The sequence below is a fragment of the Halichoerus grypus genome, chromosome 6, assembly GCF_964656455.1.
Source record: "Halichoerus grypus chromosome 6, mHalGry1.hap1.1, whole genome shotgun sequence".
Classification (NCBI taxonomy): domain Eukaryota; kingdom Metazoa; phylum Chordata; class Mammalia; order Carnivora; family Phocidae; genus Halichoerus; species Halichoerus grypus.
Window position 1 is genome coordinate 42,333,694 of NC_135717.1, and position 144,179 is coordinate 42,477,872.

General features: G+C 41.6%; 1 long non-coding RNA gene across 1 annotated transcript; it reads right to left on the bottom strand.

The window, feature by feature from the left end:
- Positions 1-7,576: 7,576 nt before the first annotated feature.
- On the bottom strand, positions 7,577-96,499 carry LOC144382082 (uncharacterized). The gene is made up of 2 exons (XR_013448482.1): positions 96,460-96,499; positions 7,577-7,612 (listed from the first exon to the last, which is right to left on the bottom strand). It is a non-coding gene; the product is annotated as an uncharacterized LOC144382082 (long non-coding RNA).
- Positions 96,500-144,179: the final 47,680 nt, after the last annotated feature.

Genomic DNA, 144,179 nt, shown 5'->3' on the forward strand with positions numbered 1-144,179 from the left:
CTTGAAGGGCATGATGGTATCAAACAAAAAACTAAGCCTGACTCAGGCAAACAGAGACCTTCCTTGGAAAGTCTCTTGCAGGCGGGAGCAGGGTCTGAGCTCAGCACCTGTCAGAATGTCACGGCTCAGGCAGAGGGATTTTCTGCTCTTGGGGATGTGCACCGCTAGGCAGCGTGGGCCGTGGGGGCCGGGCTGCAGTGCACGGAGCGGGCCAGGTTTCTCTCTGTGGTCCGCTGACTCTTGGAGGCCATGTGGGGAGGATTCTTCTGCGTTCTTTTTTTTTTTTTTAAGTATTATTTATTTATTTATTTATTTGACAGAGAGAGAGAGAGACAGGAGAGAGGGAACACAAGCAGGGGGAGTGGGAGAGGGAGAAGTAGGCTTCCCGCGGAGCAGAGAGCCCGATGCGGGGCTATCATGACCTGAGTCAAAGGCAGACGATTAACGACTGAGACATCCAGGTGCCCCATTCTGCATTCTGACACTTGCTCGAGCTCAAGGGCAGGTCAAGGTCAAGGGCCCCCAGAGGAAGAGAAGCATAGCTGAGGTCTGGTCAGTTCACGTTTGCAGGCGTTTCATCCAGATGGGTCTGTGAGGCGGGCAATACAGCTGATCCTCAATGAGGCAGAACTTGGGATTTGGGGGTTCTGTGTCTGGCCTGGTCCCGGGCACAGACGGGGCCATTCGTGACTCTGATCTAAGACTTATGAGGTTAACTTGAAAGGGTGGGGCTGTTAACCATGGCTGTTTCCCAGGACCCTGGGGCTCAGGTCAAGGTCAACACTGGCCATAGAGCTTGAGAATAGATCCCTAATCTGCTTCTGTGAAGCTCAAGCTGTGTCCCCAGCTCCCAGCGGAGGCCTTGGGTCAGATTCTAGAGGCTGAGGCAGGAGTCCTGGTGCCAGCATGGGGAGGGGTTGCCCTCGGGGGAAACCCAAGTACACACGCATGATCCCAGGAGGGAGCCAGCAAGGCTACGGGCTCAGGAGGGCTCTAGCTCTGGCCTGACCCTTGAAGGAGGGACCCGGGGCTTCGGGAGCTGCACGGTTACCTCCTGGGGAAGACGTGGCTGCTCTTTGCCCTTCCAACTGAGATTCTCTGGCTGGGGCCACCCCTGGAGAGGCGGCTGTGACCAGCCGAGGGCATTCTGAGAAAGGTGCAGGGGAGCCTTCCTTCCCCAGCTCACACTCAGGGCAGCCGGGCGTGGCGCGCCTGCCCAGGTAAGCGCACCTGCCCAGGTAAGCGCGTCCGGGTGGAGATCGGTCTCTCTTTGGCAGATGGGTTGGCAGCAATGCATGTGTGGAACTATTATTATATTACTTGGATTTCTCTTCTTTCATTAGGTGGGTACTTCCCAGCTCAATACAGACAGATAAACAGGTGTAACTCCCATAGGACAGCAGAATTCAACAGGGCTTCTGAACGGAATTGTATCAGGCTGTTAAAACACCAGGTGAAGACATGTTTATAAATCAGGAGAACGTTCAGTGTATGTCCCCAAAGTGTGTCCCGTGGCTGTGTTTTTTTTTAATTTTTTAATTTTTTAATTTTTTGTAGTTTTTAATTTTATTATATTATGTCAGTCACCATACAATACATCATTAGTTTTTGATGTAGTGATCCACGATCCATTGTTTTCGTATAACACCCAGTGCTCCATGCAGTACGTGCCCTCCTTAATACCCATCACCGGGTTAACCAATCCCCCCTCCCCGCTCCCCTCTAGAACCCTGTTTTTTTTCTCAGGTCCATAGTCTCTCATGGTTCATCTCTCCCTCCAATTCCCCCCCCCCCATTTTTCCCTTCCTTCTCCTAATGTCCTCCATGTTATTCCTTATGTTCCACAAATAAGTGAAACCATATGATAATTGACTTTCTCTGCTTGACTTATTTTGCTTAGCATAATCTCCTCCAGTCCCATCCATGTTGATGTAAAAGTTGGGTATTCATCTTTTCTGATGGCTGAGTAATATTCCATTGTATATATGGACCACATCTTCTTTATCCATTCATCTGTTGAAGGGCATCTCGGCTCTTTCCACAGTTTGGCTATTGCGGACATTGCTGCTATGAACATTGGGGTGCATATGGCCCTTCTTTTCACTACATCTGTGTCTTTGGGGTAAATACCCAGTAGTGCAATTGCTGGATCATAGGGTAGTTCTATTTTTAAATTTTTGAGGAACCTCCACACTGTTTTCCAAAGTGGCTGTACCAACTTGCATTCCCACCAACAGTGTAAGAGGGTTCCCCTTTCTCCACAACCTCTCCAACATTTGTTGTTTCTTTCCCTGTCCATTTTGGCCATTCTAACTGGTGTAAGGTGATATCTCAGTGTGGTTTTAATTTGGATTTCCCTGATGGCTAATGATGATGAACATTTTTTCATGTGTCTGTTAGCCATTTGTATGTCTTCTTCAGAGAAGTGTCTGTTCATGTCTTCTGCCCACTTTTTGACTTGATTATTTGTTTTTGGGGTGTTGAGTTTGAGAAGTTCTTTATAGATTTTGGATACCAGCCCTTTATCTGTAGTGTCATTTGCAAATATCTTCTCCCATTCTGTGGGTTGCCTCTTTATTTTGTTGGCTGTTTCCTTTGCTGTGCAGAAGCTTTTTATCTTGATGAAGTCCCAAAAGTTCATTTTTGCTTTTGTTTCACTAGCTTTTGGAGATGTATCTTGAAAGAAGTTGCTGTGGCCGATGTCAAAGAGGTTACTGCCTATGTTCTCCTCTAGGATTTTGATGGATTCCTGTCTCACATTGAGGTCTTTCATCCACTTTGAGTTTATCTTTGTGAGTGGTGTTAGAGAATGGTCGAGTTTCATTCTTCTGCATGTGGCTGTCCAATTTTCCCAGCACCATTTATTGAAGAGACTGTCTTTTTTCCATTGCATGTTTTTTTCTGCTTTGTCAAAGATTATTTGACCCTAGAGTTGAGGGTCCATATCTGGGTTCTCTATTCTGTTCCATTGGTCTGTATGTCTGTTTTTGTGCCAGTACCATGCTGTCTTGGTGATCACTGATTTGTAATATAGCTTGAAATCAGGCAACGTGATGCCCCCAGCTTTGTTTTTCTTTTTCAACATCTCCTTGGCGATTCGGGGTCTTTTCTGATTCCATACAAATTTTAGGATTGTTTGTTCCAGCACTTTGAAAAATGTCATTGGAATTTTGATCGGGATGGCATTGAAGGTATAGATTGCTCTGGGTAGCATAGACATTTTAACAATGTTTATTCTTCCGATCCATGAGCATGGAATATTTTTCCATCTTTTTGTGTCTTCTTCAATTTCTTTCATGAGTGTTTTGTAGTTCCTAGAGTATAGATCCTTTACCTCTTTGGTTAGGTTTATTCTGAGGTATCTTATGGTTTTTGGTGCTATTGTAAATGGAATCATTTCTTTAATTTCTCTTTCTACAGTTGCGTTGTTAGTGTATAAGAAAGCAACTGATTTCTGTGCATTGATTTTGTATCCTGCCACATTATTGAATTGCTGGATGAGTGCTAGTAATTTGGGGGTGGAGTCTTTTGGGTTTTCCACATAAAGTATCATGTCGTCTGCGAAAAGAGAGAGTTTGACTTCTTCTTTGCCAATTTGAATACCTTTTATTTCTTTTTGTTGTCTCATTGCTGTTGCTAGGACTTCTAGTATTATGTTGAACAACAGTGGTGAGAGTGGGCACCCTTGATGTGTTCCTGATATTAAGGGAAAGGCTCTCAGCTTTTCCCCATTGAGGATGATATTCGCTGTGGGTTTTTCATAGATGGATTTTATGAGCTTGAGGAATGTTCCCTCTATCCCTATACTCTGGAGAGTTTTAATCAGGAAAGGATGTTGTATTTTGTCAAATGCTTTTTCTGCATCAACTGAGAGGACCATATGGTTCTTCTCCCTCCTCTTATTAATGTGTTCTATCACATTGATTGATTTGCAAATGTTGAACCACCCTTGCATCCCGGGGATAAATCCCACTTGGTTGTGGTGGATGATCCTTTTAATGTATTGTTGGATCCTATTAGCTAGGATTTTGTTGAGGATTTTGGAATCCATATTCATCAGGGATATCGGTCTGAAATTCTCCTTTTTGGTGGGGTCTTTGCCTGGTTTGGGGATTAAAGTAATGCTGGCCTCATAGAATGAGTTTGGAAGTTTTCCTTCTGTTTCTATTTTTTGAAACAGCTTCAGTAGAATAGGTATTATTTCTTCTTTGAATGTTTGGTAGAACTCCCCAGGGAATCCATCAGGCCCTGGACTCTTGTTTTTTGGGAGGTTTTTGATCACTGCTTCAATCTCATTACTGGTTATTGGCCTATTCAGGTTGTCAATTTCTTCCTGTTTCAGTCTTGGCAGCTTATAGGTTTCCAGGAAGGCCTCCATTTCATCCAGATTGCTCAGTTTATTGGCATATAGTTGTTGATAATAATTTCTAATAATTGTTTCTATTTCCTTGGTGTTAGTCATGATCTCTCCCCTTTCATTCATAATTTTATTAATTTGGGTCCTTTCTCTCTTCTTTTGGATAAGTCTGGCCAGTGGTTTATCAATCTTATTAATTCTTTCAAAGAACCAACTTCTAGTTTCGTTGATCTGATCTACTGTGTTTCTGGTTTCTAATTCATTGATTTCTGCTCTAATTTTAATTATTTCTCTTCTAGAGCATGGCTTAGGCGTCGTTTGTTGCTTTTTCTCTAGTTCTTTAAGGTGTAGAGTTAGGTAGTGAATTCAGGATTTTCTATTTTTTTGAGTGAGGCTTGGATGGCTATGTATTTCCCCCTTAGGACCGCCTTTGCAGTATCCCATAGGTTTTGGACCAATGTGTTTTTGTTCTCATTGATTTCCATGAATTGTTTAAGTTCTTCTTTGATTTCTTGGTTGACCCAAACATTCTTGAGCAGAGTGGTCTTTAGCTTCCAAGTGTTTGAATTTCTTCCACATTTTTTCTTGTGATTGAGTTCCAGTTTTAGAGCATTGTGGTCTGAGAATATGCAGGGAATAATCTCAGTCTTTTGGTATCGGTTGAGACCTGATTTGTGACCCAGTATATGGTCTATTCTGGAGAAAGTTCCATGTGTGCTCGAGAAGAATGAGTATTCTGTTATTTTAGGGTGGAATGTTCTGTAAATACCTATGAGGTCCATCTGGTCCAATGTATCATTCAAAGCTCTTGCTTCCTTGTTGATTTTCTGCTTAGATGATCTGTCCATTGCTGAGAGTGGAGTATTGAGGTGTCCTACAATTAACGTATTGTTATCAATATGACTCTTTATTTTGGTTAACAGCTGGCTTATGTAGATGGCTGCTCCCATGTTGGGGGCATAGATATTTACAATTGTTAGATCTTCTTGTTGGATAGACCCTTTAAGAATGATATAGTGTCCTTCTGTGTCTCTTATTACAGACTTTAGTTTAAAATCTAATTTGTCTGATATAAGAATTGCTACCCCAGCTTTCTTTTGAGGTCCGCTGGCATGGAAGATAGATCTCCATCCCTTCACTTTCAGTCTGGATGTATCTTTAGGTTCAAAATGAGTCTCTTGTAGACAGCATATGGATGGGTCCTATCTTTTTATCCAATCTGCAACACTGTGCTGTTTTATGGGAGCATTTAGGCCATTCACGTTGAGAGTGATTATTGAAAGATATGAATTAATTGTCATCATGTTGCCTGTGAAGACGTTGTTTTTATAGATTGTCCCTGTAAATTTCTGTTGTAGATCACTCTTGGGGTCTTTCTCCTTTTATAGAAGCCCCCTTAATATTTCTTGCAGGGCCGGCTTAGTGGTCACATATTCTTTCAACTTCTGCTGGTCGTGGAAGCTCTGCATCTCTCCATCCATTCTAAATGAAAGCCTTGCCGAATAAAGTATTCTTGGCTGCATGTTCTTCTCATTTAGTACTCTGAATATGTCTTGCCAGGACTTTCTGGCTTGCCAGGTCTCTGTGGATAGGTCTGACGTTATTCTGATGTTCCTCCCTCTGTACGTAAGGAATCTCTTTCCCCTAACTGCCCTTAAGATGGTTTCCTTGGTTCTAAGATTTGCAAGTTTTACTATTACATGCCGGGGTGTTGGCCTGTTTTCCTTGATCTTAGGAGGGGTCCTCTCTGCCTCTAGGACTCGAATGTTTGTTTCATTCCCCAGATTAGGGAAGTTCTCAGCTACGATTTGGTCAAGTACATCTTCTAGCCCTCTCTCTCTCTCCACTCCCTCCGGGATTCCAATTATTCTGACATTGGAACGTCTCATGGTGTCACTTATTTCTCTGATTCTATTTTCATGGATTCTGAGTTGTTTTTCCCTGGCCTCCTCTTTTCCCTTTTTATCTATTATATTGTCTTCCAGATCGCTTATTCTCTCTTCTGTCTCAGTTACCCTAGCTGTTAGATTATCTAGATTGGATTGGATCTCATTGATAGCATTTTTAAATTCTGCCAATTCACCTTTTATTTCTGCCCTTAGAGACTCTATGTTGCCATTAATTGATTTCTCCATTCTAGCCGTTGTCTTCACAGTTGCTAGCCTGAATTCCATCTCCGACATCTTGGTTATGTCTGCATCCGTTTGTAAATCTGCAGCATAAGTCATAATCTCTGAGTCTTTTCTGTTTTGGGGGCTCCTCCTCCTAGTCATTCTGTTGATGGGTGTTTGAGGGAATGTATAGAGTCGAAATTATTGACCAGAACCCAAGCAAGATGCACCTGTTTTCTTGGGACCTTAGGGTTGCTGGCCTCTTGTTTTCCCAGCCTATCTTCTGCGGGAGGGGCCTGCCGCGCTGTTACTCAGGCAACCCTGTTTGGGCGGAGTTGCCCTGCGCCCCTGTGGTGGGAGATGGGCTCAGTGGGAATCAGTCTTTGGGGCTTTTGTTCTCTGGCGCCTTTCCCTGGCGGCTTTCCGCGTCTCTTCCGCGAGTCAGAGCAGAAGAGACCGTTTCCAACCCTCTGCCTCAGAGCAGAGAGACCGCAGTCTGTTCTTCAGTGAGCTCTCCAGGCCACACCATCTCCGTTTCTGTCCGTGCTGCTATAAACTGCAGCGTCCTGGGTTGTGCGCCCCTCCGCAGCACCCCCAGTCCTGCCTCCAGGTTGGACACGTCTCTGCCCTTTGTGCTTGTAAAACCGCCAGCCGCTCCCAATTCGCGCCGCTTGGGGTTTCCACCCCCGGGGGTTGCAGTTCACCAGCACGACCCCGGCGCACCGGGTTTCGACTGGGAGGCTGCAGTTCGAGTGCGCGCGACCCCGCTGGTCTGGTTTTCCACCCCAGGGGCTGCCCTAAAGTTCTTTCCGGACGCTACCGGTCTGTGAGTCTGTGCCCTGTCCGCAGCGCGCGAGGCTGTCACTCACCGGCGGTGTAGGATCCCCACGTCCAGGCTCCCTCCTGCTGCCGTTTATCCTCTGATATCTGCCCGCAGGATCACGGCTCTCCGTTGCGTACCTCACAACCAACCGCCTGCGATATTCTGTTTGTAGAGATCCAGATCTTCTTACATCTCAGGCTGGTTTCGTGGGTGCTCAGAGTGGTCTGGTAGTTATCCAGCTCAATTCTGGGGACCAGTTGAAATAGGGTCCCCTACTCCTCCGCCATCTTCCCCCCCCCCCCCCCCCCCCCCCCCCCGTGGCTGTGTTTTTTCCTTTTTCTGCATAAGGCACGCTGGCGTCTGCATTCCCTACGCAGGTCATTCATGTCAGGAGGGTTTTGGCATCAGGCCGACGGAGGTTCAAACTCTTCCTCTGGCATTACTGTTGACAACTGGCCCGTCAGTTACCCCCGTAGAGTCTTCTGAAGTTAAACCAGGACCAGAAATTACCGTGAGCATGAATGAGTTCACAGGGGGAATGTCCGCCATACGCTGGGACCCCACATGGGGCACGCGCTGTTCTTCCTACGGTTTGCTTAACCAGGATACCTAGTTCCTGTCCACCTGGAGTGCACCTGTCCTTCACACCAGGTGTGCATCCTCCAGGAGGCCTCCCCTGCCTAATCCACCTGCCACATCCCTCTCCTGTGACCTCTCGCGTGACGTGCACGGTTGTCACAAAGCTCAGTGCTCGATGACACGTTGTGGTCTGTTGTTTCGAGTGTGGTGGTCACCTCTCTCCATCGTCATTACAAATATTGAAAGTCACAATCCACGCCGCACACACATCGCCCTCCTTCATGCTGGCCCTTCACAAAGATTTCTTGATTGTCCCAGAGGAAGTAACCTCTGCCGAAGGTAGAGCTGTGTAGGGGTGTTTCTCCTATCACGTGGATTGTCTGATCCATGAAACTCCTTCCTTTTCCTGGTGATGGGCTAAGAAACAAAGTACAGGAGTACACACCAGGGACTTTAATTCTCAGCCTCGTGAAATAATGTGAAAAGGGTTGAATCTGTGAACTGTAGACATCAAGCAGAAAAAATATACATTTTTATTTTAAGACTAATAACCATATTTAGCTAATCCAAGTTAGTTTGTAAATAATATTGTGGCTCCTTATGGATAAGCTGCTAAAATAGGGATTTCCCCCCCTATTTGTAAGTTGAGTGCACATTTTACAACCAAAGTCAAAAGAAACCAAAAAAAGGAACAGAAAAAACTCATGGTGATTCCAGAATGATTTTCATCACGAATTAATTTCAGGAGTTTTTTTCTTAACAGGCGGCACATAATAAAGGACGCATGTTGTACTCTAAAAGAGATGACAACAAAATCAGTCATTTTGTGAGTTCTTTTTTCTTTTCTCTAAATTATGGCTGTCATAATAAAAGTTTAAAATATGGTCAAATATCAGCTAAGAATTTGAACAGCACTGTGTCTACCATATTTAGATATAATTATAATTTTTCAATACTTTATTAACAACAAAGTCATATTTTGATAGCAAGACATATTAGCATATTTATAATTTTACCCTCTGTGACCGGCCGATAACTTGCAGGTTCCCTCATTTGAACAATCTTTTGTTTAAATGTAACTCCCTCCCATTGCTAACAACACCATTGACCCTGGTGTCAGGCAACATTATCTACTCCGTAATTTGCACCAATAGTCTCATTGTATTTCATTTAGCAGAATGCTTATCAGGGAAAGACAGGAAGAGAGAGATCCACAGCTCTTTGTGAAACAAATGGAAGTAATAATAATAAAAAGATAGGACGTTGGGAAGCAGGTTGGGAGAGGCTGTGGACAGGTGACAGAGAAACTGGACGTTTACTCGCCTGATAGCGTCGATAAAACCAGGTGTTTTGCTCCCGAGAGGGGTGGCTTTGTGTTGGGGGAGTGAGGGTCACGACCAATGCCTTCTAAATTTTAGCCATTTTTAGCTTTGGGGTTTGAAATGAAACGAAGACAGTTGCTTGAAGAGCCTATCAAGGTGGAACAAAGAAGTGGGGGCTGGTTATAAAGTCTCTGAAGCCTTGAAGGGGAACTCCTGAAATGTGTTAATACAGTGAATCTTTGCCTAATTTCTCACTGGCAGCCGACGCTGGGAAAGGCCCTTGCTCTCATGGTCCCGAGCCTTGGCTTGGTGGCATCGTACATCAAATTCAGTTCTCTGTGTGGCAGGATTTCGTAGCCACTGGAAGGACCGGCTCTGGAGGGAGGCTGTTTGTATTCAAATCCTGATTCTGCGCTTAGTGGTTGAGTGTTCTCAGAGCAATTCACAGATCTCCTGCTGGCTCAGTTTCCTCATTTGTAAAATGGGGGTGGCCAGAGGACCTTTATCACAGGCAAGAGACTGAATATGCAAATGGACAATATCCAGGCTACATGGGCCACAGATTCTGCCCCGTGGTCTGCAGCCGTCAGTCCGAGAGGCCAGCCACAACCTCTTGGGCAATGGGCCCAGATGGTCTGCAGTTGACCATCAGTTGGCAGCTTTCCTAATTTTTGCTCCTGCTGCTGATGTAGGATGAACCAGAGAAAGACAAATATGCTCCCCTGAGCCGTCACATGAGACGCCCTCTCTTGCAGCTGCCTCCACGCAGGGCACGCCTGGATCCTTCTCTTGTCCCTGGAAAGGGCTCCATGCCTGCCTGCCTTCCAGTGTCCATGATGGCGGCCGTCCCCACTGTTCTAGCAAGCTCTGGGTGAATTTGCCTGCTCGCATCGGGTGCCCTTCATTCACTTAATTCTTCCTGCCTCGATAGTGCCTGCAACACGGTGAGTCCTGAGTCAGGGTTGGTTAGACCACGTTACTCAGATGTCTACAAACATTTCCCAAATACTGGTTTGCTATGCAATCCATAACTTCCTGGGTAGGAGTCCATTTGGAAGACGGTGGACTCCCACCATGAAATATAACTAGAGGGGAGAGATAATAGGGAGAAAAAAGTGCTCTTTAAAACTACAAATGATTCTAGCTGATCCTGTACCTAACACACTCCTGGCCTAAAATGTCTTTTTTTTTTTTTTTTTTTTTAAGCAATATACTGTTAACTACACTTCGGATGAGTGTTTATAAGAGAGTGACCAAACCTAAACAGCAAAGCTAATTTAAAGTTGCTAAAAGCTCCTTGTGGCAGAATGAGGCACAGTGGTGGCTTGGGTGGTGCCCAGGGCATTGGGGAGCTGAGGGGTCCTGGAGGGAGGGAAGGACCACACACAGGGACCTGGGGGCTGAGGGATGGAAGTCAGCCCGTGAGAAATTCCTAGTCATCATCTCTTTCTGTGGACCTTTAAACTAGGGGCTATGCAATCCCCCCTCCCTTCTTGCTCCCAGGGCTTCATTAAAGTTTGCAATGCCCCACGTGCTTGGCATTTGTACAAAGTCATGAAAAAGAGTCTGCGGCCCTGATCACAGACATCACTGCCTCGGAAAGAGGAAGGTCAGATGTGAGTGATAAGAATTAAAGAGACAGGGGAGTTTTCAGGATTGGAGTCCCCGTGGATGGAAGCCTCTGTCCAATTTTGCATAACTCTCAAAGGACAAGGTGATCCCAACTGACATTCAGTTAATCTTAAAATAAAATAGGTATAATTAAAAAAAAGAGAGAACTGGGTCATATATGATTATTTTTCAAACTGAAACCAAAGTTCACAGTTTTCTGCTGGTTTATATCTGTAGACATTTAAAGTCATCATGGTTTTCCATCGCCGGTTATTACTCCCTGTTGCATTCAAACCACAGAACTCATTGTTGATAGAATTGCCTTTGACTATTCTGTATTAATCAGCACAAAATTATAAACAATCTGAAATATTGTGATGAAATTTTTACAAGACCAATAGATTATGGAAGAGACATAAGATAAACACATAGCAAAGCTATGGTCATATACACATAAGTAAGTATATGTACTGGTGAGCAGATACTTAGATGGAATGAATTATTTTACTGGTAGCTTCTCTGATCTCTGATATATGTTATAGCCCCACATTGCCCAGGCAACATTTGGCATTTTGTAAAGCTTTTTTGGAGGCAGAGATTTTATTTTGGATTTTTTTTCCTCCATGAGTAAGGACTTGATACCAAAGTTGGAAATGTAAGCTTTCAGTACTATTCTTAAGTTTTTGGCCTGACTATACATGGTTGCATTTAGCAGTGGTTATCTGAAGACTTTTTTGGCAATAATTTTAGGAAATGCCAGTGTAATTAGCTGTGTTGTGTGGTCAATACAAAGTGAAAAAGACTCTGTAGGAAGTAGCACAAGAAAGCTCTTAGGACACATGATGTCAGACCCGGTTCTATCATTTATTAACTCAGAGCTTATGCAATGGTTCTTTATTTATACTTGTGAATCTCACTTATGAGAATGGATAGTAATAATTACCTTTCAAGAGTCATTCGCGTCAAATACTATGATGTGCCTACCTCAGTGCCCAGGTCACATAGGTATTAATGGCAGGTAGCAATTTTTATTATCATTGTTATACGTGGTAATAGGGTGAGTGTTGTTGACCTTGTTTGTCTCTAGGTCCAGTGCTCGCTACTTTAAAACCTCTCTTAATGTAGCCTGGTTAGAATATCAGGTTAACATGATTAGGTTTTTAGGCTTATGAGGTGAAATCACTTATTTCAAAGTGTTCAGATGATCGGAAAGAGAAACAATTGGAGTCACGGGATTTTTCTGCTGGGAAGGACTCTGATTCTTGAACCCCCACCAAGCCCCACCCATACCCACCCTGTGACTGAGGACAAGACAGGATGCATAGGCCACGAAGAAGTGTGTTTTCTCAAGTCCCACCACTAACAACAGCCTGCGTGTGGTGGGGGTGGAACAGGACCCCCAGTCTCCAGGAGACCCTTCCAGGGCTCGCACCTTTCAAAATAGAGCATGCAGTCGAGTCCCTAGTATTACAGCGGGTGTGAGAGCAGCTCTTCCTGGCATATCAAAAAATACGATAGAAAAAAGTTAATTACACACAACCAGCCAAGTAAAAAAAAAATCTCAAACTGTAATTCACAGTAGAATCTTTGTGGTTTCCATGGTAATGGGAGGTTGCGGGTTTTCAAATAGAGCAATCTTGCACAAGAGATGTATTTGGTGATTTTCCCGACATCTCATAAGTGGTTAATCAGGCCAGATCCATCGTGATGTTCCTGGGAGCTGAACGCCAGAGAGAAAAGCAAACTCCATTTCAGCTGAATCCAGAGCACCCCACACGCAGCACTGGTATGAGCTCAGCTCTGCTCTGGGCAGCATGAGGATAACACAAAGGAGAGGCCAGCTCACAGTGTTCTGGGCACTTATGATCTAGGAGAAGGGAATTACTCTCAAACCTCCTTTTTCTGGTGCTAGAGTTGGAGCAGTAGATGCATAGGCCCGGTCTGAGGCTGTGTCCGGTGGCCCTGGGTCATGCTTACTGACCGCATCACAGACAAAAACCAAAACCAGAAACAGACAACGGACAGAACCACAGCAAGAGAAGATGCACCCATGTTTTCTGTTACGAGGCTGACAATTATTTTGTTGCATTGACATAATAAGACTTCTGCTCGTTGTTGAGCTGGGTCAGAGATCCAAGAGATTCCTTATACTGTTCACTTTCGTATTTAACAATTACTGTAATAAAAAGTCAAGAAAGAGAACAAATGTGTCTCGCTTCGCTTCAGATAAGAAAACGCCTTCTAGCACAAAGTGGCAAAGACCGTGTCTTAGAGGGATGCCGTGTGGTTCCCAGAAGTGAAGGAAGGGCTGGACCTCATTCTGGAGGAGAGGCCTGAGCTCACAGCACGTCTCAACTGCCCAGAGTTTCAGGCTGGCTGTTAAAAATACTGCGTGAAATGCACTGTTGAACTACCTTCTCTTCTGCTCAAGATATGTCCATTGATCTGTTCTGCTGAAGGCATGTTCTCCATTAGACCTGGCTGGGTAATATTCCATTCCCTCGACCCGGGTGTGATTTTTTTTTTTTTTGTTAAGGAATAATACTAAGCACCAGTAACAAATACATGAAAAAGGTGCGGAATTTATCCCTGAAGAACTCACAAAACAAAAAGACAGATGGTGGGAAGGGATAAAAAATTGAAATACATGCACTGAGAAAGACAAACGGTAAGCAAAGGCATGGGGAGCGGGGCTCTCAGGGAGGGAAAGAAGGTGAGCCTGGGGGAGAGCTGGGGTTTTAGATTGTGCTGGAGGTCACCTGGGGTCACTGGGCAGAGGTGTTTACACGTCCCGTGTGCGCTGGGAATGCAGGCTCGGCGCCCGCCTGACACCCTTCTGGGACACAGCACGTTCGGGGAGTCTCGTTGGCCTCCCAGGGCCGGGTCAAGGGGCAAGTGTCTGGTCATGCCAGGTAGGACGGGGGGGCACCCTGGGCTTATTTCTGTTCACCCTCTGGCTGAGGACACACACCTTCAGCTCTTACATCTCTGTCATCCGTCCCTCACTCATCTAAATGTACTGACTTTGGAGATTTTACAACATGCTGCTTAATAAATTATTTTATTTTTGGGTCATGGATTTCCATCAACTCTCTGGTTTTTCCTGGTACAGAATTTGTCACCTGTAAGGACGAATGGCCTTATCTCCTCTCTCTTGTGTAACTGCAAACTGCGTTGTCTGGTATCTCCCCCGCGTCGTTAAAGAAAGTGAATATAAAGAATATTTGTCTTTTTCCTGCATTTGGACTGAAAAAAAAAAAAAAAACCATAATGAGCAATCATCTCAGATTAACAAGGATGAAACTATAGCCAAAATGTAATTATTGGAAACATGATCAGGCATGCATATGGATTCTATACCTATTCTCATGTGCCTTATTGCATGCTTTAACTTGAATGTGTCGTTATGGTGGATACAGTTCACACATGCTGATTTCGCCAACTGCATTTTCTGAATTGCTAGAGATGATCGGATGATTCTTATCCTTAACCATATTAATATAAAATATATAATATATTCAGTTAAAAGAGCTAAAACTTGGGTGCCTGGGTGGCTCAGTTTGTTAAGCAATTGCCTTCAGCTCAGGTCATGATCCCGGAGTCCTGGGATCGAGTCCCACATCGGGCTCCCGGCTCAGCGGGGAGCCTGCTTCTCCCTCTGACCTTCTCCCCTCTCATGCTGTTTCCCTCTCAAATAAATAAATAAAATCTTTAAAAAAAAAAGAGTTAAAACTTAAGAGTTAATGAGTTATAAGTTAAAAGTTTCCTAATGTTAAAGTATTCTTGCATTCCTAGAATAAATAGGATCAGATGTGTTAGTTTTTTAAATTTTTATTAATTTTTATTTTATTATTTTATTATTTTTAATTTTTAAAATGAAAATTTTTTAAATTAAAAACACTTTTTTTAAGATGTGTTAACGGGAGCTTAGATTCAGTTGCTGACATGTTGTAAAAGATATGCATTCGTATTAATAAGTAAAAATGGCCTATAATTTTATTTTTTTAGTGATTTATTTTCAGGTTTGGGATCAATATTTTCTTTTTACATAAAACATTTTTACAAAATATTTTTCTATGCTCTGGAATAATATGAATGGCATGGGGACTTACTGATATTTAAAAAGTTGGTGGAATTCCTTTGCAAATCTTTCTAGACTTGATCCTTTTTTAAAAATACAAAGTTGTTCTTCATTCTGTCTCTTTCTTATGGTAGCTTATCTGTTAGACTTTCTCTAATGGGATCAATTTTGTTAAATTGTATTTTTTGGAAAAGTTTTCTTTTTCATATGTTTTTATAGTGCATATTACTCTCATAATTAAAAATTCTACTTTAATGTTTCTTTGTGTTTTTTATATTCTTGATATTAGTGTTTCCTCCCCTTTCTCTCATCTTTAATGGGTTAGCCATTCTTTTTGCTCTTTTGCTGAATTTTCACTGATTAACTGTTATATTGTTTTATTTGGTCACTCTATTTTCATTTTCTCATTCCTTAATTCTTCCTTTCATGAATTCCTTCCTTTTGCTTTTTGTCTTTCTTTTTTTAGTTTTTGTAGTTGGATGATATATTCATTTATTCTTTTTTGTCATTTCTATTTAAAAAGTTATTGTATACTATAAATATTTTTCTATTTGGGTTTAGGTGAATCCCACAGGTTCTGATGTTATATTTTCCTTATTGTTTTCAAGAGGTTCTGAGATTCTGTTTTGGATTTCCAGTTCTACTCCAGCATGAGGTATGTGTGTGTATGTGTCTGCAGTTCAATGCTGGCCCCTCTCAGACATGTTTTAAAGTGAGTTAAGGGTAGGTCTTTTTGCTTTTGATTTTGCTATCAATTTCAATTGCCAATGTTTTTGCATAATGGCCAGAGAATGTTGTTTTTATTATTTTTACTCTGGGATATATTGAAGTTCTGTTTGTAGGCTAGGTTAGTCTAAGTTTTGAGAATGTTCCATATGGACTTAAATGCTCTTAAAATACCATGCATTATCTGTTTTGGTTTAGAGTATGATTTATAGCAGTAAGATCTGCCTTACTGATTTGTTTTTATGTCTTCTCTATTCTTTTTGTCTACTTGCTATATTTTTGTGATTGAGAGAAATATATGGAAGTTTTTCAGTATTGCAGTGTCTGTCTCTGTAACTCTGAAGAGTCTCTGCATTATAAACTTTGTTGCTGTTTTAGCCATGTACATCTATTAATGGCTGTTAAATCTTTGTTGTTAACTGTATCCATATCCAGCATTATGAAGTAGGTGCCTTTCTTTGCCTCATTAAATACTTTGCCATCTGAGCTTCTCTGCATTCTTGCCAGCATATGTCGACTATCAAGACGCCCCACCTGCTTCATTTTCATCTGCATTTACTTGGCATAACTATACTCATTTTTTAACCCTAAGTTTCTCTAGAATATTCTTGTTCATGTGTTTCCTGTGGAAGCATAGTGCTGTATCATCACCAATACCAGAAATAAAAAAAAAAAATTGGACTATAGGTTTAATAAGATTAAGAGGTGGGAGGAGAATATTCTGAACAAGTTAATGCCAACAAATAAGACAACTTGGATAGAAGGGACACAATCAATGAAAAATAAAATTAACCAAAATTGAGTCAAGAGAAAGAGCAAATATAAATAGTCTTATGTTAACCAAAGAAATTTAATTAATTAGTTATCAAAAACCTTCGTCAAAAGAAAGCTCCAATTTAAGTGGTTCCACTATGAATTCTCTCAAACATCCAAGAAAGGAATAACACAAATCATATTACATATTTAAAAAGAAATTAGAGCAAGAGGGAACACTTCCCAATCAGGCAAAAAAAAAAAAAAAAAAATTAAGAAATATATTCTCCATGAACAATGACCTAAAAAGCAAAATCACTCATAAGCATAGTTGCAAATATCATTCATGATTTATTATCAAACCAAACCTGGCAATAGATAAAATACAATAACCTGATGAAGTTAACCCAGGAATACACATTTGTTTTAAACTTTTGAATTTAAGTAGTATGATTTACCATATTGAAAGAATGACAGTGAAAAGCCATATAATCCTTTCAATAGGTGCAGGAAACACAGTTAACAGAATTCAACACCCATTAGTATAAGGAAATAAATAGGTAAATAAATAATAAAAAGTAAAAAATAAAAATGTAAATCTGATGACAATTTTCCTTTAGAAAAGTAAATAAAATTAAATATAAAAACTTAAAAAAAAGGACTCTCAACAGAATTCTCAAGGAATTTATTTAACCTGCTGGAGGTGATCAATGAAAAATTTATAGCTGATTTCATGTTTAATGATGAAATATTAAATGATTTCTCCTAAAAGCAGGAACAAAGAAGATAACCACTTCTGTTAATCATTGTTCCAAGGTCCTAGGTGATACTGAAATAAATAATGAAAAATATTTGAACACAAGTATTAACCCTATTTTCAGAGTATTTTTTTTAATCCAGATAGAAAATCCTAAATAATCTACAACAAACTTGATAAATAAAAAATTTAATTAGAATATTTCGGGATACAAGGATAAAAGAGCCAGTTGTATTTTTTATATGAGCAGCAAAATATTGACAAATGAAATTAAGCAGAAGATTCCATTTATAATGCTTTCTGAAAAGATAAAGTAATTGGGGAAAAATTAACAAAAGAGGTGCGAGATCTTTACGCTAAAGATTATAAAATACTAATGAGATAAATCAAAGAAGTCCTAAATAAATGGTGGACTCACCATGTTCATGAACTGGAAGACCAAATATTAAGATATCAGCCTTCCATAAATTTATGTGTAGGTTCAATAGATTTTTAACCCAAATATTGGGATCCAGCACATAAAATTGAATCAGGAGAAGTCCAGCGTATAAAAAGTTCTCCTGTAACTCAATAACAAAATTAAAGCAACCCAATAAAATGGGTAAATGATGTGATGGGACATCCCACAAAGGAAGACACTCGAGTAACAGTGAGCTATTGTCATACCCCAATGACATGGCTGCAATTGAAAAGCCAGGGATTACCCAATATTGGTGAGAATGAGAAGCACCTGGGACTCTTGTCTATTTCTGGTGGGGGTGTAACATGTTAGAACCATTTTGGAACATTGTATAGTAGTTTCTTATAAGAATAAATAGGCATCTACTGTATGACCCAATAATTTCACTCCTGGGTATTTACTCGAGACGTAAAAATGCAAGTTCACCGAAAGACTTCTGCAAAGATATTCATGGAGCTCTATTTGTAGTAAATACAACCCGAAAACAGCTGAAGGGACCATCAATAGAAGAACATATGAATAAACTTGATATATTCATACAATGGATACTAAGTATCAGTGAAAAAAAACCTACTGATAAATGTAGTAACATTGATGAATCTGAAAAACAAATGAGTGACATACATTTTAATAGAAAAGATTACTATTGCAGGCAGTATCTTCTATGCTGGAGAAAAATCTGAACACGGTGTACGTTGGTGGTGGCCGTGGGGGCCGTGGGGTCTGACGGACATGGAAGGAAATTATCAGAGGCAAGGGCAACGTTCTGTACCTCAAACACAGTGTGGGTTACACAGTTGCACTTGGTGATGAATTGCAGACGCCTGAAGAGTTCAGTCATGCGAGTTATCAAACACAGAATAGAAAAGAACTCAACATGAAATACTTAAAGAAAGGAACACGGACGTAACAGAGGTGAGCAAGCAGCAAAAGACAATGAAGGAGAAGCCAGCCAGATTTAAAAGTCAACGGGACACAGGGAATGAACATCGTAACGGTTGAATCTAAAACGTCAATGAGCAAATTAAAAACCAGATTCGATTCGCATGAAGGAGGAATTCATGAAAAACAAGATAAACCTGAAGAAATTCTCAGAATGTGAGAGAGAGAGAAAACTGGAAAGAAGTTAGGGGACATGAGGATTTAGTAAGAGTTTTAACAGCACCGTAAAGAGAGCGCCCGCTGGAAGTAATGAATCCAAGAGGGCAGAAATGTTATCACTCCAACCGCAGAGGGACATCTCTCACACATACAGCAAGTCAAGACTACCAAGGAGAAAATACAAAAGTAAACAGACATCACAGTATGTTATAATGGTACTGCTGAATAAAGAAAAGTAAGGGTCTTAAATACAGCCGGGAAGGCCCATCCACTGAAGGACAGCTACTCAACTGGCAGCCAACTTTTCAACTACAGAAGTGGAAATCGGAAGACAGGAAAAAATATCTTCAAAGTACTGGAAAAAAATAAAGTAAACTTAGACTTGTGTACCCAAAACACATCTTTCAAGCAGAAGAGTAAATAAAGAGATCTACAGATCAACAGAGGCTGGGAGAGTTTTCGTCCAGAAAACTTGGGTCTACACCAAAGGAACTTCTAACAAACGGTGCTTCAGAGAGGAGAAAATCATCACCAGGAGGAAGGTCATAGGGGCGCGAAGAAATGTCAAGCAAAGAAAGAATACACTTTAGCGTAAACTATATTTATAAAATAGTAATGTCTCATTTTTGTGGAATTTTTGAAAAAAAACCAAACAAACAGAACTAAAATATGGCATAAGAGTAGTAGGCTGGCTGGGAGGATCATAATCAAACCTACAAAGTTCCTGTGGGTTTTGTTTTGTTCTGTTTTTGCAGGATATACTATACTCACAGTATACATTGTGAAGTGAATTATATGTGCAAAATTTCAATGGAAACCACAAATAGAATAGAAGGAAGGTGAAAAAACTAATAGAAAATGCAGACAAAAATAGATAGACAAAAAAAAAACCCAATAAAATGAACAAGAAAGGAAGAAAAGGGACATAAAAATAGGACACAATGAAAGGCAAAGAGAAGATGTAGGGAAGTCTCTATCAGCAATCCCAGGGCGTGTAAGTGAATAAAATCATCCAGTTAGCAAACATGTTAGATTCGATGAAAAAAATTCAGATTTCTAATGTTTAGAAGAGAGAAACCTGAAACATAATAGTGCAGAATAATAGAAGGTAAATATGTGGAAGGGGTTTTTAACCAGGTGAAATCAGCAACAATAGCCAACTCCAAAACCTGTTATTGATTTCAGATAAAATACACTTTAAGATAGAAGGCAATATAATGATATGAATAATTACTAAAGTATCACGAGTGTCTTCTCAATAGGGAGGTCAAAGTTTTAAACTTGCATACACTTAATAAGGTGTTAAACCACATGAAACAAAAATTGAAGATGTCATGAGAAGAAATAGAAACTGGCAATTCCACTGCTGCTCATAATTATTAGTTCAACCATATAAAACATTAAAGCAACACACACGTATACACACTATAAATATGTAAGCTACCTAGCAGGGAAAAATTTTATCAACGTTAATGTTAGTTTGCCAGAGGAAGGGCATTTTATGTTCCCACTATTATATATATATATGTATATATATGTATATATATACATATATATGTGTGTGTGTATATATATAAATATATATGTACACATTTTGTTAATTAATTCATCACCTTGTACAAGACTGTATCATTGGCTTTTGTATGACAGAATAAAGAACTTTGGTTGAGATAGTTACGACTAGAAAAAAGACTTCCATTTTTTTTTTTTTGGCACTTATTTAAAAGTTTAAAGAAAGTAACTCACGCATATAGTTTTTATTTGTAATAAGGAAAAATAACAAAAATACATCCTGAGTATCTGGTTAGACTCAGATTCTTGTGCTCTGTCAGAGTTCTGTAAAATTATGTCTCATGGCTTTATCTTTCTTAGTAGGAAAGATAAATTTCACTGCATTGCTACCCTTCATGATGTTGAACATCACAGAAGAATTATAAAGTCTGGGAAGAACTTAAAAATGTGTAGTTAGTGCCTAATTTCAATAAAAAAAATGTAAGGTTGAGGTATTTGGGGTGGCGCGCAATTATTCTATTGTTGATTCAAGGGTTATTTAGGAGAATTTCTTAATTGGTAAGTTTTATTCTAATCTATCTGTCTATCATCTATCATCTGTTTGTCTATCTACTATTGTCTAAAAACTTGTGTGAAAGGTTTTGAAATTCTGAACCAGCAGCATGAATATCACGCACACATTGTCTTCAAAGAAAGAGACTTTAAGCAAGGGAAAAACCACTTTTTCTTTCTATGGTATAATCTATACTTTAGTAAAATGATCCACAGATCTTTGTGAAACTGAAGATATATGGACAATGTCCCTAGCCTATTTCATCTACTTCCCACAGAAAGGAAAATTCATGAGGAATATTAGGGCATATTAGGGGAATTTCACTAAGGCTGTCCCAGAAGATGTTTTTCTTGGGATATATCATAATTCAGTTAAATACTTCCTTAGTGTTGCATATTTGGGCTGCTTCCAATTTATATCCTTGTAAATGATGCCGTAATAGACATGCTTGAGAGTATACATAATTGTATGAGTCTCTGATTAGAAAGGTGAAGTTGCTTTCTAATACTGAAATGTTGAGTAAAAGGATTTAAATTTTAAAAGACTGTTGACAGACAATCCCAAAGGAATGTATGTATTCTAACACCTATATTCCCACAAGCAGCATATGATAGCTCTCTTTTCACTTTGCTTTTGCCAAAAATTAGTATTCTTACTTAGGTCTATTTTATGCTCTTTTATATGTGAATTGTAGCATTTGGTTTATTTTTGCATTTTGTTGCTTATTAGTGACATTATCCACATTTACATATATTTATTAAGCTTTTTTCCTCTTTAGATATTTCTATTTATTCCTATTTTTGTGTTCATACTTTATTTGTAAGAGTCTTTATGTATTAAGGTTATTAACTCTATAATTCTTGGAGCAAATAATAGAGGAAGAGGAGAGAGAGAGTTTTAATATGTTTTGTCTTCGCTTAGTTTCTTTTCTTTTTTTTAAAGATTTTATTTATTTATTTGACAGGGAGAGACACAGCGAGAGAGGGAACACAAGCAGGGGGAGTGGGAGAGGGAGAAGCAGGCTTCCCGTAGAGCAGGGAGCCTGATGCGGGGCTCGATCCCAGGACCCTGGCATCATGACCTGAGCCGAAGGCAGACGCTTAACGACTGAGCCACCCAGGCGCCCCTTCGCTTAGTTTCTTAATAAAATTATACATAAGCCAATGTGCAAATGGCCCTAGTTTTTTTCTTTTTTAAAATTATGTTATGTTAGTCACCATACAGTGCATCATTAGTTTTTGATGTAGTGTTCAACGATTCATTGTTTGTGTATAAACACCCAGTGCTCATTGCAACACGTGCCCTCCTTAATACCCATCACCAGGCAAATGGCCCTATTTTAAGTGTACTCCTTCAGAGCTGATACTCTTGTCATATTTTCCCAGTATTTTTTTCTTTAGATGTTGGCTATTTAATTAAGGGCCATAAATGATTACATCTGAAAGAACTATTTGATAGTGGTTTACTTGTATCAAATGATTTATTCCAAGATTAATGTAGGTATTTCTCACCATGCTACAAAAAGGCCAAGATTGCACCAAACCTTTCTTTTTTTTTTCTGTTTGATTGTGTAGGATGATTCACTGACAGCACCAGTTCATGAATGGCATCTATCAAAGAGGTATTTAGGAAGGGAACATTACGGCACAGAGTGCTATTTATTTTAGCAGAACTTTGTAAATCTGTGAGCTCATGGTACCACCTGTTCCTTCTGCTTCCTCGTCCTGAGGCACCTGCGTGCTCGGAGAAATCCAGCAGAACCACGGGCAGAGCACTAAGTGACCTGGAGGGACCAACACGGCAGATTGCCCAGAAAGCTGAGGGCTCAGAAAATTGGAGTGCATCGTGAAGCACCGTGGAAGCATCTGTAACTTCTCAGGTAGTTCTTATGTCAGAAAGGGCCAAAAATAAGGAACATAGAACATTAGCAACACCCTGTTGTGTTGAATCAGCATACAATGGTAGAGATGAGTTTTGGATTGTAGTGTGATCTTTTCCTTATTCGAGCTTGCGTTTTCTCTTCATTTGTGGTGATGATTTTTTCCCCTTTTTGTAAGAGTGTGTTAATTTAGGCTAAAAGGCCATCACTGCTAGACTGAGGGGCGTCCCCTCCCTAGCTCACCGTGTCACTTCGCATCTACTGATTTACATGGGCTTGACCGTATGATAGAAGGAGATATATACAGATATCAATACATATCCTATTGATTCTGTTTCTCTGGAATGCTCTGACCAATATAATTGTCTTATGCTGAAGAATGGAGGGGACTTTGGTTGGAGGGCAGAGGGCGAGGGGAGAGTGGTGTGGCTCCTGGGGTCAATTTTCTGGTCTTTGCACGCAAAGAGTTTGAGAGAGAGAAGAATGTAAACCGATGGCTGTCACTATCACAGTTGTGGTCTACAGCTGACACGTGCGTCCCTAGATTGCCCCCGGGGGTTGCAGGTTGTGGGCTGATCATGATAGCCTGAGTGCGGGCTCTCGGAGCAGAGGAAGAAGCACGCCAGCAGAGCATGGGCAGAAGACACGGACCAGCAGTGGGTCTCACCATGACAGCAGCTACCAGGCTCCCTCCGGGACTCAGAGAGGGTGTCCTTGCAAGGACTGTCAGGATCCACTGGGCACATATTCTGAAGGGGCTGTGAATTACTCCTAAGGATCACACCTGACTGTATTCTGTAATCATTGGTGTGGGTCCAGGGGCATTTGGCTGCATATTATACCAAGCAATGCACAGAAACATTTTAACCTTTCAACGTTTTTGTAGCCTTATTTGAAAATCAGGATAATAATAATAAACTGTCTCTAATAGAGCATGAAATTAACATTTGACATACACTTGTGGTTGGTACTGTTCAGCCCTGGTCATCCTGCCTCTGGAAGAGTCGGTATTTTAGTGAAGGAAAAAAAAACGTAGAGAGACAACGGCAACACGCCCATAAATATGGGTATTAGAAGAATTTCAGGAAGCTGGGCAGAGCCTAGAGGAGAGCCGCTCTGTGTGTTTGAGGAGCTGGACAACATTTGATGGGGAAGTTGGCTTCGAGCCAAACCTGGCCAGTGGAGCTGGAAAGGGGGCCGAGGGCGTGAAGAGCAGGTGCACTGGGCTGTGCAGGGCGGTGTGCAGACACGGACTCTGCGTGGGCATGCGAGCGTGGGAGTGTCCCTGCATGCTCATGTGTGTGTGTGCGTGCACGTAGAGATGTGCAAGCATGCATCGGTGCTGGTGCACCCATGTGCATATCTTCATGTGTGCATGGATGCACACACACCTGCATGCGTGTTCATGTGTGTGTGCGCGTGCATGGTCATGAGGAGAGCTGTCAGGAAGTAAGACCCCAGGGGCAGGTCGAGTCCACCCCATGGAGACCAGGGAGCCTTCTGTCAAAAGTCTCCCAGTTCACACGAGCAGGTATACAGTTTAGATTTTGAGGAAGCCAGAAGAGTGTTGTTCATACAGCTGCATCTCGAGGGGAGAGGAACACACAGAGGTCCGTCACAACACAGAGCAGTGAATGAGGCGGACTTGGAGACGTGGCTGCCATTTGGAAATTACAGAGAAATTCACTCACTGCCACTCTCGCTCGTCGGTCTTAGAGGAAATTCTCAGCAGGTAAAATATAAATTAATGTGTTTTGTGAAAACCCAGAGATACTCTATTGTGATTCTTTCACATGATAAGCTTTAGCCATCTGTTTCAAGTTTTCATTTTCTTAATATTTAGTCTGTGTTTAAAAATTAATTTATATCATGAAAAATGACAAAGCTTCTCACTAAGTCATAACTGGGTTCAACAAGATAACATTTGAATAGATGAACTCCTAGCCTTTTTTCCCTATAGTGGTTAGACTTAAGCAGAAACAGTTTTTCAAACTAATAACAATGGAAATTAAAATGACCCTTTAGTTTTACTTTTTACCAATATCTACAGTTATGTGATTTCACTATATTCATAGAATGGGGAAGTTAGAAATATCTTACATTAACAATTTATAGGCAATGGAATAGATAGGTTAACTGTGAGAAAATGTCAAATTAACTAGAAAAGAAACTATATCTTCCGATGTTTAGGATATTATGCTTCTTGATAATTACATAATAAATTGACCAGGTATTTTTAGTATAGAACTTTTTCAAATATTTTGTACTATCTGTAAATCATGTTTAAATACCACAGCTTCATATTTTTATATTCAGAGTAGAAAGATAGGATGATTCTACCTTTTGTGAAATTCTGAAACAACCTTTATGATTCACTTAGAGAATCATAAACGTGAGGTATCAGCTGTGTTCATAGACAAGCCCTCGCCTGGAAGTCAGGTGTGACATGTCCAGTCCTGGCTCTGGGTGTCCCCGGGGTCAAGGGCCAACCTTACTAGGTCTCCATGACGGGACTGGTATGATGAGCGTGTTTGGGCCAAACGGACTCAGAACTCTTCCAAATGTGAGATCATTGGATTTCTCTGTGCATATAGGATTTGACGAATTTGTGAGATTCTGCAGCCTTCCTGCAAACATCTACTTGGCCCCGTGCAATCTGGCCATTTGGCTTCCATGCCAGGATGAGAAAGTGGACAAAGAGAAAAAAGGCACCGCTGTTAGTAAACAACTTTCTCTGCAGTCCTTTTTTCCTGGAAGTCAGTGACTGCGATGGGCAGCCAGATAAAGCCATTCTAAGTGCTTCAGTCCTTGTACGAAGGTAACAAAGGAATTTGCTTGCCCTGGGGAAGGGACTGTACGGGATGAGCAGTGGAACTTGATTTAAAATGATATGATCACCTGTATTGAGATAATGTAAATAATTGAGCCAATACTCTTGGCTCCGTATGTTGGTTTGGGTCTGTTTCGGAACCGTGGGACTATTTCAAGCATAAAACCTATATATTCACTCCCCCTGTGACCACTGGGAATGAATTTGTAGTCCCATTTCTTGGCCTGAAGGGATCACGGTGTCCTTTACCAGGAGGGTAGGGGGGCTGCCGCTAAGTCGAGAGCCCTGACGGGGTCTGCAGGAGGCAGGACCAGTTTCGGATTGGACTGGTGTCTCTTCCTGAGACAGGATTAGTAAAAGCGAGGGTCAGCCAGGGATTCGGCGCTGCTGCGAATCGAGGGCAGTTAGGAGCCCAGCATCCGAGTTTTAGGTGGCAAGAACGCAGGACCCTGGGGCGGCACCCTCACTCAGAGGCAGGCTCTCTGGTGTGTGTCACAGCTGCGTGTGACCCCCTGCAGACGGCGGCTGGCTTCGTCGGGGTCTGTGCTCCCAGCCTGACCAGCCCAGTGCTGTTTCTTCTTTTCTTCTTTTCCATCTAGCTGAGTTTTACTCGTTCAAAAGGTAATGAGGAACCGCGTTATTTGGTATGTTAATATGTTTATGCATGCTAGACAATAAAACATTAGGGAGGCAGGACGGACAGTCCTGGTGGGGGGGGGGTGGAATTTTAGAGGACTGCGTGGTCCAGCTGGGCGGCACAGAGACTCGGAGCGTCTGAGAGGGTTCCAGCTGTAAAACTTCGTTGTAACTCTGATCCTTGTCGACACTGGTTTCTTCGTTTGCAGGTATCAAAAGTGTTGCATGACAATAAAACAGGGTGCTCTATGGAAAGGCCCCCCATAACAAGCCACGGGAGATATGCAGCAGCAGACTCCCCTGACACCCTCTCCCCCTTGCCCTTATTTTTCTTTTTTAAAAAAATTCTTTCTGTGATTCCTTCCTGCTGTTATGGTTCTGGATGGAAACCAATATAGCAAAATGTTGAAAGGGATTGTCTTGCCTAGTGGAAGAGTATGTCTGATCATTTGGTTTAAAATGGTTTATTACACTCATAAAATTTTATTGGTTTTATGGACCTGGATGTAGTCCGCTCCAGGTTCTTGTCCCCGTCTCTGGCACAGGCCTCGGCCGATCGCTAGGAGACAGCCTAGCTGGCTTCACCTTCGCTGCACCTCGCAATGTTGTCTCCCTGGGAGTGAGGGCCAGCCCAGGTCCAGCACACCTGGGGTCATGGCGCTCCTGCCCCCTCTTACTTCAGACAAGGTATCACGATAGAGGGGTGGAATTGGGTGTCCTAGCCAAGAGCAGCCCTTCCAGTGCACCCCATGGGAGTCCTTTGACCAAGGAGCGAGCGACAGAAGGAGCTCATGAACAATTCCTCTCGCTTTCCCCCTCCAGGGGTCCGTTCTGGCGGGGGGGATTCAGCAACTGGCAGGCCTCGGTGGTGGAACCACCTGCTGACTACTCAGCCGGGCAAGCCTCTTCAGTGTTTTCTCAGTGTTTTTGGAACGCATACAATTCTAGGGACAATCACATTGATGATCAATTCAAAAGGTGATATGGAGACACACTGAGGATAAGTGGCAGAGAATGGATAACACCAAAACGGAAGCTATAATGCCCAAGAAGACACCCAAGAAGGCTCATCCCCTTTGTTGGCGCTCAGCAAGATCTTCAGGTCATTTACGATGGTGATCATCTACCAGTTCATTTAACATATAACTTAACATATAACTTAACAAATAACTAAAATGTTGTATTGAAATTGTGAGGGTCAATAGGTTTATTAGTCAAGCATCAATTGAGATTTTTTTACATTGACAAATAGGTTCTGTGAAGTAAACGAATCAGGAATTGAGTGACGTTTTACCCCCACAATGTCAAACTAACCTTGCATTTTGGAGATTAATATGATTTGATAATGAAGTATTTCATATATACATATATATTATATATACATATATTATACATATATGCATATGTACAAGTATTAGACACATATACACATACATGTATGCATATTTACATATTATACATACACATATATTCTGTTCTATTACATAATATATATTACACACGTATATAATATTAAATGCATATATAATATGTATATACATAAAGTATATGCTATACTTTGTTAATAGTTTACTATTTTGTTATTTTTTCTAATGAGTGGTATTGGCTTATAAAATTTCTTTATCTTTTAGGGATGCCTGGGGGGCTCAATCTGTTAAGTGTCTGTCTTTGGCTCAGGTCATGATCCCAGGGATCGAGCCTGCTTCTCCTGCTCCCGTTCCCCCTGCTTGTGCTCTCTCTCTCGCTGACAAATAAATAAATAAAGTCTTAAAAAAAATAAAATTTCTTTATCTTTTAGTCCTCAGTAATTGGTTTCAAGATCAGGTTAGCCTCATAAAATAGATGTATTGGAAATGTTCTTTCAGCTCCTCCCGGGGAAACTTTATGTGAGAACAGAGTGGTGGGTTTATTGAATCTTTGGTGGAGTGAATTTTTCATTTCAACCCTCCCAGTCCTACCAGGTACAGTGGTGGGAGGGACAACTCAAAGTTCTGTGCTAATGAAGGCAAAGAGAATCAAGTTTCAATAAGCCCACACTGGAATAATTCACTGGACAAAGTTATTTCTCTGGCTTCTTTATTGGTAATGGAACATGCAGTTTAATGCTCCCTGTGTTATAATGTCTATCCACTAAGGATTGGGTAACTTATTGTAAAGGTTCTTCTTTTCCTTCTCTTTCTTCTTCTTCATAAGCTCTATGGCTCTACGGCCAACGTGGGGCTTGAACTCACAACCCCAAGATCAAGAGCTGCACACTCTACTGACTGAGCCAGCCAGCTGTCCCCATTTTAAAAGGCTCTTCATCAACGTGTACTCATTAGCCAGGAATTGTCTGGATACAATTTCTTTCACTTTGTTTTTACAGCTTTATTGGGATATAATTGATATACAATTATCTACATATTTTAAAAGATAGACTTCAGTGAGTTTTGACATAGGTATATACCTAAGAAACTATCACCACAATCAAGATAATGAACATACATACTGCCCTCCAAAATTTCCTGTCTTCCCAACCACTTATCCCCAGGTAACAATTTCTGTTATTTTTCCTAATTTGCTCATTTATAATTTTATTAAATATTTTTCTTTCTTCCCCTATCAGTATAGACTCAACAGTTTAGCACAGATTTTGTTTTGAGAGTCAGTGATCATAGGAAGAGCTTCTTCCATGAAGCACTGGACTTTTTATGTTTTCTGCATTTTCATTGCGCTTTTTTGCTTTGCAATCTAGAATGGAGCGAACATGCTCTACTCAGCCGATTGCTTGCTCCAAAACGCAGAGCAGGGTGACGTGAGGTGGCACTGCTCTTCTCTTTGATAAAGCTCACGGAGGCTGACTTCAGTGGGTGCCGAAGGGCTGGTTCGCAGATGTGGACATAAGAACCAAAAATATAATTGTTGGAAAATCAGTTGATGCCTTTTTCAGTACGTGAGAAAAAAGCAATATAATGTTTCTCATAGATGTTGATTTGCCTGTTCAGAAATAAAAACAGAGTAAAATAGCCTGATGTTTTCCTTTGAAAATTTTTCAAATAGAAGTTTCATATATTAATGATGTGCATATAAACTCAGGGGGCAAACACCATAGGCTTCCTTAGACCTTTGACTGCTGAGTCACTCACTAAGAATCTAATTTTAATTATAAGTAGGTTGACTTTCCTTCCATCAAAACCTCCTCTTGTCCACATCTTACTGAGATATAATTAGGATCAAATATCAAATGTTGGATTCTGGGTGAGTTAGCCTAATTTCTTGGCAACTAATTATTCCACGGGGTTGATTTTTTTTTTTCAGATACATTCTTAGGCCTGGTTCTTTCAAGTCCTCTGAACATCCTTTTGGAAGTGACTCAGTTGGTTATAAAACACTAAAACCAATGTTATTTTCCCTAAGCTGTGTCTTAACAGTTTGAGTCATTATTTACTATATGTATTCATTTTTAAGTGAAAATACATTATAGTTCCAATGGACTACATTTAAGTATTAATAGAGTCCAAGGCTAGTGTGAAAACCATACTCCTTATAAAGTTATAGGAAAGTGAACTCAGATGTGGAGACAGGCATGGGAGCGGAGTGGTTAAAAGAAGCAGAAGGTGATGTGAGAATATATAGAGAGAAGCAGTGTGTCGAGGGGAATGAACATACGTGATGAAGAGTGACATCAGAGAAAACTTCTTACATGATAAAGTAGGAGCAAGAGTTCCTTTTAATGACATCATTTTATGGTAATCCCTTCACTCCAGATGAATTAGGTTTCTCTTAAAAGTACAAGAAACAGTCTGGAAACCATTCCTAATCTGGCTTTTTCTAATTGTACAGTGACTTGAAATCCTACAGCATACAACTTAACAACCTTGAATATATGTGGATTGTATTTCTACTCTAACTTAAAAATTTAGACTTATGTAATATTTGAAGTCAGAGATGGGATGCTTACTGTTTATGAGTAGGCATTCCCTCTGCTGCCCCCAATTTTCTGCACCATACTATGAGGGTTTTCCAGAGAAAATAGATCACTTGAATTCTGTTTGCTGATAATGAAAATAATTATTTTAATGTGCCTTATTGTGAAATGAAGTTTTCTGTTTGAGAGAGGAAAATTGACAATGCATATCTTAGTTAAAATGTAGAAATATAAGAAGAAATTCTCTTCAGTGAATTTTGGTGCTTGGTTCCATTCTTGTCTACTATGTACACTCAAATATTTTATTGAATTCAAACTGTGATAACCAGTACTTCTTTAAGTCCTGGTTAGGTTTTTTGATGAATTGCTTCTTTTCTTTCCCTTTTTCTTCTGCCCATCACTGCTTACCTTTGACACACCTCAGTCCCTTCACAAACACACACATCTTTATAACTTAGTCATCTGTATTTTCACTCCTTTGGTTTTTTTGTAATGATCTAGGAAAGCATAGCTATTCCATTGTTCTCAGCACTTCCGTGTCATTTAAAGATATGTATATCCTTGAAGTAATATACAACTAAAAGATGCTTTTAGTAGGAGAATATAATCCATTTATATATATATTGTCAAATGCAAATTCTTTACATTAATCCAGCCACAATATATTGCATTTTCTCTTTATTAAACATTTTTTGTTTTCTCATTTGTCATTGCTTTTTGATACTGATTGATGAAAAGTTATTGCTTCTCATATCATATTCCTAATAGTACTAGTGGATTCCTCTAAATTTGTGCAAATACATTTAAACTTTGTGTCTTTATTAAGATCCACAATATAGACAAATTTCTATGACTTCCACTGATATAAACATGCTTTTATTTCTTTCCCACTTCCACCCTAACTACACACAAATATCTGAGTTTATTCTTTTAATGACCTTTAATTTTAGTTTTGTTTTAATTTTAGTTCTTTTGACATTAAATATTTTTAACTTTGTATTGCATATCTTTAAGAACATTTTAAGCCGTTACATTTTATAAAAAACATTATCAATGATTATTTCGATTTAATTTTGAATTTTACTAGAGTTAATGACTATCTCTATTTCTTCTAATTCATATTTTCTTCTTTTTAATGTTTCTAATTTTTAAGTTCTGTTTGTTTGATTGACTGATATAGAACTTGAGCATGCATAGAAGACAGGTTTTCAGAATCATATTAATATACATATGTCTTCTGTTGTATGTCCTTCTAGTAAACTTTGAGCTGCTGACATTCTTGTTATCTAATTTCATGATGGATAAATGTCCAGAGGAACCAGTAAGTCTGATACATGTGGGCTCTGCTAACAATTGGAGTCACTCCGTGGTTCCTAGTAGCCTCCACTGAGCATGGGAGAACTCCATTACACATGTTTTCTGTCCCATGTGTCAGCAGGGAGACAGCCATGGGTGGGAATCCCTTGAGAAGGTGAAACTGTGGCTCTTTTTTGCTTCTTCCCTTGGAGTTCCCCTAAAAGAGCTGAGTTTCAACACAAGATGCAGACAATGTGTAGGAATTCAGAATGAGGCCAGCTTGAAGGCAGCTTTCCTAAGAGCAGGACTGGGGAATTCCCACCACTCTGTGATAGGCAGCACAGTATGCCATTGATTTCCAAGTATGCAAAACTGGAAATTAAGATCACTGGAAAGACTGACCTTCTAAAAGAAGAATGGAGGTAAGGTAGAAGTTTTTAATTCTGGGACCTGGAAGTGAAGAATAAAAAAAAAGCACTATGCTGGGGTGCCTGGGTGGCTCAGTCAGTTAAGTGTCTGACTCTTGGTTTTGGTCCACTCATGATCTCAGGGTTGTGGGATCGAACCCCATATTGAGCTCCTTGCTCAGTAGGGAGTCTGCTTGGAGATTCTCTCCCTCTTCCCCACCCCCTGCTCTCTCTTTCTCTCTAAAATAAATAAATCAATCTTAAAAAAAAAAGAAGAAAAGCACTACTCTAATGGATAAATTCTCAAGGTGAGGTTAAATGACTTTGTCTTCATTTTGCTGCATTCATTCCACTGACACAGAGGTCAGATGAGTCACAAACCTGTGTGTGGGACTGCGGTCCTTGTCCGATGTATCACCACCAATGAAAACTAATTGATTCCATATCACCCTTGTATCTCACTCCTCCGTTAGGTATCAAAGTAAAATTTCCCATAAACTCACCGCCCTTTATCATGGTGTTTCACGAACTTCCTAGATTGGCTATGCGTGTATCTTGCATTATTTCTTCCTCAAAGACTTTGGTCTTCATGAACTCATGCATACACAGACACACACTCTACCTTCTCCATGTACACAAACATGTCACTATGCTCTCTTTCTGAGCTTCTGCAATGCAACTGGCTATAAACCACCTATGACCTCATAATCCACCATCAAGTTCATGTCAATCTTAGGACTGCAACATTATGTAATTTTGTGTGAGGCCGCGTCTTATTTCATTATTTGTCCCAGGGCATCAAGTGAGGAGTTCTCTACAGAACAGATTCTCAATAATTGTTTGTCAATCAATTGACTGTGAATGATATTTTAAGAACCCATTGAGGAGCATGAGCGCGATCATAGCACCCCAGGGAAAAGGGTAGGGCATGCCCTCTGGACGGTTTGTCTATACTAGGTATGGGTTTACACTTTTCCTCAGCATTCTTATATAAGATGCTTGCTAAAAATACAAGTTTCAGAGATTTTTTTTTTTTCCTCCTTGGATTGGAGCTGAATTGCTTTGCACATTCTTTGGAGAAACGACTGAAATCCTGTTAGTTAGCACGATGAGTCAGCTGCCTATATTTATGACATAGGCTTTATGGAGTGCATATATTTATTAGGGAATGGTACCTGAGGGAATAAGGAAATCAAGACGGATGTCTTAGGTCCCCTCTGTGCGATACCTGAGCAACTTACATATTCTACCAAGTCAGAAAAAAAGTCATGCAAGCATGCAAGTTAATTGTTTGGAATTTTGAGTGCAGGAAATCTGAGAGAATGAGTTTTTCATTTTTCATTATTTTTGCTTGGTGTAGACATGATTCAAATACCAAGAATTACATTCACACCTTTAAACTAGAGACATGAAAACCGTTTGCAAGTATTTGACATTCTCCATCTTTGCATACTTATTTGTTAGGTGAAGGATACATTTCTGGTTCCACATCAGGCATCAGAATTCATTTTAAAGGGAAAATCATTATTTGGGAAAATATTTTCTACCCTCGGTGCAGATCAAGGTAAGACCTTGGGTGTCCCCCAAGGAGTCAGGGCAAAGCGATGTTTCTCAATATGACAAACCAACTTACATGCACTTACTACTCTGCAGATGAAAGAAATGGGCGAGAGAGGGTGGTAGATCACGGGGCCCACAAGAATGAGAACGACGTGTGACGGGACCTTACCTGAGGGCAGGCAAGGAGAGAAAGCCAAGTGACCAGTACAAACTTGGGAAACTAGGGACATCTGACATGGACAGGTCACTTGCAGGAATCGCGACCACACTCCGATCCCCGCGGCTATCAGCGTACTTCTCCAATGCAAACACTTTCTGCAGGTCAGCTCTGTGAATTGCATGAAGCAGATCTGGACTGAGGCTGGGGCATCTTGGAGAGTGTGCACAGAAGTAAGGATTGGGGCAGAAGATCTTCAGGTCTCCACCAGCCGAGGAATGGGGGATGAAGGCAACCCTTATTTATATTACAGAAGACAACCTAAATTCAAGTGACATTTTTTTGGTAACTGAGAAGAATGTTATTCTGTTGAAACATGTTACAGGTTTTAGTATCACTGTTTAATCAATTCAGCACCCTCTATAGGAGAGGTGCCATGGCAAGCTTTATGCAGGATACCAATGGGCGTAGAATAGACACAGTATACCCACAAAAGGAAACTAGAAAAGGCGGATGGGATTCAAGTTAAACAGAGGAAGTAATCACTCTGGGTAGGGGTAGGGGAAGAGTTCTTCGCAGAAGCTGGAAATAAAAGAAGGGAATGGGCTTGATTTCTAGTGGGAAGGGGTACAGATCAACCAGAGGGGTCCTGCAATGGATACACCACACAGATGTAGTATATACATCCTTGTTACAAATGCGATCAATTCAATGGTTCACTTTTTTTTTGATATTTATGTAAAAGATGCTCTATAAACCTAAATGACTATTTACTCGTGGAACAGCTTTCCTCCTGCGTTTGAAGCTTTCAATGAGTGTATGCATTTATCCATCCTCCCGTGATCCTACACAAACACATCGAGGAGCTGGGATTGTACAGGGAATAAAAGCCACAAAAGAAAGGCAGTCTAACTATCATCTGTATTTACACATTCATTTCCTTTGGGCATAATTGGTAAAGTATCATTTTCTCCCCGTTCAACATTGCGTCTTTTCCAACTATTTTTAGGGTGGTGTTTGGGAGCTCGGGGAGCGAATGCTCAGTCCCACTGCCTTTTGCGGCTGTCTCCAGTACCGACATGCTGGCTGAGTGAGACATGAGGCAGAGCCTTGAAATGGAAATGTGTGGGCTTGGAGGGGGACAGGGCACGGAGGTCTAAAGCAGATGTCTCACAGAAGGACGGCGTTCTCCATGGATCCTCTGGCTCTATCGGAAGAGGGAACAAACGTCTTCTCCTCAGTAATAACATGTAAAACTCCTATCTGTAGGAGAGGACTGGCTGATCTTTTGGAAGAAGAACCTGGCAGGTTCCTTTATATGGAAATTTCTTAACAGCCATTCTGTACAATTCTTAGGGAACTGTTTCTTTTGTGTCTCATGCTACCTGCCCGAGAATGCTGGGGGGGGGGGGGTTCTCTGCAGGCTGCTTTTGATAGTTATTTTATTTTCCAATGGAGCAGAGCTTTGATAATATCAACAGGCATAGATTAACTTTCGAGAAATGAATCCATGACTAACATCCTAGATGAGCTTTCCATGGCTGGAACACTAAACAAATTTTTATCTTTATCTTTATCCATTCTTTATCTTGTTCATTTGAAAAAAAGGAACTAATCATGAGCAGAATTTGACGAACACTTGGCTTAGCTGGAGGAATCAGGGCTGATCATGGATATAGATGCAGTGGGCTAATCAGTTTAGTAAATTGGATATGAACTTCTGAGTCAAAGCTAAATTCCAAAACAAGCATTCTACACAACACTTATCATTTAAGAAAAAAATATACGCACATATATGCAAGGGATACATTTAAAATTCTGCTGTTGTGTCACATTATGTTGAGCAAATATAGCTGGTCTATTTTCTACCCTTGGGGATTTATGAATGATCTAGTGCAGCGTTAATTCTGAATATGGGCACTGAAAAGGCAGTCTGTTTTTTAGCATATAGTGCATAATCGGAGATCTTTATATTTTTAACACTTGCATATTTACTTTGTGTTTTAAGCTCTTTTATATCCGTTTGTTCTATCAAAGCCGATAGGGTTCTCTGTACTCCACTCCAACAGATTTCTGTATTTTGTTGATACTGTTTCAAATGGTTTTGAAACCCAGTATTAGGTTAATTGTCATCTGGGGGGTTACGGTGTTCTTTTACTATGCTTTTATTTTGTTTTTGTTTTCTGTCCCCACCCCCCGATCTTCTTTGTTGTTCATTTTCCTTTTCATCTATGCTAGTGATGTGGAAAAAAAGTACAAAACTATTTCTTTAATTATTTAATTACCTAATGATCAAAATCACATTTTGGCTTCTGTAAGGTGAGAGATTTGTTACTCTTTCACTACTCATGCCATTCCTTATATCTATACTGAAAAAATAACTGGTCTTTGTAAAAAAAATATTTTTAACATCGTCCGATTTATTGACTGGTACTTTGCCACATTTAAAACATTGGACGCAGGTTTACACTTAATATGCTTTCATTATGTTATTGTAGTCCATATTTTTGGTCCTACATTAGATCTAAATTACTTCAGTTTACATTTGAATTGCTTATTGTCCAATAACTTCAGAGTTGAAATTGTGTTTAAATTCTTTTTTTTTTCCAAGAAGGACAAGAGAATAGTTTATAATCTGCATGTCATTATTGCTGATGCTCTTGTCATTGGCTACCATGACCCATCAATGACGACTTGGCTGGTAGTCTAAAAATGATGCACACCATCCTTTAAAAATTAGGGCTGGGCAAGATTATGAGGCAACTGTGATCTCTATTTATACTTTGGAATTTTTTAAATCAATATGCCTGTACATTATTTATTTAGTTTTTATAATTAAATTTTGCCCTATGTTTCTGTCATTATTTTATTTAAATTAAAAATAATCAGCACATGGTAGGTTTTTTTTAGTTTAGAATTTTGCTCTGGTTTTGTGTTCTTGGTCTGGCTTCTTTTCCAGTTTTTCCACATTTTTCCTCAGGTTCAGTGAATAAATATTCAACTTAGACCTTTTGTCTCTGCCTTCCACTTTTATTAGCTCAGAATGGTACTCGCTTCTCTTAGTGCTTTTTATCTGCTAACATGGCTTTTTCCATGTCACTTATTTGTGTGCCTTTCGGTTTTATATTTTAACGAATTTCAAAGTGAGTTTTAATTACTATGTTTCCAAGGTTTTTGCTCTTCTCCTTCTCTGCCATCTGGGCATTCTTACCTGCTTGTTGCCCGAGGGTGGACGTCTCTTCCACCTTCGCTTCTTACCTTTGGTTTACAGACACCGCTTCCTACTATGTCCAGTTATGAGCCACTCACCTTTTTTCTAGATTTCCCCTGGCTTCTCCAGGAATTCGCCTTCTGTTGCATTATGTTTTCACCAATCCTTAAAATTCTCCATCCCTTGCTCTGGGGACATCATGGTGACATTATCATGGAAGCCCCTCCTCCTGAGTACAGGTGGGACCTGCCACTAACTTCTAGCCAACAGAATATGGCAAAGGGGGGACACATGTCACTGTCTTGGTGGCTGAAGAGGGACATTCTGCTGCTGGTCATGGAGATGCTGGCTAGCAGGTGGTGGGGGCCCGTGCCCAGAAACTGCGGGTGGTCACCCCTGCTGAGCAGTGCCCAGAGACAGCCAGAGAAAACACGGACCCCAGTCTCCACAACAGCTGAACAGAATTCTGCAGATAGCCCTGTAAGCCCGGAAGAAAATCCAGAGCTCCAGGTGAAGACACCTCAGCTGCAGTCTCGTGAGACCCAGAGCAGACCCACGTGTCCAGACTCCTGACCACTGTCCCTCAGGGACAGAAAGCAACATGTTCCTTCTGTACTACTTTGAAAGCTCTATGTTAACACTACTCCTTATTCATTTTTTTTTAATTTTTTTAAAAATATTTTTTATTTATTTATTTGACAGAGAAAGAGACAGTGAGAGAGGGAACACAAGCAGGGGGAGGGGGAGAGGGGGAAGCAGGCCTCCCGCTGAGTAGGGAGCCTGATGCGGGGCTCGATCCCAGGACCCTGGGATCATGACCTGAGCTGAAGGCAGACGCTTAACAACTGAGCCACCCAGGCGCCCCTCCTTATTCATTTTTATAAGAAATCCCATGGCCAAAGATCCTCATGTGTTGTGTAAACAGTTACTTTGTTTTCATCATCACTAGACTAAAGAAACAACAGACTCAGAAACAGAGCTTCATATTTTGTAAAAATTTATTTGAAGGTAAATACATATTTTTTGTCTGTCATTTATAGGAGCTCTTAAAGTTGTTTTGTAGCATTGTAGAGACTATTTTCCATGCCTAGAAAATATTAGTGATATTAGTCAAGAATATCTAGTTGGAGCAATTTTGATTTACAATGGAGAATAATATCTTGTCTTCTTGTTGGCATCCCAGAAGACTTTTCTAAAGCTTGTGACTGAATAAATTAGTCTGCTGAATGTCAACATAGGGGAAATATACATAAAATTTACCCCCAAAATAATAATCCTAGCGTAGTTTTTTTTTTTTTCTATTTCCTGGCTCATTGCCACAATGAAGACCCTTGGGCCCCATGGAAGGCTATATTTTTGTTTTAAATGGATATTCTGGTGTCAACAGGACTGTAGTAAGACTTCCTGGGGGAGGCAAGTGATGTAGTTATGTTCACTCTATGTTCTCGTCTTCTGTTCCTGAGGATGCTTAATAAATAGTCTCTTAGGAGGTACCTGGTAGTACAGGTCTGTGCAAGCTACAAAATAAAGTGGAACTTCCCACTTAGTGCTCCACACACTTCTGCAAAACTCTCTTTGAAGAGAGAGAGAAAGCTCCTGCCCCCCTCTGGAGGCCAGGATGTGGGTCTCCCAACGGGAAGCTGCTCTCAGCCACCCCTCCAATGGGGCCACATTCCCAGAAGAATCTTTCTGAGCCCACAGAACCCCCTTGACACCTGCATGAGTCAGCTTGGGCTGAGTTACAGAGCACCCCAGACTCAGGGCTTAAACAACAGACATTTACTGTCTCACATCCTGGAGGCTGGGAGTCCAAGGTCCAGGCATGGGCAGGGCTGGAGTCTCCTGAGGCATCTCTCCTGGGTGTGTAAATGCTGTCCCCTCCCCATGTCCTCATGTGGCCTTCCCTCTGCACATGTCTGTGTCCTGATCTCCTCTTCCTATGAGGAACACCAGTTGGATTGGATTGGGGTCCACCTAGTGACCTCATTTTACCTTAGTCATCTCTTTAAAGATCCCGTCTCCAAATATGGTCACATTCTGAGGTCCTGGGAATTAGATTTAAAAATATGAATTCTGTGGGGACCCAATGAAGCCCTTCTAGTGCCTGCTTTTGCATCCCTCAAAACAATACTGTTCTCCCTGTTGTCTTTCATTTGGCAGGTCTTCATGACTTCAGCCTTAGCCTGATCCTGGTTTAAAACAACAGTGTAGGGATAGAGGGAACATACCTCAATATCATAAAAGCCATCTATGAAAAGCCCACAGTGAATATCATTTTCAATGTGGAAAAGCTGAGAGCTTTTCCCTTAAGGTCAGGAACATGACAAGGATGCCCACTCTTGCCACTATTGTTCAACATTGTATTAGAAGTCCTAGCATCAGCAATCAGACAACAAAAATGAAATAAAAGGCATTCAAATTGGCAAAGAAGAAGTCAGACTCTCCTTCTTTGCAGATGACATGATACTTTATGTGGAAAACCCGAAAGACTCTACCCTCAAATTACTAGAACTCATACAGCAATTCAGCAATGTGGCAGGATACAAAATCAATGCACATAAATCAATTGCGTTTCTATACACTAACAATGTGACTAAAGAAAGAGAAATTAAGGAATCAATTCCATTTACAAGAGCACCAAAAACTGTAAGATACCTAGGAATAAACCTAACCAAAGAGTTAAAAGATCTATACTCCAGAAACCACAAAGCACTGATGAAAGAAATAGAGGAGGAAGACACAAAGAGATGGAAAAACGTTCCATGCTCATGGATTGGAAGAATAAACATTGTGAAAATGTCTATGTTGCCCAGAGCAATCTACACTTTTAATGTAATTCCTATCAAAATACCATCGACATTTTTCACAGATGGAACAAATAATCCTAAAACTGGTATGGAACCAGAAAAGACCCCGAATCGCCAAGGGAATGTTGAAAAAGAAAACCAAAGCTGGGGCCATCACAATGCCGGACTTCAAGCTCTATTACAAAGCTGTCATCATCAAGACATGGTACTGGCACAAAAACAGACACATAGATCAGTAGAACAGAATAGAGAACCCAGAAATGGACCCTCAAATCTATGGTCAACTAAATGTCGACAAAGCAGGAAAGAACATTCAATGGAAAAAAAGACAGTCTCTTCAACAAATGGTACCGGGGAAAATTGGGCAGCCACCTGCAGAAGAATGAAACTGGACCATTCTTATACCATACACAAAGATAAACTCAAAATGGATGAAAGACTGCAATGTGAGACAGGAATCCATCAAAATCCTAGAGGAGAACATAGACAGTAACCTCTTTGACATCAGCCACAGCAACTTCTTTCAAGACACATCTCTAAAGGCAAGGGAAGCAAAAGCAAAAATGAACTATTGGGACTTTATCAAGATAAAAAGCTTCTGCACAGCAAAGGAAACAGTCAACAAAACTAAAAGGCAACCCACGGAATGGGAGAAGATATTTGCAAATGACATAACAGATAGAGGGCTGGTATCCAAGATCTATAAAGATCTTATCACCTGAACACTCAAAAAACAAATAATCCAGTAAGAAATGGGCAGAAGACATGAACAGACACTTCTCAAAAGAAGATATACAAATGGCTAACAGACATATGAAAAAATGCTCAACATCATTAGCCATCAGGGAAATACAAATCAAAACCACAATGAGATACCACCTTACTCCAGTTAGAATGGCTAAAATTAACAAGTCAGGAAATGACAGATGTTGGAGGGGATGCAGAGAAAGGGGAACCCTCCCACACTGTTGATAGGAATGCAAGCTGGTGCAGCCACTCTGGAAAACAGTGTGGAGATTCCTCAAAAAGTTGAAAATAGAGCTACCCTATGACCCAGCAATTGCACTCCTGGGTATTTACTCCAAAGATACAAATGTAGTGATCCTAAGGGGCACCTGTACCCCAATGTTCATAGCAGCAATGTCCACAATAGCCAAACTGTGGAAAGAGCCGAGATGTCCTTCAACAGATGAATGGATAAAGAAGATGTGGTCCACGTATATAATGGAATATTACTCAGCCATCAGAAAGGATGAATACCTACCATTTGCACTGACATAGATGGAACTGGAGGGTATTATGCTAAGTGAAATAAGTCAAGCAGAGAAAGACAATTATCATATGGTTTCACTCATATGTGGAATATAAGGAATAGCACAGAGGACCATAGGGGAAGGGAGGGAAAACTGAATGGGAAGAATTCAGAGAGGGAGACAAACCATGAGAGACTCTGGACTCCAGGAAACAAACTGAGAGTTACAGAAGGGAGGGGGGTAGATGAGGTAACTGGGTGATGGGTATTAAGGAGGGCACGTGATGTGATGAGCACTGGGTGTTATATGCATCTAATGGATCGCTGAATACTACATCAAAAACTAATGATGTACTATATGTTGGCTAATTGAACATAATAAAAAAAAAACCCAAAAAACAAAAAAAGCCCAGTACCTAGAGAGGCTCACAGACCAGTTGGTGGTGGATTTGAACAAATGGGTGTATCATGGTCTTTCTGCTACTTCTCCAAAATTCCTTCAGGCTGCCAACTCCAGATGTATAAATTTATGATAAAATACACTTCTATCTTAAGGAAGAGGCTGGGGTCCTGGGTGTCTTCCTATGATTCTTTAGAACAGGTACACATTTGGTGTGGAATGGCACACAGATGCAAAGATATTTATCTTTTAGTGTAATCATGCAGATGCACAATGAGCAGGCTTTTCTTTAAAAAGTCATAACTTTTTTATGTTAGTGTAACTGATTATAAACATTGGTAAAAATAAGAGTGTTCTTGCAACAAACATCGGACAGGGAGGCATAACCAAATGTACCATTCAATTTAACTCTTGTTTAAAAGATGAGATATCTTGCCTTTTTAATATAATACCAAAGCCAAGGTGGGTAGGGAGAATTAATTTACAGAGGAAGAAATTACGGAGAGTATCTGTATCTTGGAAAACTGTATCTGTTCGCAGTGACATATGGGCTTCTCTTTAAAAGCATAAGCTTCTTTAGATCCCATTAGGCATGCATTTTTCTAAATAGTTACTTTTAAACTTCATAAACAAGCCAAACAACATATGGAATGATTATGATTTGCATAAAATGTGATGTGGGAAATGTCCCACAAATTATTCCTAAGTTTGTTGCACACATTTTTTTTGGGAAACAACAAACTCCAAAGGAAAGAAGTGGCTTTGATTTATAGTTAATCTTTTTCAGTTGACCTCCCTTCTAATAAGGATCTGGTTTTCCCCTTCCTTCCTTCCTTCTTTCCTTCCTCCCTCCCTCCTTCCCCTCTCCTTCCTCCCTCCCTCCCTCCTCCTTCCTTCCTTCCTTCCTTCCCTCCCTCCTTCCTTCCTTCCTTCCCTACTTCCTCCTCTTCCTTCCTTCCCTCCTCCGTCCTTCCTCCCTCCCTTCCTCCCCTTCTTTTCTATCTTTCGGACCTGGTTTTCTAAGACCCTCTGTTGCGTCAGTGAAGTTCTGCACATCTTTTTTTGGGTGTCAAGTGAACCCTTCCTGGTCACAGATGGTATCTTGTCTCTAGGACATTACTCTAGCACACCCAGCTGGGCAGGGATCTCCAGCGTGGTGCTGGGCACACTCAGGAAGCATCAGAGCAGAGTCCACGGTGAGCTGCTCTGGCTGCTGAGAGGGGACTTTCTCCTGGGTTGTGTGACAATGTGTGTCATCTTGCCCCCAGGGACAGTGAGAAGAAGCTGTCTGTGAGTGTGTGTGACCCATGGCACTACAAGACACCCAGGGGCCAGTGCAGCTTCCTCCATCCTTAACTTGGCTCTGTCCACTCGAACAAAAGTCCACACACACAGAGTTTTCACATCACTACCTGTCCTGTGTTTATGGAGACCCTGGAGGGTGTGGGCGGCAGGTGGGGTAGGGATGGCGAGACCCTATCTAAACATGTCTTCAAGTTTATCGTGATGTGTCCATTCATTCGATTTGTCCCTCCCTGGCCAAAGACACCTGGAGGGCTGCCAAGTGTTGAGCACCATGCCTAGTGACAGCACCACCCGAGTGAGTAAAACTTTCTGTTTATTCTATTTTCTTACAATAAGTATACGTTACTTAGATAATCAGGAAAAAACACACAAAATAAAGGCATGTACTCCGTGAAATAAGAATGGGTATTCATAAGATTTGACTGTAACTTTCTGGAGGGCAAGAACTGTATTTTCCCTGTCATTATATTCCATAAAATGTCTTGCTGAGTACTTTTTATAAATTTATTTATTTATTTAAAGTAGGCTCCATGCCCAACGTGGGGCTCGAACTTACGACCCCGACCGCGCATGGTCCACCGACTGAGCCAGCTGGGTGCCCCTCTTGCTAAGTACTTTTACATATGCCTTTGGTAAATGTTTTTGAATAATTAATTCTGAGATCCAAAGATATTAAATATTATTCACTAGAAGACATTTCATTCCAGTGAAATATGGGTAAAATAAATGAATGCCAATGAAAGGTAATAAACGTTAGTTTTATAAAAAAAACCATAAATGTAAAGAAAAATTTTGAAAGAAGGTTTAGCATTAAATTTGTTCTTGGGATGGGAAATGGTGAAACCATCACTACTTGCAAAATTGCAACTTTTTAATAGAAATACATCTTTTTATCTATTACTGTACTGTTTTTACCTTATCAGTGTTTTAGGATATAGTTCTTTAAAATAACTCCTCTGAATGTGTCAAAGTACCTTGCGTGGACCATATGAAGGGCTGCACTGCTTCCAGCTTCGGTATGAGGAGTGAGCAGTGGGTGGAGGGATGTGTTCTGTGTGCTGTCTATGTGTTTATTTAAATCCAGCCGTGTCGGGAATTGCCTAGCAACACGGCTAAGAGACAGATTCAGGAGGAGCAGCAGACGCTATGACAACAGTGAGGAGGAGAGCCTGTATAAATGAGCATTATAACTGCTGACTTTTTTGAGGAAAAAATATAAGACAAACTTTCAAGTTCTGTCTGCTACATAAGCTCAGAGGCCCAAGCCAGGGACGGCACCTGCCACGTGTCAGGGTCGGCTAGACACAATTTAACCACCACCTTTGGTCATCCCGACAGTCGTTCCTATTGGTAATGACCAACAGTTGTCTGCCTCAGACCTGCAAGGAATGGCAGGAGCATGTCCATGCCTCTCCCAGGGCCTCTTCCTCTCATGTGTGTATGCGTGCAATGAGAACATGTGTACACAGAACATACAGAAACATTATGGATGCAGGCATATAGACAGAAAACAGGTAGATAGATAGATAGATAGATAGATAGATAGATAGATAGATAGATACAGATTGATCGACAGATAGATATTTATAGGGAATGGGCTCATGTAATTATGGAGGCTGAGATGCCCCAGGATCTACCATTCACAAGCTGGAGACCCTGGGAAGGCCGATGCTTCAGCTTCAGTCTGAGACTGGATCCAAGGGCAGTAGACCAATGTCTCAGCTCAGTGACAGAAAGTCAGAATTCCTTCCCACTCAATCTTTTTGTTTTATTCAGGCCTTCCACAGATTGGATGAAGCCCACTGCACTGGGATGGGAGATCTCTTTCCTCAGTCCCCTGATCCAAATATTCATCTTGTCCAGACACTCATAGACACACCTGGGATCATGTATGATCAAATGTCTGGACACCCCATGGCTGGTCCAGGTGACAATACAATTAACCATCATTATGATAGATAGATAAATAGATAGATAAACAGACAGACAGATAGAAAGACAGACAGATAGAGAAACAGGGATAGATGTGGATAGATATGGATAAATATGGATTCAGACAGAAGTGTGGGAAGCGACCCAGAGGTCTCAACAGCTCTCGTGTGGACCACCTCCGTATAAGTTGGAGATTCAGTAACATTTCAGGGTTATATTTCCAAACTTACAACTAAAAAAAAAAGGGTTTTAGACTGATCCATAGAAACTTGAGAAAAAAAAGTAGTTTTAACCAATAAATAAACACAATAAGCACAATACAAAACTTTGGGAAAAAATTAGCAAAAGACAGTTACTTTTCTCTAGTTTTCCATGACTTAAAACCTGATTTTCATGTTTTTCCCTTTACACCAGGATAATCATAACATTTTTGCGAGTTAGAATGGTATTAACCGTTTCACTGCCTAGTAATTCAAAAGGAGGCCAAGTGACTTTCTAGCTTGTCATTTCAGAAAGCGTTTACGTTGGAACATTCACTAGAACACAGTTCCACTTCAGCATTCTGTTTCGATTACATAGTCATTCAAATGCAGCTACACACACACACACACACACACACACACACACACTGGTATTTGCAGATGGAGATTTTCTTGCCATATACAATAGGAGGAAGTCTAAGAAATAGTATGAACTACGTATCTATATAACACATAATGTATATTATATCTAACATACTAGGAATATATATTATAAGTAATATATTATGAAATACATAAATACATTATATGATATATGTACAGTAAATATATAATGCAGCATTAAGTATCCTGGGACAACCAGAATTTCTTGATTTTGCAAAGCAAATGTAGTGAATCTGACATCTTAGAAACAGCTTTTCTTCCCTACTTAGGGTGTAAGTAAATTCAAAATCAAACGAAAAATAACATCTTAATTTGGATTCAAAGACATTCAATCTGTCTAAAATGGGTCATTCATTCATAGGGTTATGCATTCTAAACTCTCAGATAAATGTGTGGAGTGATTCTTTCAGTTAGGAACCAATTTGTCCTTCACAAATGGATCACCACAGGTTCTGTTAATTTGTTCATTAGGCCTCCATATGGGGCATGCTGTGCTGAGAGACAAATAGAAACAATTTGGAGTGAATCTGTTATGTAAATCTGGGCATGTGGATGAAAAGGAGAACCCAAGATTTTGTGGCCTTTACTTCTTTCAACTAATAAAATCCCGAGTTCATTTGGAAAATGTCTCTGCAGCCCCCAGCAGAGATGAACATTTCAGGGCTCTCCGTTGTAGAATTGTCCAAGAAGGGGACATAGGAAATTAAATCATGTGAAATCAGTGTGTTTGCACACCAAAAACAAACACTTATGGGCACTTTCCTAGCATCTGACCTGCATAGCTGTTCAATAGAATCAGTCGGTGTATTTAAGGGAATATGAGAAATTTGTGCAGAGTCATTCCAACCAGAACTGGGGACTGGGCTTTCTAGTACTGTTATTTAAAAAGCGGATAACTTTTGAGGTCGGGAAGGGACTTTTTGTCCTCAGAGGTTTTAAGCAATAAATTGAGCATTATTCAAATAGATGTAAAGGAGGGCATGCGAGGGAAGTCCTGAAACCAAATGTGGTGCTGCAAAGCAGAAAGTGATTAGTAGAAGTGCAGATTCATCAAATTATTGAATTAACAATCAACTCTCACACGATTTTTATTCTGTTTTTAAGTTATCGGCTCACCCTTCCTCCATCCTTTTTCCCATTCCTTCCATTGTGGCTGTCAACATGGTCAGTCTGTAATTCTTGTTTGATTTGTACCAACCACACCATTCCTAAGCCCTGCTATTGTTACCAGCTTACTCCCAATCCCTTCCTTGATTATATGTCAGGCAAATCTTACCTATCTTTCATGTCTAAAGTTCAAGCCCACTTCTAAAATCCTCCCTGCTCCAAACATCATATTTCTCAATTTATTAGATGCTTCTGAACAATTATTTTCTCTACTTATAATTTATAACATAATTATTATCTTTTACTGTACATCAGTTTCTCATGCATTTTATTTCTCCAGTTAGAGACGATAAGTTCTTTGAAGTTTGGGTCCAGCCTTCACCATTATAATCCCCAGAGATACATAAGATCTTAACGATGAATTAAAAATAACTTACTGGTTACTAACTCTACCTAGCACATACCTATAGAAAACTCCACCCAACAACAACAGAAGATGTATTATCCTCAACGATAGACCATAGGAGGAGAAGACATAAAACCAGCCTCAATAAATTTAAAAGACTGAAATATTTAAAAAAATGTGTTCTCTGACCATAATGACATGAAATTAGAAGCAATAACAAAGAAATTTGGGATATTCACATAAATGTGGATCTTAAACAACACCAACACATTCTTAAATAACCAATAGGTCAAATAAAAAATCACAAGAGAAATTTTAAAATACTTTGAAATTAATGAAATGAGGACACAACAGGCAAAAAATTATGGGATAGAACCAAAGCAGTATGTAAAGAGAAATTTATAGATGAATGCCTATATTAAGCAAAGATAATAATCTCAAATTGATAACCTAACATTTTACCTTAAGACACCAGGCAATGACAAGCAAACTAAATGCAAAGCAATCAGAAGGAAGGAAATAATAAAAATTAAAATAGAAATTAATTAAATAGATAATAGATAAATGGAGAAAAGCAACAAAACCAAAAGTTAATGATTTAAAAATAGCAACAAAATTGATAAATTTTAGCAAGAATGAACAGGCAAAAAAAAAAGAGAGAGAGAAGGCTCAATACTAACATTAGGAAAGAGAGAGGGGGCCTTATAGCCAACCTTATAGAAATCAAATGTATTATAAGGGAATTCTATGAACAACTACATGTCAATAATTTAGATCACTTCAATGAAGTTACTAGAAAGATAGAAACTACTGAAACTGACTCAAGAGTAAATAGAAAATCTGAATAGACATAGCAAAGAAACTGAGTTAGTAATCAAAGAATTCACCAAAAAGAAAACCCAAACTCAGTTGGCTTTACTAATAAATTCTGCCAAATATTTAATAAAAGAATACCATTTTTTTAAAGTCTCCTAAAAAATAGAAGAGGAGGAAATACTTTGCAGCTCATTATATAAGGTCAGTATTACTCTAATCACAAAAACCAGACAAAGACATAATAAGAAAATCAAACCACAGACCAATTGTATCTTATAAGCATAGACACAAAAATCCTTAACAAAATGGGACCAAAGCAAAACAACGAGCAACATACAAATGGGTTACAGAACACGACCAAAAGGGATTTATCCCAGCATTGCAAGATTGGGTTAGCATCCTAAAGTCAATTAATGCAGTACACCATGTCAAGAGAATAAAAGATAAAAGTAAAACCTCATAAATTATCTCAATAGACACAGCAAGAAAGAAAAATAATTTTGTCTAACAAAGTTCAACACCCTTCATGATAAAAACAGTTAACCAAGCAGGACTTCCTGGAACTGGTAAATGTCCTCTATAAAACACTCAGAGCTAGCCTGGCACTTAACGCTGAGGGACTGGTTGCTTTCCCCACAAGACCAGAAGCAAGACAGACTAAAGTCCTACCATTCCTATTCAACGTTAAACTAGAAGATGTAGCCAGGGCAAACTGGGAACAAACAGAAATAAAAGGCATCTATATCGAAAAACAAGAAGCAAAACTACCTCTATTCATAGGTGACATGATTCTGTAGACATAAAATCCTACGAAACCTATTAAAAAGTTACCAGAACTAAAAATGACTGATGGATGTTTCAGTGAAGTCAATACACAAAAACCAAGGACAGTTCTGTGCAGTAGCTGTGAACAATCCAAAAACGAAATGAAGAAAAACTCCACTTACGGTAGCAACAAAACCTTGAGCAAAAGGAGTACAAAAGTTATACTCTGGAAACTACAGAACACCGCTGAGAGAAATGAGAGATCTGACTAAGTGGACGGGCATCTCGGGTCCATGGAGCAGGACATGGGGTGTTGTTGAGATGGGGTCCTGGCCAACGCGAACTACAGAACCTAGCCGGCACCATCCTGAAAAGAAGACGAAACTGAAAGACTTCCATGATGTGATTTCAGGGCTTAGTGAAAGTCACAGGACTCAAGACAATGGAACGAGCACAGAGTGATGGGATGGAATGGAATGGAATAACACAGGAAAGGAAATAATGAAGATATGGGCAGAAATGGAAAAGGTGGAGAAGAAAAGTAGGTCAACGTGATAACTCAAAATCCCAGTTCTGAGTAGAAACACACAAACCAAACGACTGACGAGTGTGATCCAGACGAAAGGGGAGATGGCGGGTTCGGAGCCCGCTGTCCCTGCACCTCTCCCGGGGCTGCAGTCTTCCCCTCGGGATGGGGCGGTGGGTTCGCCTCCTTTCATCTTGCCCCCTCACCTAACCAGTGCCTCACACACAGAAAACCTTTCCCAAGCTTCCCTCGGTAAATACCCGTCCTCGGTGGCCCCTACCCACAGACCTGCCAGTTGGAAGAAGCACAACAGAAAGGCACTGGGTATTTGCTCAGGGGGGCTGGGTGGTCCTGATGAGATAGTCTGTGGAAAGTCTGGTACCCACAACACCATGGGGGCCGTGGGGATCTCAGAAACGACAGCTCAGTTATGTTGCACGCGATTCAGACGTGGCCGCTGCCGGCCCACGGAGCTGTGGTGTTGTACCCCATCCTCCGCAGCTCCCACAAAGATAAATCCACCCTGCTGAGAACTCCCAGAGCATCGGAGCGGGAGTGACTGCCCAGGGCCTGAATCCGACAGCTAGTGTGGGACAGCTGGTGTGGGGCAAGGTGAGTTCAAGGTGATTCTCATGGCACACTACCGAGAAGTATCCAGCCATGGGCTTGAGGTGGAGCGGGGAGGTCTGAATGTCACACACAGGGGTGTGTGTAAGGCAGCCCAAACCTGAAAACTAGAAGGTATATCATTGTGAATAAAAACAGACTTGGGGGGGGGGCGCCTGGGTGGCTCAGTCGGTTAAGTATCTGCCTTCAACTCAGGTCATGATCCCAGGGTCCTGGGATCAAGTCCCACATTGGGGTCACTGCTCAGTGGGGAGTCTGCTTCTCCCTCTCATTCTGCACACCCCCTACCCTGCGCTTATGCTCTCTCTCTCGAATAAATAAATAAATGAAATCTTAAAAAAATAGAAAATAAAAACAGACTTGGGGCTTAGATCTGAGAGAGTGAAACCCTGCATGCCCAGGACACAAGGTGGGGTGAGGACTTAGGTCCCAATGGAGGGCTGGCTGGGCAGTGGGGAGGGGGTGTAGGTGGGTGGGCTTCAAAAGTCTATAAATTTGGAAAATGTCAAATCTCTGGTCTTTTTGTACTGGTATCTCAGTAACGAGATCTATTTTTGGCCCAGAAGCCTGACCCCAGGAGACGATTCTCATTCCTGGAGGAGATAAATTAAATAGCATGCTTCTCGCTCAGCGTTGCACCTCTGGTCTTTGCCCGACTGTGCAGATTCCCAGACACAGCTCCAAAGAGACCTTGCAATAGATGGATCTGCTTTTGAAAGTTAAACCAAACCCCTATCACTGTTTATAACTTCCTGTCTTCCTAGTGTGCTGTTTTGCCTTGCATCCACGGGGAAGATCCCTCTTTAACCATTCCAGGTAAAATTTTTATACAGCTACTCCCTGCCTCATTCCCTTCCTCTTTGGGTTTCTCTTTTCAAATCCTGTTATCCCCTCAAGCATTTCACATAATTTTCCTCTGCTTGTTAGCGCACTGCCTTTTGTCAGCTCTGATTCTTTATTTCGTGTTCCCGCCCGCGAGCTGGAGCTCGCCTCCCAACGGCTGAGTCTCCTCCACGGTGCCTCTGTCAGCAATGAATCTCCTACTTTATTCTCATCAGCATCGCCTCCCCTATCGTTTCATCTTTATGTTTGCCTAATGCTTTGTATCAATTTCCCTATTCCAGCTGAAACAGCGACTTCGTCACCTCATCAGCCAAACGTTAGGCATCAAATATTTCTCTCTCTCTCTCTCATAAACAACCTTGAGCTTCACCTTCAGTTGCGATTCAGGGAATTAGTAATACCCATCCTATTTCTGACAAGAGCATTTACATAACTTTATCGAGCGTCAGTGGAAGAAGCTTCCACCCTAAGCCCTGGGGTGGATGCTGGTAAATCGGACTTACTTCTGCTCTCCAGCACTTCACTGTCCACCACGGAGGCTAAGACATGCATTTATGCACAGCAATGTGAATACCTTTATCACCCGATGGAACATAATAAGCACCATGCGGGTGGTGCTGTTGCTGGGGGCTGCAGATTGAAGTCAGAATCCGTTTTATCAACCAGATTGACAAGCATCCCATTAGTAGAGATGTAACGTTTTCACACGGTAGGATGAAATTTCCTGCCGTCAGAGGCGTTCTGGAGATCCGCATCTTTGTTTATTGATAATGCCCAGGCACCATAATCATGATCTGCAGGTTTTAGGCTGAATTAACCACTAACAGTAATAGCTAATACTTACTGAGAGCCTCATGTGTGCCGGGAATGATGCTAAGTGCTTTATGTACTATCTCCACAGGAAGAACTCTGTGATTTAAACACAATCATTACCCATAGCTTTATAAATGAGAAAAGTGAAGAACAGAGAGGGTGGATAACTTGACTGTGATCACACAGCTAGTGAGTGGCTGAGCCTGGAGTAGAAACCAAGGCGTGAGGCGCTATATTGGTGCTCTCAGCCAGGAGGTCATACTGATGGTGACTTAGCACCTGTTCATGATCATTAACACCTGCAGTCCGAAAGCTAAATGAGCACATGGGGGCGTGCACCTGGGGACTGGCTATCGTTTTTTCACATATTATAGTTCTATTGGTCCTTTTTCGTTTTTGTCATTATGCTCATAGTTGATTTACAATTAGCATAGCCAACTCCTCTAGAACAAATGCAGGTCAGATCAAAGAAATGTATCTCTCCTGCAAGGGTATCGCCCGTCCCAGAGTTTGAGCTTTCTGAGCTTCCGGTCTCTGCTGAGAGAAGCGAAACTGAACAGCTCGAGTGTAGGTCTATCTATTCCAAACAACCGCTTGGGACGAGGTTATTCAAAGTCTTCTCTTATCACTACAAATTGTCCTGAACTGTGTCACACATCACATCCTTGAGTGTGCCCACACCCACTGGTACGTCTGATGGTACGATCCCCGAGTGTTAATGTCTAGTGAAGAGCTTTGAGATGAGTAAACTGTGCCATCTTGAGCTCATTTCTGATGATTTGATCTACCGCGAATCTCCTAAGAAAACAAGAAGACACTTCTTAAGAAACAAACGTACTGTTAATTCAACACAGAATAGAAAGTTAGGTCTTTTGTTTGCTATAAAACAATAAAACTTTTTTTTTTTCATGTTTCCATAAGCAGCATTGTAATTAGTGCAGTACGTAGGGGTCAGGGACAATAAGTGAAGTCATATTAAAAAGTATTTTTATACATCAAAAAAGTTATATTATTTTTTTTAATACAAGGGTACAATGAGAAACATGAAAATAAGACTGAATAACATGCAAAAATTAACTTTGCCCCCTTAGGATAAGAATTTGAAACGTAAAAAATTGAAAATGGGTCCAAAGATGATACACGTACATATCAATAATTTTCTGGAAATGCCCTCGTGTTTCAAGAGAAGGGTATTTAGAGCACTGGAGAGGAATGAGCATGTGTTTCTTCCAGTATCAACATTCTATCACACGGAACACTTGGTGTTGGGAGAGCTTGCACGGGCAGCTAGGACCCAGGATCGCGTTGGCAGGTGAGCGGATGTGCTGAAGGAGGTGGGTCTGTGTTATTTTAGTTGCGACTGATAGCATTCTCTCAAAGTTATCTCATGGTCTTTGAAATATGTAATCTTTTCACTTCCGTATCATTGTTTTCATGTCTGACCCCCAAATTAGCATACTGAGAAGGTCACAGAGACCTGAAATCCTTAATCACCGTTCACAATTCAATATTCTGGCTGGTTTTTTATTTTGTTTTGTTTTACCTTAGCTATTTTCACTTGTTACATGTGACTTTTTCACCCACTGAATATTTCTTATCCCTAAATTATTCATCAAAGGGCCACATGACATCCGCTCAACTCAGTGTTTCCTTTATAAAGCCTCCCGCCTCTGTTTTCTTTCTCATTTCCATTCCCAGGGATGAGATGTCCATGACTTTAAGCACGGACTACTTCAGTAACAGTGCGTGCGTTCACGGTAAGCACGTACTGACGTGTCTACAAGGATCCAGGTACTCTTCTGGGCATGAGAGACACACAGATGAGTACAGGTCAGTCCCAGGCTTCACAGAACTTGCAACTCAGCAGAAGAGATAAGCAAGCACACACACACCTGTGTAAACGTATACATAACACACACTTCATGCATGAATGCATACAGAGAAATACGCATCAGTGCAGGTGTGTGCACACATCTACGCACGCAACAAACCTCTCATGCACATGCATACACACACACACGCACGCCTAAATGCACATTCACGCATATATAAGCACCTGCGCATGTATGCATAAATACACACAGACACACACGTGCATAAACATGCACACACAGGTGCAGTGTGATCCCTGTCTTCTCAGAACACCTGCACGCAGGAGAAGCTCTTGGGGGTGCAGAGAAGTGGCACTCATGCATGATGCCCTGTCCCCAGCACAGTGCTCTCACTCTGTCCACCATGTACGTGCCCCGATGGAACCGTGTGTGAGGACGGGAGTGTGTGCCGCACCATCCCGCACAGAGGCTGGTAGTGACAGTCGGTCACTGTGCAGTGAAAACGTGGCCGGCCCGTGTGACTGAGGAACTGGGTTTGTAATCTTGTTTCATTTTAATACATTTACATTTAAATATAAATAGCACATGAGGTCTGTGTCCTTCCCGAGAGATGGCTTGCCAGGCAGTCACACTCTCAGGAAGGACAGGCCCTCCCACTTGTCACCAAGAGCCGAGGTATCAGCACAATGACAAGGAGTCTATTTCATCTCTCGCCCTGCCCTGCGAGCGGTGAGCAGCAGTACGGGCGCCACAGACGTGGGAGAGGCGTTTGCTGGACACACAGGCGCCACGACCGGCAAGGCGAGTGTTTACACGCGGAAGTGTGGAATTTAGGATGGAGTAATGAGGGCAGAATTCACAGAGCAGTTGCGTGAAATTACTTAATTCATTTCTGATCCAGGCCTTTTCTGAGTCTCTGCCCGTCACGGGGCTGCGCTGTCCGGAAACCAAAGGCTGCAGGCGGCGTGAACAGCTGAGGTAGCGGGGGAAGCAGGGCGCATGCGATCATCACTCCTGTTCCCCGGCTGACGGCACCAGGTGGGGGCGGGGAAGGGGCAGGCGCCCGGCCTTCGCTCGCCATCTCTGTGACCACCAGCTTGGCCACGTCAGCTCTCTCATGCGCAACACCAGGCATCAGCAGGTGGCCTGGACCACGAGACCTGGAATCTGAACGTCACTCAGCATTTGGGGGAGGCTCTGGACTGCAGTGAGCTTATGGATGTGGGCAGGGAGACTCTGGAGCTAACGCTCCTGCGCAGGGCTGCCACGTGATGGGAGGAATGCAGCATGGGCGTCCACACCGCCTGACGGGCCAGTGGACAGTCCCACACCCAGGGCCCCCTGTCTGTCCCGGAGGTTCAGGGAGGCCCTTACATTCCTGCAGAAGATTGGCTCTTGGCTTCACTTTGAAGCATCTAAACACCTGAGGGTCAACAAACAAAGGCACAGGCGAGAATGAACAGGACAGGGACATGTTATGGGGTCTGTCAAGGCCCGTGGGCCAGGGAAGGCCTTGCACCCTTCCGGTCTGCTTGGTGATCACAGTCACCCAGGCTCTGGCTGACCCTCCTTGCAAGTGTCCCCCTCCCGCAACACATACTCCTTGTTTTTTTTTATCACAACACCCCATCCTTCGGTTCATTGCTGTTACAAAACGTTGTGATTATGTATTTTCATTTCCCCACGTGGATTACAGGCTCCACGAAGAGAGGTTACTTCTGTGGTGCGCATGGTTGTATCTTCAACCCTACATGGAGGGCTTAATAGACATTTGTAAAATTGTGTTAAACACCAAGGGAAATGTTGCTGAACTCTAACAAGACCCTGTGTGTCCACACGATCACACGTGACTAGAGTCAAGGGATGATCCGTCGCCAGTTCTGAAGTCTCCTGGAAATCTAAGACCCATTCCAGCGTAAAACATATAACACCTCACAGAAAATAGAACATGACAGCAGGAGTCTTCTGTACTGGGACAAACAGTCATGCTCCCTATGAGAATCAAAACTTCACCTCCGCATGTGAGAGTTAGCAGGGATAACCATTAGCTAGTTCATCTGAACCGGGAAATAACAACTTTTTTTTTTAAAGATTTTATTTATTTATTTGACAGAGAGAGAGAGACAGCTAGAGAGGGAACACAAACAACGGGAGTGGGAGAGGGAGAAGCAGGCTTCCCGCTGAGCAGGGAGCCCGGTGCGGGGCTCGATCCCAGGACCCTGGGATCATGACCTGAGCCGAAGGCAGACGCTGAACGACTGAGCCACCCAGGCGCCCCACAACTTTTTCCTAAGAAGCTGGGGTTCATGCTTATAAAGTGATACTTATATGTAATAGTTGGAAACATTTCAAGGAAAATACACATATACATATGCACAAGCATGTTCCACACAGAAAGTATTCAAGTCTTTGTTAAGCTCCTGTCATGGGACAGACATCATAAAAATCCTCATCCTCATGGAGTTTATATTTACTGTAGGTGAAAATAAAATAAGTAAAGTTTATGGTATGTGAAAGAGTCATAAATGCTAGAGAGAAAGATAAAATTTTAGAAGAGATATTTTCAATTTTACATAGTATGACTAGGGGAGACTTTACTGAGAAAGTTGGATTAGTGAAGTCCAGAAAAAGTGAGGAAGGAGAGAAGCAAATATCCAGTAAAAAAGAGGTTTTCTGGTACAGGGACCAGCAAGTCCAAAGGTCCTGAGGCAGCGAGGCACCTGGCATGCTGGAGGAACACGTCAGTGAGCTGGGGAAGCAGAGGAATCTCACTCTGAGCTCTCTGGGTCACTGGAAGAACGGCTCCGTAATCATGCACCCGAAACTAGAGGTCCAGTGTGTCCCAGAACTCAGATTTTCCCAGATTTTGAGAAAGGTGACTAGGAAAGGTGATTTTCTAATCAGGGAACTTATTTAGTAGTAAGTCAGAAAGGTAGCAGACAGCATGTTCCAGTAATTATGCACATCCCCATAGGGGCTGTGACAATGCCCCATAATTACATTGACAGAAAAAACAGACATTCTCACCAAGTGAGGAAAAGACTAGAAAAAGCTTCACTTAGGTTCAGGTCCCAATTTGCTACCATGCAGGTTTGGAGTGTACATCCAACTCTGAGTGTCTGACTTTCAAGGGATTCAGAACCAGGGAAAGGGGGTCATGAAGCTGTACTTCCACTGTGGCTGGAGTGAGACGAGGTGTGGTGAGAGTGCTGGGGTGCAGGGAGCTAGGGTGGACAGAACCTGGGGCAGACAGGTGTGGGCCAGCGTGAGTGAGACCAGGTGTGGTGAGGGTGCTGGGGTGCAGGGAGCTGGGGCAGACAGAGCCGGGGCCAACGCGAGCTCCCCGGCAGCTCTGCGGACATGCTGAGTACAGATGCCAAGTGGATCCCGATTCCACGGATCATGCTGAGGGTCCTGCGTCCTTGTGGGACTGGGACGACTGCAGGAGCATTTTACTATGGGTGACTTGTCCAGCGTCCACTCCTTAGATGTTTTCAGTTCATGCATTGTATTAGCTCTTTTGCAAAGTCTTTCCTTTCCTCAGAGCAGACCTACAAACCATGTAGGAGAAGTGTTTTATTAGGCTTCCATGTTTCCCCCAATTTCCTGAAAATTCCTTCTATTGTTGACATTCCACCGTAGCATGTTGGCATTGTAGTATCTGTGGACTGTTAAATAAATACCTATTTTGAGCACTGATAACAGTTGTTCCCACAGCTATCTCATCTCAACAGCTAATTAAAAAGCGATATCCAAAGCTCTCCGAGCGTTCTGTACACAGCAAACCTCAGGCTGCTGACTTCGTTGTAACACACGAAGGGCTTCGTGTCTTCGGTGTCCCCCGTACAGATCACATGCTGGTCTGTGTTCCTTCCCTTTTCCTGATTGCAGAGCTGATAATTCCAACACTTTCCCTCTTTGACCCTCTCCCAGACGGCTACTTATTTATGTGTTTACCGGTGATTCAAAGTGAGACAACTGGACCAGTCTCTTTGTTCTGAAGCAATTACATGGGTTTTGGGGTCCAGTTGCTCTTTACGTGGAAAGGAGGTTGGTGGAAGGAGGCATCCCAGAGGAGTGGAGAGGCCCATCTTTGTGTGGCCTGGGGTTGTCCGCTGACATGCACGCCCATGTTGTCTGTTCATGCCTGGCCACCGGGGGGGGGAGGTGTCTGTCCTCCCCAGGTTCTGTGCCCGCCGAAGGGCATCCATGGGGCTGTCCAGCAGGCTCCCGCACTGCCGTGTCCACCGAGCCTCCGGGCTCCCTCGCTGCTCCGTGGGCTTCAGCACGCATCCCTGCCTGACGTCACAGGCCACAGGCAGTGCCTTCCTCGCCTCTCCTGGGACAATCTGAGGTCCAGGACGGGAGCGTCTTGCTTGCGTTGTGTTTCCGAGCCCCGGTCGGTGTATCCTGCTGCACGCATAGTGCTTACGTACCTCCTCGTCGAGTAAGTCAGTAATACCCCACCGTATGTCGGATATTGTTCACTTCTTTAAAATGCCAATCTCCTACTTCAATGTGGGACGACTATAACTGCTGAATCACCTTGGACATCAGGCAAGGTCTGTTCAGCACCATCTGTCAGGGTCCCACGGCTCCAACAGCAGTGCAAATCAGGGATTGGAGGGGGGTCCCCGTCAGCTCTGAGCGTGTCCCTGCAGCCCACTTGGAGCCAGGGCTCCAAGAGCTCATGATGGTTTTGTTCTCCCCCCCCATTTCTCATCATGAGACATTCCCACCAACATCCACCATGTCGATGACTACGGCAGCCCACTGACTGACCAGTTACATGCTACACGGCAGAATCTCCTGTCTTGACGATGTAAGTGTTGTAAAAAAAATAACAGAACAGAGGACACAAAATCATATCTCAAATGTGCCTGGCTATTTCTGAATCATTTATCAGCAATGGCATGCTACTTAGATATTTTGAAATAATATATAGTTGAGATGTTTCTAATGTCCTAAAGACCCCGATTTTCTATAATTAATAAATAAAGTTTTCTAGAATGAAAACAAATAAGTAAGCATTATTCCTTCTGAATGACCAATCTTGTCCTCAAGTCTTAGGTAAACGCCAGTCCCCTTTATTGGGATGCGTATGAGGTTAGGAAGCAGGAACTCTCTCCTTACACTTTGGTGTCAGTTAAGCAAACTCATTAGCATTTCTTGATTCCTATTTTCCCATAAATACATTTAAAAAATTAAACAATATTATCTTTAGTGCGTCTTCCAGCTGAAAGATTTTATGTCTTTTTGAGGCCCTATGTGCTGTTATTATTAACATCTAAGCAATTAAAATTTAAGCCACTGTGGCCTGTCCAGTATCGCTGAGCACCAATGCTGTATTAAGGAGTGTGTGGTAGCTTCAAGGGGAAAAAGAAAAGGTATAAAACACAGTTCATAACCCTCTAGGAACTGTTTTTGAGAAGTAAGACAAAGATAAATGACAGAGTAAATGCCAGAGCGTAGACACTGCAATGTGGGATGTCACATGAGTGGTGCAGATAAGGAATGCTTTAGGAGCCAGGGCCAGGGTGGATGTGATCGGGTCCAGAAAGATCGGGGAGTTTCCGGAGGCAGGGGCACGTGAACCGAGCCCGCCCAGTGCATCTGGGGAGCTGGATGGCCTTCAGCAAATGTTAATTACATGGCACAATAACACACACGTGGCGGTGGGCCAAGAGACAGAAGCAACTCTGAGCCTCTAGAATGGAGAGAATTAAGCAGGAAATTGGTTAAGTAGGTGACAGAACAGGCTGACTAGCCAGACACGGATGTGGAGGTAACCAGGACCTCCACAGGGCGGAGAGGGCTTCCGCCCCTAGGTGGGAACAAGGGCAGGCGGGGAAGCTGCAGAGCCTGCGGGCCGAGTCCCTGCAGAGGCTAGAGCTCTCGTCTGGCCCCCACCTCCCCCCTGTGCCTCCTTTTCCAGAAAGTCAGCTGTCAGGGGGGCTTGCAGGGGAGGGGCTCCCCTGGATACAAAGGCAAGCAGGTGCACTGCCGGCTGATGGAGGGGCTGAGGGCCAGTGAACACCTGAGATGTGCTGGGCACGGTGCTTTACACAGACTGCAAGAGTTTATTTTGCTCCATATCCTGTGACGTAAATTTTAAAGATCAGATAACGGAAGTATGGACATATTAAGTAACTTTAATATGATTGCAAAACTACTTGCTGGAAGGATGGAATTGTGAATTTTGTCTGACTCCGAGTCCTGGATTTTCCACTGTAGGTACGAGCCGCCCGAAAGAACAGGCTCCAGGACACGTCAGGGATTCCTGGCAAACCGCTCTTTGCTGGGCTGGGATATTTGGCAGAACATGGTACAGGGTGGAATACAGGGGACCATGGGCTTAAATGTGAACCAAACCAGCTGCTCCAGGGGCTCCTGAACCATCACTAGATGTTTTAGCTTCTTTCAGGAGCCACACGTCTGCCGCGCAAGGCAGACCCATCGGGGGGATTTTGGAGGGCTGCGTGCATTTAAAAGTGCTGATGGAATATTCCAAAAAGGGGGAAAAAAATCAGTGAGGAAAGTAGGATTTTTTTAAAAACGATTTATCACATGGTTGACCTGCAATAATCTTAGAGCAGCCTTTATAAAGTGGTATTACCAAATTTGGTTGCAATTAAAAAGAGCAATATCAATGCGTTTTTATAGATCAGTTCCTCTTTTCACACGTGTTAGTAAGGCGTTTGCTATTTCTGAAGCAAGGCCTGCTTCACGGTGTGATGCCATCGCAAACTCCACGGGTGTGCACTCACGCTACATTTCTCTCTTACTTTCTCTGCTTTGATGCTGGTGTTTACAGCACATATTGAAGGACATGTTTGTTACTCAGAGCACAGGGGCCCCGTGTCAATCCCCAGCCTGGATTCAGAGCTCCAGAGGTTGGCCTGGGAAGGGAGAGTAGAGAAGGGAGGTTTCATTCAACTCCCCCAGGCTTAGCGATAACAGGAAGGGAATCCTGTTTGTATCTAAAGTTGCACTATGTACATGTCTATTATACATGTCTGTATAATGCACACATATGTACATACATAGAGATACAGATCACAAGTGATCCTGAAAGCTGGTTCTGATTCAGGCTGTGTAGCAGGGAACCTGCACGAGAGCACTTGACCGATAGAGACAGAAAGGCTGGAAGTACTAGATGGACGGGAGTTCAGGTACTGGGAGGCACTTGCGTCCTGCCCTGGTGTCCCCGGGTAGGCGGCGCTAACATGTCTTCACATACATGCTGCTGGATCTTTAGATGCTTGAGCTTTGCAGTTCCCGTATATTAGAAGGCTCTTTGTATATGTCTCAGCTGCTTCTTAGAACCAAAAATTAGCATTTCAAAGGCAGGGGCTAGATATTAACCAGATAGAAGTGATTTGCGTCTATCACGCATAACATTAAATTTATGGATATTTTTTAGCTTCTCAAAAATGTTCTCATTAAAAATAAGATCATGACACAAATCAACTCATCAAAAGTACATACTTTCACTAGGACTTTGCTGATCTCTGTTCCTCATCTTTTACACAGGGACAAACTATCATAGGCTTATTAGCTGAAGAATGATGAAGGTCTCTCATTGGATAACAGAATGCCGTCTGGTTAACAAAGAGCTCCCAAGTTCAAACAAGGTGTACAGATCTTCAAAAAATTTTTAAAATGTCTAACTGGAATCCCCAGTTAAACTGACTTTCTCGTACTAATTATTCTACATAAGAGATAAAATGATAGAAAAACTACCTCATTTAATATGGGTATTTGAGATCATTAAATGTCAAGGAATGTGCCATACCCATTTAGGGAAGAATTTGACACATTATGCACCTCTATGAAGTGGCTATATGATGACAGTCGAGGTGACACATGGTCTCCCATCATCAAACATGCTTTAAATTCTTTCCAAAGGAATCAGAACTTTGAGAAATATTTTTGTCAAGGACACATGCATTTTTCCTGGAACTTGGAGACCTCTAGATTCCAATCTCAGCTTTGTAACCAACGACCAACATAAATACAGGAGATGGACCTTAAATAGCTGTGGCATAATATTGTCAACAGCAGAATGAAACATTTGGTGAACATTTAAGCTCCCTTTTTTTGAAAACCCAACACCACTTCCTTCTCTAAGGAACATCACCTCTCTCCTTTAGGGAAATGTATCCTGCTTTTGCTTGAACCAGATAATTTAAATGGGGCGACCAGCATTGGGGAGTCCATCCATCATGACCTCCTAAGCTAGTGGGAGGGTGGACATCTGTCCTAGGTTTCACCTCAGTCGATTTATTATTATTATTTTTGTACTATTTTTTTTTTTAGAGAGAGAGTGCGTGTGTGTGCCTGTATGTGTAGGCCAGGTGGGAGGAGGGGCAGAGGGAGAAGGAGAGAGAGAATCTTAAGCAGACTCTCTACAGAGCATGGAGTATGATGCAGGGCTCAATCTCACAACCCTGAGATCATGACCTGAGTCGAAATCAAGAGTTGGATGCTTAACCAGCTGAGCCACCCAGATGCCCCTCAGTTGATTTATTTTAAATGATCTGAAACAAGACTCTTTTATGCTCATGAGGTCTTAAGATTGGGAGTCCATGAGTTTTAAGGGCCAGCTCTCCATCTTCTCAAAAGGTTGGGGGAAGAAGAAGAAGCTCACCACAGAGAGAAGTGGAAACACAGGGCAGAATCCCAGGTTCTAGGCCCTCCTAAGGGAAAACCCATCCGTGTCTTTTCCACATTTCATTCAGGAAGATCCTGGTCTAGCCAAGTTCAAGTGGGCTCTCTGATATTTCAAGCTAAAGATTTCTAGGGGCACTAACCTGAATGGACTTTGAAATCCCTTCCACCTCTAGGATTCCATGATTTTATGGTCTACTGAATGAAAGTAAAAAAAAATTAAAAAAAAGATTTTTAGGTAAACCTTAGTTAATCAGAAAACTATACTAACTAAAAGATGATACAGTTTTACAAGCATTTTAAGGATCTAGAAGAGAATAATGCCTGACACACAGAAGGACCTATATATTTGTTAACTGGCAGAAAGATTCTAAATAATTTATAAGTCCTGGATAATTACACCTATAAGGACATATACTTGGCTTCAATCACAATGACTGAATTTTGTGAATCCTGGTTTGGGTAGACATAGTACAGTAATTTGAAAGTATGGTCTGCGTATTTATGGGCATAAAATGGTAAATTCTAAACCTTCCATATACTCGTGTCATACAAGATGTTTGGTACTTTCTATACAGACAGCTTCCACAGGACCAAATTTCTGCCTAAATGGAGCATAAGTGTGAGCACAGCCAATTCTGTTGAAGCTGGGAACACTGCCTTCACCGTCACCACAGTGCACAGGAAGAGGATAAATGTGCTGATGGTGGGGGGCGTGCAAGCTGGCAAGGGAGATCAGATCACCAAATTAGCAGAAAAATAAGGTAATTTCTACAGTGATAACAATAGAATGTAGGGCATTGTATAAAATCTGTATAGAGATCCACTGATACACTTTCAGAAAATTTATAAACAGAGGCTGAGGGTGAAGGCCTGGAAACTACATGGCACCCTAACATAGATCAAAGACGATAAAATAGTGTAGAATGCACAGATCAACCATCCCATATAAGGAAAGGAAGAAAAATACAGAAAGAACCCAATCCTTTCATTAAGAGGAAATGAAAACAGAATCCAATTTTACATATTTATTCTTTGTTCTATGTAAATACACATGAGCTAGTTGGAGAATGAAGAGCCTATTATTTTCATCTTTTTTTTTTAAAGATTTTATTTGACAAGTATTTATTTGACAGAGAGAGAGAGACAGTGAGAGAGGGAACACAAGCAGGGGGAGTGGGAGAGGGAGAAGCAGGCTTCCCATGGAGTAGGGAGCCCGATGCAGGGCTCAATCCCAGGACCCTGGGACCATGACCTGAGCCGAAGGCAGACGCTTAATGACTGAGCCACCCAGGTGCCCCTATTTTCATCTTTTGGCAAAGACGTAACCATTCTCCAATGATTCGTTTTATGTGTGTTTTTCTCTGTGTGTAGAGTCTGGTAACTAGAATCCAGTTAACTTGATTGAGAGATTTCTGGACTGTGTGAAGCCTGAGAATTTCCATCAATATTCTGGTTCCAAGGGGTAACAAAGCAGGTAAGCCCCCATGAACACTGTTACATTAACAATGTCCCACTTTTCATAGACAGGGTCACTGCCATTGTCATCATGATCATCATGATCATCATCTTCAAAAGGTTGTTCCCACAACCCTTCATCATATTGTAAAAATGCAAGTTCTCACTCTATGGTTTCTCGCTGCTTGAGATGGTCCTACTTACTCAGTCTTTCCAAACTGTGGATCCTCCATTAATGACATAAAAAGTGTATTGTACTCAATTCACAGAGTTGATGAATGGAATAAACAACTTAATAGAAATATAGCTCTTGATATGGTGCTTGGTGCCTGGTCAGTCCCCAGTACATACTAGCTTTTGTCACCACCACTGCATCATCGCCAAAAAAGCAGACCTTGAGTGTTTCCAGCTTCAAATGATGACACTAAGCAATTTCTGGAAGACAACTGAGTTTAGCAATTTTTTTGAGGGCTGAGGGACAACAATGTCTACTGGAAAGAAGACTATGAGAATACCAAGATGAATTAATTTTTAATTAATATAAGTCATGTTTTAAATGATGGCTCAGGAACTAGTTTCCCCCCAAAGAGAGAATTTGGGAAGGAAGGAGAGAAGCAAGGCAATAGTAGAGATTCCTGTCCTATGTTGTCTCCTTCCTGGAGGAAGTTATATGAAGGAATGTCCTGGTGGAATTGCTGATAAGTAGGGAAGCCAGTGATCAGATGGCTTGGTGGTCAGAGCACTGGCTACAGGTCATGTCATGCGATGCATAAGGGACATCCCATCATCCAAGCCCTGGTGACATGTGTCTGGCACATAATCACTGTAATCCAGTCAGAGCACTCACTGTGTATCACTTACAGAGTCTGGGAAGGTGCAGCCTGGCATCTTTAAGGAGACATCTGTTGGTGTGTGGGGGGACGAGGGGGCTTCAAGGTGCTGGAAAACTTCTCGTCATCGGAGGTGGCATAGCCATGATGAGAGTTTCAGCAGTGAATTCAGAACTGTGTCCCTACAATTTACTGCAGGTAAAAAACTCACTGATGTAAGAACCACTTACTCTCATTTGGGGGCTTTCAAGTGAGGAGGCCATAGAGTTAGTGTCAAGATGATGTTGATGTCTTGGCCATGGGACCTATGGACACATGAATATTGCCTTGGCCCCACAGTCTTCTCTCTGCAGAAGCTCCTAAGAGAGAAGCAGTCACTGGGGTTCACTCTCTGGGGTCCTTCATTTGCTGCTGACAGACCAGCAAGGGGAGCTTGTGTTCATAAGTTTGGGGCCAAAGCCTCTGCCATGATTAAAATGCTAACTTTCCATCCTTGGACTCTTTTGCTTGTTGACCTTGAAGAGAGTGGTTGTTGACCAAGGGAGAGATTATGTATTTCGAGGTCTGAGGGCCTTCCCTGGTAGGTATTCCATCCTATGACCTCTGCCTCTTCATGAGATAGCTTTGAGAGTGATGGGTTTGTTTGTTTGTTTTTTCAGCACATTAATTTCACTCCATGCTCTTCTTGCTTGCATGATTTCTGACAAGAAGTCTGATGGAAGTCTTTGTTCTTCTGTAGGAAAGATATTTTTTTCCTCTAGAATATCTAGAGACCTTTTTCTTTGTCTTTAACTTTCTAACTCTTGGGTATGATGTGCATAGAAGTGTTTTTCTCCCTTCCTTCCTTTCTCCCTCCCTTCCTTTTCTTTCTTTTGGTATTTATCCTGCTTGGTGTTCTCTGAGCTTCCTGAATCTGTGGTTTTGTGTCTGCCATTAATTTTGGAATGTTACTGTTATTTCAAATATTACTTTCCTTCCTTCCCTCCTTCTTCTTTTGGTATTCCAATATGGGTACGTTAAGCCTTTCCAGTTGTCTACAACTATCGGATATTTTGTTCTTTTCCTCTTTTCATTATTTTTTCTCTTTAAATTTTAGTTTACAAAGTTTCTATTACCCTCTTTTCAAGTTCACTGATTATTTTCTCAATTATGTCCAGGCTACTGATGACCACATGGAAGGCATTTTTGTTAGTGTTTATTTCTAGATTTCTTTTTTTTTTTTTCTTGGAATTTCCCTGTCTCTGCTTACACTGGCCATCTGTTCTTGCATGGTGTCCACTTATCCATTAGAGCCCTTGGCATGTCAGTCACAGCTGTTTCTCAATTCCTGGTCTGACAACTCCAACACTCCTGCCATGTCTGATTCTGGTTCTGATGACTGCTCTGCTTCTTCCTACTGTATTTTCCTTGCTTTTTGTGGTGCCTTGTAATATCTTGTTGAAGTCAGACATGATGGATCAGGAAATAAACTGAAGTACATGGACCTCTGGCATAAGGATTTAGGTTAACTTTCCTGAGAGTTGTGTTGTTTAATGCTTGTTGGAGTGATTGATGCTAGAGAATTCCCACTCTTGGTGTCTTTGTGTTTATTTGTTTGGTCTTCTCTCTAACTTTTGTCTCCCTGAGAGTCCTCCTCAGGGTGTGTCAGTGTCATTTTGCTGTAACCATGGTCATTATGCTGAGGTGCCTACTGATGTTCCAGTTAAGCCTCTGACTTGAGTGGCCTGTGTCTCAGGGTTGAGACTTTTGCTAGCATACAGTCTGTTCCTGGTTCCCTAATCCCTATCTAGCCACGGCATCCTGATCTGCTTGAAGCCCTGGGCATGGTTGAACCCATTTGTTCCCTACTTGGGTAAGACAAGATTGGGAGGAATGTCTTCCCTCCCTGGGATAATGCTCTGGTAAAGTCTTCTCTTGGGAGGGCCAGCTTTGCCATGGAGATAATTCTGGGTGTATTTCACTTGGAAATGGTAACTTTTGCCTTTGCCCTGGCAGAGCCACACCTGGATGTTCTTGGGTCTTCACTGTGAACATTCCATCATGTTTCTAGAGGTCAAGCCTAGGAAGAGTGGAGCTCCCCTCAAACCACTGCCCTAGGCACTTCTTACTCTCCTCCTCATCCATACTCAGTTTCCAGCAATTCATCAAAATTACCACTGACGTACAGCTCCAGTGGTTTCTGCTTAGTTAGCCGCTCTCAGCTGCACCTCCCCGAATGTGCCATCTGTCCAGATTTTGTGCAGAGGTTTCTCTTGCAACTTCAGTCCTCTTGATGACTTTCAGTTTTTCCAGCTCTCTCTTATTTTAAGGACAGGTGTGATGTCTTCTGATGCTCATTCATGTTGCAACTGGAAAAGACTCTATAAGTTCTTGAAAGATGACAATGGCCTAATATGCTTCCCATTCTCGGAAAGAGTACCATCGTCTTCAATGAAATCATCAGTAAATATTTAGTTAGTTGAATTAGAGCCCACCGTCAACATCAGTATTAACTGCAGATGACATAACAATATGGTAGAGAAATATTTTGATTCCAAGTGTCTTTCTCTGCTGTTCATAGTCCTTTATGCTTTCTCTGAGTTCTACTTCTGATCATTTTGTTTTGTTTTGTTTTTTGGATTGGCTCAAGAAGTAAATTTCTTCAAAAGATTAAAAAATATTGAAAGACACACATGTAGCCAGTTTTCCTTTTAAGATACCTGTCACATTCTGAAGCTTCATGGGGAAGATACTAAAACACAACACCAAACACTTTGAAAAGTAAAATGGATTTTTTCCACACTCTTCCACTGTGGAGGAGCCAGAGTTCAGACTTCAGGTTCTGCCTGGTGATCTAGCCAAGGAAAGCCCACCTTGACTACTGCTGAAGTCTTTGGGGAGCTAGACCCTGGGACCTAGGAACTTGGGAAGACCACCGAGGTTTGACCTTCTCTGGCTCATGTCATTCCCTACTGGATTGAGGTGAAAAATCCACCTGTTGAAAAAAAGTGCCACCATCCGTAGCCTCTGCATATTTTTATACAGTGCTTGGCATGTGACCTAAATCAAGAGAGATGATAGAAAATAAACCCACAATAGACCCCCCTTTTCTAAAATAAAGACTTTAAAAATAAGCATGATTCATATATTCAATATCTGGGTGGACAAGACAGGGAAGATGTATAAAAACATGAGAATTCCACTAGCTGTGTTTTCCTTCAAGATGTTTCAGTGCCCTGCTAGGAAATGAGTGCATTGTGGTTCTTCTGACAGGGACAACTTTCTTGGGTTGAAAAGCAAGGGCGTTGGTACTGTCCTAGCTGTGTGGGAGGAGACTGACCCCTTAGCTGGTTTCTTCGTCTCCATCAGTCAGACTTTGTTTTCACATCTCTAAGTGGGGATTACATAGTCAATCCGTGACAGCAGGTAATGTTTTTACTAGGTCTCCACTATGGCCCCTGTGCCAAGAATTTTGGTGCTTGTGATAGTCCATGGCTTCTCCGCAAACTGAACAAACATTTGCTGAGTGAGTGAATGAATGATGAATGAGATCGTATATACATAGCGCCCGGTCAGTATCTTCTGCATTTCAAATTTGCAGAAAATGGTGAAAGGATTTGCAGCTCAGATTTTGGTATGTTTGACCACAGTTGATGAGCTCTGTTTGAGTACATTTGATGAACTTCTGGGCAGGGAGCTGCAGGATGGTTTCAGTTTCAGTGAGAAGGCGGAGGCCTAGCTCGGATGCTGGTTTTGGCATTCTGTGTTTCTGAGCCCGGTGGAAAAAGGCCAGGAATGCTGGGTAGAGAATTCTGATCTCAGACGATTTCATGAAGAGCAGGAGCATATTTATTCCAGCTCTGGTTGACCGTGAGACAACAATTTGGAGAGAGGCACATTTTACTTTCTTCAGGGTAAACCTCGGGAAATCAAAGCCACATTCACATTTGTCCCTTGCAAGTTTTTAGGTTTAGGAAGATCGGTCATGGTGTCCTTGGTCTGTACTCCAACATTGCTGTAATGGCAAGCAGAAAGAGCGGCATTCGTGAGATGCCACCCCAGGGGAATCCCTACGTAGAGGTCATGGATGCGCAGGGGAGTGAGGGGGCAGATGCTTTGTGAAGGCAAGTGAGTGAGTTCCCCAGGAATGAGGGGCCAGGAGAATTCAATTAAGGTTAAATACACATACACACGCACACACATACGTTATATATAATATACATGTATTATAAATAAATAGATATTTGATAAATATGCTATATATAGATAAAATAAAATATATATATTTATATTTCCTTGTATATTTGATCTGGGATACATTCTTCAATATTTATTTATGGCTTTGCCATAATTTAGTACAATATATATCTATATCTGCCTATCTTCATCATCTATCTATCATCTATCTATCTATCTATCTATCTATCTATCTATCTATGTATCTATCATCTATCTGTCTTTGAATATTAAACACATGCAGGTAGGTTTTCCTAATACCCTGGTTTTATGGATGGAGTTTGAGGTGCGGAGCGGTAGGTGAATTATCCAGGTTCACAGAGTACTAGTGGTGAAGTCTTATTTGAAGCCAGTCAATCTAACTGCACAGCCTGGATGTTTTATGTGAGTAGAAAACAAAACAAAGCAAAATTTTGAAGTTAGTGAATTCTGTATAGGACTATCAAAGTGCACGTACTCATGACAGGTCATGGTAATTATAAAATGATATTCTATATTAAACGTTGTTAGGTTAAGCACTTCACCAAGCAATGAAATGCACTTAGTGCCTGGTCTCCCGGAGTCCCCCGTGACCTTCAGTAATAAGCTGTCAGTCACAATGAGCAGAAAATTAAAGATTCAACATCTCTAGAGACCAGAGCCTATTTGGGAACGAGCCCCCAAGATTTGCCTTGGAAAGCGGGGCCAGTAAACTCACTAACAAAACCAGAGCTGGAAAGGGGGGTGACAGTAGGGTTATCATTTCGAAATATAAGAATGGATTTCAGACCAGAATGGCTAAAATGGAAGGTTTCTTTGTGCGCACACACGCAACGTGCCTATATATTTCTGAGCTTTTTAAAATCTTCGTCCGCAGACACAGTTTGAATGAACACAGGCCACGCCGCATTAACATAATCTCATTGCCACGGCTCACTCCTCTAAACGGCTTTGGAAACACACAAACTTGATAATTTATACAAAGCTTCTTGAGGAGACTTTAATAGACTTTTTATAAGTGAATGAACTAAATATGCTGGAGTTTTCTAAATTGCACTTCAAAGGCAGCACACAAATCTGTAAACAAGAAAGAAAAAAAACCTCTATCACATTTCATGCATTGGCTAACAATTTGTGGGGGTCTGAAGAGTTTAATACATAGATGGATTCATAAAACCTTTATAGAAATAAAAAAATGTATTTTAACCCTACAGTGAATGACCTTTGTGATTCATTTTGGGGATCATTTCTTTTCGGGTAAATGTATTGTGGATTATAAGCATAAAAAATGAGTGGAAAAATTTGTATTATTCATTTTGAAGGCTCTTTTTATTAAGAGAAGAAATGAAATTCAATGAAAATCATTTTGCTGATAATTATAATGAAATATGAAGTGCTCTGAATATATCCTATTGCAGGCAATATAGAAGAAATGGCTCTATCTGCCCAATGCCTGATTTAATGGATCGGCTCCACAAAGCTTGGTCCTGGCTCATTTCTACACACAATCATCGGAGTGATCCCTGGTGAGATTGCTTCCAAGGAGATTTGGTGAGAAAGATCGGGAGAATCACGGACAATAGTGTTTCAGTTCCCAGAAGCTTCACCACTTAGCAGTTGTTACTTCACAGTGTCAGTTAGCAGTGAGAGTGTGGCCGGTGACCCAGTCCCGGCCAACCACCTTGGCGGCCACAGGAGCGGGGGAAGGCGTGACTCGGAGGTCAGTGCCACAGCCAGAGGCCAGGGGCTTGCGGGAAGAAACAGGAAGACAGAATCAAATGTAGCTACCTTCAAACAGAGCTCACATGATTTAGATCCAGATTTTGGCCCATCATTTTTTCTAGCATTCCTAATACAATCCTGTTCTTTTTAGAGATTAACGATGATGCCAAAGTAGGCATGAATACATCAAAGTGGTGGTGCATTAATGGGGACTTTATTTTATTTTTATTTTTTCAAAGACTTTATTTATTTCTTTGAGAGATAGAGAGAGAGAGGGAGTGGGAGAGTTGGGGGTACGAGCAGAGGGGCAAGGACAAGCAGACTACCCACTGAGCACAGAGCCTTATGTGGGGCTCAATCTCATGACCCCGGATCATGACCTAAGCCGGAATCAAGAGTCTGACACTCAACTGACTGAGCCACCCAGGTGCCTCATAACAGAGATTTTAAAAACGCACTTTGAGATGTAATTCCCAGGACCTGCCTCAGAAGAGACCCGTAGGTCCAGGGCCTTGGGATGCAGCTTTCCTTTCATAGCACACGTGTGGTGAGGACAAGCTACAGACTTTAGAACACATGCTTGGAATCCAGGTACTGTGCTTCAGAATCCAGCTGATCCCTTTATTTGTAAATAATGGAATTGAGGATCTCTTGATAGGACAAATTAAAACCCAGAATGCACATTTTTCAAAGCCAACACAATTTTCAGAGAATTTAGAATTTAGAAGGCTACAGGTCGGATACAAGTGGATCTCTTACATATTTTTATCTAGTTACTTTAACAGCGAGATTTAAAATTCAGAATGATGGGCACCTGGGTGGCTCATTCTGTTAAGCGTCTGCCTTCAGCTCAGGTCATGATTCCAGGGTCCTGGGATCGAGTTCCGCATCAGGCTCCCTGCTCAGTGGGGAGTCTGCTTCTCCTTCTCCCACTCCCCCTGCTTATGTTCCCTCTCTCGCTGTGTCTTTCTCTCTCTCTCTGACAAATAAATAAGTAAAATCTTTAAAAAAAATTAAAAAAATAAAATTCAGAATGATAATCCAAAGGCCCAAGAACACTTATTTTTAAAAAATGGATTTTATTGTTTTCATTAGCTCGGCTTCACAATTTTTCAGTTGGAACACACCTGAACAGTTAAAAAACCCAAGTTGTACATCACTATAGATGAAACCATAAACACCAGCAGTCAAGCCCAGAAACCTAATAAATGATGATATTTGGATTCAACACCCAGAAATTCTGAATGCGACCTCCAGATGTTTTTAGCTATGCCACCAGTGACCATCCATCGACCATTTATTAGATGTGGGTCCTGAGCGAGGTGGTTCCTTTCCCGGGGCCTCGACTTTTTCTCGTCGGCCAACGGGATCATAATAGCCCTATATCGTAGGGTTGTGTTGCAGGTTACATGACTAGCATACAAATAAACCCATCTGTGCTAGTGCCAAGCGCATCTGTGAGTGCTCGTCAGCTGTTGGCGGTCACCGGGGAAAGTGAGCGACGTCACTTTCCTTTTTTACTAGCAGGCACACAGTGAATGAGTCTGCGATTCCACATTTAATCCACTCAGCCCTACTCATACGGCAGCGTGCGTCCGGATCCTGGCGGGAGATGTCAGAGCGGTCTGTGCGTGTGGGTTGTCACGGAATTTCACTAAATATAAAATGTGTTAGTTAGAGGGGAACTTGGAACTCATGAAGTCCTAACAGCAAGGTAATAGGACTCCACAGTCAAAACTTTCCGGGGTGATTTATAAATCAAGAGAAACTGTAAAATGGAAACGCCCTATTGGGTTGCTGGGACAAATCAGCCTGATAAATTCTCACAAGGGTAGTCTGGGCTCGGTGGCAATGTTTCAAATCGGTTGAAATTTACAGGATTTGTATTATGTGTCAGGAGCGTGTTGCCTCAACCCTTTCGGATATGTGCTAATGAAGATAAAATGGCTGGAAATACCTGGGATGGAAAGACTTAGATTTATAACCAGGATGGTGCCATCCTCTTAGTAATGATTTAAAATATATGAATGTTATAGGCACTTCTGCTTGATTTGAAAAACCTCAAATGAAAACCAAAATCATCACTTCTGTCTGTGTATGAATGATTTCAAAAATTATCAGATAGATCCTTCTAGAATTAGTTTACTATTTAAACCATGAAGAAAACTCCCAAGAACGTAAATTTACTAATGACCTTCTAATGTATTCAAATTTATTAATGACCTTCTAATGTATCCAGTCAAGAGTTTGGAGGTGTCTATACAAATGTGCCACAAAATTCTCTTTGCTTGAAAGTAATCAGTACTTAAAAGATAACACCTTTCTCTTATTTCTATATGAATCCCATTTTATATGGTTCAACATCTGGGTACCAAAGTTGAAGTCGGACAAAACTGAGATCTAGTCTACATTTCTCAGTAGGAATCTAAGTCAAATTTGGATGGAGTTACCTACCACAGCATTAATATATCTATGCAGCCTTTAAATTCCAGTGTGCCATAAAACAAAAACAAAACCAAACCCAAAAACATGGAAAAGAAAACGGCACCGACTTTTTATAATGAGTTAAATGTGCTTCGGGTTCATTGCTGTGAACACACTCCACCACGCTGCTCCCAAACTCCTCTGGCCTGTTTCTCCACAACTAATTTAAAACAGTTGAGGCGTCAGGAATTGATCAAGGTGGGACATGATTAAGATTTGTTCTCTTCTTGCATTTTAACTGTAAAACAGGATTTCATGCATTTCAAATCCTATTAGTTTATTTGGTGTAAGTGACCTTCCCAATAACCTTATTCAAATATAGGATGCTGGGTTGTGTTCATCATTAGCACGGAGAGCTATGCCAAACACGACTTGTAAACCTATTTTCTGATTCAAATTTAGTAGATCTAATGAAAAAAAGTACCTTAGGCTTTGCAGCTGCATCCATTTGTACATGCAAATTCAGTAATTGCTTATATAAATTGAGTAAACTGTACATGAAAACAAGCTGTTAAATGTTCAATTAATCAGTTTGCAAAAATCTCCCAATGTTCTTGCTACCAGCAAACTCTTTCAGAGATCATTCATAGGAGCTGGAGAACAGTCTAATATTTCATATGCACACAGGATGAGGTTTCTTTATTTCCCACTAGCTGGCTCTGGTTCACTCATTCGACATTATTTTGTACACCCCAAGTGCCAAGCACAGAGACTCTGTGGTGAAAAAGGCAGATGAAACCGCTGGGTACCTTGACCATGTTCATTTTCTAACATGGAGTAACCACAGGGGATGTAAACAAAGGTTACTTATTCTCTCATTCTGGTTCTTCTGTGTGCTCCTCAAAGGTAGGCAGGATGATGCGAAGGAAACGAAGCAGTGTTGAGATCCAGCTTTTACTTGCAAGGGTTACAATCCGTGGAAAATCGTTTCTGCGTTTCTGACAATTCCCTCATGGGGTTCCAGCGGGTCTCACTCTGCTCTTCCTTCCGATGCTGAGTGCCCATGACACCCTGGTCCACTGTCCTCCCCGCTCATGGTGCTGGAGCACTGCTGCCCAGACCCGGGTGTGCTCGCAAATCGCTTGGGCACATGCACACTCCAGGGCTGGCTCCCCCTGGGCAGGTCGGGGCGGGGATGTAGAACCCCGTACCCAACAAGCTCTGGACGCTGATGTTCTCTGTTCCCGGGCAGCACTCGGAGTGGCCAGGGCACAGCTCGGGCTACACTCTGCATCTGCCCATCCTGGCTCCTACGTCTACACTGGCCTTGAAAACAGAGAGTCTTGGATTAAGGTACTCAGTGCAGGTGCACACTCAAGATAGACAGGAGCCCACAGCCTGGTGCACGGGAAACCAGGAAGGCAGGGCTCAAAAAACCTTCCCTGAACCTCGCAGTGATTCATGTACTTAGTGGCAGCCACCCCAACGGAGGCTCAGGCATGACATTTAGCCCCACGCCTACACTCTGGAGGCGGCAGTGACAGCCCTTTGCTGCTTCCCGGGGACGGTCTCTCCCCAGCACTTGCTTGCATCATCACAGAAATCCTGTCCAGGGCCCACGTCTGACAAGAGAACACGGAGTCCGAGAACCGTTAAGCAATTTCCTAATTTCCTACGACAAGTAAATGCTGGAGTTCTGGGTTCTCTGCTCAGAGTTGACAAGACACAAAATCCTTGCTGTTACCACTCTGCGCCATCTCCCTCCACATCCGTGCAATTACTGGCTTGGCACCGGAAGGCACATTATGCAGAGAAATGAAAGAACACTGATTTTATCAGCTGATATTATTTAAAACATCAATATTTGGCATAATTCACGTTTCTTGAAATGATGACCTATTCAAGGATTTGGATTTTTACATTTCTCAGATTTAATGAAGATATAGTTCAGTGGATACAGTATTCTATGAAAGTTCTATTAATATGTATGTGTAATAGGAAAGAAAATGTCTTGTCAAGTGCTCAAGATGTGTATTTGGATATGTGGTTTTTAAAATCCTTTCTAAAGTAGAGAAATAATCTATTCACAGCATTGGGGCCAAAAAAGTTCTGAGAATTATTTTTCTTATCTGCTTCTTTTGGGATTTGAAGAAACTTTATTTTCTTAAAAGTCAAATGGAGAGTATGAAAATAAAACGGTATTCTCATTTCTGGACACTTTTTCCCTTCCCTGTGCACGTAACCTTTCTGAAGCAGATGAAGAGCTTTTGTCTCTGGGATTCTAGAAATACAGGGAGATCCAATCACGTTTATTGCTGTGGGGCACATGATGTGCGGCATGCCCCCCGGGCAGACACCAGACTCGCATTTCTGGGAGACCTCCCTCACTTTCCTCCAACTTCTTCAGACAGTATCAGAGGAAGTAGGTTTCGTTCTCAACGTTGTACATTAATGAAGACAAAGTGGGATTCCTTTAACAGTGACCAGAGTGATTGTTGAAAGAACAGGAGGTGCCAATGGGGAAGAGGAAAGTTGGTGGAGATGCCAAGACATTTTTTCTAGTCCATGAAGGAGAACTGTGAAAGAGGCGGGCAATTCATTGTATCTGACTCTGTTTTCAACTACAACCGGTGTGTGATGTTCAGAGCATGGCCACCGGGCCCCCGTCAGAACTGGCTGAGGAGGAAAACCCTGCCGGGCCTGTCATGAGCTCCAGGAATCCAGCACAGACAGACCAGCTGGGCCCCCGCTGCTCGCTCCATGGAGGATTTAAACATCAGAGGGGAACGCACGGGGTCATCCTACCTTTGCAACTGTAAGACTGAGGCCCTGTTGTGTGAGGCTGCTTACCTGCAGGCGCTGATGGGAATCCAACAGGTGTAGGCTGGAAAAACCTCGGGCAAATCCGTGCACGGCCAGGGCCTCCTCCGCCTCTTCTATGGCCTCTCTCTCCTACACGTGTCCTCTGCTTTCATGTTTCTTTCTGTCCCAAGGGCAAGTTCCTCTATTCCAATGTCATGGCCCCTCCCGGAGTTCAAGTCATTCCAACGACTCCCACGCTGTCATCAAAACTGCGTAGCTCTCCTGGAGGCCCTCACGGACCCGGTGGAAGGGGGCCCTGTGAGCGAACTGGACAGGAAGCCCCACCTGCATGCTGGGCATGTGGTAGTTTTCTCAGGTAATGGTGCCTGTATGGCTGATAGAGGGGTTTCAGTCCCCATGACAAGACAATGAGGGGATATTTTAAAATACAGTCCTTTTTTAGAAACCGTCTAGCCATGCCTTCATAGCCCCTCACTCTGTCTTCGTTAACCACAGTCCCTGAGTGTGAGCACAGGGAACGATATTCAGGATTCCAGGTCTTAATGTGGGACTACACACCGGAGCTGGGGAGCGGCCTCAGAGTGCAGGGGGGTCCTTCTCTGTGTCAGCAATGAGCCATCAGCTGTGTTTCCTTCCAGGACGGAGAGACAGCTTCACACGTTCATCCCAGGAACACGAAGAAGTGCTAAGGAGAATATTCACATCTTTGAAGGGAAAATAAATGCAAATCTCAAGTCCTACTTCTGAGTGAAATAGAAGTGCTTTTATATATTTTATAGGCAGCATACATAGTAACAGCATTTTCTAATTAATATTCAAACAGGCTAAGTACAACCAAATAGGTTACCTGAATGCCATGTGCATTTTCAGAAACTTAAAATTTTCAGAATTCAGATTTACTTCACACTATAGTAATTATTTTCTGAATCCTTTCAGGTATATCCTTGCAAATCTGAGTTTTAACTTATTAAATGGTCTCTTAGTTACCAATTTCTCAAATAATTATGGTGTACAAACAGTTTTTCCACTATGTATTTGCTGATACATGAGCTGGTTTGTGGATGAGGAGCAGATTTATTCAGAGGAATCAGGTAGAAGAATATTTAATCTTAATGTGTACCTTGAGATAGCTCTTAAGTCATTCAATGTTTTCGGTTTATATTCATGTAAGAAACTGCTTTAAAACTGAATTAAATGTGGGGGAGGGCCTGGGTGGCTCAGTCGGTTAAGCATCGACTCTTGATTTTGGCTCAGGTCATGATCTCAGGGTCGTGAGATAGAACCCCGTGTTGGGCTCCATGCTCAGCACAGAGTCTGCTTGGGATTCTCTCTCTCCCTCTGCCCTCCCCTGACCAGCATGCATGCACACTTTCTCTCTCTCTCTTAAAATAAAATCTATAAAAAATAAAATACAGTAAAATAAAATTGTATTAAATGTATGTTTCCCTTTATGTATTTGCACCACATATTTGAAGACTATATTAACATTATGAAGTATTATCTAAAATAGACTTAGATATGTATATGTATAAGCAAGTGCATGTGTTATTATTAATTAATTATCAATATTCAAGTAGGCTGTGTAACGAGGGTACTACCAAGTATAAAGAGAGACAACATACAATAATAAAGAGGCCACTTCATCTTGAAGAAATACCATTCCTAACAGGGTATGCAACGGATCACAGAGACTCTGGGTAAATCTGATAGAACTGGAAAGTGAAACAGGCAAACCCAAAATTATTTTTGGAGTGTTCAAATCCCCTTTTAGTAATTGACAGAATGAATAGACACACAAGAAATGACAGTCCAGAAGCCCTGAGCAATACTATCATCCTGACTTTATCTAACAGATATGTGTGGAACTCTCCACCCCCAAAACAGAGGGAGACACATAATTTTAAAGTGCACATGAGTGTTTATTAGGACAGATGATCTTCTTGGCTGTGAAACAAGTATCAACACATGTAAAGGGCCCTGAAATTACACTAAGTGTGAACACAACAAAATTAAACAAGAAATGCCAGGAACACAAAGGACATATCCAAATATTTGAAAATTATTTTTTTAAATTTTATTTTATTATGTTATGTTAATCACCATACAGTACATCATTAGTTTTTGATGTAGTGTTCCATGATTCATTGTTTACCTATAACACCCAGTGCTCCATTCAATACGTGCCCTCCTTAATACCCATCACCGGCCTAACCCATACCCCCACCCCCCTCCCCTCTAAAACCCTCAGTTTGCTTCTCAGAGTCCATAGTCTCTCATAAACAACACTCTTTTACATAATCCAGTGGTCACAAGAGAATTCTCAGAGAGGTTATAATATATTTTAATTGAATAAAAATGAAGCAGAATTATCAAATTTGGTGAGATGCAGCCAAAGCAGTGCCTAGAGGGGGAATCTAATGCATTAACTGCTTATAGTAGGAAAGAGAAAAAGTCTCAAATCAATGATACAAGTTGCCAAATTATGAAAATAGAAAAAGAAAAGCTTATTAATTTTTAGTGAAAAAAGGAAATTATAAAGATAAGAGCAAAAGTCAATGAAATAGAAAACAGAAAAGTAGAGAAAATCAGTGACACCAAAACTTTGTAAAGGTTAATAAGATTATTAAAACTCTAGCTAAACTGATTAAGGAAAAAAAGATACAAATTTCCAATATTAGGAATTAAAGAGTGAGATCACCACAGACCTTCATGTCATTAAATTTTTAAAAAAAATTTATGATAATTGTAAGGCAATAGAATGGACAGATCAAATAGAAAGTATTACAGTCTCACCCAAGAAGAGATAGATAACCAGAATCACCATGAATCCACTAAAGAAAGAAAATTCCAGTCCCACATGTCTTCCTTGATAAAATCTACTAAAGAATTTGTGGAAGAGGTAATAGTCATTCAGCAGTCTTCTAAAAAATAAAAGAGGAGAGGACAAATCTCAACTTATTCAATAAGACTAGAACTATTCTGCAAGCAAAACCATACAAAAACATCACACACACACACAAACCCTACAGAACAGTACTCTGCAAGAACATAGCCATACCAATCATTAACACATTTTAAAAACACAAATCCATCTAAAGACCCTATGACCCAGCAATTGCACTACTGGGTATTTACCCCAAAGACACAGATGTAGTGAAAAGAAGGGCCACATGCACCCCAGTGTTCATAGCAGCAATGTCCGCAATAGCCAAACTGCGGAAGGAGCCGAGATGCCCTTCAACAGATGAATGGATAAAGAAGACGTGGTCCATATGTACAATGGAATATTACTCAGCCATCAAAAAGGATGAATACCCAACTTTTACATCAACATGGATGGACTGGAGGAGATTATGCTAAGTGAAATAAGTCAAGCAAAGAAAGTCAAGTATCATATGGTTTCATTTATTTGTGGAACATAAGGAATAGTATGGAGGACATTAGGAGAAGGAAGGGAAAAATGAAGGGGGGGAATAGGAGGGAGAGATGAACCATGAGAGACTATGGACTCTGAGAAACAAACTGAAGGTTTTAGAAGGGGGGGGTTGGGGGCTGGGTTAACCCGGTGATGGGTATTGAGGGCACGTACTGCATGGAGCACTTACGAAAACAATGAATTGCGGATCACCACATCAAAAACTAGTGATGTATTGTATGGTGACTAACATAACATAATCAAATAAAATTTAAAAAAACAAAAATAAAAAAATAAAAACACAAATCCAGCAGTATGAGAAAAATGCACACTGACCTGCTGAAATTCATTCCAGAAATGTAAGGTTGTATCAATGTTTGAAGTTCAATCACTGCAATTCCTTATATCAATAGATTATCAAGAAAACTTATATGATTACATTATGTGATTTGGACCAAAAAAGGTTTTCCTGATAAAACTCTCAACAAAGTAGAAAGAGAAGGCAACTTTCTCAACCTGATAACAAAACTTCCTCAATCTATGGGAAACATACTTAGCCATGGAGGACCTTCCCCCTAAGATTAGAAACGTGGCAAGAAAGGCCGCTCTCGTCTCTCCTATTCAACACTGAGCAAATAAGCAAAGAGATAAAGCAAGGTAAAGATTTTTGTTTGCTTTTCTTTTTTTTGATGCATAGAGATTGGACAGTCAACATAAAAGTGTCTTTTTTGAAAGATAAAATCATTTTCAAAGAAAATCCTAAAGATTCTGCAAAAATGCTACCAGAATACGTAAGTTTAGCAAATTATCAGGAAACAAGCTCAAAATACAGAAACCAATAGTATCTCTACATTACCAATAAAAAGTTGAAATTGAAATTAACACAATGCATTAACAATAGCATCAAAATTATGGACTACTTAGGGATAAAGCTATATGTAGATAGCTTTTTATAGGGATAAGAACATATATGTAAGATTTCTTTGCTGAAACCCACAAAATATTGCTGACATAAATTTAAAAAATCTAAGAAAATTTCTTAAAGAAATATATACCATGTTTATGGATATAAAAATTCAATCATGTAAAATGGTTAATTATCACAAAACTGATTTATAGATTCAGTGCAACCAAATTTGCAACAGTCTGTGTTGAAATTTATAAGCTCTTTCCAAAATTTATATGGAAAATAAATAACCAAGAATAGTCAAAATGATTTTGAAAAAAAAACACTGCCTGATTTCAGCATTTCCATAAAGGTAGAATAATCAAGATAGTGTATATTGGCATAATGATTGGTATATAAATCAGTGGAACAGAATAGAAATAACACTCATTGATTTTTGGCAATGAGCAAAGAGTTTAATAAGAAAGGATAATCTTTCAAATGAATGGTTCTGGAACAATTGGGCAACCATTCGTACAAAAATAAACTATGACTTATAGCTTATACATCAAACCATGAAAAAATGGATAAGTTAGACACTTTGCTTTTTGAAAGATACTGTTAAAGGAAAAGACAAAAGACAGATTAGGAGGAAATATTTGTAAAACACATCTGATAAGGGACTAGTAACGAATAAAGAATTTTCCAAACTCTGTAATAAAAAGATAATCCAATATATAACAGGCAAAACATTTGAACACTTTATCAAGGAGATATGGATGTTCATTCAATAAGCACACAGAAAGATTTCAATCTCATCAGTAATTAATGAATTGCAAATTAAAGCCACACTGTGATGTCACTGAAACAGACAAATAATAACCGGCAACACAAAGTGTGTGCTAGGGTGTGGTACTCTTATACATCATTGATGTAAATACAAAATAGTACAACCCACTTTGAAAACAGTGGGTAGTTTCCTCTACAGTTAAACATGTACTTATCATAAGGCTCAGCAATTTCAATATACATATTTACTCAAGCAAAATGAAGACATAAAAACACATACCTGTGTATGGATATGTACAACTGATTTAGTCATGGTCACCAAACTATAGAGGAAAAAAAAAAAAAACAGTGTCCACCAACTTTTCAATAGATAAACCAACTATTGCACATCCATACTCTCGCATGAGACTCAGCATGCAAATTCAGTAACGTTGATGAATCTCAGCACTACAGTACATGAAAGAAACACCTGACACTGAAGATGACATGAGTACGACCTTAGTTACAGGTCACTCTGAAAAAAGCAAAATTACAGGGAGAGGGATCAGACCAGTGTTTACCAGGGATGGGGATAGGGGATTGACTGCAAGGCTGCATCCAGGACCATTCCAGGCAATGAGAATGTTATCTCTGTTGTGGTTGTAAAAGGTCTATAAATACATTTGTCAGAGCTCACTAAATTGTACTCTGAAGAATGGTAAATCACACTTGAAGTAAGAATTTACTATTTGTCGGGCGCCTGGGTGGCTCAGTCGGTGAAGCACCTGCCTTTGGCTCAGGTCCTGATGCCAGGGTCCTGGGATCGAGCCCCATGTCAAGCTCCCTGCTCAACGGGGAGTCTGCTTCTCCCTCTGGCCCTCCCCTGCTCGTGCTCTCTCTCTCTCTCAAAAATAAATAAATAAAATCTTAAAAAAAAAGAATCTACTATTTGTCAATTACTCCTCTAACAAGCTGATTAAAAGGAAAATGAAGTTCTCACTGGAATGCAGTGTATAGATTGCAAACTGATGAAGGGTATGTGTGATGGGAGGTCAGTGAGCAGTGGTCAGCGTGTCCAGACTCACTCCTGCGTCTGGGTAGATGATTCTAGATGCGCCACACCATCACGGCTCTCCTGGAACTCCAGCTATATTGTATGGACTCAAGAGAGGACCCTAATTCATTTTGTCAGTGTCCCATTTTAGCAAAATGAGCCCATAATATCATCTCAGCTTAAGCACTGCTCCTCTTCTGAACATCCCCCACCCCTGAACAAGGAACCCTGTAAGAAGATACTGAACCTGGGTTCAGGCCTGGACGCAGGTGCCAGGTTCCAGGAAAGCTTGTCCAGGAGGCCTGAAGACATCTGCCTTCTCACGTGGTATAGAAGAGAAAGTTTTAATTGTAGGGGCACTGTCTCTAGGACAAAGGAGAAGGATGGCTGACCTCTTCCTGCCCACTGGGGTTTTTAGATATTTTTGGTAATGGACTTAGAGATTGACTTTCTCCATGGGTTTCAGTAAGGGTGACTTGATCTTCACCTTCTTCCCCAGTTTCATTCAGAGTCTTTTTGCACAAAGTATTTTTTATGAGCCAGTATCTTCAATGAGTTTTTTTATTCATCTTGGAATCCCTGAGTATCCTGGTGTATTTAATTCTCCACGTTCATCTTCAGCAACTATCTAAATTGTCCGTCCCGGTGACTTGTTGCCCACCTAACACCCTGACAGCCAGCCGCATCCCACACACAAGAGAACATGCACAGTCTGGTTGCATGTAATACGGCTAATGGGAATTTAATATTCTCACAATTGTGTTTGCCCTCACGGTGGCCCTGAATTATTTATGAACAACCTCGCATCTCTCTAAGTAAAAACACAGCTCTCCTAATGAGCCAAAGCAAGAGCAGTGGTCCCAGGTCAGCCCAGGAGACAATTGCTGAGTACACATGCCCCGTGCTTGGGGACTGCTTTTTCCTCGCGTGCAATTACGGTTCCTCAAAAGTAGGCAAAGTCAGAGAATCGCTGCTCCCCACCTCCTCCCTGTAGTCTTGTTTTTCTGATACCGGAATTCACACATACACAGCCACTGCATGCTGACGGAGCATCATGTGTTCATGCCTTTGAAGAGCGATAAAACCGAGGAACTGTGGCCCCTTAGCAGCGCGAAGCCAAGGGAGCCTGCATCTTAGAAGCCGTCATGACTCCAGGTGGGCGTCCATGGGTCCCGTGGCGAGGCACGCTGCGGGAATCTTTGGGGATGCGGCATGCTTTCTCGTGGAGTTAAACTTGCTCCCCTGCAACACATCAGGGAAACTTATCTTAGGGGTGATGTTGCAGAGAGAATTTGGCTTTCAATCTAGAGGAAACAGATTGAGCTTCAGCTCTTCACTTTTTTTTTTTTTAAGATTTTATTTATTTATTTGAGAGAGAGAGAGCACAAGCAGGGAGAACAGCAGAGAGAGAGGGAGAAGCAGGCTCCCCGCCAAGCAGGGAGCCCGATGCGGGGCCCGATCCCAGGACCCTGGAATCATGACCTGAGCCGAAGGCAGACGCTTAACGACTGAGCCACCCAGGCGTCCCCGCTCTTCACTTAACAGATGATCTTTAGTCTGCTTTCTATACAATTACCATACGGGGCTGTCATGAAGATTTGAGAAAATATTCTCAAGTTCCCATGCAGTGGCCCACGTCTAGAAGATGCTTCATGAGTCGTAGCGACTGCTCTTGCTGTCATACTAGATGTACAGCCTTTAAAATAATATTTTGTAAATGACATTTGTCATACCTTAAAACCTGTAACGGTAAGAAAACAGGCAATATACTTTTTGATGGGGGAATCATACCAGGAATCTCACTGTTGGTGGTTTGATGGGAAGTGTGGCCAAGACCATGCAGACTCTGTTATTATTATGACTTGAGTAGGTGGACAAATAGTCGTGAGGTATAGAGTTCTACGTGTGGGGACTTGTCTGTGACCACAGCATCGCTCTAGACACAGGCAAGTTCGCTTCAACTGCTGGGGGAGGCGAAGGGACCGCACTCGGATCCGTTGTCATTGCTTATCAGCTGCTGGCCGCTCTCTCCCACAAAGGGGAACACGCCGTAACCTTGTGAATTATCACAGCCCATGAGTCTCTATTACGGAAGGACTAGGACACTAATCCCTTCACCTGGGCCCTGCCCTCATGACCTTCTCACCTCCTGACACCGTCACGTTGGGGGTTAGGATTCAACATATGAATTAAAAAAAATTTTTTTTTTATTTACATTCAATTTAATTAACAAATAGTGTAGTATTTCAGAGGTAGAGGTCAGTGATTCATCAGTTGCATATAACACCCAGTGCTCATTCCATCACGTGCCCTCCCTAATGCCCATCCCCCAGTTACCCCATCCCCCACCCCCCTGCAGCAACCTTCAGTTTGAATTTTGGGCATACAAACATTCAGTCCCTTTGCAAGCTTGATCCAGAGAAGTTTCAAAAAATTGAATTAGAGTGAAAATACATGAAAAAAATTGTATTATGTATTTGTCTTAAAATCTTTTTGTGCTCCTTTAAAATGTCACAAAATCTTTGAAAAATAAATTTAAAGAAATATGAGCCATATTCTTATTACCAGGAGACACGATGCCTTCTCCTTTCTTTCTGCTTGCCATCTGGCCAGGACCAGGAAATCCAAGAGCACAGCAACCGCGTTCTGGGTGAATCTTATTACTTTAAACAATTGGCATCACTTCTAAATTGGGTTGAAATCTAGTGGAAAACTCGGTCTTTTAGATTCCCTGCCATAAAAGTAAAAATGATCCTGGATGTCAATTAGAAATCACACTGGAAAATGCCCCAGGCTTCTCTCTTCCACTTGATGGATTTTTCTATAAGCAGGAGTTTCTGCATTGAATATTTGAACATGCCTACAGCGAGCAGCTGAAGATTCTTAACCCTTAGGCGAGCAAGAAACAATTTAATAAATCGAAGGGAGTTTTTCCTGTTAGAGGTATGTATTTTTTTTCTTCAAAAAGAGATCAGTACTTTCTCAAACATTGTAGAGTGCCTTCCATGCCAGCATAAAATCTTCATGAGTGGAGTATCATGCCGAAGATTTCTGGAGAAGAAACCACAGGCACGTTGAAGTCCCAATCATAACGCAAAATAAAGCACGTCAATCCATCTGCTCGTTGACAGCAAACTTTTTGTGCACCCCTAAATGTGGGCGTTGTGTGGAGTGTTAGGTTGGTAGGCATCTATGGTAAGACACTGTATTTGTCCTGAAGATAACGAACCAGTTAAACAGAGTTGTCAGAAACAGAAGTAAATACCCAGAGTAAGTGGTGTGTTAATCGGAGACATGTACAACATATAATGGAAATATGTGATTAACAAGGTCTTTGGGGGAATTTGAGTCTCTTTAACATCAGTAACATGTGAATTGGATCTTAAGGATCAGCAGGAATTTGACAGGTACAAATGGGTTGATGTACGAAGAGGAGGCTGCGTGTGCCAGGATGAATATTGCTGACTTGTGCTGAGCAGAGTCCTAACAAGGCACAGCGGGTGCTGGCCGTTTCTCAGGACCGAGGCCGAGCCCCAGGGCCAGAGGGGCGAGTGGCCAGCAAACCACTGGGTGTATGACCCATCCTGAGGCCCTAGCTTGGCTCTCACAGGAACTCGGCTGCACGTGGGCTTTCCTCGGAGAGCCCTCTAATTGCTCTGCAGGTCTAAACAACCCACACGGTGCTGTCGGGGACTGCCATGGAGAGCCAAGTCCATTCTGCTAAACAAAACCAGTGATTTGGAAAAATTACAGCCCTGGACGCTGTTGCTGGCACCACAAGGACACCCTGCCTGCTAATGGTTAAAAAAGGGAAAATATTGGCTGGCACACCAACCTGAGGAAGGCCTCTTTGTCAACGCAGAATGGGGTAATCCTTTGGAAAGGAAGCAAAACAGAGCGCTGAGTAGATTCTGGATGATCTAACCTAGGATGGTGGCATCTTGGAAGGCTGTGGCTCTTTCTTTTTGAACGGTAATTTTGAAACAACACACTGTGCTCTACTGTGCATTCCTCAGCACATGTAAGCACTCTGGCAGATAGTTTCGACGAGAACCCTCTGTGAAGGGCTGCTCAGCCATGCAACAGGTACGCAGGGGCCTGGAGCTCCTCCTGCTAGGCATGTGTGTCAACGCCATGTGCTATGTAGTCATCAAATCTAAAGGAAGACACCAAGCCTCCCCTTGTTACGTGTTTTGTTCTCCTCTCTGAGATGGGCCTGGGATTTCACAGTTTCGGAAAGGAGGCCTCCCAACTCAAAAATTCTTCTACTTTCCCCTTTGTTAGGGTTGGATACTGAGGGGGAAGGAATATGCGAAGCTCAAGCATCTTCTCCATCACACGTACAGACAGCTGTGAATTTACCCCGAGAATCAGGCCAGTGAATGCGGGCTCCAGCTTCCCCACCCGCGGCAGACGAGAACGAACAGAAGAGCAGTGTGACAGAGCCTGAAGCCTGGGCAGTGACAGAAGCTCTGCTAATTCTCTCAGGGTGCGCAGCTGTGAGCCGGTCTCTGGATACGGACTCAGGTTCTCCCACCTGTGGGTGTGTCCCAGGAACGCAGGCGTTGCACAACAGCAAGCACACGGCCTCAGGCTGAGTCTTCGTCCACTGCTGAGGCTCAGGCACGTCCTCTCGCCGTGCGGACTAGGTCTGTGGCTTCATCTGCGCGATTATCTTCCGAGGATCGAAAGTCAGGGGCCTTGTCTCACCCAACGTCTCCTGATTTTCGTAGGATTTTTTTTTCCTAATTGTTCACATAGTGCTCATCTGGTCTCCCGTGCAGATACTAAGCCACTCTTGTCTTATCTGGAAGCTTCCATGTGATTATTGCTCTGCTTTTCATGTGGGACTAACAAAACAACCCTAAATTTCGGAGTAGTTTTGTGCACTATTTTGAGCATTGTATTCCTGATTCCACTGAATCTCGTTATGTGTTTCCTTGTAGTTCACGGAGCTTCCTAACAATTTTGAATTCCCCATCAGCTAAGTAGCAAATGGAGATTTTTGAGGGGGTTAGTTACTAGAAAATTGTTGTTCCTTCTGGGGAGCCATGTTTCCTGATTCTTCCCAGTCCTTGAAGTCTTGTATTGTTCTCGTCACAGGTGTGGTCACCTCCTCAGTCTCCACCGACTTACTCACGTCCGCTCTGATGGGGATTCTGAGCTTCTTCACATCGTGCCCATGGACACACCTGCTCCACACTCTTTGTCTCCTCTTCAGGAGGATTCTTAAGATCTTTTGTCTCCCCTGTCTTGCAACACAGAGCGAGTGCTTGACAGCCTCTCGTCTGCCTTCCCAGGGGCGAAGCTCCATGTTCACGTGTGCACTCTCTCCCAGTCCCACAGACTCGGGCCGAGCTGTGCCTGTGCCCACCAGCCCTCTGCATAGGCTGCTCTCTCCGCGGTCAGGGGTGCACACGAGGAGCCCACCCCAGGGTAGGACTGTGCGTGAGGCACACAGCCAGGGTGCCCTTGGGCCAGTTGAGGGCATGGTGAAGCAGTCTCAGGGGCTTGTGGGCAGGCCTTCCGATAGGAGTCCTTGAGGCCTTTGGTAGGATCCACATCCCTCTGACCGTTCTGACCCTGCTGTTCTCTCAGGGACTCACAGCCCCAGGAGTACATTCACAGCTCGGCACTCTGGCTGGGCGATGGGCGAAACGGAAGGGCTCCTGAGACAGGGCCCGCACAGCTGGGGAGGCTGACACTCACTCACGTGCTCTCCCTTTCCCCCGTGAGAGAGCACCGACCCTCAGCTGTGGTGCTTAGGGGAGGAGAGATAATAGCAAAGCCGACTATTTCTCTTCCCCTCTCTGTGCGTGCAGTCTTAGACTATTTCACTCCAGGGCTGTGGGAGCTTCTCTGTTCCACTCCTGGCCTCCATAAAGTCCATGGCCTCCTCGCCCACAGATGATTATCTGCATTTGTGTTCTTTGGGGGTCAGACGGTAGAAAACTCTTACACTGCCATGATCGTGACGTCACTCCCAGTTGTGCATTTTAATTTGAGGTTTTGGAACCATACTAACTGTGGATCTCCGTGGTAGAATGATGTCAGCACACTGTGAGCAAAATATCCAAACAAATGGAAAATCAAAACAAAAGCATGTAAATGATAGTTTGTCAGGACAAAATACTTTGGGGCTTATGTTAAACACTTGTGCATGGATGGATCCAGCATGATGTCCAGATGGAAACCTTTCGGGAAAATCGTTTCCAGGAAAATTAAATTTATATTCAAAAAATGTCATTTGAAAGGCAAAATAAAGTTTATAGATTCTACCGTAGGAGACCAGGCAGCCTGAGTCCACAGCCTGGCTGGTCCTCCGTCAGCTGGCTTACAGATTCCCTGGTGCCTGCCATTTGTGCCAAGGCCTGCAACAGAGCCTCACCCAGGGCAGCAGAAATGCTCAGTTGTGGCCCAGATGATGTCATCTCTTACCTTCTTACCTCTGTACAACTAATCAGCTCAGCTGAACAAAGCATAATCTAAAATAAACTCATGATCCTGTTGCATGTTTGTCTGTATGATCAAATGTTTTATACCCAAACTCCCAAAGAAGATTGAGGACAAGTCAGGTGGTCTTCCATCAGATGGGGGGCCAGTCAGGTGGTCTTCCGTCAGATGGGGGGCAAGTCACGGCCTTCCATCAGATGAGGGGGCCAGTCATGTGGCCTTCCATCAGATGGAGGACACAATCTGTTCCTGATACTGGAGAAAACAGGCCTGAGTCTGACTCACGGGTGACATAAATACAGTCTTCTGTTCTGGTGTACTCATAATGCTCCCCACTTCTCTGCTTGACACATTCTTGTTTCCCAGACTTCCCAAAATCTCATGAGATGCTCTAGAAACAGCATCCACAGTCAACACTGTCCTGCATACAGAACTCTTGTCCGAGCACACCCCCCCCCCCATCTCCATGTCTTAGCTCACACCTAACATTACTCTGAAGCTATCCTTGAACAGAAGCCTTTCCCAGACAGTGGCTTTATAGCATCAGTAAGCACCAGTGTCCCCCCCAAAAATGTGTGTCTTCACAATCTTCATAAAACCAACCTTTTCTTCCCAAACTCATTTTGGTCAGCTCGAATGCTCCGTCCTATGCTATCTATTGTCCACATCATCACACTTGTTCATCAAGGACTTTGGCCCTTGGTCCATAGTCTTCTTCTCAATCCAAGTGTAGCCACTGCTCCGTGCGATGCCAAGTGCCTGGAAACTTAACATCTAATAACCATCTTAAGGACTTGACTATACATCCTCAATGGTCACCTCACCCACCCACCTGCCTTACAGAGTCATGGAGGAGTCTTGGTTCTTGTTACTCCCAGATGTTCCTCCTCATGGAAGCCCACCATCCAAACCTCTCTTCCCTGCAGACTGCGTTTCCAGTTATTCCCACTGCAACCTTCTGTTCAGCCCATGGAGTCCAGTCCATCGGACACTTCTTCATCCTAATTTCTCACCTCTCTCCTTTCTTCTTGTTCCTCTGATGGAAACACCACCCACATTTAGTCTTTCCTTGTTCTGGTTAGCTCCTTGGGTCACTCACGTTTCCTACTTAGTAGGTCCTCACTCTGCTCTAAGTTGTCATTTTCAAGGACAGAAATGAAACCACTGATCTAGCAGGGAGAAGCCTCTGCATTAGAACACTCGGTTTTCTCTCCTGTGCTTTTATCATGGCAATTACCCTGAGTTTTCCCAACAACCTTCTTATGGGGACTTAGACTGCTCTGTGGTGTCACATGCAGACTGAGGAGTGTCTGAGCGTGCTTTCACTGGACCATTTCTTCTGCCTCTGGACATCACGTTTCCTCTTCCGGGCACACACAGTACGTGGTACCTGTGCTTACACAACCATTTTTGCTGCTGCCGTCATGTTGATACGTCAGCATATAGGGTTCTTGATTACTATGCATTAGGCAATGATGACCACATGAGGGGGAGAATGTTCTTCTACTCATGTCATAGGTGGGAAGATTGGACCTACGAGGTGCTGCCATGCCCATCTAGTTCTTAGGTCTGACAGAGTGTACCCCAGGAGCCAAGGGTGACCCCAGAACTCTCCATAGCTCTGCTGTTCTGCGTTTCTGATAGGAGCATCCCTGGCCTCTTGGCAATCACCAAATATGTAAACACAATGGAGCAAACACACAAAGCCACCTTGCACGGATTCCAACATGGCAGGCTCATCGGTCATGGATGCATCTGCACACAAGCGATGCTCACAGTACGGTTACAGCACTTGACCAGCCTGGCACAGAACCTGCTCCTCAAATGTGTCATGTTTGCTAAGATAGTTGGAAACTACAGTGTCTTTAGGGGGAAATGTATATGACTGTAGCTAACAAGTAAAAATTTATCGGATTCATAAAACTGGCACCTGCAGCCGCAGTGCCCTGGGCCAGTCTTACATAAATGTTTACAAAGCAGGAAAACTCGTGAAGCACCAGAACGTTCTAGAGAGTGAGAGCACCGGTTCCTGCTTGTCCCTCCAGCTCCTCGTCAGCTTCCCGCTTCGTCCTTCAGGGCACAGACAAGCAGAGACCCAGATGTGTGGTCAAGGCCAGGGGAAGGCCTCTGAGTGGGGTCTCGGGTGGCTCTGCAGACATGATGTGCCAAGAAGTAGCTGGAGGCCCAGAAGCTGGCCCCTCTCCTCTCCCGTCTCCTTCCCTGAAGATGGAATGAAGGCATTGGCCTCAGAAGGAGGTGCTAGACATGTTCAGTGTTCGTTTCTCACATTAACTTTGTACCTCAACAACATTTTGGTAGAAATAGAAAACATCAATTACATTAAATTATCCCAATAACATTTGACCTGATTTCCAGTCCCAAAAGATTCTTTTCTGAAGGTGACCACAGCCACTGAACCTCACGAGTAAGGATGTCTGTGCCTCGGCATAAATCCTGGGGTGCCCGTTGCCACCACTCCTCATGCCATTCTCTCCCTTGTGAAGAGTCTCACGTTATAACTCTCTGTTTCCAGTGCGTTAGATGGATGCATGTGTTCCCCTAGGAGTCATACGAGTGTGGGTGAGGCCATCGTTTGTCTTACTTGAGTCTCATTTTCCTCCATACTTCATCCCTTCCTGCAGTTGAATCTTTTCCTCATAAAAATGTGTGATGCCGAGAGCTTTCTGGTGGGAAACTCATGTGACAGGGAAGGAAAAGTCTTTAGAAACTCTTTTGTGTGTGGCAGTCTAAAAAAAAGAAACCACTTAAATTATTTTGGAAATTTAAGATTGGTTTAAAAATGGTAAGTTGTTTGGTAACTGCAAAACAAAACAAAAAAAGTAAAAGGGATGATATCCTAGAGAGCTGAACATCCACAACCCAGAAATGATAGTTGTTAATACATTTGCCTTATAGTTTTTTTTTTTAATTTTTTATTGTTATGTTAATCCCCATACATTACATCATTAGTTTTAGATGTAGTGTTCCATGATTCATTGTTTGTGCATAACACCCAGTGCTCCATGCAGAACGTGCCCTCCTCAATACCCATCAACAGGCTAACCCATCCTCCCACCCCCCTCCCCTCTAGAACCCTCAGTTTGTTTTTCAGAGTCCATCGTCTCTCATGGTTCTTCTCCCCCTCCGATTTCCCCCCCTTCATTCTTCCCCTCCTGCTACATTCTTCTTCTTCTTTTTTTCTTTCTTAACATATATTGCATTATTTGTTTCAGAGGTACAGATCTGAGATTCAACAGTCTTGCACAATTCACAGCGCTTACCAGAGCACATACCCTCCCCAGTGTCCATCACCCAGTCACCCCATCCCTCCCACCCCACCCCCCACTCCAGCAACCCTCAGTTTGTTTCCTGAGATTAAGAATTCCTCATATCAGTGAGGTCATATGATACATGTTGCCTTATAGTTTTAATGAAAGAAATGCAACATATGGATAAAGTTAGATTCTTCAGTATAGTCCTAGGACACCCTCAAAAATAAAGGAAATTCTCTCTGATCCATATGTCAGCTATGGATTCTTTCTCCCCCTCCCTGTCTCCTCTCTATTTACTGTCTATCCATCTACCTATCTATGCGTGCATTTACCCATCAACTATCTATCGCTATCTGTGTATTTACAGACCTCAGCACATACTTATCAGTTGGGTTGGGATGACCTGGACCAGAGAGGAAAACTGATTGGGTCACTGAGATGTTCCACATCAAAACACCTCAGACATTGGAAAATTCCACCACTGCCCAGAGAGGCTTTGGGCTTACATCACACCCAGGAGGCGTGTAATGCAACGGTTGGCTCAGGCCTCTGGTTAAGTCTCTCGTGAGGAAGGCTGACGCGCCTAAAATCCCAAATCCCTGTTGGTCATTGGTAAAATAGAGCAAGGGTCCTGGTCACTCCATACTTCACCATGGTGTGTCTGGGAGAGTGTCCCGGCCAGCCCGCGGTACCAGGGGCTGGGGAGGTGGCATCGCAGGTGACCCCACCTGGGAGGACTGCTTCCTGTGTTTAGGAAGGCATTCCACGGCCACTTGTGACCCTGGGATGGTGAGGGCGTGGTTGAGGCGAGGCAGGGTGCCACTTTCATCTCACCCCTTCTCAGTTCCGTGCAGATAAGAACTACTAGGTCAATATTTGTTGATGGAACAAAGCGGGGAATGACAGGGGCTGGAATTAACATGGGGCAGATGGCCGTGCTATGGGACGGCTGAATCGGAAAGGTCTCAGGAATTGCACTTATAGGGAGACCCCAGGAGAATACACTTCCACTGGATTTTCTTCTGAAAGAGAGCGGCCCGGAGTCTCTGGCTGCCCATCCCTCTCTTATCTCGAATGCCATGTCTCCACTCCAGCGGCTTGCAGCCCCCACGGCAGCCCTCTGTTACAGGTAGAGATTTCTTCCCCTCGATGAGCTGTCTCCTTAATCTCCTCCACTTGAAAGAACGCTTAATAGTTTCACGAACCTTTCTGCAGAGCCAGGGAGATCCTGGAGTATCGGCATGCGTCCCGCTTCCCTCTTTGATGCAAATTCCATTTCTGAAATTAAAAATAACGTGAGCGTCAGTCCTACCCGACCATTGTAGCCATGTACCCTGTACTGCGTGTTTATTTGAAACTTTGGCTCCTGGGTGTCAGAATGCTGCACGCTTTGGGGCTTATAAGAGATTTCAGTGTTTATATTTTCAAGTGCTTCATTGTTTCATGTTTGGCATTGCTGAACAAAAATGATGTATTTTTCCCTCTGCTTTTTTTTTCCTCCTTCCTTTTCATGTCATGGCTCCTCCGTGCTTCCTACAACCTCAGTACAAACACAGAGAGTCATGATGCAAAAGAAGCCAAATAAAAACAAAAACATGACGCCTTTCCTGCTCCTTTTGTAGGGAACGAATTTGGTATCTGAATCCTTTGATTTACAATGTGAGGCAAAAAAAAGCACTCATTCCTCTTGTTAACCAATAGTTTAAAAATTGTTCGCTATCCTAAACATAGCAAGAGTGAATAGTCCTTTTTGCATGTAACTCATCATTTTAAATACAGTCGTTTTCTCCTGACCTGCTACCTCTAATCATTATACACAGTGTCTCCATCGTCTTAATTGTTGAATCCTTGCTAGGATGATTTTACGAGTTATCTGATTATCTGATTAGTTTATCCTGTGATTGTCTGACACCATCACCGTGTCTCACTGCATCACGACTCACTTACATTAAAGCTGCCATGAATTGAATATGAGTTATCCAGACCTAATTTCATTTCTGAGTTTGGGTTTTTAAGAACAAAGACCGAGATACGAATTGATCCCAGATATGTAATCATAAACACAAATTTCTACAGTTTCTATAGTTAAGTCTAGAGAATCATGCCTTACCCCCAATAGTCAAATACATGTCTAGCTTTATTCACTACCACTGCCTAATGAAGAAGCATTTACTAACATGATTTTAGCCATAAGACAAATATTTATGCTACGTGGAAACTTCGTGTCGTCCGAATCACCAAATACTAAGCATAGACGTTTTGCAATTCAAATAAGCAGAGGATCATTGGTAACTGGACAAGGCTGACTAATCATTTCTTGGTGCTAAACGACGAATACAACAGGGTTTAATATGATTCAATCTGAGGGAAGACTACTTTGGAAGAAGCAGCATTAACTTTGGATCTGAATCAGTGATGCTGGGATAGAAAGAACCCCAAGTTCTTGTGGGGTACAGCCACATCTGCCCCACCCCTTGCCAGCCCTGCCTGCCTCCGGGACCCAGGCTGACAAAGAGGAGGCCTGCACAGGCTCTGGAAGCTTCTAGCTGGGAGGGACACATGCTTCTAGTCCCCAGTCAGAGGTTGAAGCCATGGAACATGGACGCGCCCACGTTTCACAGGGTGGGAACGATGACACGGCCGTCTCACAGGTGAGGGCGTAGACTACTTCACACATGGTGCCAAGGCAAGGGACGGGCCCACGGTGATTTTCTAGCCGTGCCAGTTGGAATTTTCCCGGATCTCATTTTCTCCATCCTTGACCGCAGGGCTGCTCATGTCCGTCCATCTCAGGGGGTGGTTGCAACTCACCGGGATGGCCCAGACCTCAGGAAAGAGGCTGCTCCAGTTGCTGCACATTTTTGGCTCGTGCGAGCTGCATACATCCCTTATTTAATCCTGATGCTGAAGGGTTCTACTGCAAACTCCATTCTCCAAATGAAGAAAGTGCAGTTTGAAGCTGTGTCATAATTTGACAGAGGTCACTGTAAATTGAGTGGTGAACCTGGGACTGGGCCCCATCCTCCCCACCTCGTAAGGGAGGCTTAGCCACATTTCACCAGGATCACGGTTCCTGTCGGGGCTCCGAAGGCTTCCACTATAGTCTGCGTGGGCTGTTCCACCACTGGGACATTTTCCAGGTCCCCCCGTTTCCAGTGGGCTGCTGCTGATAGCCCTCACCTGGCCAAGGTCAATGACCTTTTCCAACAAAGACAGACTTTGGGTTGGTCTCTGCTTTAGAAAGGAGATCCCACTTGGAGGAGATGGATTAAGACAAAGGCTGGGTCAGGATAGTGTCAGGAGTGCGTGACAAAGACAGAAGTGGAGATTCGTGGAATGGATTGTGGATGTTTGTAGACTGGGCGCTGTGGATGAGCGGGTCCTCAAGTGTCTTCTCACTCAGTTCCTGGAGCCTCTGTTATCCCTGTTTGTGGAGGAAGAACCCACGTTTTCCACTTGAAATTCAGTGTCCCTTCAATTTCACCCGGAAGCAACAGTAGCACTGTAGGTAACAGAGAGCCTCCAAAAACGCACCCATACTTACTTCCTTGAATGTCTGCAGACTCAATCAGATGTAGAAATGAGCTTTGATTTGTTTTTGTGTGTTTCTTCTGCTTTGGTGATCCATCAGCCAGCCGGCTCCTCAAGCTCTGGGCCATACCGCATCTGTGAAGTGGTATTTTTACCAGGACTCCATTCTGTGACAGAGAAATTTCCTCAATAACATGGTCCCTGGTAAAGGATTTGTTCTTCTCCTGGACCGTCTCTTCTTTCCACATGTCCATTTTGGAACTAGTCAGTAATGGACACTGGGCACCAGACAATGTACACCTCTCTCTGATGTTAATTGAATATTATATTTGTTTATAATTTTTATATATTTACATATGTATGTAAATCATCTTCCTGTAATTTCAGAGAAATTCCTTCTTTATTTGGCATCTGCATCATTGAGTGAGTACCATATGACGCCTGGCTTTTGGAACAGGTAACTGCTTGATCAGGTATAGAAAGACAGCCAGTCCAGACACGGAGAGAAATGAAAGGTTTCTGCCATGTGTCACAGAACGGTGATTACGGAATGACCTTCTGTCTTTCTGAAAGTTCTCTATTAAGTGGTTAGAATCAAATTCACACCAAAAAGTGGGTTTGTGTAATCAACATACTTTTTCATTTTATTAGCAGTATCCTGAGTGTAATAAATGCTTATAAATCTATACCATATAATGCACATAAATGCCACACCATAGTGTGCTAATATCTGCATTCATCGCAAGTTCATATCAAACATACAATCATATAATTTACATTTTATTTTTCTCTCATATACTAAAAATCTTTTTTTATGCTTAATCATCTCAAACTTCTTATGCTAGATATCTAGCCAATATCATAAAAGCAGGACTAAAAGCCTTTAAGAAACATCTTTCAGCAAAGTTCTTTATCTTAATTTTTTTAGAATGTATTAAATTTTTAAGAACTGGTTGGCACATTCTTTTTTTATGAGTTATAATTGACATGTAACATTATGCTAGTTTCAAGTGTACAACATGATTCAGTATTTGTACATAATGCAAAATGATCACTGCACTAAATCCAGTTACCATCTGTCACTAAAGTTACCAAAAAAACCTTTTTTTTCTTGTGATGTGAACTTTAGGATTTACTCTCTTGGCAACTCTCCAGTATGGGCTGTGGAAGTACTGATTATAGCCACCATGCTGTACATTACATCTGATGATTTATTTATTTTATAACTGAAATGTATTTTGTAGCCCTTGACCCTCTTCACTGGTTTTGCTCACCCCAGCCCCACTTCTGATAACCACCATTATGTTCCCTGTATCTGAGTTGTTGTAATTTGACGCATTTTTTTTTGTTTTGTTTCTTAGATTCCACATGTAAGTGAGACCTGACGGTATTTGTCTTTCTCTGTCTGACTTATTTTACTTAGCATAATGCCCTCAAGGTCCATCCGTATTGTAGCAAATGGTAAGACCTCATTCTTCTTAATGGCTGAATAATATTCCATTGTATAAATACACCACATCTTCTTTATCCATTCATCCATTAACTGACCTTTAGGTTGTTTCCATATCTTGGCTATTGTAAAATGCTGCAATAAACTTATGGGGTACCTATATATTTTCTAATTAGTGTTTTTGTTTTCTTCAGATAAATACCTAATAGTGGGATTGCTGGAACATGCAGTAGTTCTATGTTTAACTTCTTGAGGAACCTCCATACTGCTTTCCACGGAGGCTGCACCAGCTTGCATCCCCACCAACAATGCATGAAGGCTCCCTTTTCTCTGCAAAGAACCACTAGTATATTCTTATCAAGGAATTTTGAAGGCATCTGACATTAAGATATATGCTAATTTTAAAAAGTTAAACGTCAATGTTTACCTTTTATATTAAAAATAAACATGACCTATTATTTTCGTGGAAATTTATCTGAATGCAAACCAAGGTGCATCTAAGCCCAAACACAAGGTGCATCCATCGCCTTCATTTCTGTCAACTGCAAGGGGCGCTTCATTGGAATCAGTCCCTCTGTTGCCGGCCGGTTCCACCAGGGAGTGCATCACAGCTTACATCTCCAGGAATTTAACTAAGGGTGAAGCTGAGTTCTTGAAAGAATGAGGTCCTCGCGGGACATTAATATCTAATCAGATGGTATTTTTCTTAACGTTTTCTCCCACTTAAGTCTGCATCTCCTCCATTCTCTCCAAGTACTCCCACAAAGCACTCCATTCTCCCAGGACGTCTTTCCTGGATACAGACACAGCCCCCCCCCCCCCCCCCCCCCCCCCCCCCCCGCCCCGAGCAGACACAATGTATCAACTGCTCGGAATCCTGGACTCCTGGGCTCCGCCAAGAACCGCAGCACCCGCAGCCCAGGGAGGGGTGCCCACCCTGCGGAGCCCTTTTGTAGCATGCTTACACATGTGTGGCTGTTCGTCGCTGCAGGTGGGGGCGGCAGGCCAGCCCTGCTAGCCCGAGTTCCCACGGCCTGATGACGCGTTGTCTGACATGGAGAAAGGGCTTTTGCCGACGTAGTTAAGGTCATGGACATTACCCTGGGTTATCCAGCGGGCCCATCTAGTCCCAGGAGTCCTCAAAAACAGAGAACTTCTCCGGCTGGAGGCATGAGAGGCTGGCAGAAGGGAAGTGAGACTCTCCAGGGGAGAGCCTCTGGACCCCCAGTGCTGGAGGGAGCCTCAGGAGAACCTGAGGAGGAATTCCGGCGGCTTCCTGAAGCAAAGACCAGCCCCTGGCTGAGAGGCAGCAAGAAACGGGATCTCCTCCTGCAAGCACGAAGAACTGAGTTCCACCAACCACCAGAATGAACTTGGAAGCAGATGATGCTCCAGAGCTCCCAGCAAGGAATGCTGAGGGGACACGTCAGAAGCATAGTGCACACCTGCGGGAGGTTTCAGAAAGGATGTCTTTTTATCCTAAAACTTGCACCTGCCACGAGATGCAGGTATCTGCATACCTCACCGAGTCAGGATTTTCTTATAAAAGCCACCGAGGGTTTCCACAGTCTGATCTGCATGATGGTCTGGTCTGGACACCTGGTCTAGGGCTGGGGTCTCCTGGCTTCCCTGTCACCTGCCCCTGCTGCTACTGCAGAGGCTGCAGAAGCTGCGTTCGGCACGTGTCATCAGAGCCCCGGGTCTATCCGGTCATGCACACTGCCATCACCCAGAACTCTCGGTCCTGCCCTCACGTGTGGGGTTGGGGACTTCAACACCAGTCTGGGCGGGGGGGGGGGGGGGGCTGCTTGTGTTGTGTCTGTGCTGGATGCTGACACTGAGAGGGCCATCTTCCTGGGACCAGCTAGGACCAGTGGCCACCCTCCCTGGCCTGGCTCTTCTACCTCTTCCTTGCTTGCCTTCAGCTCCACATCATGCTGTGGCTATCTTAGGGTCTTTCCCAACCAGGCCCAATTAGGCTTTGGTATTTTAAGAGGAAGCACAATATTTTGTAACAAGAGGACATTTGGGGATATTTTATATCAAAGAGCATATACGTTGATCAGACCATGGTATGTATGTATCTCTGGGCATTGAGCCCAGGACTCTGCCGCCGTGACAAATGTCTCCAGATGATCCCGAGGCATCGGTCTAGACACTGAGAAGCACGATGCTGGGGTGGTGACACACAGTGCCTTCGGATCGCACGGCACCATCTCCCCAAGTTGGCTGGAAAGTATGTGCTAATCTGACAAGCGCAGTTCGTGCTCAGTACAAATGGTTGATGACTTGTTAAAATGTGTTACTCTCTTTACCCCAGAGAGTGAACCAACTGACATTTTCAGCAGTAAAGAGGGTGACGGAGCCTTTACGGTCCTGACAAGCTCGTACGCAGCCCCCTTCCAGCCCTGGCCACCTTTACCATAATAGCGACAGCCTGTGTTTTACCGGGGCGGCAGGGGGGTGGGGGGGGGGTACGTTCTAAGAGATGTGTCACTGACGCTAAACAGGAGATATTTATGTTCTGAATAGCCTGCCTACGGGGACCAATCCCCTAAAATTGGATTTTCTCTCTTCTTTATTGACAAACAATAAAATGGACAGTTAAAAATCAATTGGATGTTTGACCTGCATGTAAATGAAATAGACCTGGGTCCCTTCCTGTGGGAACCGTGCCCTGGGGTTAGGGTGGAAATTGCTTTGTCATAATGCTGCAGACCATCTCCTGTGATAAAATCTCATTCCAATTCTCTGCAGAGACAGCCGGTGTTATTGGTCTGTACTCTCCTGTAGGATTGATCTCAATTTGTTCTTCCCCTTCAGCCTTGATATTATTCACGTTCATGATTTACAGCTCAGATGCCAAATGCACTTCAGAGTCTGCAGCTGATGAGCAGGGTAAGTAATGAAGGAGCCAAGGTGCTGGAGACAGGTGCCGCACCCCACACTGCATTGTTTGCTGATTTTGGCAACGAGGACCCCAGAACGGGGGTCCTAAATGCGGCCTATCTTGCCCCACTTACAACAGTTAAATCTGCACATAAGGGTTTGGAAGAAGGGAGGGAAGGACGAAAGTAGAGAGACAGAGAGACGGAAATTATAAAAGAGAAAGAGAATAGTCACCCCAAGTTTCAGATTCTCCGATGATTTGCCCACCCCACCCATGTTCACTGCAAATTATGAAACCCACCCACACTTTGATTTGTATTATTTGATTCATTGTGACAAAATGATTCTCACATCCATTTAAAAGCACAGGTATTGGAAAATTTTCATTCAGGCTTCTTTGGGACACATGATGAAATGGTGGACATGAATGAAACCCAAGTGAGTAGAATTTTACTTCATTTTCTTTCGTTTACTTCATTTTACTCTCTCTGAATTATTGTCACGAAGAAAATTGTTTCTCCAGAATATATTTCCTTTAAAAATGTGGGCAGTAGAAGAGTGCTTTTAGGGGGGAACTTAAGTGATTTTTACTTGTGTTTGTAGAAGACTGACCTGTTGCTTCCTTGAGCTGTAAACTGAGGTCTGTATTTGCAATTCTTAGGAAAACAATGAAATCATTAGCATGTTTAAACTTGAAAAAGGGATGGTTAACTATGTACAAAACAAACCAATCCAAAACACATTTCTCGGAAGGAAAAAAAGAAAGCCATCCCTCAAGGACTAATGTTCTTGCTGTCTTCGTCTGGTGGCTGTTGGCTTGCTGTCAGGGGACAGGCTTTTCCCTCCTGGAAGCCATGACATTGCGGTGATTGATAAGGTGCATTTCTTTAAGTGCATAATAAGCTTTCGGCCATTCCGGCTGAGTGGAGCTATCTAGGGGGAAGGTCATCCTCACTGCCATTAGGAAGGAAGTCCTTTCTAATGAGAATCCCCTTGTAGTCGGCAGGGGCTGCCCTCTGGGTCAGTTGGCGTGGGCACCGGCCCAGTCTCCGCTGAAAGCGCCCAGGACGTGCCCAGGACGCAAGGAGGCAGGTGCTGCTGGGCTCCCTTCCCAACCTGCAGACCCTCTCGTGTCGCTGCAGCCGTGGGACGCGGGCAGAGGAGGTGATGCGGTGACCTGCGGGGGCTTAGGCGGCCCTGTCCAGCCAACGCGACGTCTCCTAGCAGGACGCTTCTGGAGAGCTTTTTCCTAGGCAGCCAGGAGCCGCTTGGCTTGTCGTCTTTCCCTCCTCTCTGTCCGGGCCACGTCTACAGCACACAGACCCAGATGGAGGCCAACCGCAGAGTCAGGTGCGGGCGGCGTCCTGGTGCTCCCGGGAGGCAGGTGGCCCCTCCTGGCCTGCGGCAGACCGTTCCCCGTGATAGAAAACATAGGCATTCAGGGTGCACTGTGCTCGCCGAGCTCAAGAGCAAGGGCAAAGCCTTGGACTCCTCGTTTGACTAAAACTTTGGGACGAGCTGAACTTGGACTTCATCAAAGAGATGAGTTAATAGAGCAGATGTCATTGAATAATCACCAAACCCAACACAAATATGGTTCAAACGAGAGTGAATTTCGGGGGAATCCTGAGTGTCATAGGCTCAGACCACCCCCTGAACTCAGATACGGTAAAGCAGGAGGCTGTCCACTGAGGCAGGGATGGGGAGCAGTGTGCTGGGGGGGCCAAGAAGTCATCTCGTTGTAGAGATCTGGGAGCTCCGGAAGGCCCAAGGCCAACCGCACCTGACACACGCCTACAGTCAGGTCCCTCTGAAGATCAGGGTTCCAGTGGAGCAAAGGGGGCCCTGGCGGGGGTGCTCGGCACTGTGAAAACCATAGACATGGGAGACAGCATTCTTCAGTTCAACAATCAATGCTACCTTTTTTCCTTCTTTTTTTTTACTAATAGGCCTTTTTTTTTTTTTTTTTTAGCAGCTTCAGGTTTTCAAAAAAATTGACAGGGTAACACAAAATTACTATATACACTTTCCTGGCCCTCTGAGTTTTCTCTATTATGAACACCTCTCATTATTGCGGTACATTTGTTAAGCCAATATTAATACAATATTAACTAAAGGCCCTAGTTGATATTAGGGTTCACTCTGTATTGTACATTCTATGGGTTTGAACAAATGTATTATGACATTAATCTACCATTGTAGTATCAGGCAGAGTATGTTCACTGCCCTAAAAACCCTGTGCTCCACCATCCATCCCTCCCTCCAGCCCTTGGCAACCAATGATCTTCTTACTGTCTCCATAGTTTTGCCTTTTCCAGAATGTCATATATCTGGAATCATACAGTATGGAGACCTTTCAGATTGTCATCTTTCACTTATTAATATGCATGTAAGCTTCCTCCATGCCTTTTCATGGCTTCAGAGCTCATTTCAATAATTTTCCATTGTCTATTTATCCACCACCTACTGAAGGACATCTTGGTTGCTTCCAAATTTTGACGATTATAAGTAAGGCTGCTATAAACATCTTTGTGCAGGATTTTGTGTGACTATGTTTTCAATTCATTGGGTAAAGACCAAGGAGCACGATCCTGGTATATACAGTAAGAGTTTTATAAGAAAACACTTCTTAAGATGTTTGCAGAAAAATTAACAAACCGTCTTCCAAAGTGGCTGTACCACCTTGCATTCCCACCAGCATGAAAGAGGTCCCTTGTTGTTTTGTATCCTTGTCAGCATTTAGTGTTGTCAGTGTTTTGGATTTTAGCTATTCTAAAAAGTATGGAGTGGTATCACACTATTGATTTAACTTGTAATTCCCTAATGACATTATCATTTTGAACACCTTCTCATATCTTTATTTGCCTTCTATATATTTTTGGTGATGTGTCTGTTCATCTTCTTTGCCCATTTCTTTTTCTTCCTTTACCCATTTCTTAATTGTTTTTTTTAAATGTTGGATTTTAAGAGTTCTTTACATATTTTTGATACCAATCCTTTATCAAATATATCATTTGTAAATATTTTTTCAGTCTTTGGCTTGTCTTTTTCTTCTCCTAATATTATCATTGCAGAGCAGAAGATTCTAATTTTAATAAATCCCACCATATCAATGATTTCTTCGATGACTGTACTTACAATGTTGTATATAAAAAGTCAATGCTGTACCCAAAGTGTCTAGGTTTTCTCCTGTGTTATTTTCTAGCACTTTTATAGTACTGTGTTTTACATTTAGATCTATAATCCATTCTGAATCAATTTTTGAAAAAGATGGAAGGTCAGTGTCTAGATTCATTTTTTTTTTTTTTTTTGCATGTGAATATCCATTTGCTCCAGCACCACTTGTTGAAAAAAACTATCTTTGTTCCATTTGAATTGTCTCTGCTCCTTTGTCAAAGATCAATTGGCTATAATTATCTGGGTCTATTTCTAGCCTCTCCATTCTGTTCCATTGATCTATTAGTCTATTCTTTTGCCAGTACCACACTCTCATAATTACTGTAGTTTTACAGTAAGTCTTGAAGTCAGGCAGTGTGAGTCCTCTGACTTTGTTCTGCTTCTTCAATATTGTGCTGGTTATTCTGGGTCTTTTGCCTCTCCATATAAACTTTAGAATCCGTATGTCAATATCCATAAAGTAACTTGCTGGTATTTGGATTGGGATTGTATTGAATCTATAGATCAGGTTGGAAAGAACAGACATTGTGACAATATTGAATTGTCTATTTTTTTTAACTTGTGCTGTGGAATGAATTCTACCGCCTCTCCCCCAGATTCATATTTTGAAGCCCTACCTTCCAGTGTGATGGTGTTTGGAGATGGGGGTCTTTGGGAGGTAATTAGGTTAGATGAGGTCATGACGGTGGGGGGCCCCATGTTGGGGTCAGTGCCCTTCTGAGATGAGGAGACTCCAGTTTCTTTTTCCCCTCTATGTGAGGACACAGTAAGAAAACAGTCATCTGCAAACCTGGGGAAAGCCTTCACCAGAATTCAACCGTGCTAGCACCCTGATTTCCAGCCTCCAGGCTCTAGCCTCCAGAACTGTGAGATATAAGACCACCCAGTCTTCTTTCAGCCCAAATGAATAAGGCAACTTGCATAGAGGCGAATGTGAGCTTCATAAACTGAATTAATTTTTAAAAATTTCACATTACCTCAGTGGATTCTATACAATTATTTTAAATTTGATTACTTCAGACTTCTTTAGGCTTCTATAATATGTCACATTAATTTCTGGCAATTTTCACATGAGTTATAGTGATATCAGTTGATTATCATTCTTTGTTGCACATTTTTTTTTTTTTTTCTGAAGAGAATGCTTGAAATACATACAGGGGAGCTTTTTAACAAAAGAGAATGGTCAAGTAAAGCTGTGTTTGTCTAAGAAACACACATGTTTTCATTCCTGGAAGGACATAACATTATGTTACATTGATGGAGATTCTGAATTTTGTCTACAGAAGTTAAGATATGGATATTTAAATGTCAGTGTAAGCACCAGAAACTGTAGTGTCTTTTACAAAGAAAATGAATACTAATTGGTTTTGAAACCAAAGGGCTAGTGATGACAATAAGATGTTTTAAAAATTACTTTCTAATAGATTTGCAAGAACATTATAGAGACATTTACCTTTTAATGGAAGTAATTTGACTTCCAAGACCCAATGATGTGGATTATTGTCACTTTATGCTGTGCCTAGTGAGTCCAACACGTAGAACATGGCAGTAATGAGACGAAGACTGTGATCTCGCACCTCGGAAGACCAGCTAGATGCACTACTTCCATCCTCTGTCTCTGAGTGCATGACAGACCGTCCTGACAGCAAATGAAATGAAGTCATCCAGGCAAATAGCCATGGGGACAGGGTGGGACTCAGAACACGGGCTTTGCCCAATTGATTCAGAAGCACTGTATGTAGATAGAAAAAACATACCCATTGCCCAGACTAAATCTCTTAAATTAAAATGGGATTCACCCTTCTTCCTTATCTCAATTTTAAGCCATTTTGTTAATTTTTACTTTTTAAGTATGGCCTTTAGAATTCATATTGTTTCTTTTTCTTCATTTTATCGTCATCAATTTAATCAATCTGGTGCTCCTAGTACTTTTGTAAGATGTGAGTAAGCATTAGCTTGATATTTAAACATTGAGTTGTTTGCTGCATAAAACCAAATGAGTTAATAAGGAAAAGACGTAGCAAATTTATTCATGACAATTTACTTGGAGAAGTTTTACTTTTTTATTATACCACTTTTTCCCCTACTTTTTATGTCACTAAACTGGTACATTTTTAATGCCATAAATGTAAACAATAAACATATTGCTACATTGTATTTTTATGGTTTTAGCTGTCAAAGTTTTAAAGTGTTGCATATTTAAAAGCTAGACCACTTTGCTACCTTATCTGTCACAAAGATTATATTACCATGACGGCCAAAGAGAGAATGGTATGAAGGGGATGGATTTTCATTGCATTTAACAATGTCAGCGGCAGACCAGATAGATATTCAGAGTCAAACATCATTTTTGCCTAAAGAGCCTGAATTGCTGCAGAAGTTGGTGTAGAAAAAAGAAAAATAATATAAAGAAGATGAACACTTGAAAAATGGACAAGGAGAAATGAAGCATGCAAAAGATTCAAATCCATCAACCACTGTCCCCAGGACCCAGTTCCACTGAGATTTGCTTGAAATTACCCCCAAAGCTTCGTGTATCCCAAAGACAGTATTATTTTTGAGCTAATATGTACCATTTGTTATTACAATTTTGATAGCCATTAGAAATAAACCATTTTAGTATCAAATTACTATTTTTACCTGATTCAGAGTATCTCTTAAAAATATATCCACATGTGAACGTCCCTGAAACAAAGATCAAACATGTGAACTCTGTTGCCAGGCAACAAATTCTTAATCACTTCATTCAAATAGAGGTTAGCATATCAACTTTTACTATCTCACAGAAGTTGACTTCGGGGAAAAACACACGCATCATACAGAAATTTGTTCAAGCCAGGAATTTGTTTTGATTTTCAACTGAAGTATAAATGTTGTCATGAGTTTTATGACATTTCAAAGTATTACATTGTTTGGACAGATGCCATTTTTAAATAAATGCATCTGTGACTTAAGTCATGATAATGTTCTATAGAAAGCAAGGTTGAGATTTTCCTATGGCTTAAGGTGGAAGAAACAAGTTGCTTAAAATTTCCATTCTCCCCTACACCTTGGCGACGTCAATTCTTTAAGATTTTTACCACCTGTGTTGTGGGTAGGAGAAGAGAAGTAGGAAGAAAGAACAGAGAAAAGCTAAGTGTTAAAAAAAAAGAAGCAGAAAGATATGATGGTGGCTGTCCAAAGTTGTTTCTGGGAGGAATTAAAACACACACCTACAGAGCAATTTTCTCATTTCTGTCACATCTTCTTTTCTTACTCATAAAAATCCCACCAAAATTAATTCCCGGATTCAATTTGTAGATTATGAGAGTGGGCAAACACTTTGCCACTTCTGCCATCAGAGGAGGGGTCTTTTCTCCACTCGTGAGCTGGGCTGGTCTTTGACTTGTCTTGACCAACCAAATGTGGTGGAGGTGTTTTCTCGAGTTCCACACACAGAGTCTCCTTAGAGCTCTTCCACCAGGTGGAGAAGGCTATTCTGCCGGTGACCGAGACACCACACGGAGCAGAGACAGCCATGCTAGTGGAGGTTTCCCTCGGCCAACCAGGCCTGGCTGACTTCCACGTTGCCCACAGACACATTAAGGATTGCCACAGAGAAACAGTGTCCAGCTGAGCTCAATCCAAATAGAATTCATAGTTGTTTTGAGATGGCTTGTTATGTAGAGGAAGCAAACTGATAGAGAAATAGGAAGTAAGATGATGAAAAAAAAAACCAGCAAAAAACCGAAAACATGTGACCTTGGCTTTGGGACAAGGCAGTGAGGGGAGGCTGGGGACAGAGGCCAGAAGAACAAAGGGCAAATGATTCATGGAGGCTGGTTGGAAATATTCCATATGAAGCCCAGGCAATGGTGGCCTGTGTTATGTGCAGCGACAACAATGGGAAGGTGACTGCTCTGGTAACCTGGATGATAGGAAATGCATTGATGGACTTGTCGACTCTGCCAAGGTGATGTTCAGGCAGAATGCACGGGGTGCCGGCTTCCTTCAGCCATCTGTGAGAAGATACAGGGAGAGTGAGGTGGAATGAAGGAGCAAATTATGCAGTCTTCACATGGGATTCTGGGGGAATGTAGAGGAGGCAGGACTTGCTGGTTTAGAAAACAATTTCTCATTCCTAGTCTCCACAGCTGATAAAGGGTTCTGACAGTGGAGGAAGGCCTGGAGGGAGGACTCAAATCAAAGGGGGAGCTGTGGGATGGTTTGTTAAGACTTCTGAAGTGTTGAAGGGGGTGAGCAGACACTCAGCTGCACACAAGGACCACAGAGCACAGTGTGCAGAAGCTCACTTGCAAGAGAGCTACAAGAACAGCTTGAGAGAGCTGGGTCTGGCAGGTCACTGAGGATGTGGCTTTGGTTGACCAAAGAGAACTAAGTTGTAAAATATAAAAAGCCCACATGATTTTAAGAGAGTGCGCATGAAAATGTGACACCAGCTTGGACGAGAGAGCCCTCTGGGCCCCGCTTTCTATAAGCAGGAAGCTAGGTGAGAAAGGTGCTAATCTGCAAACCCACACTTTTCCTGTGGAAATGGAAGGCTGTCTTAAAGGGTGGACACAAGAGTCCAGTGGGTGAAGCCCAGGGTCGGAGAATGAGATAGAGCAGCAGGAGGGGACAGGGAGCTGGGACTTCCTGAGGCATGATGGACTTGAAGGTCCCTCGGGGACAGCCCTGCTAATGACGTGGCAAGATTTCAGAGTTATTGTGGACCAGGAGCTACAGTCCCCATTCCTGTACTCCAGTGGGGGTGTCTGTGGCAAGAATCTTGTCCCCATGTCTCACTGTTTCCAGGAATGTCATATGCTGTGTGAAGGATGGGTAGCTAAGCTTTTAAATCCTAGGTCTCTAAGTCAGGAGGAGATGCATCCAAGAACCTGCATGTGGACATTCTGTGGATGATGAGACCCTGGACTGTGAGCTTGATGCCCTGAGAGGTGGGACATGGGGGCTTTGGGCCCAGGAGAGTAAGCTGGTGAGTAAATGCCACTGAAGTGTATACAACAGGGAGGGATGTGGATCACTGGGTCCAGGGCATGGACTGATGGGTATGACCCATACCAAGTCAGGGTTTGGCCATTCCCAGGACTGGCCAAGGGACCTGAATGGGACATTTGGTGCAAACACAGTCTAGGACAGTCCACAGGGGGACTTGACCTTCTCTGCTGCTCAGGGATTGCAGCCACCAGGGTAGCATGGTCCACGATGAACAACTCATGGGTTAGTCCCATCCACTGTACCAACTGATGGCCAACCAGTGAGCAAATATGTGAGTAAGGTCACAGGGCAAGTAAATGTTACCATAATGCCGTGAGCGGAATATACTCTGTGTCAAGGACAGAACTTTAGAATAAAATGCTATGGATTACTTGGAGATTTCCATGCCTTAGACTATTTCTTTAAAGCCTGTTGTTCAAAAATAAATGTGTGCTATTTTTAATATATAACATGGTGAGAAATACTGTTTAGGACTTGTTTGGATAAAGATGCCATTGAAGTGTATCGTATTCCAGGCAGAGAACTGGGAAAACGTGTCTATCAGTACCTCTTGGGTAGAATTCCTATATGATATTTTGTTCTTTGGTACATACACAAGGTTAGGCCTGGCATGTGTAAAGAACAAGGATTTACTTTCATTCTATTCCAATTCTTACTGAAAGTCTTCATTTTTCTTTATCCTTATCCACATGAAGACAAAATGTGTATGTTTGAGTAAAATGTGCTGTTCACTGTAACATTCGCTAGTATGTTCATGTAACCATAAGTATGACCAGATATTCATGACCCAGGGTTTTTTTAAGGCTCTTACTCCCAGATTCTGCAAACTCTTAGACAGTACTGTCACTGAGCACCAGACACGTCCATCAGCATGCCCGGCTGGATGGACAACCTTCCATCACCTGGCGACATGTCTTTTCATCACTTGTCTTCTGAACGCCATCATTCTGTGGCTATTACCATCATTCTGGAAACGGGGCAATATACATAGCCGATGGTCCTAGCTGGAGCTTCCCTGAACTGTGTAATTTTCCATGTTCGCAGGCTCCCGTGATGGGTGTTGGCATGGTTTCTGGAGCTGTCAGCCATCTGGCAGGGCGCTCACAGCAGCAGATGTTCCTAGGACTCTTCTCTGCATGAACTGTGAAAGGTAGGCTGCAAGGGACAGATGTGCTGGTTGAGTTTGTGTTTTGGGGGTATTTCTCCCCCCACGATACAGAAACATCACACTTTGTGGGAGAAAATAGCACTCTGTTATGAAGTATCCCTTTCCTTTGGAACTGTGTGAAGGAGATCTTGCCTTGGCTTCCAGCTATAATGGAGTGACTGGTACAGGGCTCGGGCCCCCCCTCCTGACAACCGTGAAACTGGACGGACTGGATGAGGTCATTGTTGTCAGGCTTTGGACAAGGACAGTCCAAGATGGCCATCTGTTTTAGAAAAGGAGTCTCATTGGATGAGCACCACAGTCACAGTGCTTCACGGTGTGGGGACAATTTCCTACTACAGGACATGTGGAGTCCAAGCAGAGTGCTGTGATCCCACTGAGTGGAGAGGCAGAGCTCAGTTTGGGGCAGGTGGGACGCATGGATGTGGGAGCCTTCCCTTGTCCCAGGGAGTGAGGAGCTGTGCAGAGTGGTTCCCAGAGTCCCTTGCCCAGAGTGAGGGAGAACAACGCATATCAGGAAAAGGGCTGCGCTGAGGAGAACAATGGAAGGGAGATACTAAAGGTCAAGTTGGATAAGGTCTGTTGGAGTCTTAGCCCAGCCAGAGTAGAGAAAAGTAAACATCTCATGGTGGGTCTGGGCATCAAGATGAGACACAAGAAAAGCCCTCCTAAAGATAACACACAGCAGCATGGCCAACGGCCAGGTAGCAGCTCGTGGGGAGATGACCAAACAGAGCCTATGTGTCACTGAAGGCAAGAGAAACACAGTACACCACAATCTGTGATACTTTGCTACCGTGGTGTTTAGAGGGAAATTCATAGCAGTGAATGCTGATATTAGGAAAGAAGGAAGCTTTGATGTCAGTGAGAAAAGTGCCTACCTTCATAAACTAGACCAAGAAGAGCAAAATGACTGTGAGGCAGGTATGGGTAAGGAAATACTCTACCCGGTTGAAATAAAAGCAATAGCAAAATTACAGAATCCAAAGCTGGTTCTTTAAAATGATCAGTGAAACTGATAAATCTGAATTTGTAATGATCAACAAAATAGGAAAGGAAGCATAAACAAATGACTAACATCAGGAGTAACAATAGGGGCATCAGATGTGTGGCCAATACAGGAGAAATAAGAGGAAGACAGTTCTACACCAACTGATGAAATACAAATTCCTTCACAGACACAAATGACCAAAAGTCATTTCAGAAAAGCATGAATGACCCTGAATCTATTAAAGAAATTAAACTTTAAGTTAAAATATTCCCCACAAAGGAAACCTTGATTTCAGTGCTGAATTCTATCAAATATACAAGAAAACAAATATATAAATTCTTGTACAAATCCTTCATGTTATAATGCTAACATTTACCTGACATTAAACCATTAAGACATTATAAGAAAATAAAATTACAGAGGATTATCTTTCACAAACATGGACTCAATAATTTTAGTAGGATTTATTTTTTTTTAGAGCAGTTTTAGGTTCACAGCAAAATTGAGAGGAAGATACAGAGATTTCCCATATGCCTCCTGTCCTACCCAAACCATAGCCTCCCCCACTATCAACACCCCCCACTCGATGGTACCTTTGTTACCAAAGATGAACCTACACTGACATGTCATCATCACCCTGACTCTATAGTTGATCCGCGGGTCACTCTTGGTGCTGTGCATTCTAGGGGTTTGGACAGATGCATAATGACGTGTGTATCATTATAGTATTGCACAGAATGGCTTCCCTGCCCTAAAAATCCTCTGTACTCCAACTATCCATCTCCCGTTCCCCAACCTCTGACAACCACTGATCTTTTACTGTCTCCATAGTTTTTTTTTTTTTTTTTCCATAGTTATGCCTTTCCTGGAATGTCACACAGTTGGGATCATACAGTATATGGGCTTTTCAAAGTGACTTCTTTCACTCGATAATATGCATTTAAGTTTCCTCCATGTCTTTTCATGGCTTGATGGCTCATTTCTTGTTAGTGCTGAATAATATTCCACTGTCTGGATGGACCAGAGTTTGTCCTAGACTCAACATTTTTAAGGAAATATGAGCATATAGAATTCCAGCAATATACAAAATACATCATGACCAAGTGGAATTTATCCCATGAACACAAGGTTGTTCAACTTTTAAAAATAAATCCATGTAATTCACCTTATTAGCAGATTAAAAAAGAAAAGTTACCTAACTGTACTAAAAATGTAGAGAAAAAACCTTAACAAAACTCAATATTCATTCATCAAAAATCGTCTTAGAAAACTAGAAATATAAGGAAAGCATGTCAGCCTCAAAAATCTACAGCTAAATCATACTATGTGGTGAAGGACAGAATGATTTCCCCTGTGATCAGGAACAAGACAAAGGTATCTGCTCTCACCAATTCTATTCTGCATTGTGCTAGATGCTTCAGGGAGTACACTAAGATAGGAAAAAAATTTAAAAAGAATAAACTCAATTTAATTCAGAAATGATGTATTCTTGTCAACAGGAAATTCCCAAGATTTTACTACTAAAACTATGACTACAACAATGACTATGACTAACACAACCATCCAGCACCAACAATCAAGCCTGGCAATATTATAGTTTACAAGGTCAATATCAGACATAAATTATATTCCAATATATTTGTTCTGAAAATATGGAAATTGAAATTCACCAGGCAGAAGCATTTACAAAAACGTCTAAACATGAAACACTTATGGATAATTCTATCAAAATTTTTGGAATGTGTGTATACTGAGAAACACCAAACATTGTGGACAGAAATTCAAGAAGATCCAAATATATTTAGAAATATATCACATTCATGGATTAGAAGACTCAATAATGTTAATATGTAATTCTCCACAAAATTAAAATATTTGAATAGTTCCAATTAAAATTCTAGTAGGGATGGGGTGCCTGGCTGGCTCAGTCCATACAGTATGCAATGCTGGATCTCAGGGTAGTGAGTTTAAGCCCTGCACTGGGTGTGGAACTTACTTAAAAAAAAAAAAAAAACTCCAGTAGGCTTTTATTTAGAAATTAATAAGTTGATTCTAAAATTTGTGTGAAAATGCAAAGAACCTAGAAATAGTCAAAAATTTTAAGCAGAAGACCAAAGTTGGATTAATTTAGAGACATAATATGAAAATCTATTAATAAAGATATCACAGTTTTTGTATAAAAACAGATGTGTAGGGGCTCCTGGGTGGCACAGTGGGTTGAGCATCTGACTCTTGGTTTTGGCTCAGGTCTTGATCTCAGGGTCCTGGGGTCGAGCCTTGTGTTGGGCTCTGTGCTCAGTGCAGAGTCTGTTTGAGATTCTCTCTCTGCCCCTCCCACTCATGCTGTCTCTCTCTCTCTCAAATAAATAAATAAATCTTTAAAAATAACAACAGAAAAACAGATATATATATATTAAAGGAAACTGAATAGGGAATACAGAAATAAACTCAAACATCTATGGCCAGTTGCTAATCAACAACAGTGCCATTGTAGTTCAATGGAGAAAGAATTGTCTCCAAGAAACGGTCGTGAAAAAATCACATATATCTATATGTATATATAGTATATATATTTTATTTATAATTTACATATGCTATGTATATAATTTACATATATTATATATAAATATATATAAATTACATATATAATACATATATAGTATATATAATACATATATAGTATATGTAAATATATATATAAAATATAATTTATATAATACATAAGTATAATTATATTTTATATAAATCAACTTTAAATTCATATCACAAAAATAATTTAAAATGATCATGGATTAACATGTAAAAGCTAAATAAATAAACATTCCAGAACAATACCTAGGAGAACATCTTCATGGTCTTGGAAAAGGCAAGAAAAGATTTTTGGTTTGACGTAAAAAGCAAAAACCACAAAAGGAAATTCAAATGAGTCAAACCTCAAGAAAAATTTTTTCAAAACCCACAAAATGCTCTCCAAATGTCACTTTTAATAAAAGAAATGACAAGCCACAATATAGGAGATAATATTTTTAAAATATTTATCTAATTAAGAACTTGTATCTAGAATTTATAAAGAATCTTTTCTTTTTCTTTTTTTAAAGTAAGGACCTGAGAAATAAACAGGGTTTTAGAGGGGAGGGGGGAGGGGGGATTGGTTAGCCCGGTGATGGGTATTAAGGAGGGCACGTACTGCATGGAGCACTGGGTGTTATACGAAAACAATGGATCGTGGATCACTACATCAAAAACTAATGATGTATTGTATGGTGACTAACATAACATAATAAAATTAAAAAAATAAATAAATAAAGTAAGGACCTGTATCTATGAGGCCATCTCTTTTTTTTTTTTAAGTTTTATTTATTTATTTGACAGAGAGAGACACAGCGAGAGAGGGAAGACAGGCAGGGGGAGTGGGAGAGGGAGATGCAGGCTTCCCGCTGAGCAGGGAGCCTGATGCGGGGCTTGATCCCAGGACCCTGGGATCATGACCTGAGCCGAAGGCAGACGCTCAACTACTAGAAGGTATACACCATAATGATTTAAATGGGCAAAAATTTGAATAGATACTTCAGAAAATAAAATATACTGATGGCAAATAAGCATATAAAGAAGAAGTCAGTATCTCTAGTGATTATGAAATCTCAGTTAAAATGATTACAGATAATATTAAATACACTCTACAATTGTTACCAGTTAGGAGACAATATGAAATCTTGGAGAGTATGAGGAATACTTGGAAATCTCATAAATTGTGACTTGGAATGCACAGTAGTATAGCCACTTTGGAATATAATTTGGCAGATTCTTTCAAAGTTGAACATACATTTACTATATGATTAATTTATTACTTAATGAAACACTGTAAGTCAGAACATTCTTGACAAAAGACTTGTATTTGAGTGTTCATGACAGCTTTATTCCAAATAGCCAAAATTTGTAAAGAAATTCAGTATCTATCAAACTGGTAAATGGATGAATAAATTGTAGTTATAGTCATAGAAAAGAATACTATTCAGGAAAAAAGCAAGAAACTACTAATACATAAAACAACCTGGAAGAATTTTGAAAGTATGCTAAATCAAAGGGTCAGACATAAAAGATTACATATTGTATAACTTCATGTACATGAAATTTTGTACTGTAGAAATTTATGACAATAAAAAGCAGATATATGGTTGGTTAGGGCCAGGTGGGATGGGAAGGATTAATTATAAAGTAGCAGGATGGAAAATTGGGGGTGACCAAAATGTTCTTCACTATGTGCTGGTGGTCACATGGTTGGATATGTTGTCAAAACTCATCAAATTATAAACTTAAAATTGACGAATTTTTTAAAAGATTTTATTTATTCATTTGAGAGAGAGAGAGAGACAGAGAGAGCACAAGCAGGGGAAGAAGTAGAGGGAGAGAGAGAAGCAGACTCCCGCTGACCTGGGAGCCCAATGTGGGGCTCAATCCCAGGACCTGGAAATCATGACCTGAGCTGAAGGCAGAATCTGAGCCACCCAGGCACCCCAAAATTGGTGAATTTTATTATCGGTATATTATACCCCAATAAAGCTGATATAAAAATGAATAGAAATAAAAACTTTACTGGAAAAACAGAAGCAGAGATAAAACATTGCTAGTAGCCTTGCACTACAAGAAATGCTAAAATAAGTTGTGACTGTGAAGGAAAATTACACCAGATGGAAACTTGTATCAACAGAAAGAAATGAAGAACACCAGAAACGGTAAATATGGGCAGACATATAAAAGACATTTTTCCTAACTTTTTCATTTCTTAAAATGATCACTGACTCTTTAATGAAAATATGACAGTGATGCATAGTTGAGTTTATAACATATCTAGATTTAAAATCTAGCAATAGCCGAAAACTAGGGGTGGCAGAACTGTAGTATAATGTTGGAATGTTCCAGGTCATCTGAGATCAGTGGAAGTTTTATGCCGTAAACTTAAGAGCTACCACTAAATTGTAAAGAGGTGTAGCAGTTAAGCTATTTATTGAGGTAAGATTAAATCCTAAAAACCCTCAACTAGTTCCTACAGGCAGGTAAAAATAATGATTGAATGAGACAAATGGAAAACACAGAGCAATAGAGTAGATTTATGTCCAACTCTTGAAAATTATACCAGATATAGTCTAAGCAATTAGTAGGTGGAGACTGTCTGCCTGGACAAAAGAGCAAACTAGAAAAGATTACTCAAAAAGGTAATTTGAATTGTTCTATACCAATTAAATAGATTAAACTCATCATTAAAAACTTTGCAAAGGAAAATGTTCAAGTCCAAGTTCAGTGGCTTTACTAATAGATTTTACCAAACAGATAAAGAAAATACACCATTTTACACAGTGTTTACCAGAAATATATTTTGGAACATTATTTAATACATTTAATGAGGGCAGTATTACCTGATACCAAAATCATACATATACACATTATAAGAAAACTACATGCCAATATTTTCATGAATATAGACACAAAAATCCTTAAGAAGAATTAGGTCATCAAATCCAGCAATATATAAAAATGACTAACTATTATGAGCTAGTTTACCTGAGGAATGCAATTTTGACTGAACATTTGAAAACTCACTGAATATAATCTGCATATTAATAGACTCTTAAAGAAGATCTACATGATTTTCTCAATAGCCGCATAAAAGGCATTTGAGAAAATCAAAACTCATTCATGATAAAACCTCTCAACAAACTAGAAATAGAAGATTATTTACTCAACCTGTTAAATGACATCTAGGAGTAATCTACAGCTAACATTAAGCACAGGTACATTTCTCATAAGTTATGGTACAGGACATGGATGTCTGTTCTCATTACTTTAATTCACTATTGGAAGGAAGTTTCTAGCCAATGTAATATGTCAAGAATAAGGAATGATATTTATAAAGATCATTTATAAGGAAGAAGTAACTGTATTTGTACATTGCCTAACTGTATACATAAGAAAATTAAAAAACTTACAAATTATGAGATGTAATAATTGGATTTAACAAAGTTCCAGGACACAAGGTCACTATACAAAGATCAATTGTATTTCTTTATATTTGCTATGAACAATGGGGAAATGGCAATAAAAATAACATTTACATTAGTAGCAAAAACACCAAATACTTAAGTGAAACTCTTTAAAGCTAAGACATGTCTCACACACACACACACAAAACCCAAAACAAACAACAAACAAAAACTACAAAATATTGTTAAAAGGAAAGTACAAAGACCTTAAAGATTGAGGAATTGTACCATGTTCATGAATTGGAAGACTCAGCATTGTTAAGATGTCATTTTCCACCAATTCATCTGCACATTCAATGAAATCTAAATCAAAATTTCAGTATGCTTTATTTTACAGAAATTGTAAAGATTCTAAAATTTATACAAATTTCAGAGCACCCAGAATAGTTAAGACAAGCTTAAATAAAAATAATAGAAGGAGAGGACATACACTATAGAGAAAGAAAATCAGTCCAATGGAATAAATGTGCAGTCAAAAACAAACCCATGCTAATTTGGTCATTTAAATTACAACAAAGGCTACAAAACAATTCAGTAGCTAATAATAAGACCTTATAAAAATTGCTGCTGAGGGCGCCTGGGTGGCTCAGTTGGTTAAGCGACTGCCTTCGGCTCAGGTCATGATCCTGGAGTCCCTGGATCGAGTCCCGCGTCGGGCTCCCTGCTCAGCGAGGAGCCTGCTTCTCCCTCTGACCCTCCCCCCTCTCATGTGCTCTCTCTCTCTCATTCTCTCTGTCTCAAATAAATAAATAAAATCTTTAAAAAAAAAAAAAAAAAAAAAAAATTGCTGCTGAAATAATGGGACATTGATCTGAAAAAAATTTAACTTTGACCCCTACCACTTGGGGAAACAAGTAATCTAGACTAAAATGTAAACACCTCAAACTATAAATATTCTAGATGAAAAGACTGGAAAATATCTTCAAAACTTTCAGTTTGGAACACATTTTTTAAAATAACAGGATAGACAACAAAAGAATGGGACATGTACAAGCAGAAAAGGTTAGTTTAACTTCATCATAATTAAGCATTTCTGCTCATTGAAAGAAACTGTAAGAAATGGAATTGCAAATCACAAATATGTGTAATACATCTGTTAAAGGGCTTTTATCCATAATATGTAAGGAAATACTACTAATTAGAAATAAAAAGAAAACCAATCTATAAAAATCAGAGAAAAGACTTGAATAGATAATCACAAAAATAGACATAGAAATGGGTAATAAGGAAGTAAAAAGTATTCAGCATCATTAATCATCAGAAAATTGCAAATAAAAGCCATGAGATATCACTATTCACTAGAGAGCTAAAGTTCAAAAGACTGAAAATACATGTTTCTTATATTTTCTAGTGCCTTCCGAAACACCAATGCATATATTTTATACCTTTTGGAGAAACATGGGAAACACTTGTCTTACCCGATATACAACAATGGCATATACTAATTCAAGACTGTAGCTTATAATGCTTACCCCCACCCCATAGTCTTTCTTTGGATTTTATATTTTATTTAATTCCCATACCTGGATGCTTAGCAAGTACTTTCCTTTACCAGTATCTTGCTCACTATATTCAGAATTTGTAGACAGAAATGCAATCCAAGTCGGATTTTTCATTACAATTTACAGTATCGAATGCCCTCTCTGTGCAGTTGCCGAAGAAGTCTGGCTCCAGCTCAGATTTATGTTCCCTCTTGCACAAAAAGATTGCATGGGCACCACTGCACCCCCTAACCTTAGACTAATTGTACAATTAGTGCTGTAATATAGAGTCTCTGAGCTAACACAAGTTCCCTCCTGACATGATTAACTCAGGGATTCTGGGCAACAGGAGACAGTTACAAAATGCAGACTAATTAACATTGGAGGGCATGCATAAAGACAAGAGAGGTCAAGCAGCTGGCTAAGTACAATGGAAATGAAGAGTTCTGCTAAAAGTTCCACTTTTTCAGACTGAACTGTGTGATTTCCCCTCTACTTCCCTTGTCAGTTTCCTTGACTTTATGTAGATGGGGTGGTGGGGGGAACAGGAAAGAAACAAACGGTCCTAATTAGGAATCACAGCCCTACAGTAAGTGGGAGTGATGGTACTTGGACCCTTAGAGTCCACACCGCTCTTCAGCGGACTGTGCTTGCGTGCTTGGAGGGATCTTCCAACAGGGGAACGTCTATGCTCTCGCTGATTCTTTTCTTTTTCTTCCAGTTATAGAAAGCACTGCAGATATGGGCCCAAGTGTAAAGAAATGGCTTTTCTGGCAATGTTGCTGTCAACACCCTAGTATAGGACACATGGGGAGATTAAAAAGATAAACACAAACAACAAAAGGGCAATAAAAATAGCTGATAAAAATAATGATGCCATTGCTATAGTTTATGGAACAGAGCGAAGAAAAAGACTTTTCTAGGAGAAAAAGTGGTACCTCAACATTCTCCTAGTTAACCCTACCATAGGCACGTCAGAAAAAAAAAGTGCTCCCAGATTCTTTGTGGCTTTTTATTGATGTAAATTATTGCTAAATGGCAAAAGATGCAATAGAGTGCAGTCCCTAGCTGGATGTGCTCTGGAAATTTAAAAATATAAGCTGACATTTTGCCAGAAGTCTGTATGATATTCTATATTAGGTATAAATGTGAAATGAGTTGGATAGGCCAGTTAGAAAAGTCAGGAGGACACAGAGAATAGGTTACATTTGGATGTGAGTGCACCTACAGAGAAGATGCAGAAGATAAATTATCTCCTTCTGCCCCCAACCATGTGGTTTAGGACACAACAGTTAAAGATCCACTGGATAACTGACACCCAAAATGAATCCACTGTGAGCACTTCATTTTTGAAGTAGCGGACAGTAGCAATTATAAAGCTTATGGCGTATGCATGTGCAATGCAATGCTTTTGCAGATTCATGATAAACATTAGCATGTTGTAGGATGTGGGAGCCGGCAGTAAACAAAAAAACAAACAAGAAAAAACCCAAAAGAAAAAAAAAACCTCCTACGTTGTTAAACCCACAGGCTCCTACTTTTTCCTTAATCCACAGGATCCCATTTGTAGTGCCATTTTTACATGGAAAAACATTTTAAGATACACTGGTTTGTGGTGTCCATATTGTTCAAATGGTTCATCTATTTAAATGGTGCCAAAGGTGACTGGAAACAAGTAATTTAAAAAAAAATGTTTGCAAGTGTGAGTTAACTAGCACTAAAGTGGATTGGAAGTCTGTAAAAATGTTCAGTGAATTCAGGAAGGACTTTTTATCTAGATGATTCATATAAATCCTCCCCCACTCTACCTTTTCCACCCTAAAAGTAGCTTAAATGGTCAACTGATTGTCCCTACACGTAATAGAACAGGCATTACAAAGGCGGCAAGGGGCTTGCTCGCTGACTTGTGTCTACTCTGCTGGGAGGGCAGATGGACGGAAGGGCACCAAGACTGGCCAGCGCTTTATCTGTAAGCTTTAGATTTATTTGTAATCTTCAGAACATTGTCAGTGCATTAGAGGGCTACCAGTGCATCCCAGCTTAAGACTCGTGCGTTCTTTACCAACCTTGGCCTGGAAATAAAAGCAGAGCTTTGTTGGATTAAGATGTTAATGGTTCACTGATCCAAAGAGATTATTATGACAGTCAAACCAAATTTCCTGTTTGGAGAGTAAGATGTGACAATGAACCACTTTCTGATGTAGCAGGAAAAATCCTGTTCCACAGCCCTAAAGGGCAGGGTTTTCAGATTTCAGTGTGAGTACCCTGCTGTGGCTATTTTTGATTCTCTTACCTTGGGTTTTCTCTGTTCTAAGTAGTCCCATTGACCTGGCTCAACATGTCCACGGAGCCCATAAAAACGCTCTATGTATTTTGTCTCTAATTCCAGATGGAACACTGTGCATCTATCCCAATATCTTAAGTCTGCCATACTTTTTTATTTATGTTAAAATATAGAAGCAACGCTTGATTTTTATGACCAGGTTGGTTTTTGCTTTATTATTTATTTTTCATACTGGGTGCTGAGCATCCTTTTGAGCAGCCCACAGCTGGTTACATCAATGCAGCCTGCATGAAGACTCTCTCCTGGGGTCAGATCATTACCGGTGTTTTAATCCTTTAGAACAATTTTTCAATACTGTTTACACCAGGGACTTTCTTGCACAAATCCTCTTTACACACACAAGAATAACACAGGAAGGAACTCTCTGTCTCTGATCTCTGCAAAGAAGGCGTGCAAACGGGAGCCCTTAGGGGTTTTTCCCATCTTTTAAACGTACCAAGAGGAGATGAATCAAAGATCTCTGTGCTGCCTGATGTACCATCAGGTCCATGGCTGTGGTGCCATTGATCAAGTGACGGCAGAAGAGCAGGACCACGGCACCTATCCCAGCACGTCGCTGGACCAAAAACAGAGCAGCTATGCACTCACAAAGGAATATGTGGACCAATGGTTCACTGCTTTCTCTAAATGGTCTCAAACGTGGTGCCTGTGTGATTTTTATCCTGACCTAGACCGTGAAAATGTTTCCAAATCGTCCATAGCCAGACTTCTCCCGCAGAGATTCCGAGTCTCATCAGCATCTCCGGTGTTTGCACAGTACGTTGTGCATGTACAGGACTCTTCCACGGGTGTGACCTCACTCACGGTGAACACGTGAAGGAGCTTGGGGGTAGTGAGGGAAAATTCAGGTTCTTGCCCCATGCAAGGTCCCAAATGTAAAATCTGATATGCTAAGTACTTCATTCAGCTCTTCTGGTCATCAAAGTCTAAGATACATGTTCAATGGTTCAATCGATATAAACGCACAGCGAACATCTCAGTGGGCGCAGGGTTTAGACAGGGATGGAGACCAATGGTCAGGCCGTGCCAAGGACTTGTTTGCACAAGTTTCTTTTTTTCTGGGGTCTGTTCCCTCAATTAAAAATGATTCTCTTTAGGGTCTTATGCTGCAGTTTTTATGGTTGTAGTGTTCTCATTTAAAGATATAAACAACTATCTATTTAAAGATAGTTGAAATAAATGTGAAACATCTAATCTCTCTTTTTATTACAAATAATTGCTTACTTTTAAAAAATCTTTTATGCAAGATTAAATTGAGAGTAATGCATTTTATTTTATTTATTTTCAGTATGATTTATTTTATTGAGGTAAAATTCACATAACATAAAATTCACTATTTTAAGCAAAGTGTACAATTCAGTGGCACTTAGTACACTTGACAGAGTTGTACCATCACTTCCATTTCTAAAATATATTCATCACTCCAAAAGTAAATAGCGTACTCACCACGCAGTCCCTCCTCATCTGTAATGCATTTTAAATTCGATATCAGGGACTAACTGCAAAGGCGATGTTATACACCTTAGCAGAAGTTTTTAAAATGAACAGAGTTAAGAAAAACAAAAACAGAAAACAAAACAGATGTGGTTTAAAACAAAACAAAACAAAAACTCTAAACACATCCAGAGAAGGATCAAATGTTGTTTCAGGCAAACTTGAACCAGGGGAATTAAAACTTGACTTTTGGCGCACCTGGGTGGCTCAGACCTTTAAGCGTCTGACTCTTGATTTCAGCTCAGGTCATGATCTCCAGGTCGTTGGGATCGCGCCCCGCATTAGGCTCCCCACTGAGTCTGGAGCCTGTTTGAGATTCTCTTTCTCCCTGTCTCTCTCCCTGCTCGCTCACTCTCTCTCTCTCAAAAAATAAAATAATTAAATAAACAAATAAAAATAAAAAATAAAACTTGACTTTCATAAAGCAAAAAAAAACCAAAAGCACTTACATCTGGCAGGTGGAGATCAGTGATGTACCGAAGGACAGATCCAAGGTCAAGAACAAAGATGACGGTACAGTCAGAATGATGATAAATAATATAAAAGAATGCTTTTTAGCTCAAGAAGTGGACACCTCCCAAGAGCCCCTCAGAACAACGAACACTTTTCTGGCATTATTGCAAGAGATACTGCAACAGGAAAATATCTGAAAGACAGTTTTGTAGTATAGGAAGATGAGATGCACATTTATTTTGCCAAAACACAGTAAGGAGTATAAAGTTTCTAAGTCAGAAGGAAATATTAGACAAAGCCAGGCAAAATATTTCTGGTCACTAGGTGAGCTGTGTGGTCAGCTGACATGCTGGGGACTCGGGAAATACTGAACAACCTCTTGGGTTCTTGCAAAGGAGAAACAGGAGAAGTAGCTATCTTCCTTATGGCAAGCTCCGCACTCCCTTTGTGAACTCACACTCTGGTACACACCAGGGAGGAGGGGAAACCAGAGACAGGCATTCAGTCCAGGTTTGAATGAAGCCCAAACCAGAAGGTGAGGGAGAAAAGCCCAGAAACCAGTACAGAGGAATCAAAACAAAGGCAAAAGTTTAGAAATATTAGATGAACAACAGTGATAATCATCGTTCATAATCATCTACTTGAGTTTAAAACTCTTCAATTACATATATTATTCATTAAGGTGTATTAAAAATGGACACAATCCTTATTAAAAAATGATATCCACAATTATTGTCTTTGAATGACATCCTTGAAAGTAAATTATTGGCCTGCAAGAAATGGCTTTTAAAATTTTTGATCCATATTCTAAATGACTTTCCTGAAAGGTTTTACCAATTTATAATTACATCAGCAATATTTTTTCACGTGCACATTTTGGTTTTTGCTGGTTTGTTTGCTTTTAGTATGGACTTTAATTTTTAGAGCAGTTTTAGGTTCACAAGAAAATTCAGGAGAAAGTAGAGAGTTCCTGAACATTCCCTCCCCACAGCCCCCATGATCAATGTCCCCCACCAGGTGATACATTTTTGCAAACAATGAAGCAGTAATGACATGTCACTACCACCCTGAGTCTTTAGTTTACATCGGGGGTCAGTCTTGGTACTGTGTTTTGGACAAGCATGTAGTGATGTATATCCACAATTACAACATCGTACAGAATAGTTTCACAGCACTAAAAATACCCTATCCATCCCCCCTCCTCCTCCCTAAGCTCTGGCAACCCCTGATCTTTCACTGTCTTCAGTTTTGCCTTTGCAAGAATATCATAAAGTTGAGACCACACCATATGCAGCCATTTCAGATTGGCGTCCTTCACTTAGTGATATGCTTTTAAGTTTCCTCCATGTCTCTTCGTGGCTTGATAGCTTGTTTCATTTTAGTGCTGAATAGTATTCCATCGTCTGGATGGACCACAGTGTATGTATCCATCACCTGCTGAAGGACATCTCGGATGCCTCCAACTTCTGGCAACTATGAACAAAACTACTATAAATATTTGTGTGCAGGTTTTTGTGTGGATACACGTTTTCAATTCCTATGGATAAACACTGAGGAGCACAATTTCTGATAGTATAAGAGGATATTTATCTTTGTAAGAAGCCACCAAACTGTCTGTCAAAGTGGTCGCACCATTCTGCATTCCACCAGCACTGACTAAGAGTTCCTGTGGTCCCACATCCTCATCAGCATTTGGTGTTGTCAGCGTTTTGGATTTTAGGCATTTTAATAAGTGTGTAGTGGTACCTCAGTCTTGTTTTAATTTGTATTTCCATGATGACTTATGACGTGGAACATTTTTGCATATGCTTTTTTGCCATCTGTATATATATTTTAATGAGGTGTCTACTCAGATCCTTTGTCTATTTCTATTTTATTTTATTTTTTTTAGTCCTCCACATTCCCCTCTTTAATATGGTATTTTGCACTATATACATTAATGAAAATTTGAAACAAACAAAAAGAACTTTAGTCAAACTCCCCTTCCTCCTCCAGCTTTATTGGATAGTTTAAAATTACATTTCTATTTTCTAGGACTTCAGTTGCTTTTTCCATCTGACTTTTAAAAACTGATTACAGCAAATGAAACACAGTTGTCTAAGTGATATAGTATACAAAAATAACATCTTGATTTCTGTGAAAATGCATTTCTCTGCAATTCCTGAATAACTCCAAATTATGCTAACTCTGAGCATATATGTTTACTCTGGGTTTTAGATTTAGTCTTTGAAAAAAATGTGTTCTAAACCTTTGCCATTTTTAAATTAATTTTTTGTGTTCTAATTATTGAATGTTAAGAGTTATTTGTATATTTTGGATAGCAGTCCTTGATCAGACATGTCTTTTGAAAATATTTCCTCCCAGTCTGTGGCTTGTCTTCTCATTAACTTAGTGTCTTTTGCAGAGCACAAGTGTCTGCTTTTGATTAAGTCCAACTTATCAAATTTTTTTCATGACTGTGCTTTCAGTATTGTATCTAAAAAGTCATCATCAAACCCAAGCTTGGGTAGATTATCTCCTGTTATCTCTAGGAGCTTTATAGTTCTGTCTTTATAGTTCTTTACGTTTAAATATATAATTCGTTTTGAGTAAATTTTTGTGAAATTATGTAGGCTCTATGTCTAGACTCATTTTTTTGCAGGTAGATTTCCACTTGCTCGGCACCATTTGTTGAAGAGATTATCCTTGCTCCATTGTGTTGCCCTTGCCCCTTTGTCAAGATCAGTTGGCTATAATTTCTGTACTCTCTATTTTGTTCCATGGATCTATGTATCCATTCTTTCACCAACCCCAGAGCATAGCATCTTCTAAAAAAATTTTATTGAGGTATAACTGATATACAAATAACTGTACATAGTGTATACATTCCTTGAGTTTAACCATAAGCATACATCTGTGGAACCATCACCACACTCAAAGTAATAGACATATCCACCATCTCCAAGTCTCCTTTTACACTCACCCCTTTTTGTAATAGGAACACGTACCGTGAGATCTACCCTGTTAGCATATTTTTAACTGCACAATACAACATGTATAGGTTCTATGTTGCACAGCGGATCTTTACAACTCATTCTTCTTCAATAACTGAAACTTTATACCCATTGAACTTCGACTCCCCATTTCTCCCTCCTCTAACCTCTGGACACCATCTTTCTATACTCTGCTTCTGTGAATTTGAATATTTAAGATTCCACACATAAGTGAGATCATACAGTGTTTGTCCTCCTGTGACTGGCTCATTTCACTTAGATTAATGTTTCCAGTTTTGCTCATGTTGTCGCATATCTCAAAGAGGAAATAGCATGCTGTTCTGATTACTATAGCTTTATAGCAGATCTTGTAGTCAGGTAGTATCAGTCCTCCAAATTTGTTCTTCTCCTTCAGTATTTTGTTGGGTATTCTGGGTCTTATTCCTCTCCATATAAATTATAGACTCAATCTGTCAAAATTACTTGCTGGGAGGGGCGCCTGGGTGGCTCAGTCGTTAAGCGTCTGCCTTCGGCTCAGGTCATGATCCCAGGGTCCTGGGATCGAGCCCCGCATCGGGCTCCCTGCTCGGCGGGAAGTCTGCTTCTCCCTCTCCCACTCCCCCTGCTTGTGTTCCCTCTCTCGCTGTCTCTCTCTCTGTCAAATAAATAAATAAAATCTTTAAAAAAAAAAAAATTACTTGCTGGGATTTTCATTGGGGTTGCATTGAATCTATAGGTCAAGTTGGGAAGAACTGACATCTTGACAATATTAGGGCTTCCTGTAATGAACATGAAATATCTTTCCATTTACTTATCTTCTTTGACTTATTTAATCAATGTTTTGTAGTTTTCCTCACATAAATTTTAGTTAGACTTTTAAAATTTTTTTTATTTTTATAAAGATTTTAAAAAATTTATTTGAGAGGGAGAGAGAGATAGTGAGAGAGACCACCAATGGGGCGGGGGGGGGGGGTGGAGGGCGGGGAGAGAGAGAAGCAGGCTCCTTGCTGAGCAGGGAGCTTGACACGGGGCACAATCCCAGGACACCGGGACCATGACCTGAGCTGAAGGCAGATGCTTAACAGACTGAGCCACCCAGGCGCCCCTAAATTTTGTTGGGCTTAAATCTATTTCATTTTTTTTCTTTTTGGTGCTAATGCAGTTTTTATTATATTTTTAATTTCAAATTCCACTAGTTCATTGTTGGCATATAAAAAGAAAGTGACTTCCTTTTGCATATTAACCTTGTATCCTATAATCTTGCTATAACTGCTAATTAATTCTAAGAGTTCTTTGTCAATTTAAAAAATTTTTCTACATAGATGAACATATCATCTGCAAAAAAAAATCAGTTTTATTTCTTCCTTTCTAATTCTATACCTCTTATTTCCCACCCCCCCTTTTTTTTTGTCTTACTGCATCAGCCTGTACTTCCAGGAAGATGTTAATGAGGGGTGGGAAGAGGGGAATTCCTTGCCTTGTGCTTGATCTTAGTGGGAAGGCTTCAAGTTCCTCACCATCAAGTATGTTATTAACTGTAGGATTTTGTAGATATTCTTTATCAAGCTTAGGGAGTTCCTCTTTTTTAGTAGTTTGCTATGAATTGTTACCATGAATGGGTGTTGAATTTATTCAAATGCTTTTTCTGCATCTATTGATAAGGTCATGATATACTTTTTTTACCCTGTTGATGTGATGGATTACATTAGTTGATTTTCTAATGTTGAACCAGTCTTACATACTTGGAATATGAAAACTCATTGCCAACAGGAAATATTAAAAATAATAGTAACTTAATTACTAGTAAAGATAAACTGTTTAATATACCTTTGCTTATTTTGCAAATTTACTGTCTATATTTTATAGCCATTTTTATGTTGGAATGATATTGCAAGTACAATTTATAAATTTAAGGATGCTAGACTTTTGGTTTTTGTATGTTTGTTATTTTTGCTTCATTGAACTTAATGTGGTTTTCTTGCCATGCAGTTCTAATTTCTGTTAAATTTAGTCAAATGTGTTGGTATCACTTTTGTGATTCTATAAGCTAGGATAATGCTCAACAAGTCCCTAACAAATTCTAGACAGATCTCATACCTTTTATCTGTGAAATAAAGCAATTGAAACAAATTCTGATTTCTTTGATCTCTAAAATACTAGAACCCTCTGCCTCATTTCTGTTCTGAGATTCAGGTACAAGTGGGATGCTTGCTTTTTCAAAGATCCTGGCATAGGAGAAGATTGGAGAAGAATAATTTTGTAGTGGAAGTGGTTTTGCATCATCTTTCTAGGCTGTGCACTGTGAAACCATGCTTACTTCACCCTAATTGTCTGGAGATGGCAGGAGACCATGTCCGCCAGATTTCCGTAGAAAACTTCAAAAGAGAGTGACAGGCCCCATATGTAACCCCTACTCTTCATTCACTCTTTTCTTTTATTCATTTTTTTTTTTTACTGGTATGAGTAACCAACAATTCTTTCAAGAAAATATTATGTATGCAGTTGTTCTAAGGTAAGTTATGAAAATCCTTAATATTACTCATAGGCATTGAAATAGTAACTTGTTATTCTAAAGAAATAATGATATGTGCAAATATACATACAAAATCATATTTACCTAGCCATTATTTGGAATAGTAAAAATCAAAAGCAACATAATATATATGATCAGGAGATTAGCTACATTGGGTTTGTTGAGCCATCTGATGGGATCATGAGTAGGCAGTTGCAAACATAGCTAAGAATATGAGAAAATTCTGAAGATAGAACATTAAGGAAATAAAGATATCAAAATATTTGCACTGTTATGGTCATTTCTTTGTTTTTACAAAGAAACTTTTTTTTTTTACGTTTAAAGTTTTACCTTTTTTCTTCATTAATTCTTAATGGTATCACTGAATTTCAAACTTAATAGAAACTTCGAAATCATCACCCACACAAATACGGTTATTTAACTCACATGTAAAAAAAATGGGTATGTGTTGAGACTGATCATAAGAAACGTAAAATGATTGATAACTCCTTCTGTTATTGGCTTCTGTGGTGCATGGGCAATAGGATGAAAATCCCATGCCTCTTAAAATAAACCCAAGACATTTATATTACGTATGACAACATCTGGGAAATGTTTCAGTCCCTTGAGTCACCTAAGCATGTCTTGCATCAGAAAACACCTTTTGGGGGAAGAAGTATTTTCCATCCTTAATGCAAACAAGCTATTGTGGATGACCTCTGGCTCCCTGCTTCCCAAGCCTCGCCAAGTTTCCTTTACGCGGCTTGGTCCAGCGATCTCCGATGCTCCCTCTTCCTGTCGCCCTTCAGTACTCGTCAATTTCTCACTCAAAACTCACTTTTCATACACCTGAGCGGGCAAACCAAGGTCATTCGCACTCACATCCCCTACTCACACTTAGTGATCTAAATTTAATACACAAGATGGTCTGTTTTCAACAGAAGCCTTCAGAGTGGGTCCAATAGACTCTCATCCACAATCATAATATCTCGTAAACATCAGCGAGGAGGCAGAGAAATAAGCTTACCACTGGAAACCAAAAACAGAAGAGAGAAAGTTAAAGCATTAAAGAATGAACATACACACACATACACTGAAACAAGGACTAATTGGAAAATGATGAGCAGTAGTTCACACAAATCTGTGCATCTGCAATTTCCTCTAAACGGTTCCTTTCCTAGGCAACAATTTGTGGATAATGAATTCATTTTTAAAATCACAGAACTTGGGGCGCCTGGGTGGCTCAGTTGGTTAAGCGACTGCTTTCGGCTCAGGTCATGATCCTGGAGTCCCAGGATCGAGTCCCGCATCGGGCTCCCTGCTCAGCAGGGAGTCTGCTTCTCCCTCTGACCCTCCCCACTCTCATGCTCTATCTCATTCTCTCTCTCAAATAAATAAATAAAATCTTTAATAAAAAAAAAAATAAAATAAAATCACAGAACTTCATTTTGGGGTGTACATACTTTGAGAAGCTACCAAAAGCAGTGAGATCATGAAAAAAAAAAAGCATTTATTCAGAAGGTGTCAATTTGAATACAATTATAGCACAGAGGCATGAAGCAGCAAGCGAATCAAGCCAGAACTTAAAACCCTCCCAAGCGTTTGATGGACAAATCAGCACTACCCTGATTGGACTATTGTCTTTCTTTTAGCAGACTGAAGAAACGGAAGGCAGTGTCTATACCTGTAGGGTAACTTATTTATGTTGGGAATGAAACAAAGGAGGTTTTTGTGTGACGTGTCTCCTTCCTGAGTCAGACTTCTCAGTGAGCAAGTTGACCGCTGACAGCAGTGCCAATTAAAAAAATAATAATTATAATAACACAAACCAGAAAAACACATTGGCCCCTGTTGCATTTACCTCACAACAAGAACAGCTGATAAAGGACAGGAGACCAAATGAGCCTGGAAATGCTTCCTCTCCATGAGTCCCTTGTTCATTTAACTGACAAGCGCAGGGATGCTCCAGGTGCTAAGGAGCAGATCCAAAGTCATAGGTTGTTAGACAAAGCTCAGAGATGAGGCCAGAGCTCGGCCACAGAGTCTGTGCACCATGTTTCATTGTTATTCGTGTGGATGTTTGCTTACTTATCTGATACTTATTTTGTGGAATACGTAAGGTATACAAAGGTACAAAGTATAAAAGGTGAAAAGTGAGCACGTTTGGTCCCTATCTATCCAACGTTCCTCCTCAGAAGTAATAAGGGACGCCTGGGTGGCTCAGTCGGTTAAGCGTCTGCCTTTGGCTCAGGTCATGAATGCAGGGTCCTCGGATCGAGCCCACATGGAGCCCCTCATGGAGTCCCGCATCAGGCTTCCTGCTCAGCGGGGAGTCTGCTTCTCCCTCTGCCTCTGCTGCTTCCCCTGATTGTGTTCTCTCTCAAAGAAAGAAATAAAATCTTTAAAAAAAATAAGTAATTTCACATTTATTTTCATTTACAAACACACATATGCCTAGACTCACATTCACTTATTTCTACTCAGTATTTTTTGGCTGTCTTTCTATTTAAGTATACGTACATCTGCCTCTTTCTCTTGAATGCTCCCCACGGGGTACTCTATTTTATTGATGTACGTAATTTATTTAACACATCTTCCACTAATGGGTATTTATGTCTTATCCAGTTTGCGTGTATAAACCATGCTGCAACAATTAGTACGTGCCTCATTTCCCACAGGTGTGAGCATATCTACAAAATAAATGCTGGATCAGGGTTATTTGCATATATATATACATATATGTATGTTGTGAAATTACCTTTCATTGAGTTCTACTGCTTTATCTATCCGTCACAAACAATATATAAGATGGTCTATTTTCCTATGCTCTGGTGGGATGTCTACCTGTCCGACCATCCATCCATCCCTCCACGCATCCAGTTTATCTATCATCTATCAATGTATCTATCATCTATCTATCTATCCATCCAATCCATCCATCCATCCACCCACCCTCCCACTTACCCACCCATCCATCATCTATTCATCTTTACCACTCAACTTGGTGAAAAATTGTTTCTCAACTGACTTTTAAATTTTATTGGTATTATTAAAAAGGAGTTTGAGCATCTTTTCATGTTTAAGAAATAGTGAGTTTCCTTTTGAGTTAAATATGTACATTTAACACTCACAGTAAATACACAACTGTATCTATACAATTAGATATATACAACCGTACACAGAAGTCCTACCTGCGTGTGTTTAGCGCACGCAGCGGTTCTGTCCACACTACGCAATTACACAGGACTGCACGCTCCTGCGCGGCGAGGGAGCGCGGGAAGCTCTCCAGCCCTGAGGCCTCCCTGCAGGAAGCCTGTTTAACCGAGAGCCTGGCCCTGGGGGCTTCTGTCCGGGGGGACAGCTGCCTCTCCGCGCCCAGGCGGCCTTGAGGGCTCTTTCTCCACGGGCTCCAGTCGGAGCTAAAACGCGGGCCGCCAGGGCCGGCCACGTGGAGGGGCCCCTCCCTGGGCAGCGCAAACCCGCGGCTGCGAGAAGCGCCGCGGGAGGACGAACCGCGCACACGCGGAAGCCCGGGTCCCACCGCACGAGCAGGTCCACGCCGGACACGGGCGCCCCGGGAGTGAGAGCCCCATGGACGCGGCCTGGAGCGGGGACAGCAACGGCTGCCTGACGCCGCGGGTGACTGTGCCCGCGGGCTGGGGCCTGGGGTGTGGTTGCGGTCCCTGGGTGTGCGGTCTCCGGGTGTGGGGCCGGGCCTGGGGTGCTGGGGTCTGGAGTGTGGGTTCTCCGGGTGTCGGCGCGAGCTGGGGTCTGGGTGCGGGCTGGCGTCTGGGGTGTGGGTTCTCCGTGTGTCAGCGCGGGCTGGGGTCTGGGTGCGGGCTGGCGTCTGGGGTGCTGGGGTCTGGAGTGTGGGCTCTCAGGGTGTAGGCGCGGGCTGGGGTCTGGGTGCGGACTGGCGTCTGGGGTGCTGGGGTCTGGAGTGTGGGTTCTCGGTTGTTGGCGCGGGCTGGGGTCTGGGTGCGGGCTGGCGTCTGGGGTGCTGGGGTCTGGAGTGTGGGTTCTCCGGGTGTCGGTGCGGGCTGGCGTCTGGGGTGCTGGGGTCTGGAGTGTGGGTTCTCCGGGTGTCGGCGCGGGCTGGGGTCTGGGTGCAGGCTGGCGTCTGGGGTGCTGGGGTCTGGAGTGTGGGTTCTCGGTTGTCGGCGCGGGCTGGGGTCTGGGGTGCGGGCTGGTGTCTGGGGTGCTGGGGTCTGGAGTGTGGGTTCTCGGGTGTCGGCGCGGGCTGGCGTCTGGGGTGCTGGGGTCTGGGTCCGGGCTGGCGTCTGGGGTGCTGGGGTCTGGAGTGTGGGTTCTCCGGTGTCGGCGCGGGCTGGGGTCTGGGGTGCGGGCTGGCGTCTGGGGTGCCGGGGTCTGGAGTGTGGGTTCTCTGGGTGTTGGCGCGGGCTGGGGTCTGGGGTGCGGGCTGGAGCCTTGGGTTTGGTTGGAGTCTCTGGGTGTGGGGCCAGGTCTGGGGTCTCCAGACCCGGCTGGGGTCTGCAGGCTAGAGGTTTGGGGGCTCGGCCCTCAGGGGCAGGTCTGAAACCTGGGGAGCCCGCTGAGCGTGCCAAGTGTCGCCCTGAGGCTCGGGTTGCAGCCTGGCTTGGGGCCACAGCTGGTGGCAGCTCCTACCTGCTTCTGGGCGGGGGGCCAGGCGTGCTGCTGGGGCGGGGGGCCTCCTGTCCTCCTGCGCTGCCAGCTTGAGCCGCGACCTTTGACCTGGCTCCCAGATGGTGTGTTTGGTGTTGGTGGGGAGGGTGCTGAGTGTACCGGCGGGTCTTTTTTAGCTTCTCCAGGTCCTCACCCACACCTGTCACTTCACATTCGCCTCCTCGCGTCTCTGTCGTTTGCTGTAGTTGTCTGAGTGAGTGCGAAGTGCTAGAGCGTTGCATTTCTCTCATGACTTACTAGATTCAGCATCTTTTCCTGTACTTACTGGCCGTTTGCATATCTTTGGATTTTGAGTTGATTTTTGTATATGGTTGAGGTAGAGGTCCACCTTCATTCTTCTGCATGTGGATATCCGGTGATCCCAGCACCGTTTGTTAAAGACTATTAACACCCACTGAATGCTATTGGCATCCCTGTCAAAATCAATTGCCCATGGATGTATACGTTTATTTTTGAATTCTCAATTCTGTTTCATTGGATAGGGATGTCTATTCTTATGCAAATACCATACTATTTTTTATTACTGTAGCCAGCTTTTGATTAATTTCCAGAATTTGAAAATGTTGATTATGAGAATTTTTGCCATTTTTTTGTTGCTTTTATGAAGATGCAAACTTTCAGAGGTCCTTATACTCCCATTTTCATGGATGACCAGTTTGTTATTTTTTGCATATATATGCAAAATTGTTAGACATTCACTGTGTATTTCAAACTTTAGCATTGTGGAAGTATTCTCCTCTCCCTCTCTCATTTTCTCTTTCTGTACCTAAATAAAAGTTTGTCTGATATTCAAGGGTGACCTTTATCTTGACTTCTAATGCTGTAGGTTATATTTTCCTATTTTTTGGTATCGTATATAAATTGTTTACTATGTGTTTTCTTTTACATGACTGATTTTGCTCAACTTTATGTTTGGGTTGTTATCTCATTGTCGTGTGTTGTGGATCACTCATTCTCCTTCTGCTATGTACATACACCACAACGCATCCATCTTCTGCTGAAGGGTTCTTGGGTAGTTTACATTTTATGGGTATTAGCAGTAGTTTGCTAGGATTTATGCTCGCTTGTCTTATGGTGCATATATGTTTAGACATCTCTTTATTGGGTGTAACCTAAGAGTGTGATCGCTGCATATGAGTATGGTATGTTCCGTTTCAGACAGCGCTGACAAATACTTTTCCAGCAATGTGTGTTTTCAGTACCTTCCTGTGCTCTATAATACTTAGCATTTTTATCTTTTTCTAAATTTTAGCCACTCTGGTGAGTGTTGTTATATTTTATTGTGTTTTTAATTTGCATTTCTCTGAGTGTTAATCAAGGTGAGACCTTTCATGTGCCCCCCCCTTTTTTTGCATTTGTGTATGTTTTTGCATTTGGCTTTTCAAATCTTTTGCCCAGTGTAGGTACTACTGCATTTTCCTTGTTTTCCATAATGATATGGAGGAGTTCTTTACATACTGTGGATATGAGTCTTTTGGTCTTTTGTTGGTTATGTGTATACATCACAAATGTCTTCTTGCATTTTGAGTTTAACTTTACATTATTTTTCTATGTTTGAATAAACAAAAGTTCTTAACTTTAAAATAATCCAATTTATAACTTTTCTTTGTTAGTATTTTTTTCCCTTTTAAGGGATAACAGTCTAAACCAAGGTCACTAAGACATTGTCCTACATTTTTGTTAAAACATTGTTTTTTCTTTGACACTTACATCTGCAAACTATTGATTTTTGTTGACAGGGTGAGATGAGAACTAATTGAGTTTTGTTTATAGGGTGAGGCAGGGGTTTAGCTTCCTTTTGTCTTTGGATGTCCCATTATGGTGGGGAATATTCTCATTTGCCCTGCGAGATCCCTGCCCCTGGTATCTAGTATAATTTCTTCTCCTAGAATATATGGACAATTATAAGTATGATGGATTTTACTCTTGATTAGGTTATGGTATAGCACAAAGGAAAAGTAATATTTCAGATGTCATTAAGGCCCCAAATCAGTTACTTTGGTTTAATTAAAAGGGAGCTCATTGTAAGTGGATCTGATCTAATTACATGAGCCCTTCCAAGGGATTTGGCCCTTTTTGAAGGGAGAGATTGAAAGCATGAGCGAAATTCTCCTGGCCTTGAAGGCATGAATCGCCATTTTGGAGAGGGGCCCATGTGTGTAAGAACAGCAGATGGTCTCTATCAGTTGAGGGCCTGAGTTCAACAACCACAAGGAAATGAATTCCAACAACAACCATGTGTGCCTAGAAGAGGACCGAGAGCCTCCAGCCCTGATCAGCGCTTCTGGTGCAGCCTTGGGAGGGCCTGAGCAGAGCACCCAGCTAACCTCTACCTGTGCCCACAAAAATGGTGAGTAATAAATTTGGATGGTTCTTAGTGACTAAATGTGTGATAATTTCTTAAGGCACCAGAGAAAAACTAATGCACTTGTTCATAGGAAACTACTTATTGAAAAATGCACTATTTTTCCCACTGCATTCTGGCAACACTTTGGTCATCAACCCGTGTTGCTGTCTGGTTCAGATTCACTGTTGAGCTCTGTTGGCTAGTCAGTCAATGCTTGTGCTGATGCCATGTTATCTTTTTATAACAAGTCTTGATATCTGGTAGTGTTAAGTCTTTTAGATTTGTCAAAATTTCCTTGGCAGTTCTTGGTCCTTTGTGTTTCTGCATGGATTTTAGAATAAGGCTGAAATTTTTGAAAAATAAATGCTGACGTTTGATTGGGATTGAATGAAATCTACATAAATATCTGTAATGCTATATTTTATCCACAATTTCATATTTTTATGTAGTGTAAATTGATTCCACACTCTGTGTAAGAATGCAATAAATATATTCCCATTCCCTCCATATTCCTCTTAATTTCACTATAGAAAAATGTGTTTCTTACTCTTTACCATTTTGCTCATATTTACTTATAGTTTTCTAATTCATCATCTTCAGTTCCTATCACTCAGCTGCTGGGTGTAACAGGTGATGATACCTGTATGCTCACAGTGTCTCCCACTTTCCTTATGTCTTTCATCAAAACTGTTGTATTGCGGGCACCTGGGTGGCTCAGTCGTTAAGCATCTGCCTTCGGCTCAGGTCATGATCCCGGGGTCCTGGGATCGAACCCCACATCTGTCTCCCTGCTCGGCGGGGAGTCTGCTTCTCCCTCTCCCTCTGCCTGCCTCTCTGCCTACTTGTGCTCTCTCTCTCTCTCTCTGTCAAATAAATAAATAAAATCTTTAAAAACAAAAAAAACAAAAAAAACCCCAAAAAACTGTTGTATTGCTTCTGTGTTATTAAGGCTTATGACATGAACATTCTGTTCTTTACCCATAAATAACATATTTGTTTCAGTTTGTCTTACAGTAAAATAAATTCCTTACCATTGACATTTCTTTGACAGTATTTTTTCCACTCATCTTTCATTAGCTGCATTTTGTCCTCCAGCATGTTTGTTTGTTTGTTTTGTTTTTGAATTGTTTTATTTTATGGCTTTTCACCTCGAGTTACAGTTTGGATGCTTATAAAGTTCTTGGTTCACACGTTCTTTCCCTGCATACTCTGTACGGGAGCTCCTCTGTCTCCTAGAACTAATTTTGCTCTGGAGAACTCTGAGATCAGACCGATTTTTGCCCCTTTTGGTCACCGCCGATCAGACAACTTTCCTCTGTTGTCTTTGTGGAGCTTTGCCGCTGTATGAAGGAATTACAGATGGTGTTGTGGTTGTCTTTCACTTTTATTAAATCGAGATTTTGCATTTCTGATTTTCCTTGTTACTGTGGGAAAGTAAGTTGGTTAGTTACTTGGCTTGTTAGAAAGAAAGTAAGTTACTTGGCTTGTTACGTTCAAGCCAAGAAAGCAGAGATAAAACAGCACTCTGTCACTTTAAGGCCAACAAGTGTCTGCTCCACGACGTCCCTGGCTTGTTCTCACAGGGTGAGAGTCTTTACAGGTGTGTGTCAGACTTCCAGTAGCTGTTCACTTGAATCAGCATCTCATAGGTGACTAAGTCAGAGAATGCTCTTTGCCACCATTTACTAAACCCTGGATGTAGAAGAAATAGACATGACAGTTTCCTTGGGTTAATAGTAAGGAAAGCAACGGCAGTTTCAGGGACCATGCCCACAGCCGCTAACGAGCCGTAAGCAATTACCACGTACAGACCAATGTAGGGATCACTTGGTATGGCTTGTCACACTCAGTTCTTACCACCGTGCTCTTCTTAGGTAAATACTGAGGTCTAGTGAGCACAGTGCGGAGAGAAGCCGCTCAGCTGGCGAGTGATGGAGCAGGCTGGGACCCCAGGCCTCCTGAGCGTGCACTGCCCTTGCCCAGGGACTGCTCCAAGTGGCACTTGGATCTGTTTTATAAACACACCATTAATCTGAAAGTGTTTTGGGATCCTACTATAAGGCACATCTTGGTGATGTTAGCAGACTCTGAGCTAACCTACAAATCTGATCTCAGTCAGAAACCACCGGGTACCCTGTACTTGCTCTCCTGGCCATTTACTGGTTGTTCTAACTGAATATTATAAAATCAGGTGGTTTCTTTGCAAACATCTCCTCTATTCCAAATAATTAATGTATGCATTTGGTTCCCTATATTATACTATCTGAAGGACTGTTTCTTAGGAGGAAATAACTCCTGGTTTAGTTATACAATTTATCATTCATAGCTTTTTAGTTTTAATATTTTTTAGCAGTTTTAGAATTTGCAGGGTGTTCTTGTTTCTCTCTAATTAATACAACGTTTGTTTACTCTCGAAGTCAGTCATCCTCAAAGTCACATCCTTGTATGTGACTTAAATTTCTTTCAAAGTTTTTATATAAACTATTCCCATTTGTTTTCTTTTAATAATTCTCTTACTTTACTTGTCCCTCTAATTTCTTGATTTTTTAAAAAGATTTTATTTATTTATTTGAGAGAGAGAGCGCACGTGTGCGCATGGGTGGGGGGAGGGGCAGAAGGAGAGGGAGAAGCAGACTCCTCGCTGAGCAGGGAAGCTGATGCAGGACTCGATCCCAGGACCCCGAGATCATGACCTGAGCTGAAGGCAGATGCTTAACTGACTGAGCCACCCAGGTGTCCCCATATCTTGATATTTTTAAGGTACTACAAATTTCCTAATTTTCCAGTTTTATGGAATGCTCCAGAAGCAAGTATACTTACTGAGAAAACTTTTACCTGGTCTGTACATGTCTGATGCTGTGGTATATTTTCTTCTCCAAATCACTCCAAACCAAAACTGAGAATGCACTTTCCGGGGTGGTCTATCCCAGATAGTTTGGTTCATTTCCAAATGTACTGAGAGCTCTCTCCTTACCTCTTCTTGTCCTAACTGCTAATTCTCTTCAGATGCTCTTTAAATTAAAAAAAAAAATTTTAAGTAGGCTCCATGCCAGGTGTGGATCCCAACATGGGGCTTGAACTCAAGATCCTGAGATCATGACCTGAACTGAGATCAAGAGTTGGATACTTAACCAACTGAGCCACCCGGTTTCCATGAGATGCCCTTAAACCAATCTGATTTATGATGCTGAATACAAAATCACCATGCTCCCAGGGTATGCTCTTCCACACACAGCATATTTTGTTCTCCTGTTGAGTTTTTGGTTAAGAGCCTTTTTAAAGAACATGTTAATGGAAATTTTACTTTTTAAAAAAATAAGTTATTTATTCAATATAATGCAAACCATGGGGAACTACTTGGAAAAACAAAAAGCATTCTTATTTCAGTGAATCTTCATTTAAATACAACAAAAAACTTACTAATTTTAGGTTCTTAAGAAAACCATTTCAGTCAAATGTGGCCAATAAATGTATAAATGATTAGTAATGAATATTTTATAACTGTAATTTTAAAAAATTTTTAAATTCTCAGTCCACTTTTAAAAACTCTGAATGGTAAATGGTAATTTTTGCAATCAGTTTGCAGTTTTAGCAAGTTAATATATTGTATGGTAAAATATACATACATGCATATGTATATATAATATACACAATATATCCCATACATTGGAGAGTTTTCTTTTAGGTTGCCTGATTTGAAATTTTGCCCAATATTTTTTAGCTTATCTCCTTTGGTTTGTATGAGTACTGAAAATATAGATTTCTTTCTTTCTTTCTTTCTTTCTTTCTTTCTTTCTTTCTTTCTTTCTTTCTTTTTCTTTCTTTTTCTTTCTTTTTCTTTCTTTCTTTCTTTCTTTCTCTCTCTCTCTCTCTCTCTCTCTCTCTCTTCCTTCCTTCCTTCCTTCCTTCCTTCCTTCCTTCAAGTCCTGGGAGTTTAACATATATCATAGATGGGCCTTCTATGTAGCATTTTATTTTTGATTATAATTTTTATTGAGATAATTTTAAATTAACACATATTTGTAAAAAAGAGTACAGAGATAGATCATGTGCATCCATTATCCACGTGTATCCATTTTCCCCCAGTGATGGCTGTCTTAGCTGGGGCCGTCATAACAAGGTACCTCTGACTGGGTGGGTTACAGACAACAGACATCTATTTCTCATGGTTCTGGAGGCTGGAGGTCCAGGATCAAGGCTTCAGCAGGTCTGGTGTCTGGTGAGAACTGGCTTCCTGATTCACTGATGGCGTCTTCTGGCTGTGTGCTTACCTGGTGGGAAGGGGAGGTCGAGTTCCCTGGGGTCTCTTATAAGAGCACTAATACCATCATGGGGGTTCCACCCTCATGACCTCATCACCTCCCAAAGACCTCCACCTACCAATACCATTACATTGGGAGTAGGGTTTCTGTATGTGATTTTGGGGGGACACAAACATTCTGTCCATAGCAATAATATTTTGCAAAACCATAGCATGATGTTGGAACTGGGATATCAACACTGATACAACCTGGTTATCTTACTTGGGTTTTCCAGTTTTATTAGACCTCTGCATGTGTGACTCAGCTCTATGTACTTTGCTTACACGTACGGGTTTACATTTCCACCAGCACAGTCATGATGCACACATGGCTCACTGTCACACGGGCTCTTCAGTTGTCCTTTTAGAGCCACACCAATTCCTCTTTCCTTCTCCCCACATCTGTCTCTACCTCCCTATAACCACTAACCTGTTCTCCAGTTTCTTAAAGCTTTCATTTCAAAAATGTGATGTCAGGGTGCTCATGCATTATGGAACCCTTTGGGGTTGGCTTTTTTCACCCAGTGCATTTCTGTTGACGTTCATCTAAGCTGGGTGTATCCCCCATTTGTCCTTTTATTGCTGAGCGCTCTGTGGTGGGCACATGCCACTCTTTATTTAACCCTTCCTCCCTTGAAGAACAGCTAGGCTACTGCCAGGTTTTGGCTATTGTAAATAAAGCTGCTATGAACATTTGTGTATAGGTTTTTGTGTGAGTGTAAGTTCTTATGTCCCTGAGATAAATGACCATGAATGCAGATGCTGGTCCATGTGGTCATTGTGTTTAGTTTTACAATAAACTGCCACACTGGGCTCAGGCTGTGTGTACGACCTCATATTCCCACCAAGCTCATGCTGGCTTTTGCCATCATCACTGTACTCTGTTTGGGCCCCACTCTGATGGGTGAGTAGTGATGGCTCACGGTGGTTTAACTAGCATTTCCTGAAAGGTCATGATGTTGGACATCTCTTCAGGTTGCTCCTGCCTCTTCCCCATCTTCGAATGTGAGAGTTACCATTAAGCTTTGAATGAACTTTGCATATTCCAGTACCAGTCCTCTGTTGCATGTGTGGTTTGTGAATGTTTTCTCTCAGTCGCTGGCTCGCCTTTTCTCTCCTCACACCACTGTTTGTGGAATGTAAGGTTTAAATTTTGATGAGGTCCATTTATCAATTTTTATTTTACAGCTTGTGCTTTCATGTCACATCTAAAGCTCTCTGCCTTGCCCTGGTTCTGAAAATTTTCTCTTATTTTTTTTCATAATATTTTTATCATTTTACACGTTACAAGTATTGATCCATTTTTAGTTGTTTTGTGTATAACGTGCTTTTTAGGTCAAAGTTTATTTATGTATTCATTTTGGCTGTGGCGCCATTTGTTGGAAGGGTATCCTTCTGCTATTTAATTACCATTGTGCCTTTGTTAGAAATCATTTCAGTCTATGCTTGTTGTCCTATTTCTTGGTTCTCTATTCTGCTTCATCCACAGATGTCCATATTTATCTGTAAATACCATGTTTTCTTGATTACTGTATCTTTATAGTAAGCCTAAGCCTTGCATAGAGTGGCTCTTCCTACTCTATTATTCATTGTCAGTAATATATTAGGTATACTTGGCCTGTGCCCTTCCCTATCAACTTGAGAATAAACTTGTACATGTCCACAAAAACCTTTCTGGAATTTTGATAGGAATAAATCTACAAAAAAAAAAAATCTACAGATCCATTTTGGGAGAACTGGAATCTTTACTGTGCTGAGTCTTCCAATCCACGAACATGGTATGCCTCTCAGTATACTTAAGTGTCCTTTGAATTTTCACCAGAACTTTGTAATTTTCATCACCATTGGTTTATAAAGATATTACCATTCTTACCACTAATATATTCTCTGTGAGATGATAGCATGTAGTCAAAAATTAAAGATTTTAATCCAGAAGATAAATGGACCAAGTGCCTAATCACTTATAAATATAGGAAAAATAAATGGTTGACAGCCATGTGGCTAAAAATCTTATTTTACTAGGAATCACAATGTACATATTAAAGAAGGGAATATCAGGCCTGTCTATAATTTTTTTAAATGGTATGATATTTCTGAATATAAAAAATTATGCAAATGACAATCTTATCTATTGCCGATGGGCGTGCTACATAAAATATTTTTCTGAATAGTCATTATTTTCAATATTAATTCATGGTCCTACACATGTTTTTTAGTATTCATTCAATCAGCAAATTCTTGTTGGATGACTACTATCAAACCAAACCATATCCTAGATCCTGGGATATAGTAGCAAACCCAAAATTTTTATGAACCTTTCATTCTAGTAGGGGGAGATAGAAAATGTACCACTGATCTCATAAATGTACAGTCTTACTATATCTTAGAATGCTAATTTGTTTTCAAGATATACTTTGTAGAGTGCATTTTCATAATTCAAGTATATTACTATTATAAAATTAATGGTATACATTCATTTTAATAATTTAACACTCTACGTATATAAAACTTCAATGATAAAAGGAGTAAAGATAAAAGAAATAAATAAAAGCAGTGTCATGACATGTGAGTTTATTACTGCTCTAGGTTGGGAAGCCCCAAAGCATTGTGCAGGAAAAGTGAACAGCACTGTCGCCATCCATAACAGTGTGGAGGTGACACGGCAGTGGCTCTGACCATGTTCAGCTGAGGGCAAGATGACAAAATCCAAATGTAGGCTTCCTAGGCTACAGTAGACTATTACATGAAGTGTCTCTGAGGAATTTCCTCTAAAACAAATGTTTGCCTCTAAGTATAATATCAGATATGTATAAATCTCCCAGGAGTTGACCACATGGAACTAAGGAACCAAGACCTGGGAGAAACATGTAAGCACGAGCACAGGTGTCTCAGGCATGGGGCATGGAGAGAGCAAAGTCTCCGGTATGCAGGTGTGATTGGCCTGTTTACATAACAGCAGAGGTGCAGCCCAGAGAAAGAGGGCAGGAGGGAGCAGGTAAGGAGATGGGTGTGGGGCCAGACCACTGTGGGCCGAACGAACGTTCTGTTGTAGACCACACAGGCTGCCCTGCTTTATAAATGTGAACATGTAGCGAGCCCCTACTCTGGCCCAAGCATCAGCCAGAATGCCTGGAGATTGTTGTAAATAAAACGAGTTTTATCCTCATGTGTCTTTATATTCTTATTGGGAGGGAAGGGAATTGGAAAGTCAAACAGATACACAGATATGGAAAAGAAGTCCCATATATCTTCCTGGAAATCTCAGTAACAGAGCCACATGGTGACATGACATGGCAGACCATCACCGTAGATGCCATACGCAGTATACACCTGGTTCAAGAGTATAAGCTATGAGAAGGGTCTAGCAGCTGAGCAGTAATGGAGGACCTGAAAATGTGGTACCAGTGAGGAGAGTTCAAATTCAGAATTGGAAAGTAGACACAAAATATATTTTTTTAATGTATTGCATCTGGGTTGTGGAATAAAGAATGGATTCAATCATGATTCACAGGTATTGGACTAAAGTAATCAGATATTTAGAGATGCCATTTGCTGAAAAATGAAGCACTGTAGGAATAAGGTTTTATTGGGAAACAAGAGATGCATTTTAGATGTTTTAAATGTGTGAACTTACTTAATATACAGTTAGAGGAAAAAGTTCAGGGTTGCATATTTTTGTCTTAAATTCAATTTAGACATCTGAGCTGGAGGTAAGCTAAATTTGGGAGCAATCAGCATATGGATGAAATCACTTGGAGAATTAGTGTAGCAAGGGGAAATGTTTTTGGATTGAGAGCTGGAGCGCTGTAGCATCATGTGATCAAGAAGAATTAGGAAAATCCAGAACAGGTGACTGAGAAGGAACAGTCACCAAAGGACGGGAGAAAAAACAGAAGAGTGTGAAAGCGTAGAAACTAAGGGAATAAAGAGTTTTCAAGGAGATTAAAAAAAAAGATACTATGTCAAATGTTGCTAAAAGAGGCAATGGATGAGGACTTTACATTGAAAATCAGATATAAAACTATGAAGGTTGACAGTGACCCTGGTATAAGTCACTGGTGGGGATAAAAGCACAATTCCAGTGGGTTAAAGCAGGCGTAGACCATGCTTTCATGTAATTATGATGCCGAAGGCAGGAGAAAGTGAAGCCATATTGAAAAATTGTCTCTTGTCAAAGATTTTATTTGGTTAGTTATTTGCTTCCTCTTACAATTGGGAGATACTTAGCGCACTTCAGGTTGATGGGAGTAATCTAGCAAACAGGAAATAAGTATGATGGGGCAGAGATACAATTGTAGAGTGAAGTTTTTGCGTAGGAGATTTCATGAAGTTTTACATAATGTAAAGCGGGGTATCTCGTTACAGATACAGGCGGCATGTGAGACTATGGGGAGATTCTAATCTGACTGCTGCTTTTATTGACATAAGTAGCAAGGTCATTTTCTAAGCAAAAGAAAAGGCAAGGAGCTTTGGAAGATTGGCGTGATGGTCGATTTTATGTGTTAACGTGTCAGGCCCAAGGGATGCTCAGAGAGCTGGTAAATGATATTTCTGGGTGTGTCTGTGAGGCGAATTTCCAGAAGAGAGGAGGATTTGAGTCAATAGAACCAGTAAAGAAGATTGGGTCCTCCCCGGTGTGGTTGGGCCTCATGCTGTTTAGGGGGGGCTAGAGTAGAACCAAAGCAGGAAGCGGGGGCATCCGTCTTCTCCTCCCCTGGAACATCGCTGCTCCTGGGTCTCAGGCCTGTGGACTCAGACGGAGCTACACCACTGGTCCTTCTGGGCCTCCAGCTGGAGAAGAGCAGATTTCTAGCCTCTAAAACTGCATGAGCTAGTCTCTCATAATACGGCTCTTTATAATAGACACATACATCCTATGGTTCTTTTTCTCTGGAGAAGCCTGAATAGTGAAGTTGGGAAGAGTGGGAGGGAAATTGACAAGGACAGTGTGAGCAGAAAGAATTAGGAGCCCCAGAAAAAGAAAGACAGTTTATCTGACACCAGGAAGTCAGTTTAAGCCCCCAGTGATTTTCCCAGATCTGGGTCCCACACCTCTTGCAGAACTTCCTAGGAGGTGTCAGGATTACAAAGAAATGCAAAGAACTCAGTAGTTAGAATTTCAAGGGAACAAAGGGAATGTAAAAACTAACAGAATCTAGCAGGCCTGGAAATAGCCTAACCATACAAGAGACAATAAATTAGTGGTGAAACTCCAGGGTTGTTTTCAAAAGTGAGCAAGGCTTGATGTGTATGGAACTAGAGGGTATTATGTTAAACCAAATAGGTCAGTCAGAAAGACAAATACCATATGATTTCACTCATATGTGGAATTTAAGAAACAAAACAGATGAATATAGGGGAAGAGAATGAAAAATAAAATAAGATAAAAACAGAGAGGGAAGCAAACCATAAGAGACTCTTAACTCTAGGAAACAAACTGAGGGTGGCTGGAGGGGAGAGGGTGGGGGGATGGGGTCACTGGGGGATGGGCATTAAGGAGGGCACGTGATGTAATGAGCACTGGGTATTCTACGCAGTTGACAAATCACTAAACTCTACCCTGAAACTAATGCCCTATATGTGAACTAACTTGAATTTAAATAAAATCTTGAAAGAAAAATAGACAAAAAAGTAGGACTCTGTATTCCTTAAGGACCTGAGACAAGCCCAAGACCCCATCCAATTTATGGGAGCATGCCCACAGCCCCTTCCTCTGGAGTCCCCCTCCCCTTGGAGCACAGTTACCCCTGCTTCATTGTAATGTTTCAGTCTCCACCCTAGGACGAGCATAAACCACTTTAACCTAATGTAGGATGCCTGTATAGGGCATGTTTTCTAAGTATGCTTGTGTAACCTTGTGCCATGACAAAGCTTCCTCTCTCTGAATATTCATCCTAAACCCTAAATAAAAGGAACCCACAAACCCCTGCTCAGGGAGTCACAGCTTTGGGAGTTATTCCCCCCTGATGTCCTTGTTTACTGCAAATAAAGTTTCCTTTGTGTGACAGTTCCACCTGGTTTAGTCTCTACCAGGGCCTCATCAAGGAGTGAACTCACATTAGTTGGATTACATATCATAGTTCTCAGGGAACCACAAAGACTCAGTTGACGTGTGTAATCATGGTTGTAAAGTGAGCCATAGAACAGTATTTTTCTTACCTGCTTTAGTGTACATGTTGCCTGGGTTTAGAATAAGATTGTGAAAAAGTTTTTCAGGGATCCTGGCAAAAGAGGGCAGAAACGAAACAGCTGAATATGCATGAAAAGGAGAGTTGATAGCATGGTTCATTCCATCTAGTATAAGACTGGAAAGATTATTAAAGACAACCATTGGAAGACCAGGGAAAATGACAAAAAGCAGACCTGTCGATTGAGAATTGTTTACATGAGAAACTGTGTTGGGAAGGAATGAGAAGTCTGACTTTGTGTCTAGGAGTACTCCAATGCTCCCACCCAGCCTTGGACAGAACAAAATATAGCTTCAGCTGTAGGGGTTGGAGAACTCATTTTGTGGCTGGCAGAGAAAGCCAAGCAGTTTTGCCAGCAAGAGGTAACAGATTCTATTTGGGTGAGAAGCAAAATCCCAAAGCATTTATTTGTTGAAGGTGGAGGACTTCATTCAGAGTGGGAGAGACTCCCCACAGCTTTACCAGCTGGTGTTGACAGACTGGGTTTGGGCATGCAGCAGAACCTGGC